This window comes from Agelaius phoeniceus, chromosome 16, assembly GCF_051311805.1.
Source record: "Agelaius phoeniceus isolate bAgePho1 chromosome 16, bAgePho1.hap1, whole genome shotgun sequence".
NCBI lineage: Eukaryota > Metazoa > Chordata > Aves > Passeriformes > Icteridae > Agelaius > Agelaius phoeniceus.
In genome coordinates, this window is record NC_135280.1 from 10691779 (window position 1) to 10799880 (window position 108102).

Below are 108102 nucleotides of genomic sequence, written 5' to 3' on the forward strand. Positions count from 1 at the left end.
GCTGAAAACCCCACTGCTGCTCCTGGGGCTGCAGAACACATGGATTTGGCATAGGTACATATCTCTGCCCCTGTTCCACCCACTGCTGAATGGTCTTGGATGCCATTGGACCTGTAAAGGGCAGGATGTTTGTTGTGTTCTGAGGCAGAAACGTATTTTTGGGCAGTTTGAACATTTTAGTGCAGAATGGCTGAAGGAAGGCCTGAGTAGTTTGCTGAATGACAGCACAATGGTTCTGAAGCAATCGATGAGGTTGTTCCTTTGAAGGCAGACAAGTGGGTGAATGCAGACATTCAGGCAATGCTCACTGAAATGTGCTGTTTTGCTGGTCTTTAGCAGTATTTTAGAAAGGGTGGGGGAATAAGGATAAGAACTCCAGTGTTTTATGCTTTAAAGAATCTTAAAAGATTACTATATTGATTTTCCTTTTATTGACAGAATTCTCCAAAGTATTTTAATTCTTAGTTTTTATGTGTTTTGGACTCCATCCTTAATTAAATGTTGAAAGAACTCACTGGGAAATAACTTACTGTTTTATTCTGTGTCAAGTGCTGTTTGAATCAGGGTGATCTAAAATAAATTGGCTTTGTGTTTTATTGTTTTTCTAGCTGTCCAGCAAACTAGAATATTGCTGATTCACCCAGCTTTTCTTGTCAACTCTGTGCCAGGAATATTTGTACATGTAAGTACTTAAAAAAAAATCCTTAAACATTAGATATTTTTGCACTTACTATGAAAATGGTTTTGAGAAAGAATTCTGAATTTAGAAATATTGTTATCTTTTGCTAATTTTGAAAACAATAATAGGTAAAAATAAGCTTGCTTTTAAAACATTAGTTATTATGATATTTCAGTACAGAAGAGACCTCTGTGGTTATATTTTTCAGAGTAATGTGCCATTACTGGAAGTAAATTATTCATATGAAAAGGATGATTGATCAAACACAAGCTACTATAATGTGAGGGTTGGAACAAAGTCAAACTTATTTTACAGGTGTACAGAAACTAATAAAATCAGTAAACTGGACATGCAGACAAATATTTGAATCCATGAATATAATTGTTTTCATTGTTATGTTTTATAGCCTGTTTTTCTCCTCTGACTTTCTCACAGACTGCAATGTGCATTTATTCATCCTGGCCTATAAGCACTTTACAAAATCCTTTTTAATGGCAGTTTGAAACCCCTGTCCTCAGTTAGATATACACTCCTGTAGCCCAGAAAAATTGATGTAAACTCCTTGCAGTTTCTGGACATGTCAAGTAAAGATTACACTGGTTCAGTGGTCTCTCTCCCAAGTACAAGCACTCTGCCCTCAGAGGTGGGTAATTCACAATAAAATGTAAAGCCAACAGAATAATAATCATGAGTACTTTATCTGGTGAATTTCCTGATCAGTTGTGATACAAATAATTGATGTCTGAACTCCAGCATTGCATGCATTACCATTCCTAAGCAGTGATTACATCTCATTGGAGACTCTGGACTCCAACTGTTTAATAAAGCCAGTACAATTTATGACAGGTCAGAGAGAAGCTTTGTTAAATATGAGAGATCAGGGGGCAGCATCTCCCTCCTGGTGCCCTGTTCTCTGCCAAGAGATTGCAGACCCAGCCATAAACTGGGATGGAGAAAGAGGCAGGGGAAACTCACAAATTTCAGTCAGCACAGCCAGGGGTCCATCCCTGGGGAGGGTAGAATGCTGAAGTATCTCCTTAACTGCCACTATTTAGGGAATCAAGCTAATGCAGTAAATAATATGGACAATAAATCCAGTAAATGTTACAGCAAATATTATGGACAGTAAATAATATGGGCAATATAGAGAGGTGGCTCTTGGTGGAGCGTAGACTGGTATTAGCTTAGCAAGGAGTTGGAAATAATCACAGACCATCAGCTTTTAGGTGAAGGGAAACCTCTTTTAGTAAAGACAACTTAGCCTGACCTCAGCCATCAATATTGGCTGTTTTACCACCACGGTCTGAATCTCAATCACACATACAGCAGGGAAAAAAGCAAATAAAATAATTAAATGCTGTAAAAAGTGGATTGAAATGGTATCATGCAACTTCCCTGACCACTCACACAGGCAGCACTGCTTGAGTAATTAGAAGAATTTAATTATCTACACTGAAATCAACAGCAAAGGAGAGCAAATATGAGAAATATGTTTGTTTCTGATGACTCCTGTGAGTTCATCCTTGAAACCATGGCCAGTCCTGGGTATCATTTACTCTTTATCTCTGCTTATTTCTGTGACCTCTTCAACACATGGTTTATCAGTTGCTTGCAATTGCAAATCAATAAGATTTTTCAGGAATGTCGATGTTCTGGGATTTCTTCCTATTGTCTGAACTCAGAAAATAAGAGTATTTTGAGAGAAGAGGTCAGATCAGGTGTGGGCTGTGTTCAGAAGCTGTCTAGAAGCAGCCAAGAATTGATTTATTTAGTTTTATTGCAGTAAAGTTCTGTGAATTTTCCATGCTCCTTATATTAAACTGAGGGAATTGTGTCTTCTCTATTTAGATTTTTATTCATTGATTACAGCCTGTTATATTACTGCACTACAACATGGGGCTTGAATACTTCCTGTTGATTGATTTACTTCAAATCTTAAAAACATCTTAACAAAATTTTTACTTCAGGTTGCAAACCATTGACTTGTCTCTCATCAGCTGCAGTTACAGTTTAGATTTTACCATGACTTTAAAAAGAAATTGATTGCTGTAACAACTGTGTTGAAGTCTATGTACTGCCCATTATCTGGGACATGGTTGAGAATATTAGTTGTTTTACTTTTTTTGGTGAATATTTTTATTGCTCTCCCACTATTTTAGTCCCATAATAAGTCACTAAATTAATGTTTTAATTGTGCATTTAAGTTCTGCACTTCTCATCTTCTTATTTTATTAATTTTTAGATCTTTTCATCAATATAAAGAGGCCTGATACAGTTTCTTATGCTTGCTGTCAAATAATATGATTAAAAACGAAGGGAATTTGTAAAACAAATGAATTCATAACATGATTATTGAGCTAAATGATGGGTAACAAATTATGGATATTTGCAAGACTGAATCATGTTTTCTATCATGCATTTCTAAAAAAAATTAGGAATGATTATGACTTAAAATTTCAGCTTATTCAGAGTTCACTATTCTAGTGAAGCCTCATGGATATGATTATTTTATGGCACTCTCCAGTACTGGATGTTGGAGAAAGAATTCACATCCAAAAACTGAAGGGGCAATAACCAGTGCAGTGCCAATTGTGCTATTATAAGATTTAAATTATCTGTAAAAATGAATATCCCATGCTAAAATGGCTCTATTTGGGCAGCACCAAGCTTCACAATACCAAGTTTAAAACACTATTTTGCCTCTGTTTTACTTGGAATAGCAGTTGAATATTCTGAACACCTCTGTGAGAGAAGCAATGATATGAAAATTATTTTGTTTGCAACACAGGTACTTTTTCTGACTGCTACCTCCTCACAAACCCAGGGAGCAGCTGGGTCAGGATTGGTTCCTTGGAGTGAGTGAGTAAGGCTCCTGTAGCCATGTTCAATATTTCATGATTTGAGACCCAGCTAAAATATACTTCATCACATAATTTCACTGCTCACATTTCTGATGTATTTAAATAGAACTGAACAGGATGTTTTAGAAGAACATGCTTCATCTAGAAATGCCAATTTGTCAAAACCGGAATTGTGTGGGAAAGGCCTGAATCGATCTTTTTTTTTAATTTTTGTGTAGAAAAAGCTTTAAGAAACAGATTTCAACTGCTGAGAGCACCTCGTTTCAACATTCTCAACATGCAAGTGGCAGTTTTCTTGGCATGGAGAAATATTTAAACTATAATTAAATGCTATAAGAATAAAAAATGCAGAGAATTTTAAAAGAATGAAATAATCCTAGTGAAGTAAATCAGACTTAAAGCACTTAAGACTTTAATTAGACTTTATGGCTCTGCATCCACATTGTGTTCAGTACCCCTGTGCTTAGATGCAGCCAGCTCATATTTCTTAATTTTGCATGATGTAGCCTTAGCCTGATGCTGCTTCCATTTGTACTAAAGAAAAACTGCTCTGGGAGGAGGTGGCTTGGACTCTTGAGCAGTCAATCCTGGCTCCTCTGGCAATTTGCCCCATGCAGAAGTTGGGTACTGACTCCAGAGCTGCCAATAACATATAATATAAATATAATACAGAATATATATAAATATAGAAGTATAGAATATATAATAAATATATGATACATAATATAACGACCCCAAAAATAAAGCTACTGCTTAAATGATAATCTCACTGGGAAGACTGGAATACATTATAATATAATTTTGTGTGGCCTTTTGGTGATGTTTGAGAATGTTTGAGATATCATATGATAAATGCAAAATTTTGTGCACCATTAATTATGAGAAGAGTTGGTGTTAAGAAATCCCCCTTGCCATCTCTTGGAATCACATCACAAGGGTTAAACCCAACAGGTTTCCATAGAAATAACTCTGAAATCAGAAAATTATTAGAATTACTTTGATTTTCAATTGGCAGAGAGTCAGACTACTGTGCACATTAAAACCCCCCCAGACACCCACTTGGCCTTTGTATTTGGTGCTGCTATATTGTATTATTATATATCCTCTTTTTTCTGGTGTTTTATTAACAAAAATTGGATCAAACTATTGAAAAGTCACTGCTTTTTTAAAAATTATACAGTGTTTAAAGGCTTGAGAATATTAATTAAATATTACTGGCATAATTTGGTTAAAAGGGAGCTCAGGGAATATAGGATTTTATTTTTTCATGCTGTGATTGACTGGAATGATTTTCTTTTTGGCCAGCTGAGTATTGTTAGAATTGATGTTATCATGTAAAACACTGCTTTGCTCGACTTTAAAGGTTCCTCTGTGGACCTGTAGAGAAAATGGCTGTGGAAGGTTATTTGTATGCCATGATCAAACCTCTCCTTATTCCACAGCAATTGTAAAAAGGAAAGGGTTGTTTAGGACAATCAGTGGCCTCACTGTCATTAACTGAATTACAAGAGCTTATTATAATGTGAACCTCACAATACTGAGTCACTGGCTTTAGAACCTTGGGCTAAATGTAGATGTAATGCATGGTAGAAAAATAATAATCCATCAGTGCCAGCATAATGATGAGCTGTACACACAGGGATTTTGAAATATTGGTAATTCTGTGAATATATCAATCCTGAGCTGCTTAGTAGTAAAATTGTAAATACAGTCTTAGAAATTATTATGTGAACTTGAACACAAGTTTCATTCTGTTTCTTTTTGAGTCATTCATACAGATGTAGACTCATGTGTGGAATGCAACACATTTTTCTGATTCTCATCACCTCACAAAACAGAAGTAGAGAAGAGGGGTGGTGTATCTGGAATGAAAGAGATGGAGTGGCTTTCACGTGTGGGTAAAATAAAGGGTTCTGAATAGATCTTTGAAAGGATTGTGTATCTGTGTAAATTATAGCTGCCTCTAAAACCAGGAGTGGTGAATTGAAGTGAGAAAAACAGTACATGGTTTAAAGCAAAAAAAAGTATTTCTTCATTTAATGCAAAATAAAAGTCATGGTACCACTTAGTGTAAAGAGCTGTGAAGACAAATACACATGGATTCACAGTGGATTAGAGAAATCCACGTTTAGGTGTATCAGGGCTGTTGAATAAGAGGTTTAGTAGAAACTTCAGGGTTGCAATACCGAAGTCATTCCAAACCAGAAAGCCTGTCCTGTGGCCTGTGAGAGGGCAGAAACCATTTGAATTATGGAGAAAGCCCTTAGGACCATATTAGGTGTATCACTCATACCTCTGTGTGCACATGAATGCACAAGGTCAGCAGCTTCTGGAGTCTGTGAGTGTGTACAGAAAGAGAGCTCTGTCCTCACATGGGCACAGCTGAGTTCCTCTGCTCATCACATATTTCTGGGTATTATTTTCCAGGTGTTACAGCTTGTCCTGTACTTGTCAGTTACTGGCACTGTAAAACTGTGAGGTCTCTTTCTGCTCTGTATTAAGTGGAAGGTTTTCTTTCCTCTCATTTCTGCTGTCATCTGTTAGAACTTGGCTTTGAAGCCTATTTGCTGTGGAGGACAGGATCATACAGCTTAACTACCCACTTGGATGGGAAATGCAGTTTAGAAATAACATCTGTGCAGTTGCTGGGGCATCCACAGCCCTGCCAGGCTGTGAATTCCCTGCGATTACAACTTGCATGTCCTCTGCTGCTTTCCTGCTCTCGAATTTGAGAGTGGAGATCCTGGATCCTCCCTGTAATAAAGATCTTATTTAAAGATCAAATTTCTTATTTGAGTTTGACTTGAGCCTTTCAGGGATTAGGTGCATTACAAGGGTTGAGCATGCCCATGGGGAAGGAGTGCTGTGTGTTGTTAATCTCTCTGAGATGCAAAGAACTGCTGGGCAGGGTGCAGAGAGCTGCAGGCTCTGTCTGGAGAGTGGTGGGGTCACAGTGATGCCAGGCTTTGGGATAGGGAGTTGATTATAAAATGTTATCCAGGGAGCAGGAGTGATTACACTGCCCCAGAGCAAGCTGAAAAACATCTATTTAGCTCTAAATACAGGCTGTGGTTTCAGAAATTGTAGTTTCTGGTGCTTTGCAGGGTGTCATGTGCTTGGTTTTATATGGCCAGCTGAAATTAATGTCATAAAAGACTTGCAAGCTTAGAAAGGCTTTCATATATGTGTAATATAACAAAATGCAGAAAGATGCACTTGGAACTTTATAGATTTATGTCTTCATTAAAAAAGAAAAAAGCTGTTTCACACAAGGGATGGTTTTTTAAGATGTTTAGGATGTTCTCTTTGACCAGTTTATGGAGAAGGAAAATGCATTGGGACAGAAACCTAAATGGAGACAAAAAATTGCCTTTTTTGAAATAAAATCCACCTTTGTAAACTAGAGATGGGGAGCCTTGAAATTAAATAAATTAAAACAATTTTTACTTGAAGGGCTTTTAGCAAGGCAAGGATCTTTCTATGTCCAGGTCTAAAAAAGTCTTTAATGCTTGCAGCCCCATTGGCCCAGGCTCTGTCTGTGAGCCCTGTGCCCAAAGACATGCAAGGCATGGGGTCCTTCTGTACCAAAACAGCAGGTTGTTGACCAGCAGGGCTCTGCCCTCCTTCCTGCATCCTGAGAAGATGGACATGGGGTGAGCAATTTGGGAGGGAGCACAGAATGAGCCTCAGTCACCAGCACACACTGCTCAGCCTCACTGCTGGGTCTCTGCAATCCCAGCAGCACCACAGGCACAGCAGGACTCTGAAAACTCATACCTAGGCTTGAATAGAAAGAGTCAGACTCAGTCTGCAGTCTGATCACAAATAAAAATAAAGTGCATGTTGGAAAAACAAACTCTTAATCTGGTCTTGAATAGCAATTATGATGCATTTAGCATAAAATAATAGTTATGGGAAAAATAGGTTTTGTTTTCCATTTGCAGCAATGTGGTTCCCTGTGAGATTTAATTAATGGCTCTCATTTATTCTCTTATTTCTCCCCATTCTGTGAGTGCTGAGTATAAAAGAGCACATTTAATTTGGCTTCTAGGCAGCAAACAAGTTCATTTAATGTTGATATAGAAGCATCTCTGGATTTTAGAGGGAAAAGAGAGGAAGGGCCATGGAGGGGAAATGTGATTAGTACCATTGATATCACAGACAGCTTGAATGGCTTTAGCAATCAGGGAGAATTTTACTGAAAACCGTTTGTATTATTGCACAACAATTCAGAGAATGGGGAATTATCTCCCATAGCACATTAGATAAATGGAGCCTGGAAGTTATAATCCACTTAACCTGGATGCAACATTTTGTCTTCTGGGGGATGTAGGATATGTTAGAGACACACACACCTATGCTCTCTTTTATCTTTTTCAATTAAGAAAATAAAATTTCCTTTGGATAATGTTATCTTGGGGAATATATTTCAAGTTAAGCAAATCTTCCTATTGGATAAGATAGGCTGTAGTACACATTTAAATGTGATATGGAAAGGGTCAGAGTGGGCAATCTGCAAAGTTCCTCCCACAGACATAGAAACCAGGGAATGGGGAAGGTTTTGATTGATGGTTTGAGAAAATCAGCTAGAGGAGGACTGTATTCCTTAAACTGAGGGAAGCTTTGCTACCAACTTGCATTTATTTCAAGATCAAAGCTTCAGGCTTTCATTTCTACCACGCAGAGCCACTGGCATCCAGAACAGAAACCCAGTGCTATAAGCTCACACCTGATTCTTTTACAAGAAAAATGCTGCTCCTTAAAGGCAGATTAACTTCTTTTGAGGAGTGTGTGGCTTGCAGGAGAGGCTGGAACTGAAAGGAACAGCCTATTGTTTCACTTGGCAATTATTTCATGCTTTTATTTGGTTCACAGGGTCTGGAAAGATGATCAAAGTGAAAATGTTTTGTTCCTATCTTGTGAATAGCAAAAGAGAATTAAAAGAATAATAAAGCCATGGAAGCATATGTTAGGGGTAAAAATTTCTCCTGATCCTTTGCAAAGGGCATCAGTAGGCAAGAGAGAATGCTGAGCAGGACATGGTGCCTAAAAGCAGTAACATTTCAGTTTCCTGACTGTACATAATGTGAAGTTTGAATCCTGCTCAGTTGTGTCTAATATCATCTGCTCTTGATGTAGATGAGCCAGGATGGAAGCACAGGTATCTCTGCTTCTGATGACATGACTAATTTGTTAAAAAGATTTGGAATGGGAAATAGGGATTTATATTTTTGTCTGCTGTACTTGTGTCATTCATCAACTGCTTTTTTGCCTTTGGCAATGGACATAGTGTCCTCTGGCACGAGTACTCATTTAGTTAATTTGGACTTTTAGTTTTATGGGGAATTTTTTCATATTTATTACTACTTAAGGATGTGGGACTCGGGCAATTTATGCATGCCATAGGCTTAGGCTGTTTATCCCCTCCTCTCCCTGTTCCCTTTTAAAAAATCCTCTTTATTATGTTTTCTGATGGAGTTCTAAAACCCAACAGTATTGGCAGGAGAGGCTGGCAGAGCTGAGTAGCCAAGGGCCTTTTGGCCTTTGTGCAGATCTCTCTACCCTGTAATGCTGTGCAATTTTCACCACTCATTCTTCTCACCAAATGTCCTCCCTGGTCTCTCCCAGCCCTGGGAAATGCACAACAGCAGCACATTTGCTCACCAGATGTTCTCCTATCTGGTCTTGGAAATAGCTTATAATATTTGACTGGACTACCACCAATGATTTGTCATTTCCCATCACCTTGGGTGGGAAATGAGTGCTCTTTGTACTGGTGGGAGCAATCCAGAGTATGAAGACATTGGAGGGTTTTTCAGGCAATTTTTGAATGAGTTTGTGACATGAAATAGGCCATGATTTGACCTGCACCCTGTGAGGTGAAAAGCAATGACTGCTGCTATTGACTCCTGAGTGGACATGCAGCTTTGTAAATAAAATGGTTCAATACAGCAACATTCAGGGTTCAACATTGTGTGCTCAGTTCTGTTATAAGAAGAAAAAAGTTAGGGTGAGAACAAAGAGCTCCCTGCATGCATTTGTGTGCTGAATTCATGAGGCACCCAGCCTTGGAAGCACTTTGGATAGAACACTGTAGAGGTGCTTCATTCATTGTGTTTTATGAACTGCATTTGGAGAGCATTATTTAGGATCAGAGAAGTTCTTTTTATTTTATTCCCTGACATAGTTCTCAGTTTCAATCCCAATTGGTTGAGTTATCTGACCTGGTACAATTTTTTTTGTTTTCTGAGAGAAAAACCATGGAGTTGCTCTGATTTGCATTGGCTTTCAGATTCATTTGGCTTGGTAGAAAGTGCCTAATAGAAAATCAAAGCAACAGATGCTCCTTGCTGGCTTTCTCTAGAGCTCACACACCTGCAAGTGCTCGCCATAAATTTGCTATAGGGGCTGCTCTTGGCCATCTTCCTGTATTTTTAATGTCACTGTCCTTTGGCAATACACAGATCTTAGTGAAACAAGATGCTTTTTTCTCTCCAAGCTGTATGCATGTTTATTCTGCAGTCTGCTGTGCATTTTAGGCAGGCTGTGAGCTAATGATAAGATTGCTTAGGTGAATTCCCAGATCACCATGTTTTCTGCCAGAGATGAAAGGCCATGTAAATATGCTTTTGTGGCTCCTTTCTCAGATATAATTTCCCTGTTCTCTCTTTTTCCTATGCACTCTACTGGCAATAGGGAATTGTAATACCTGTGTTTGCCTGCATGACCTCCTGCACAGTGCTATCAGGGTACAGTTATTAATTGAACATTACATATTTTCACCAAAGTTCCAATTTATAATTAAAAATTTCCTCCATTTTGACTTTTATATTTCAATTTCTGCTAAATACTTCAAAACTTCAATACTTTTTTATAATAAAAATTAGCCCCCAAAATTAGATAATGCCTCTTCCAGAAGAAAAATATCTGTTTTGAAGAGACTAAGTCAGATATTTTAGAATTTGCTTTATCCTCAACCAAGCAAGGGCAGCCAAACTAACCTTACAAATAGGGGAAAGTACTGAGAGCTCTGTTTTGAGCTGGGAATTCCAAGACTGCCAAGGCTCCTGATCTACAACTGGAAATCTAGAAGCTCAGGACAGGAACAATTTGATGATGAATGTCTGCAGTCCCATGCTAGAGCTGGTCTGTGGGACCTGGTGCCATTAGGGAATTCCTGCTCATCTGTCCCACAGACCCTGGATGTGTCAGGATTTTTACCATTTTACAGAATACAAGTGCCTAGCAAGTAAAATATACCTTAGCTCACTTTGATGGCAATAGAAGTTGTGAATTTAAACAATTTCCTCATTTAATTAGACACTTAGAGCATGTGGGCAGAAGGAAGAGGATGCTTGTTCATACATTAGTTTTAAGGAACAATACAATTCCTTGGCATTCAACTGTAAATGCAAGTTTATGCAAGATCTGCAGCACATGTCCAAAGGCAAAAATGAGGTCCATTTGAAAATTTGAATCTAGTTAAATTCTTTCTGCAAACTCTTTGGTTGGGGTCAAGTGGTAGAAAGAACAATTTAACCCTTCTTGGTCCATATGCAGTCAGTCAGGTTATTGATGTTCCTATTATTATAAATACTCGGAATATGTTTGACATACACAGAACTGTGGCATTCCCTCATGGTAGGTCCTCAGGCACTAAAAGAGCTGATGACATTTTGTAAAATGCAGTTATGTAAAGCATTGCTGGAGGCAAGACTGTGAAGCTAAAGCTTTACTGTTTCCAATGCAGAAAAAGTTCTAATGTGTTTATCTGGTCTCAATTGTCATCAAAACTAGCCTAGGCTTATTAGTTACAGTTAACAGGACTCTTCAGCTCAGCAACTGAAGGTATTTCTTAATTAGTGGAACAGGAAGGCAAGATTATTCTTCATATTTTAAGTTGGTTATATTCATTCATAGCTTATTGAACTAATTAGAATCCCCAGACAACCTCTTATTTTTATCTAAAATAATAATGTTCCACATCTCCTCACTGATTTAGTATTTCTTTTAAACTGGAGTGCTATGGAATCTAAATTTAGACAGGAACTCTGAACAGGGACAGTTTTGGCATAGCTTACCAAGGAATTGCTCATGCATCATCCCACGACAGATTTGGATGAGTAATGTATTTTGGTAATGAGCAGTGCATCTTTGTCAGTCTTCAGGTGTAATTGGGAATACATCAACTCTCTCTAGTGCCACATGTAATACAGTTTTGGGGTGCTGTGTGATTAAAATGGGAATTACACATGTCAGTCACATTACACCAGTATTAACACTGTGAGTTGGAAAATAGCAGGTGTGAGCAAGGAAGGAAAGGATCTCCTTGCAATGATACCTATCTAAAGGTGTGCTAAATTTCTGCAACTTGAATCATTCCCGTTTAAATGTGGTAAAGTTATTGGACTTGATCAATGAAGGGCAAGAGTAGATATTTTCTTTTGTCTTATTGATAACTTTTAAAACATTTTCTGGTCCTAATGCTTCTCTTGGTAACCCTGTTAGCTATGGTCAAGCAATTCCTGTGAATGTGGTCAGGTTGTAAGTGCATTCATCTACTCAAGAATTAAAACTCTAATGCCTGGCCTACTCATTTTTTTACTTATTTTTGTAGAGGAAGATTCTCTAAAAGATTCTCAGATGGCAGGCTTCAGGAAGCCTGGGATTAGGTTTTATTCACTTTCACTGACATATGGTGAAGTTGATTTGTGTTGACCATTTAGTTTGCAGTGTCTGTGTACTTCAAGGTGTGCAAATATTCTTTGAAAGCTACAGTAGATTCCTGTTGTAAATTGTTATAGCAGTTAGTGACTAAGGGAGAGCAGAGAAGAAAATTATGAGCCAAACAAATGGATTGTGACAAGCAGTCTTTGTGTAAATTACTGTACATAACTGCACAGTATTTCCTACAAATTGTGCTCTACAAGTTGAAGATGTAATTAATGAAGTACTTTAACAGATTAGTATTTGAGTCATTTTTCTTATTAGTAATTGCTAATGCCAGCTAGGAGAATTTTATTACCTTGCCTGGGCTTGGAGATTTATTTATGGAAGCTGTGGTCACAGACTAGTAGAGGTTTTGTGGGTGGATTTTTTTTGACACTTCAGTCCAAAGTAATTATTGGTTAGGCTTGGTGTGAAATACCAACTTTTTTTTTTTTTCCTAAGTCATTCTAGTTCTTGGAGATTTCTAGGCTTGAAATAACATCTGCAGACACACACACAAACACATCAATCAGACATTTTATTTCCAGCAGAAACCCCTTGGAAAACCAAACTGGGAAATGGCTCCTGGCATGTAAAGACAACCATTTTCACTGGGTACAGCAAACTTGTACTGCTGTGGATGGAGAAGCCAGTGGCACAGAGCAGTGACACAGTGCTTGGGAAGCTTTCACATGTGCCTGCTTGCAGTCATGAACTGGTTCATGCAGCAGAACATGATACTCCAAGCCAAGGGGTTGGATTTAGATACATAAAAGTATGTGAATATATCCTTTGGCTTCTACTGTTCCTTAAATCCTGTTCTAACACCCATGAACTTATGGAGCCGTGTGCTGCAGCTTGAGTTTTGTGCTGGATTTCTTAAATATGCTACAAAGCAGTGGGGTACAGGAGCAGTGCTGCAGCTGAGCATGGACTGATTTGAACAGGGCTTAGTGATTTATTGCATCAGGTGGAACAGCAGGGTACAAGGCAGCATGCTATGATTAGATTTAAGCAACATAACTCAATGTGATGTCTGACATGTCGAGAGGGGAAAGCATTCATTTTTCTGGTCAGCCAATATTAATTCCCCTACCTGATGTCCAGCATAATTTTTCAAAGAATCAGAAGAGTGGGGGAAAGTTTACAAGGAGAGATAAATGTAGTTTTTCTGACCAAAGAATGTCCTGAACAGAATGATTTATAATAGATGGATAATCTAAGTTTATATCTGGCTGTTTTAGCTGTAACTAGCAGTTAGATGGAATCCTTCAAGACCAAATCATCCCTAATCCTAGTTCAGAGCTTCTGTTCTTACAGCCCATCTGTTCACATGACAAATTTGTCAAATTTCAGAAGACTGTTGCTCTGTAATTTTACATACCCCAAAAATGCTGCTGCATAAATAAATCAAAGTGAAAATTGAAGAACTTTGGCTTGGGATAAAATATTTTGCCCTTTATATCTTCAGATTTTTTTTTAAATTCTCAATTATTTCATGATAACTCTGATATATTTATTTTTGTGTCTGGTAAGGAAGACTCATTAAGCTACTAAATTTTTTTCTCACCAAATATTTCTGTTCCAAACCATTTGCATGAGATTTTGCTGGCCTGTGCCTCCAAGCCTAAAAGGTGAGACACCTGAATCAATCCAGAAAAATAATCAAGGAATTCCTCAAATAAGAGATTATGCCCACTAAGCTAGTTAATTAGGACAGCTTTGTATTTAATTTATTTGGTTTTATTGATCTTTTTTTGCCACGACAGAGGTTCTGGTATGAGGAAAAATGCCAGCAGAATTGCAGGGGTGTTCTGTGTAGCAGACCTGTGTGTGGTGAGGACTGGGCAAGGCTGGGCTGTGCACCCAGAGCTGGCTGTGCAGCCCAGCACCACAGCACCAGGGTGGGTTGTGCAGCTCCAGCTGAAGTGGGAGCATGGGGATGCATTTCCTGTGGTATCCACTTGCCCTCTGAACAGAGAGATTTAGCTTTCAAAGGATTCTCCTGAGAGAAGCTGTCCGAGAAGAAGGGAGAACAATTCTCCTCTCTGCTTGCTGCTTCTGTTGTGGAATGTGGCATGTGTTGGAAAATTGTTTATCTGAAGGAATTTGGTAATTGGATTCTGGTGGAAGTTGTTTATGGTAATTAGCCAATCAGGTCCAAGCTGTGTGGACTGTTGGTCTGCAGACAGTCATGAGTTTTTCAGTAGTTAGTAGTAGTGTTCTTTAGTACTCTTTGGAGTATTGATTAGTATAGTGTAATATAATAGAGTTTTAATAAAGTGAGTGTTCAGCATTCCAAAACCTTGGAGTCATATGCCAATCATTCCCAGACTTTGGGGTCTCCTGTTTTACTATAATTTCCTGCCTCCTGCACCTCGTGTAGCTCTTCTCTCTGTGCTGCTGCTGGGGATAAAGTGGAGCTGTAGATGTTTCTGCACCTTAACAGCATCTCTGATTTCTCTATTGCATCCTTCTGTAGCCCTGGGCACAGCCTCAGAGCCACCAAAGGCTACACCTTGGAGTGAATCCATGCTGGAACCTCCTTGTTTTCAGCCTCCCAAGAAACACTTGGAGGAGGACAATGAGAGGCTCTGCCTTTCAGTGGCAGGGGTAGAATTTCCCTTCCTGCACTGTGGTGTGCATCTCTCATGTCCAATTCAATCCAGGGTTAAAAAATGACCCAGGTTCAGCAATTCCTCAGTCACAGGAATGAGCTTTATCTCAGCTTTCTGGCTGTAACTTTCTCCCACATGGGAGTTCTGGGGAAGAACCTCTTAGAGCTTCCCCCCTTCTTGAGGCACAGGAGAGCTTCCACCATGTGGAAATGTATAAAGGCTAATGAAAAACTTCTCTTAATGAGAATCTGAGGGAAGAACTGCACAGCACAGCAAAGATGAAGCTTATTAACTGATGAAACAAAATATCTCTTTAATGATTCTTTTCTTAATATTCTCCCTTGGGCATTTTCTGAATTATTTCTGTTTTTGTTTTTTGGTTTTTCTCTGGCCAAATAAGGGGTAAGAAGAGTAAGAGCCTTTTAAGAAATACTGTAACAAAGGAAGTAATTTGTTTTGTGACTGAATAAAATAACCCCACAAACTTCAGGATAATGCATTATCAATATCTTAGAAGGTATCAGGAATTATCAATTTAAGCACATTCAGGTTTTTTCCAGGAAAGGATCTTGGTGTGAAAGAGAACAAAGGGCTGAGGGGAGTTGGTGTGATGTAGTTGCAAACCTCTAAAGGTTAATTTGATAGGTCTCATGAGATCCATCTCAGTTTTGTTCTTTGCCATAGTGCTTGTTCTGCCATGCTGTGAGTGTATGCAAAGAAGGTTTTAAAGAGGAAGGAAGCCTAATTGCTGGGATAAGTCATGTGTTGGTCTCCCATTTTAAGGCTGCCAGAATTTAATATTCAAGTAAGATGTAATTAATAATGAGTGGTCTTTTAGAATAGGATTTTCTCAGCTAGTCATTGCAGGTTATTTGTTTTACTGAGGAAAAAGTTCTCCATGGGAAGAGATCCAGGCTGCCCCTGAAGAGAGGTAATAAGGTGGTACATGGAAGTGTATTCCTGAGGTGTCCCTCATGCCCACTGACACCTGCATGCATTTGCTGGGTGCTGGTGAAAATTCCCTGCACTGTTTCAAAAGTAAATGAGTGTATGTGGGTCATTTGTCCATGCCACTGAAATTGTATTCTCAGTAATGCATTGGTGTGCCAGGGTGCATCATGTAGAAATGATTCTTAGAGTGAGCAACCCTCATTTAGAGTGTATCAAGTACCAAACCATGTGAGGAATATCAGAACTTCACATCAGGTTCTTCTATGGTCATAGGAGATTCAGTGTTTGAGTGCAGAGTTCAGGGAAGAAATTCCATCAGTGTGTTTCTGCTGCTTTGCATGTAAGGGATGCAGAGAATTCTGAAGACAGAATGTGCTCTCTGTTTTGAAGGTCTTTCTTAGGCACCACCTGCCAGCAGCTCTAGGCCTGTGGTCCCCATTTAGCCCTGGTCCCTTCAAATGCACAGCTCTGCTCAAGCAATTTTTGGCTTATTCTGTGCAGTGGTCTGTGCTCTGAAGTGTCTCCTTGTTTCTGTGCTAAAAATACCCATGGCCTCAGGGTGTGCAGGTGTTCCAGGTGCTGTCCCAGTCTCTCTGCTGGCTGGTGGATGCTGAAGCAGCTGGTGGCTTGTGCTACAACCCACCCCCTGTGCTCCACCTGCCCAGAGGGCTCAGGTGTCTCTGGCATTGCCAGCAGCCAGCTGGGCTTTCTTCTACAAAACTTGATCTTTGCATGTTAGTGCAGCAGCATGACCATAATTCCTGCACCATGATTGAATCTGTAGAAAATCTTGATTCTGTTCCTCTTTTGCCCCTCTCTCCCCCTCTTGCTGATATCTGTTTCTATTTCTATTTTCCTGCTCCCTCAAAAGAAGTTTTAATGCATGATCTTCACAAGAAGGAAACATCCAAGAGCTATTTCTCTGACAACCAGTGAAAAGTAGCAGCAGTGTGTGTTAATTTGTTAATGTTTGTTGGAAAAAAGCTCCAATTAATTTCTAAAAGTTTGGCTCCAGAAGAGATTTGACCTTTGTGTCTTAGGATGACTATATCACCTAAACCTTGTGACAAAATCTTGGAAGTGGCCTAATTTCTATTATTACCATGATGAGATACAATTTCTATGGAGCAGAATGGGGTCCAGTGTTTGCCCAGGCATTTTTCTGACTCTGCAACTGAACTGTCAGTTGATAAACTTTGCATATTAATCAACCAATTATTTGATGGCAAGCAAGTTTCACTTTATGTATTTTATGGATATTGTTCACTCAGCCATTCTTATTTGAGTATTTTCTCATTCAGATCTTGACAGGCTACCTGGATCAATGAAAATATTTAATGCTTGTTCATTTACTGTTTGAATAAAGCCACACCTGCTGCAGCTTTTAGCTGGCAAAGTGATATTGTTCAGAGATATTCTGTTATGCCATTCTGTCAACAGAAGCTCTTAAAAAGATCACAATTTCTGTGGCAGAAATGTGTTCTTATAACTGAATTCTTCTGTTTGTGTGTAGTTCATTGTAACACCAGCATGAAACTGAACTCTGATAACACAAATATGTCAGTATTTCATTGTTACAGCAAATAGTTGGAGAAAATAGTTGGGTGGGTTTTTTTGGGTTTTTTTCCCTCTAGAAACCATGGCTAAATCATTCTGAATGAATTTATGACTCATTTTTCCTCTGTGGGCATTCTTATGGCAGCAATATGGTCTCAGCATAGTGTTAAAATGCCCATATTGAAAGAAGGAGAAATAAAAACACCACTTGCAAAAGCAGATTCATGTGAAAGAAGTGAAGAATAATCCTGACTTCCAGGGGGGGTTGAAGCTCAAAACTTCACTTTTTTTTTTTTTTAAAATAACACAGACCTCCCACTGTTTTTCCTTCTTCTCATTTATTCCTGAGCTTCCTTTTCAGGGGCTAATCTAGGCCAAAGAAGAGAGTGGTATTAAGGGAACAGGCTTCTAAATTATCCATCTTTTTAATAATCTCTTTAATTACCATGACTGTTTATACATTTTAGCTGAAACTGCACCAAGTAATTTGGCTTTTGCATCACTCTGGCTGATATTGACTGTTCATGCAGTAGCTTGAAGAAGTTTATGGCAAAGGACAGTCATTAACTTGTCAGTGAGAAATGGCTTCATGTATAAATGTAGATGTACAAACTCAACACACCTTCAATTCTGCTTTCAAATGCTTCACTGGAATAATATCTGAAAAACTAACAAAAGTGTTTGGCCATGAATAAATTCTGATGTATGGATCTTCTATCAGCCTGCTTGTGCCTTTCTGAAATGAAGCAATTATGTAAAAAAATGATACTAGGTGCACGATTCTTTTATGTAGGAATTTCTTATTGATTTTGTGAAGACTTTCTGTCATCTGGAAGAAACTGAGGCTCTTCATTTGGCAAATATGAACACATTATTAAAGAAAAAGAAACCACTCCACTAATGTGGGTGCACTTCCAGTCATCTGCCAACACTGACAAATAGAGCCAATATTATCAAAAATAGCACTTCTCTCTCTCTTTTTTTTCCCCCCAGATGCTCCAAAGCAATTACTGTGAAAGCTCTTCTTGGTAATGAGCATTATCCCTGTTTCAGAAATGGAGAAATCAAAGTTACAGTAAAATCTAAGCAAGGGCAGAACTTAAAAATTAGAGGAAAAACCCTGTGGTTATTGAAGGTTTTTGGTTCCCTCACCAGAATAGTGCATGTTATTTGATCACATGGTCTGGATGCCCTTGAATAAAATTAATTAATAATACTCTTTAATGAGTATTGTAGTTGTGTCAGCCTCTGCTCTTACTCTACTTGCTTAAAAATTATACTGGTTTCCCACTCCAAACAGTCTGGGGATGTGAGAGATCTGTGTTCTCTTTTCCAGTGTTAAATTAGGGCTTGACTGGAAGATGCACACAGCATTTCTTAGGGAAGAGTGCCAGTTTTTGAGTTCCACAGAGATTAGTGAAGTGTGTTTAAGTGTTAAACTCTTGAAGCCTTGATTCCCACCTTCACCTTCTGCCCTAAGCTCTTGGGCAGGGGTGTGGAAGTCAAAGGTTTCAATGTGAGCATCTTGGGAGGATTCCTTCAGAGATTTGGATTCATGTCTGGATTGTTCCTCACCATCAGGGCCATGTCAGTTTTCAGACAGAAGCTTGTCCAGTTTACTTCTGCAAAGCAGGAACAAACCAATCCTTAAGAGACTGTAAATCAGTATGGGGACTGTGATGACTTAATTCAATGCAGAAGTGGGATTTCTCCATCTCTGGAAACTGTTGAACGTGCTGCTTCAGCTGAGCTACCTGCAGTTGTTAGGTACTGCATGTTTCAGGATTTCTCCTTATATGTAACATAGTCCAGATCTCCACAAACAGAGAAGCCTGACATTCACCTGGGTCCCTGAACTGGAAATGGGTCTGGTGGGGGCTGTTTCTCATTGCTTTTACTTACAAAGTTTTTTAGTTTAGCACATCTGAGCTGTACCTCACAGAAGAGATGAGATATCATGTCATGCTGTGTCCCAAAGGCAGCCTATGCTCCCAGTGGTGCCTTAAGGAGCTGGAACAGAGGCTGGATGGAGTTCAGAGGAATAAACTGGATATTTATTGAAGAGCCTTCAAAGGCCACACCCTGGCAGTACCAGAGCCATGGTTGTGCCTCAGCCTGGATGGCTCTAAGATGGAAACAAAAGAGCTTGGTCATGAGACCTCACATTTTTATAAGTTTTAGTCCATTTGCATATAGGAGTTAACTGTCCAATTGACAGCTTCAAATGATGGAGTATCATCCTCCCTCCTTGCTTGCCCACCCTCCTCTTCTCATGTTGTTTGTGCTTTGGGCCTGAAGTTTGAAGAGATTGTCCTTGAGTCTCCAGCTGGAATGGGATTGTTTTGTCTTCACCACCCTGTCAAAAGATCACAGTAACACTGAATATGAAGCTAAACCTGCACACCAAAACAGAACAGAAAAGACTTAAAACCTAAGGTATCACCAGGAGACTGGGTTCTGTGTGGAAATCAAGGGAAAACAGGTAGGGGAGGAAGCACAGGGGAGCAAAAGAGTTAAAGTTGGTCAGACAGAGGGAGAGGTATTAGCAGTGGCTGAACAGTTGTTATCTTTATTTGTGTATTAAGCTTTAAATGAAAAAATGTTTTGTAAAAGAAAGAGGGATTGTTAATGCTGTCTGGCCTTTGTTTTTCCTTATCTCTGTGAAAATATTTTCAAAAATATTTTTAGTAAACAGAAAAACCCTTTGAAGCAGATTGCTGCAGATGGTTTTGCTTAACAAGCTGCATCTGCCTGAAGATTACTAGTACTATTAAGTTGCCCTTTATTCAGCTGATCTTTTGAGATGGAAGCCCATGTGTGATAATATTGACATATGTTGATATTAATAAGTTATCATCAATATAAATAGTCAGAATTGTTTTCAGCCTAAGGAAAGGAGCAGCACAGGAGGCAGGGCTGTTGCCAAGGTCCAGTGGAGTCAGTGCATTGGGTCAGAGTGTGGTGCCTTGCCCCAGGAGCTGTCTGCCTGCATATCCTCAGCAAATGCCACTCCAGCTGTGGGGACACTTCCCAGCCTGGCTGCCAGCCAGGCCTTGTCCAGAGCAGGGCATGTCCCTGCCCTGCTGCCACAGGAGCTGCTGAGGGAATCCTGAGCTGCTTTGCTCTCTGCTGGCTCCTCGCTCTGCCCATGGGCTCTGCCCTGTGCTGCAGCTCAGTCCCTTTTTTGCTTTTGTTCTTGTTCTCTGCAGCACTCTGAGTTTCACAACACAGGTGATATACTTGCAATAGAGCTATCATTTCTGTCAATATAGCACAGTGTTTTTATAACAGCTTTTAGTGACTAAGACACCAAAAACCTGACAGATTAAAAGAAAAAGTGGGTTTTTTTTTCCTCAGTAAGTTTCTTTATAGATTTTTGGATATATCTAAGAAGGTCTCTGGAATTCAGACTTAAATTGCAGAGGTTTTTTTATAGATCAACATCATTATTTTGAATGTTGCTTGCCTACACAAGATTGTGTTTCATATGTAGTAAAACACAGGATAAAAGTTCAATGATAGCCACAAAAGGCTTATAGGAAATATTTTATTGGGGGGGAAATTCACCATTCAACCAATTCATTTCAAGATACGGTGGATTTATACCATGTTGCTTGTAAAGTACTGTTCAAGTAAAAAAGAAAAGCTGTAGGGTTTATGCAGAAATTACTGGTTGAAGTTTTACTGTCTGTTCCTTGTAAGTGGTCAGAACAGATTTAGATATTGATCACTGCAGACTGTAAAATTCATGATTTTAAGTGTGAATCAGAGTGGTAAACTTCTGCAAATTTAGTTTCAAAGACGGATTGTTGGGACTTGTTGAAGACTATTGAAAATCTGTGTGCCTTCTGGCATTACCCTTGGGCAGATTTATTTAATAAAATCTCTTCAGCTTGTTGACTTATTTTAAAAGCAGAGACATAGAAAGGTCAAGAGAAATAAAAGAAACAGCCTCTTAACTAAGTTAGTTGGGTTTATATAATAAAAAGGAAACTGAAAAGCCTTTTTAGGGAAGTTGAGCTGGTAGACAGATCCCTAAGGGGTCTGAAATAGTTGCAGGTTGCTGATCTGCTGGCAGTGCCTGGTGTTGAGGCAGCTCCTGTCACTGCAAGCACAAACTACACAACCCCACTCCTGTTAAGGGAGCCTCGAGGCCAAATATTTCTGATGTTGCAGCAGCTTTTCACAGGGGATGACTCGAAGGATTCAATTTATCCACGTTTTCATTCCACTTACAGACTGAGGAGCATTATCAGATGTACAAACCAGTTGTCTTTCAGTGAATTCAATTCCTATTTTAGGAGAAATGATTGGACCACGCTAATCCAGCTGATTAAGGACAGGTGCTTTGAGGAACAGAATCACAGCATCTGGAGGGTCCTGCTGTGTGCAGGAATGGCTAAGAAAGACAAGAGACAGCTTGATATTTCCTTGAGTCACCCTCCCCTGCAGGAATGTTCAGAACTCTCCTGGGCAGAGTTGGCTGCAGGTAATAGAAAGTACTAGAAAGGTGCAAGCAGTAGCACTGCAGTGTCAGAGCTCTGTCATGGATCACCGTGGGACTTGGCCAGTGAGGTGCCTCCATCTCAGCCCACCCCTCTGCAAAGACCTACTTATTCTCCATCACTGACTTCTGGGAGATCATCATACTAAACAAAGAAAAGTTAAATATTTATTTCTAACTTTCCTTCTCACTTTGAGCTCATGCAAGAGGGAGTATATTGCTTGTTTCATGATGGAAATATCTGGAATTGTAGATTATTGGGTGCTATTAGAAAGGATTAATTTTTTCAATGCTAGTCTCAACTTTGCAGAATGTTTAAGTGGAAATTTTTTAACCAGTGGGGAAAAAATTTATATATTTAATATATTTATTTTATTTAAGTATAGACTTCCACAAAGGTGTGGCTTTGTTGGCTGCAGTGAAACACTCAGAGTTCATCAGCTAAGTGCAGTTTGGTGGCAAAGCCATTCTCTCCCAGAAGAGTGAAGCAGTACCTTTAGACTCTGTGAGGAGAGGTATGACAGTGAGCAGTAACAGAAATAATTGGTGCTCAGCATTGATAGTATAATGGAGATATTTCTAGGCTAAAGTTCTGTAATTCATAGAGGCTTAAGGGGAAATCCTGACCATATTGCAATCAGTGTTTTTCAAATTAGGATAGTTTTTAAATTTTGAAACAAGAAAAGGAACAAAACTCCACCAAACAGTTTAGATTAAATTATTCCCATTTAAAACTGCTCCTGCTGTCTTCAGATCCTGGCTGATTCTTAGTTCAAGGAATGTGTAGCATTTTGAAAGGGGTGAGTGCCTTTGCAGATGATATCACTGTAGATGGTTTTTGAGGTGCTGCTCAAAAACCTCTATATATCCTCTATAGTCCTTGGGTAGATTTCAGCAGACATAAGCCCTTTTTATGGTTTATGAATGTTAGCATTCTTTATATTCAGGAAACAAGTAGCTGAGGGAGAATCTTTGTCCACTCTACAATAGGTTCTTATCATCTGTTTTCATCCTGAACCTTACAACATCAATCAAATGAGAAATAAAAATGGCTTTTTCCCTGAGCTGTTAACAAGTGCCATGAAGATGGATGTACAGATACAGATTTGAACATGACTGGCATGGGAATCTTCAGGGGGAAGCATCATGGGTCAGAGGATTGGCAATGCCAGGAGCAGCCTCAGTTCAAGGAAACCTATATTCTGCTTTTATAAAGGAAAAAAATCCATAGTGAGAGCAAACAATGACTGAGCTGTGGAAGCCTTTTCTGTGGTGCAGTGAAAATCTGTGTGTGACTTTGTGAGAGCTTCTTAGAAAGGGACTTGCTGAGACAGTGACTGCAACAGGGGGTTGAGGTGTTGTGTTATGCTCAGCTGGCTCATTGATTAGCAATTGGATATTTCTGTTGATGAGGAATCTGGAAAAAGACACCCTGAGGTTTGTTGCAGCCTTCATGGTTGGGTACCTGGATCTTGCTGCTCTGCCAGCATTAGATATTAAAGTGCCAAAGTATTGGTGAGACAGGTCAGTGCAGCAGAGACACAGTGACCATTGCAGCTCACGATTCCCAAAATACACTTTTGTGTTTTGTTGCTGCCCATAAACATCTAAGATCAAATCATTTATGTGACTAAGTGGGGCAAAAAAATGCTGAAGTTGGCACAGAGCCAGGCTGTTCACAAGCAAGAGGGAATTAAGGCATTATTATAACAAGGCACAATTATAATTGGTGTGGGACACCTGGTAAAGCTCCCAAATATTCTTTCTTTTTCCCTTCAGCTGCAAACTTCCTGTTCCTCTTTGTAATGGTCACTGCAAAACCTCAAAGCAGTGCTTAGAGCAGTTGATAATTTTTTACTCTTTCTGCCTGGTGAGTATTTATTAGTTTGTGTAAGAGAAACATGTGTGGCTTAAAACAGGTATGGAAGAAGACCTGAGACTGGAGTTCTAACTGGTGCTGTATGGGAAATGTGTAGCTGAAGAAACCTCTCTGATGTCAGATGCTATTTGGGTACTGAAGCCTGCTATCATTTAAAATGCATACTAACTTTTTTTCCCCACTTCTACTAAGCAAATATTTGTGGTGCATCCAGCACTGGATGTGGATACACCATGTAGAAATAGCATATTTTTAGGAGAACATTTTCTGATTTCTCCTGACTCTTACATTATTTCTAAGACTAAGGGAGCAGACAGATCCTATTGAAAATGTGTTTGTACCTAAACTCAGCAAGAAAAAATCAGGTTCATGTAGCTCTAGACTGACTATTCAGTATTTGACCACTGGAAAGCTTTTCATCAACTTTGATGGAGCATATTCCATGAAGTGCATTGCTTGAATGTTGTCAGCTTTTTCATGGCAACTTGATGTCAGTCATTATCAAAAATTGCATTGCCAAAAATTGACTTTAATTTTAATATCACTGTGATGAAGGTGGGAAAAAATTAATGTATCATAGTAATTAATGCTTGGCATCATTTATCTGTAGGCTTATCTCTGGAAATAGTTTTGATCTACACTTTTCTAGTGTCATCACTTAGCACTTGTCCTTTGCTGTCAGATTCCTGTGGTTTCATCTGGGGTTTGTCAATTGTGGGAGTTTTGGTCCAGGAGTTGATGTCAAGCAGGTGATACAATTTGCACAGGTGGATTTTAAAACTCATGTTTGTTGGAGGAATTATCTTAAATAGAGATCATTTGGCTTAGCCTCATAAGATTTTTCTTATTATGAAATTATTAAAAAAAAATGTGGAATAGTTAAATAGTTTCCAGCATCCAATGTTATATTTGTCATTTCAGAGCTAAAATCTCCTGAAAGGACTCTGAAACTTGGCTTGGCTCTCAGATTATCATTTGATGTTTCATATATAAAAATTTAGGCTTTTTTGCTTTAGCAATTACAGGCTCTCTGATGTCATCTTGGATATTATTGTCTCTACCTTGTCTATAGGAACAAGATTTCTGTACCCAAAAGATTATTTCAGGAGTTACTTCACATTAATTTCAGAGTAACTGAGATGGAATTTGATTTGTGAACCTTAAAATGAAGAGAAGAAAAAGGACCAAGGTTCCAATTCAAAACTGCAGATTCTATTCAGAAGCATCTTCACAACTTCTGTATATACAGTAATTATCATCAAAACATTTTAACTAATCACAACTTCAAGAAATTTGTTTGTACAATGACCCTATAAGTAAGGAAGGTGGGTTTTTTTTCATATAAACCTAAAATTAAATTGCATATTAAAACAGACACGTCACTGCTCTTTGGAGACATCAAAATCTCTAATTTGTACTGAATTCAAAAGGCTCTTGATCAAGATCATGCCCTGAGGCTGTAGAAGGGTAAATAAATTCCAGTTCTAACTCCTGCAGTGTCCATATTCATGTGCCTCTAGAGAATATTTCTGAATACTGTTTCAAATGCATGTGCAAATTGAAATGAAATGGAATCAACTTTTAGAATCTGAAATTCTTAAACTGAATGGTTAGAAAAACATGTGTTCATCTGGATCTTAGAAATAGCTTGTAAAATTAAGGTTATTGAATAATCTTATATAAAATTAAGGTTATTGAATAATCTTATATAATCTTTGACCTTTGGTGATAAAGAGGTTGTGGAAATTCATAATAATTTCAGGGATACGTCTGAATTTGCATTTATTCTGAGTCTTTTCAGCTCATGACCCCTTTCTGTGGAGCCACCTCACCTTAAAAGACACTTTCAGAAGGTGACCAATGCAAACCTAGCAGCAGAGTATTTTGATCAGCTGATTTTTCTTGTTTCCCTCTATATTTTCCCCCCTCTCTTTTCTTCACACTATTTCTATTGTGCTTTTTGTGGCCAGTACTTACCTTTGTGTCATTTTCAGCATAATCACTTTTGGTTTTCTGGACATTTTTGTTTAACTATGTACTACTACTCTCCTGTGCCTGTAAATTGATACATCATAAAAAAATCAGGCTGGGATGTGAGTATGGATAAGTTGAATACAGAGTCAATGTCATTGCAAATTATAAAGGAAACAATCTGAAATCATATTCTGAGTATGGATTCATCAAGCATTGGTAAATGCTAATAAATAAACCAAAGACAGTTTCTATTGTATACCTTTGTTATTGATATATACACCCATATTACTAAAATATTTATAGAATGAAATGGGAAAATTTAATTGCTGCTCATCTTTCATCAAGAAGAAACAATTAATAAAGGAAAACACAAAGAAATTAAGAAAGTGCATAAAAATAAAATAGCTTGGAGAAATTTTGTCTCTGCTAGATAATTCATGAGGCAGGCTGAGCAGAGTTTTGTCCCAGGTTTGAATAACTCAAAATTTGTCTGTTTAGTAGCAGGGAATTTCTCAGTGTGTGCCTGATCTGCTCATGATCACACAGAAAAGAATCAGAGTGGAATGGAGAGGGTTAAAAAGCTTAGTGCTGAGGTGTGTGTGCCCAGGGGGCTGTGCCAGCTCTCTGCCAGCCAGGCACTCTGCAGCTGCACTGCTCAGCCCTGCCCAAGCTGGCACTTCAGGGAATATCTTCCTAAATCAGCTTTTCTTCCTGCCCCATGAGCAGATTTGCTGACGGTTTCTCTTCTGTTGTGGACAAAGCTGCTCCTCCTCCTGCCTGAGGTGTGGGATCAGCACTGAGGCTCTGCCCTGGGGGACAAACTTCAGTTTAAAGGGCTGGGCTGGATCAGAGCCCAGCCCCTGCTGCTCACCAAAGCTGCCTCACATCACTGCAAACCTCCTGTGGTGGCAGAAAGAATGAAATAGGCTGGAGGCAGAAAGGTGGCTTGGCATTGTGTCAGGGAAGGTGGGCAAGGGAATTTTGTAGTGAGTGGAGGGGAGAAGGATGATGTTTCTGAGTGAAATGCTGTCACTGCCCCATGGTTACTAGTGGGAAACTTTGCAGCAGTTTGAAGACCATATATTGCTTCTTAAGTCTTTGGAATTGGGGATGTGATGCAGCCAACAGGCAGCTTGGTGTCTTTTCCATGGCAAGGCCCATGAGAAGGGAATTGGTGTCTTACCAAACATAAATCAAAGTTGTAGAAAGAATTAGTCTGGAAGGTAACAAACTTAGTATGGGACTTGGCTGTTTCTAATTGGCAGAAACAGATCTTTTGATCTGATACCTTGGGTTGGTAACTTGGGTTAAGTGGAACAGTTTTCTCCTGAAACAAAGGACAGCCAACCGACAAAACAAGTTGATGTCTAGAACAGAAATGTAGTTTCCAAATTTTCTTTGAGGCATTTCACTCATTGACTCTGTCAGTTGAGGGGGAAGATGAAGAAGGTGCACACAATGTGTGCTATGTATTCATATCCTGGAATCCAGTGTGTCCTAGCCCAGGGGGCAAGTCAATGTGCTAAAAACCACACCCAAACTCTTTGGCCAGAAGTTCAATGCTGAAATAAGGCATCTGTGAGTCTGGGGAGATAGAGCACCACCAGCTGAACCAAGTATGTATTATCTGAGCAGGTTGTCTGTGATAAAATAGCACAGAGCTGACACAGCAAACTCTGCTTTTGTGTCCTTCACTGAGAAAAAAAGCTCAACTTTTTCTGCTGGTCCCTGTAGGTTACTGTTTCTCAATACACCATGGTGGAGCTTTTTGATTTCTAGTAATTTGCTCCTTCATGGGATGTAGATAGAAACTGAAAATCTAATAACATGGACCATGTTATCACCACGGTGATGAAATGTCTTGTCTCAACTTGTGAGTTTTTGTTTATCATTAAGAATTTCATTGCTTTACAGGGAACAGCAGGTGAATTTGCTTGTATAGCTAAAGAGAAAATGAAGGCTCCTTTTTACATAATCCACTACAGATGTTATCTGGAATTTTCTTCAGAACAGATTAATATGGCTTTTGTAAGCAGTCTTATAATTGGCAATATGTTTCAAATGCCTTGGATGTTTAACTTGGGCAGGAAAGGAAAAGCGATAGTACCATTTGCAGAAGTTGCTTTTTAAATTCAATCTGTGGTCAAACTTTCCATGCCCATAACTTTCAGGAAAAACAAATTAGAAAATGCAGTCCATCACTTTCCTGTGGAGGGTTATATGAGGCAGTTCAGGAAAATCACTGCACTGAATGCAGCAAGGCAAGGATAGAGGGAGTAAGAGGTGGTGTGGTGCTTCAGGGAAATCTTGTTTTCTGCTAGGCCCTTTTGAAAAAAGGGGTGCATGCAGGAGCTGATGGGTGGCTTTGGGTGTGATGAGCCAAGTTCTCTTCAAGATGGACACAGCTGATTATGAAAGGGAGAGGGTGATAAAGCCATGATGAGTCCCAGATGATGAGACAAGGCACCCCTGTGGTTACCCCTGTGATTACCCCAGACACCCTGTGCTGAGCACTGTGCACCCCCACCTGGTAACTCATGCTAAAATTAATGTCTCATCCAGAAAGATGCTCAGTATTGAGGGAAAAACTTCAATAATTGTGGAAGTGCTTTAACAGGTAGGGTAAGGGTAGCACAGCAGAGGAAGTTAGAACTGACCAAAAATGAGGTATTGTGTTTAGGAATGAAAACAATTTGAACAGGAAAACTGTTCAGAAGGAAAAACAACCCCAAACAACAAAAGGAAAACCAGAACATTTAGCCATGAATATTATTTTAAACTCCTGATTTTTTTAAAACCCCTGTGTTTACTATCAGTATCCTGTGTGTCTGAATTTGATGTATTAAGTCTTCCTGTTTGTAGTGGGGTATGGGGTATTAAGCTCTGCTCCTGGGAGAATCTGCAATTTAAAGAAGGAACTAAGATAAATGGTGTTAGCAGGAAGTAGTGATCATCTTTGTGAGGGATAATCTTTCAAAAAATATCCATGAAATTACAAAATTCATCATTAACTCTCCAATGACAGTTGATAACAGCATTACTTTCATTGGACAGATTATGAAGATCTGCAAAAAGGAGATTTAATAGATATTATACAATTTCTAGCAGGTTAAAGGCTGCGTGAAAACCTTTTAATTATTAGAAATAATCTAGGCAAGCAACACCTCCTCCTCCCCATTTGTAGCACTGCTCAAGTGCCTACACAGTCCTATTCTTTTCTAGCCATTATGGACGTATTAGGTAAAGGTACACTTCAGAAATAGGAGGCTATATTTAAGGAATCGTGTCTCATTTCCCAGCTCTCTGTAGGTTTTCAAAGACAGCATTGCTTATATTTAGTAGCAGTTTTACTGAGAGAAAAGAAATACTTCTTTCAAGAGAGGTTGCCTTTTTAAAATGTTTTTCAAAATAATATTCAGTCTTCAAGAAGATATGCTAAGAATCCATAGCAGTGCCCTTGCAAAAGAGTAAATTACAGCTAGAAGGGGCCAAAGGCTAAGGCAGGTCAGGGAGTGAATTTGTTATGAAGTTTGCTTCTGTATTTAAAGTGGAGATGACCTGATTGAAGCGATTGCACCAATTCCTTTGCTGGTAGGAATTTGTGCTGTTGTACTGAGCATTAAGAGGCTACTGGTGTCTGTGTACAGGCTGCAGTTTCTCCCTAGGGACACCCTCTAGGGAGACAGCCCAAATATTATATAAGCTGCCTGTGTCTCTCCCACAGCAAGAACTGCAGGCAGGAAACAGAAGGTGGTGGTCTAATTATTTGGCTGTGAGTTGAATCATGTGTGACACCAGCCTGAGCTAACAGGAGGGTCCATCTGGTTCCTGTCACTGGGGCCCTGGCTGATGGCAGCACAGACCTTTGAGTGCTGCCCCAAGAATGGGGCAGAGGGGTGGTGGAGATGCTCAGGGACTGGAGGATTGGATTTGCAATGAGCTAAGGGCCCAAATATGAAGTGGAAAGAAAATCAAGTAAAAATGCTGAGGGCTCTGTGCAGCTGGAGGAGACACAGGCACAAGCTCATTGCTGTTTGCTTTTGGTTGGATACAAGCAGCGCAGTGATTTGGAACTGTGGCAGATCTGCTCTTAAGGAAAACATAGAAATCCATTTTCTGGTTGTTATTTGGGGTTTTATTTAGTGTTGCTGAATTTATTTATTTCCTAACTTGGAGCAATCCACCAAGGGCCATATTACAAATACTATTTTAAGAAGTTCTTTCCGAGAATTGCCTATTACAATGTTTTGCCTTTCACTTACAAAAAAATGAGGAAGGAAAGGACTTGGACCACTTAGAATTCCTTAAATAATCAATAGTGAGCCTTTGGATGTACAGTAAATATATTTGTATAGTGAGCCTGCAATGGATACACACACAGCACCATGGACAAAATATTCTAACTGTGAAACACTCATATTTGAAGTCTACATGTAAGCTGAACTTGGGATTTCATTAACACAAGGCAAGCACTATTAATATAAAATAATATTATATTCCAGGGATGAAAGTAATGAAATTAACTCACAACATTATAACTTGGGATTGTAGTTCCTTCCTGAGGCTGCCAAGGAAGCAATCCATCTTTTTATTATTGCTGCAAGATAGAAACATTATCAGCTTTACATAGGATAGTTAACACCTGGAGTGGAGGAATGCACAAGTTCTGAATTCTGATCATGTGAAAAAGTGATGATGTTGGGATTCAGGAATATTCTCTGGAGTGGGTTTTTGTTACAGGCTGAATTTCATGTTGCAGTATTTAATCATTTATAGTATATGATTTCTTACACCATTGTTCCTTTCTTTTTAAGCTATGAAAGATAATTGTATCTCCAAGAAGGGACTTATCTCTCTTTATCTAGTCCTCTTTACTCTTCAAGCAAAATTATAATGTGGATTTCTGATGGCTGGTTTCAGGCAACAGATTATTTTAAATCCTAAATAGAGAAGAGATTTTAATTTCATTGCAAGAGCAGTCAGGATAAATTAGTTGGGAGGGGAAAACCTCGATAAATGACATTTTTTTTCCAAGGGTAATTATTTTGAGAATATCCCGGATAAGCAAAGACTTATTGACTGAGCAGAATGGTATTGCTCTGGGGTTTGGGTTTTTTTGTATAAAAATATTTCTAAATTGGATATCTGTGAACATCTTCAAGAAAGACATCTATTCCTGTTAACAGAGTAATAATTTTAACTGTCTTTCACTCTGCCCTAAAATTGCCCCTGGAGCAGCTCCATCTTTCACAGGATAAAATCCCGAGCAGCCCCCTCCCTGCTGCCTGGCTGGGGGAAGCTGTGCAAGCTGACAGCAAGCACCCACCACTGCACCCTGCAACTCCTCAGCACTCCACAACCCCCCCACGGAACAGAAGAGGCACAGAATCCTAAAATGACAGCATGGGCATTTGTCTGGGTGCCATAGAAACTGCCACTGCAAGGAAGAGCTTTCCCTTCCTTGGCTTCGCCATTCCAATACTGAGAATGCAGAGACTTTATAGAGAAAAATAAAGGTGTCTGTGTGTGGTTTCCATGTCAGGTGATTGTCCACTTGCTGCACTTTTCATTGGCTTCTTGTGTAGGACCAGCTTTGTGCAATTGGCTGTAATATCCAGCACTTGTGTCTCTGTTCTTTTGTGTGTTGAAATTTCCTCTCAGAACCTCTCACAGTGTGTTCCTTCCCAGGGCTGGCCTGCAGGCAGTAGGTGCCTTGACCTTCATGGCTTTTCCCATCCCTGCTGCAAGCCTGCAGTGCCCCTGGGCTCTGTGCCCTCCTCTGTGCTGGCCTGAGGTGCTTTTGGCATCAGCAGGGCTGGGGAGGTCTCAGGGACACCAGCCCCTGGCTCCTGAGTGCCTTCAGCAGTGGGACAGCCAGCAAAGCCCCTCAACACCCTGGGAGCTGCATCCCTTAGAGAAACCTCTCAGCTGGGTGCAGGGAAGGCTCCAGAATGGAGGCAGGAATGGCTCCAGGCTGCTCAAACAGTTGCTGTGTGCAGTGAGTGTGTTTATTATGGGAAGGGTTCCCAGGCCAGCCAGCTGTCCACAGTGTGCTCCCACACCTACACTGAGAAGGACATGGCAGAATCCAGGACACATTTCAACATGACAAATAGCTGCCCTAAAAGAAACCACAGGGGTTTGCTTCAGGTCAGCAAGCTCGTGCTCGGGTGGGGAAATCTTTAATTTGCTCTAGAGCTGCCATACAGATGACAGGCTTGTTGGGCTTTGCCTTGCCTTTGCCTGATTTCCCTGGGCTGTTTGAATTAACCTACTCAGGGCTGGATGAAGGCTCTCCAAGGCATGATTTTTGCTGCAGTTGGTGGCTTTCCAGCTAAAAGCCTCCAGCAGTGGAGTTAATATGCAGTTGCTATATCAGGATGGTGGGGGGAGATGGACTGATCAACTCATGAAACATCTCATATCTTGTTCTTTCAATGACTTGTTGTAATTTCCACAATGTGCAGATTTTTTTAAACTGAATATCCTAAGCTAATTTTGAAAGGAAAGTTCTACCTATCTAGATTTCCTCCCACATTTCATTTAAACAAGTTATTCTTCACCTTTTGTTCCAGGCTGCTGTGCTCTGTTAAATGCTACTTCAGAAATGACTGCCTTTTACTGATGGGTGAAATAATCTCTGTGCAAAGTCTGGAAATTATTTTCAGTCAGGGAGGTATTTTAAGCTGCTTTGAAATGAGAAGTGCAGGATAAGGGGGATAGGCAGTGTGTGGGACTATGAAGTAAGTATTATGAGTTTATTGGCTTCTGATATTTTGTGCTTCATGGGGTATTGAGAATGTCACTTACTTTCTTATTATTGCCTGGTTTTTTCCAAAAAGATGTCACATTATTTTGCCACAAAACCTGAAAGAGGTTGAATGGAGCAAATATGGTCATGGAATCAGAAAGCTATTTTTCATCAGCTCAGTGGGACAGGCATGGGCTGTTCCCTGTGTGATTTCCTCTGAACACTCATCTCCTCAGATAAACCCAACAGGTTAAATTGCAGCAATGAGCAGACTGTACCAACATCCCTCTCAGACACCAAGGTGTTTGTGGGGGTCAGGTAGTGCCATGTCTTTAAACATGACTGGTGCAAACATCTGATTCCCCAAATGCTAAGGGTTTGTGCTTCCTTTCCCATATTGATCACACTCTGGCCTTGCTCTGGTGTGTGATTGGTTTTGGGTCAGTCCCCTGTGTGTCACTCCTGTGGCTCTGCCCAGGAGAATGTCGGCTGCCCTGCAGGTCAGAGCTGCTCTGACACCTGCCCTGCTGCCAGCTCTTCTCCTCTCTCTCCTGGTGGAGCTTCAGGACTTGCATTGGGAGTGACAGAAACGGGGATTTCCTAGCACTGCTGGTTTCTGCTGGGTCTGCTTGGTGACAATTGTGCCCCGAGGGCTGCTCCTGGGGGATGGGGACAGGGAGAGCCACAATCTGTGCAGTCCCCAGGGTCCCAGCAGGTGTCACAGTGATGGCACAGGTCTGTGTCCTGGGCTGGGAACTGCTCACTCAGCTCCAGAGCTGCTCAGGCTGCTTCTGGTTCTCGGAGATTCAATCAGCACCCAGGGATTTGTACATCCCTGCTGCTGGAAAGTGATTTTGCATTTCTTGTGTTATGAACTCTAATGCTGAGTGAAACAGTGCAATTCACATGTTCCTGTGAAATCTACACTGTGCTTGCTCTGATCAGGGTGTTTGTTTCCTTATCTGGTCCAGACACGTGCTGAAAGAAACACAGAAAATTGGTCCTCTTGATAAAGCTGGTGTTCACAAAATGTTAATAAAATTAAAATGTAATCTCAGTTTCTCCTTAATGCTCCTGTACCCTGTATGCCTTTAATCATCTGTACTGTTTACTGCCAGTTCAATTATCAGGTATAATAAGTGAGCCTAATGCTTTAATGTTTGTTACTGGCCTACTTTCAAAATCCCTTACACATGCAAGTTGTATACAATTTAAATAAGAAATGCTGCTTGGAGTCATCACCACTCTTACCTAGAGGAAGAGAATGCCATTCCCTTTATTTAACCCACCAGCCTGTAACCCCTGGGTGCAATTCTTGGAGTTATAACCAATAGTGATCCAGTTTGTAGATTGCTGGTGCTCATTAGCTTTACAAGTATTTCATAATGCTGGGTCTTCAGTCTTGCTCTAAGTAGTCTTACTGCTAGTGTTAGTTTTTGCATATTAAAAAAAAAAAAGGAGATTTGAATGGTGTGTCAGTGTCATTTTTACAGTACAGTGAACCAGAAGAATAACAGCCAGGCTTTTATTTTTTTTTTCTTTTTCTTTTTCTTGGTTTTTTTTTTTCTTTTTTTTTTTTTTTTTGCCTCTGAGTACTGCTACATATTTGTGCTAAAACAGAGGCGATTTCTGCTTGATTCTGCTGCAAACATGTTGCACCTTTTCTTACTCTCCTATCATTTCTGTTTCTGTTTTGTTCTGGGGCCTTGAATTCTGTGTTTTAAGGTTTGACAATTTCTAACCAGGCAGCATGTTGTAATAGCCTGTAGAAAGAGCCTTTTTGATTCATGTGTATCAAAGTGCATGACTAAACCCTCACTGTATATTTTGCTGGTGTCTGGTATTAAACTTCTTTATGCTTTAGTCACACATTAAGAAGTGATGCATTTATTTTCATAACTGAATTCAGCATTCTGCCTCTGCGCTTTGTAGAAGGGAAGATAAGGGAGGAAAGCAAACATTTCTATTGACTGCCTGTGATGTGTGATCTCCCAGACAGAAGAATTTAGAGTTTTTTGTTTAGAAGAGGAATGTTCAGAGGGAGGGAGAGAGAACTGCTGAAAGCAAAAATTGCAGCTATTTGCTACTCATTTCAAATCTTTGTCCTGCCTGGTATGAAGCTTAGAGAGATCTTTTGCTCTGCATGCATTAAGTTGATTTAATGTGTGATTACATTATATTCTTGTCCTAGTTGTAAGCATCTTAATGTAATTTTAGGGGCTTTATTGAGGTAGCACTCTTGAATGGGTGTCTATTTCCCTGAGTTGTATTATTTATGCCTTTTATATTTTTCATTTGCTACTGTATCACCAAACTTTCAGTTCTGTTTTGGGCAGGGAAAATACAGTAATAATGAAAATTATTTCCTTCATCCAGGGCTCTTGGAAATATCCTTTTGAAGTGCAGATAATATTTTTTTCTGTTTTGAAGTCAGTGAATCAGCATTAGTAGCTGACATGTTGATTAATATCTACTTGTAAATCTTCTAAATACAGTTTTTCCATCAGAGTGTAATTTGCTTGAAAGGAGTTCCAGGAGGTTCTGAATCAACATGCAAAGCTGAAGGGATGGGACAGTGCCCTTTACTCAATTTGCCACAATTTCTGGACATTCTCTAGGAATATCTCCCTGCATTTGAAAGCTTTTAAGCTAAACTTCCTCAGACTCTTCTAGAGAAGAACTCTGACTTTTGAAGAGCAATTGGTAGGTCAGGAGCATCCCAGTTTGGGGGTCATATGGAATAGTTTCTGTAGCAGTGGGTTCTACTGTTGGATACACAAAAAAAGTGCCAGCAGGGAAACCAGAAATGTGAATTACCATGGAGATGAACACAAACTGGGTAGAGGAGCTTTCAGCAGAACTGTCTCCTTGGCAAATTCATCAAAATGAAAACTTTTTGTGGAAACATATCAGTTGACAGGAGGAAGATCTTGGAACAGATGCTAGCTTAGAGCCCAGGATATTCAAACTGAGCCATGAGGGAACCAGATTCATGTCTTTACCCTGAATAACATCTCCAAACCCTGCTCTTTTTGTCTTTGGCTTCCTTTTCCTCTAAGTAAAAAAATGTTGAAAGCTTTTGAAATTTTTACATTTTTAGTGGAGTTCATGTTTCCTGATTCAGGTCATCACCTTGGGAATAGTGACAGAAAAATCTCATTTTGTCATTCTTTGGTTAAAGAAAGCAAGCCGTGTTTGCCACATAACAGCAGGTAAATAATTTAATGCAGTTTCTTTGATTTGCATTATTGCTACCAATAATTGTTTTGGTCAGGCTTTTGTGGGGGTGGCTGAAAAATCAAATTCTATCTGCTTAGAGGTTTTACCAATATTGCTTCCCTCTGAGGCAAAGCACAGGAAAATGTGTTAAACACAGAGCAGAGTACCAAGGCTCATTCTGGAAGTGAATATGAAACTTGGGAGTGGAGGAAGCTGTAGATTTGTCTTTGTTGCATAGCTCAGATGAAAGAAAACAGATGAGGGGGAAAGGGAATTCTTTTGGAGAAAAAAGTCTTGGAGACTGGGAAGGAAAGCTGAACCCCATGGTTTGGGATCATCCTCAAAAAGTTTCCAGTCTTTTGGGTGAGTAGTTGAAATGAGCTGATATTTCAGAAGCTTTCCAGATTCAACTCAAGCTATTGAAATGTCAGAGGAAGAGAAGAAAATTTGCTTTCACCCAGGAGGATAACTTTGAAAAGTAGTAGAAAGCTCTTGCATTCATCCATCTTCAGAGAGCGACAGGCTGAGCAGTCCTGGCAGGATGAATGTGGTGAGGAGCTGCTGTAGAAATCCAAGGGCAAAAATATTTAGAGTTTTGTGGAGCTGAAAAAGCCTGCAACCTTAGAGAGCTCTGAGTGTCCCATCATCAAGACATTTTACAACTCTTAGGAGTGCAGGCTGCAGGAGTTTTGTCTTCTTGCCAGGCTCCAGAAAGGCTCAGGCTGGGAAAAAAAGAAAAAAACCCTGTGGCAGCTGATACCTTGCATTTAATCTGGGATATAACAGTGAAACAGCAGTGCTGGGTACCAGATACAGACCCCTTTGGGATGGCAAATGGCTTTTCTGTGTCCTTCCTGAGAGGTGATGTCTTCATGGGAGAAGTGGGCAGATGTCCTGCCAAGGGAGCCAGGAAGTGCAGCTCAGGGCAAAGGCAGAAGGAACTAAACCCACCATTGCATTCTTTGGCCTTCAATGCTTCTTGAGTATAGGCAGAGAGGAGATATTAACTGAAAATTGAATCTCCTAAGAAAATTTCTTCAATTTGTTCAGCTACATTACTGCACTGTTGGCTTGTTCCATAGAATGCTAAAGAGGAGATGGTTTTGTTCCAATTTTTTTTTTTTTTTTTTTTTTTTTTTTTTTTTTTTTTTTTTTATGAAGAGAAAATGTAGCAATTTGCAGGGCTCTGGGCTGAGTGCTAGCTGAACACATGTCAATTAAATGTTTCATTTCAAGAAAGCTGAAATTTTTCCCTAGGAAGAATCTTTATTTTCATACATTTTAAACTTGAGTTTTGACTGTCACTTTGGAAATGGCATTTTTTCAGTTAAATATGAATGAATAATGAAAAATAATTGGAAGCTTTTTGTCCCATCCATCTTCATAACACAAAGGCACAACCAGAAATTCTTCAGTTTGAGGCCAAACAAACAGTTTTAGTTTAGAGCCAAATAATGCTTTTCTTTTTTTTTTTCCAAATGATTATTATGAAAAATATTACTGTATTTTCAATAATTTCAGTATTTCCTCTTTCCTCTTTTTCCTCTTTCCTCCTTTTTTTTTTTTAAGATGAACTGCCATATAAAATAAATCACAGCTCAATCAACTCTCAATCCAAGTTTTAAGGTTAGCTGGGAGACATTTTATTGTCAAGCAAGTCTATGTTCACTAAGTTCTTTGGAAATAGGCATTGACATTGTCATTGGATTCTGTTACTTCAGACATGCAGCACCATTTGAACTAAATAATCCCAGATAAGTGAAAGGCAGAATTCATTATATACAAGGAAATAAAAAAGAAGCTATGAAATAAAGCATCCAGATTTGATGTGAGGTTCATTCCTTTTTGTGGAAGAAGATTTGAGCTCTGTTGGTTGCAGTGGGTTTTGTTGCCAAAACCAGCCCCTGGCATCTTGTGAGTTTGCTTTGGAGCTGGAGTCTGTGTGTGGCTCCCTCATGTCCTGCAAAGGCTGCTGCTCATGGCTCAGCATGTCATGCAATGGGGGCTCTCTCCTCCAGCCAGCCTTGTGCTTGGGCAATATTTGTAAAATTTCAGTGCCTTGGGACTTCTGCTGGATTTGGTGACATGAACAACTGGTTTCATATCAAGGGAAGAACAGGACTTGTTTAAGAAAACGGGCAGCTACATTCCTCCAAATGGAGGAATATTGATTTTGGAAAGTGGTAAACATAAGTGCATGCTGAATAACGTGGGAGGTGGAAACTGTGCAGTTAAAAGGAAAAAAGCTCTGGGGCTGACCACCTCATGGTAGGAATATAAGTCACTGTATTACTTTTAATCATTTTTTCAACAACCCCCTTTCTTCCTCTCTGCAAGATTCCCAGGAAGACTAGTTTCCAGCTTTGACACTTATTGTTAGATGCATTAAATTAAGCAGCGTAAATCCACCCCTGAGAATTTACCATTTGTCTAGCTTTGTGCAGCAGGTGGAATTTCACTGGGCAGAATTGATGGCAGTTTTCCTTCCAGGACCATTTTGAAATGTGTGCCTTTTCAGTCAGCAGTGCTCCTATTTTCCCCTTGGCGAGGCATATGTCTCACTAAAGAGCCTGTTTGGAGGCTGTTGGTTTAGGCAGTTCTCTGCTTTTAGGTTTGATTTTTATACATGCTTATCTGTCCTTTTTCAAAAAGTCGCTGAAGTTCTGGGCTAAACTGAAGGCTTTGCCTCCCTGGCATCCCCACCTAGGAGGAGATGAGCCTTTCAGGGAGGTGGGCATTGCAGATGTGATCTAAGCACTGTCAGCACTGCAGTGTGTTTCCCTGGCTGCTCTCTGCCTAGAGAAGCCTACAGCAGTATCTCTATATTTATGTTCATGTGTGCATATGTTTGAGTGAGTGGTAGGAGGAAAAAAATTCCCCAAGACTGCTCACATCCCTTCCCCTGGAGAGGGGTGATGGCAGATGTTCCTTATTTGTCCTGCTGGAAGGGCTGAGCTGACTGTGGGCCCAGAAACTTCTCATTGCCATGGTAATGAACGTCTTCTAGAAAATGTGATTTCTATCACATAGTTGGAGAGTGCCTTTTATTTAGATTTCCTGGAAAGGTTTTACTAAGCAGATTATTTTGACACTTGCTTTTGCAGCTGTCTGTGTTACCATGCCAGAGAAGCCCTCAGCTCTGTCCCCAAGGAAACCGCAGCACCTTTCATGGCGAGGCACAGTTTGTATTAATTGTTTGCAAGGGCTGGGGTTCTCACATAATTTCAGGGCCACTTTCTTCAGGATAACATATTACAGAAGAAGTGTTGAATAATTTACAAGATTCACATCTAATTAATGCGAGGAGACACCAGGAATGTAAACCCATGGTACTTGCTATTCTTTTGTGTTTCATATTAATCTGACAAGCACTTGCAGAGCTTCCTCTGCCAGCCTCTCTGCTCTTCAAAATTGAAAACATAATCTAAACAATATTCCTCAACCTCATGTAGATTTTTCCATGAAAAAAACCACTTCAGTTTACATTATGAAATTTGTAAGCTATCATTAAGTGAAGGTGGTTTAGGGTTTTTTTAATTATTTTTTTACATTTATGGTGTTTCTCACAGCTCAGATTATAAATGATATTACATTTTGCATTACTATCAGTTGGAAATATCTCCAGCTATTCACTTAATGATCACTTAATACAGAGCAATGCCAGGGCTAATATTACCTCTTACAGCATTTGAAATAAAGTAATTCCCTTTTTATCCCATTCTAAATCCTGCCTGTTTTGGTAAATCTTTCTGGATCCAAGGTGTAAAAATGACCTTTTGGCATCAGGTTAAGATCAAAAGTCACTTCTTGCTTTTGCTACAGTTTCATTTATGTGACTTGGATGAATCATTTAATCTTGGTGGGGTAACTCTCAGTTCACAGATAACTTTGTATAATTTATCTTTTATGATTTTTATGTAAACAGTGAATGTCTCAGAAATATTTTTTAAAAGTTGAATCCCATGGAAATGCAATCTTTGTCTCTTTTGTTTTTAGCATCAACTTCAAAGCTCCTCTTCTTTCATCTGTGTATACACACACACCACTGGGATGTAATATGTGCTGAAATGTACAATGTGCTGTAAAATGTCCATGAAATGTGGGTGCATTGGGTGCACTGGGTCAGGTTTGATGAAAGGTGTCAGTAAATTGGAAGTGCTCTCTCCTGCTCACTTCTCATGGCACAACCAGAGATGGGTTTTTGTTCTGATTGCTGTCTCGTAGTTTAATAATGGAGGAAGATAACAAAGGAGTAAAAAACTTGTAAAAAAACCCACATGGCACTGTTATTGCAGTCGTTCACAGAGTACTAAAGGGAATTCAAAAACTATTGGTGCTATATAAATAATTGATGTTGCAATCTTCAGGCCAGCCATCCTTCCATGCAGTAGCAGTTCAGGGAGCACTGTCACTTTGTGTCTTTGGGAACACAGGTTTGTACAAGAGGTGTCAAGAGACAAAGAATCACTGGGAGTTTGGATGTGCAGCTGTGAAGCACCTCTGGAGTCACTGCTGGCACAAAGGGGATTCATAGCAGGTGACAAAGAAATGCTCCAGTGTTATTCAGTTTACAGGGGTTGTTGTCTGAGGTGTTCCCTAAGAGGAATAAGAGCAAAGTCTCTGCAGCATTGCTGTGATCTTCATGCACATCACCTGTGTGAAATTCCACTGAGATCACAGTGATCAATGGGACAGTACAAGATCTATTGCCTTTCCAGAGCTGCACTTGGCCAAGTTTTAAATTCTGCCTTTAAAGGGCTGGAAACACATTCTGCTTTAATGATGCATCATTGAGAGCAGAAAAAAATGTAGTAGTGGTAGTAGTTATGGCTCTAACTGTGCTCTGCTAAATTTGAAAATGATCCATTATTCTTGACTACAGAGAGCTCTTGAAAGCCTCAGTTTTAAACTGTGCTGCATCCATGACACAAAGCAAGCAAAACCAAAAAATGTAAATGAAATACTCTGGGAAAAAGTGAGCGCTGGATTTTCTGAGATAAACAAGTAAGAGAAAACTGAGTTGTAGGAATACAAACAAATAGCAGCTTTAGTATTGAAATTACCCAGATTTTGCCAGTTTCAAGTGCAGCTGTGCTATTTAGGTTTGGTTAGTTTAAAAGAAAAGAATTTCCTTGAGCAGAGAGTTCTGCAGACATGACAGTGGTGTAATAAATAAATAAATAAACAAGCCCAGCCAGGAGCACAGATGCCACTTAATGTGGCAGTGTATTAAAGTTTACAGCTACTTCTTTTAGACTGTTCCCTGGGGTGCCATGTGTCAGCCTCCCGGAGAAGGAGCTGCAAAGTCTGATTCACTGACGTATGAGATGACATCTGTGCTTGCTGGCTTGGATTAGGGATCCTGAATCAAAAGGAGCTTGATCTGCCTCAGCAGCACTAAGCTGACACGAGGTTATACAGCTTTAGCTTGTTGGTTTTTTATCTGCTTGTGCTGGATGCCATGAGTCAGCACTGGGTGGCTTTTCCTGCTCTGCCAGGCTGGGTGAGAGGTGTGAAATGGGTTTGCCTGTATCTGTGCCCTGCAGAGGAACAGCTCTGCATCTGCATGTCAGCTGAAGGAGAAAGGCAGAGGGAACTCACAGGTGGGAAAAGGTGGCAGCTTGTCCGGGCACTGGCTGCTTCATGTGAGGTTAGCTTGGGTATAATGGTAAGAAAGTTCCCTTGGAAGAGATCCTGCTGCCCTAAGTCTCTCTGGGTTGTTTTGTTTTCCAGCCCCTGTGCCTGCCCAGCCCTGCTCCCAGTCTGTCATCAGCCAGGGGCAGCCCTGGCACAGGAACTGCTGTCCTTTGCTGCAGGAAAAGGCATTTTCATGTAATTAATGTGTAATGTATACATTTTTCATGTAAGTAATGTGTAATTAATGTGTAATTTTTCAGTAATTAATGTGCAAAAATACTGGAGACATGGGCTTGCTTTGGGTTGGTACCATACTATTGCTTCATGTCCCACTCTCCCTTGTAACTAAAGCCCCCTTTATCTGTATGTTTGTTTCAATAATTCTGTGACACATGTACTGAGCTTCCTAAATATGTGGATGCGTATTCCTGGCCTCCTGATAGCTTTGACTTCTTGAACTTTCAGACAGGAGTAGGAGTACTGAGGGAAAAATTAAGATTATATCAGTTCTTCTATTTCAATTTATTTTAGTGTAAATAATTTCTTAGGCTAGGAAAAATAAGAGAAAAAATATCTTTTTTGTATTTTAAAAAAATTAGCTTCCACCTGACATTGCTTTCTTTTACTAAATCACTTAAAATCTCAGCCAGATACAGAAAATAAAATTTCTAGCCATCATAAATAATGAAAGGGCATCCACTTTAGTAAGGCAGCTTGGTTTTCATTATATAAATATATATTTCTTTGTGTACCTCAACGTAAAACTTTCTATAATTGAGACACTGGGAACTAACAGGGAGTAGCCCTACTCAGGATACCAGGTGCACTGAGGCTGAATAAAGGCTGAATGAATGCTAAATGCAAATGTAAGCTAAAGGAGCCTTTGTTTTTTGTTTGTTTGTTTTTTTTTGTTTTGTTGTTGTTGTTTTGGTGTTTTTGGTTTTGTTTTTTTTTTTTTTGTTTTGGTGTATATTTTTGTCTTAATATATCACCTTCAACTAATGACTCATGGTAAACCTTTGGGATATATTTATAACAAAGAACAAGAGGCTGCTATTATCTTATAGACATGGTGATAAATTACAGGAAGAGTCACCATTCTTCCATCACTAGGGGACTTTAACAGGGAAAATAGCATCACCTCAAGGCTTAAGTGTAATGGTTTAGGTTTTGCTCTAGATCATCTAACCAGCAACTTCCCAGCCTTTGTGATAGTTACTGCTCCATGAGAAAATTTAACAGCCTTTTATTATAAAAGAGTTGTGTTTCCTTTGGCCTAATTTTGCTTTTGAGAAATTTGATAGCAATTGTAGCCCATTTGCATGTGTCTCTGAAATCAATTTATTAGATTAAGAAAATACTTTAAATTAGCATGCACCCAACTCAACACAAAGAAATAGCCAGCCTGAGAGACCCTCATCAGAAAGAATAGTCCCGGTCCTGTTCAGTAATTCTGGTTTAATTCTGGCTCTCTCTGTGCAGACTGCTCATGTGCTGCTTCAATCATTACAAAAACCTGGTATTTCTGCTTATGAAATACATTACTAAAGTTTGAGATTTGGGGCTAAATGAAAACTGATGTTTTTGTCAACCGGACGCAGGAGAAGCAAGCTGCCAGACATTCATATTTTTGGCTGAGAGTATTCCACTGACGTGGTAGCTATCAAAATACAATCTGGTGCCCATCCTGACAGATACATAGCATTTGTGTGACATAGGGAAATGTCAGCTTGGGGTTCACAGCCAAAACACATTTAGCTCACAGGAGCAGAAAGCTTAGTACTCCAACGCTTTGTTCTTCAGCTAGAAATGCACTGGGCTGAGGGGAGAGGGAATTACAGGGAAAGGCAAATGCACACAGATATTGCTGTCACTGAAATCAGAAACGTGCACCCTGCTCTGTAGCACCCCTCACCTCAAGGAAACAGAAATCCTGCTGCTGGTGATGTTGACAACAGGACACAACATCATAGGCTTAACATTCAACTGTGATGGAAATGGAAATGGATCATGGGGAAGGGGAGTTTTGTGATGGAAATGGAAATGGATCATGGGGAAGGGGAGTTTTGCTGTAGCCAATGTACTGGTGGGCACTAGAGGACTGACAGAACACCAGCCAGAAAAAGCCTGACATTTATTTACAGAAGAAAATAAACCAAGGGACTTAAGGGACTTTCAGGTCATTTGTGTGACTCCTCGCTATTGCCTTCTTCCAGCCTTGTGGGTTTTCCTTCCTCTTCCTCCCTCTTTTTCCTTTCCTTCCTTAGAAGATAGGAAGCATAAGGAAAAGCAAAAACCTCCAAATTAGAAATTTTGGATTACTACCATATGTCCTTGAAACACAGAACTGCCCTTGAGGACTTCACTGGATGCTGAGTGTATGAAAAAAGGATTTGAATCATTGAAATTCTGTGTGAGTAAATGCAGGCATAGCTATTGCTTTTTTTTGAAGAAAGAGAGAAAGTCTAATTACACCACTGTGTCCTATTAAATTGACTATTATTTCAGAAGAACGATAGCTCTTCATTTTTTTGACAAACAAATCAGATGAAAACAACAGCAAATGGGTATTTAACTCCATGACAGCATCAACAAATCAAGTGTGATACATCTCAGTGCAGTTTCCTCCTGCACAAAACCTTGTCCGGGTTTCTGCCTACAAAAGATGAGAAGCAGAGAAGTGAGAACTGTCTGAGCCTTCCCTAAAAGAAATGTTCCAGAGGAGGAAGGGAAATGCAGTAATGCACCAGTCCCCAATTTTTGTGACTTTCCCATCTTCATAATTACCTGTGTGGAGAAATCTGGCATGTCTTGGCTGATTTCAGAGCTCCAGACTCACCTGACAGTGCAAATCCTAACAAACAGCAAGAGCAGCAGCTCCCCTGGCCAGGAGCCATCACTAAGGTACATTAGCCAGGTATCAGGTACTTCCTGACACATTTTTAAAGCTCCTAAATTCAAAACAATTGAAAATTTGAAGGGTAAATCTAGAACTAACACAAAAATTCATTTAAACTGCTTAAATAGGAACTTTTAGGGCTTTGTATTTTCTCAAACTTTTTTTTTATACTTGGCATCATGGACAGAAACATTTGTTCCTCTTAGCAACAGAGCCTGAGACTAAAAGCTCTGCATTTCCCCTCACAGGCAGGGCCTGTCTCATTTCCTCTGCTTCTCAGGAAGCTCTTGTTCAAAACATCTAGAGCAGCTGGCATCTCTTAGCACAGAGGACTGGCTTCTTGACTGTAGATGACAGAGGCATAATCAGATTTTTGTTCTCTTTTTTTTTTTTTTTTCTGCAGAATACAAAAGCTTGATTTAAAGAACTTTCCATTGCACTGGGAAATGTAGACTCTCATAGTGTGCCATTTGTCTTAAAACCAACACCAATGCAGCTATTTTTTTATTGTTTTGTTTTTCTCTGATAATCCCTTGTGGTGTCAGGGGCTAAGAGGTCTGTCTGATACTTCTGTTCCTGCATTTAATTCAGTCCTATAACTAACAATGCCAGCATTTGAGAGAGGTTTCAAACTGACCTGACAATACAGAAATACTTTATCATAGCTCACAGTGAGCTTTACAAGCCCTGCATGAAAGGAAGACAGGAGAGCATTTTGAAGAGCTGTGTGTTGGTCCCTAAAATGTAATTTACATCTACACAAAATAATCTAAGAGTATAAGTAACATATCTTGCATCTGTTAAAGCATGTCTGTCCTAGCATTCAGTTGCTGGTTTTGAATTTGAAGAGTTTTTGGTTAGGGCCTGAATTTTAAGGTTGAAATATGAGTCCATCATATTGCAGTCATTGAGGTTACTAATGGAGAGTACTCAGAGTAAACAATAACTGTAGACTGCCACCCAGTCAGGGGATTTGCCTTGGAAGAATAATGGACCCAAATTCTCACTCACATCACTCTAAATCAGGAGTGAATTCCGTTAAGTAACGAGAATTATATCTGTGAAAATTACCATGAGAAGAGAATGAGATCTGCTTTATTTACTTTTTGAAGTACTCAGTGTTTGAAAAGGGCATTTATGGCTATATGTGCTCAAGTAGGATTTTGAATTGTCAGAATTAGTTAAAATCACTGCTTTTGCTCTACATAGGATGTTTTTAATGGTGCATTTATTTTCTTAGTGCCGTATGTTCCTCCTTATAGAAAAACAAACAGAAAAAATTAAGATCATCCAACCAGTTACTACAAAATGTGGCAGCTCCTTATATCTGTTTGTATATAAACATACATTGTGCAAGCCACAGAACAATAACAAGCCTTGATAATCAGCTCAATCTGAAAGTGGTTGTTAATATACCATGAAAATTTGTGTTACTGTCTCTCTCAGAATGGAAAGACTGATATTGCAAAATTTTGTGGAGTAAAGACATATCACGGAAACTATCAAACTGAGCTTTATCAGATCCTCTGCTCTTGTTGATTAAGTGTTTTTTTTCTTGCCCACCCTGTTATCTTCATCTCCATAAGGTGTCCTGCAGGGGGTAAAGAGAGAAATACTTTTGTCAGAACCAACTTATCCTTTCTCTAAAGATGTCACTGACACAAGGATGCATTTTGGTCACTGGGTGGAAGGATGCAGTACCCAGAGGATTCCAGTCAGTATTCCTGACTGAGAAATTGAGTTACTCAGATCAAAGAGCAGCAGGTGTTGCTTTGTGGTGAAGGTGTCAGAATTGGGCTGAAGTTCTACCATAAACATGAACCTACCTCTAATCCCAGTGTGAATGAATTGCTGCTCAGCCTGGGGCCAAGATGTTCCTGTGAATGCTTCCTGTACTTTTTAAAAATTTTCTGTGTCTTGTACCTGCAAACTCAGGGCTGGGAGGTGTCAGCAGTGGCTTTTTGAGATGCTGAGGGATCCCTGGTCCCCCAGGGGGTGTTGGCACTGCCATGGCCCCACTGCCCCTCCATGGGGCACACACTTGGGAGGCACCTGGGATCTGCTCTCCACGGAAGAGTTCATGGAGGCAGGAAGGGAAAAGTCAGCCTGTATTCTCTGAGAGTCTCTACTCTGTCAGGCAAATCCCAGGGAAGTCAGAAAAAGTTCTAAGGTGCCCTTTGAGGGTGTTATTTTATCTTTTTGCATTCCAAAGCAATGGAACAGATTTTACTTTGATCCAGTCAGCTTTTCTATGGAGGTGTGCTCAGATAAAAGCAGGGTGTTAACTCTGGCTGCACTAGAGCAAGTGGTGCTTTGGATACTGGGACTGTAAGGAATATAAATCCCCCTGGGAATGAGGAATATATCCCCAACCTGTGAGGAATTTTTTACAGCATTCTTAGAAGGTCCGTTTCTCAACTCTGCCCATGTTTTTAGTGGGCAGAGCTCAGAAACAGACCCTGCTCTGTTGTGATCTGTCATGTTTCCAGAGGTGGATGTGCTATCACAGGCTTGAGGAACTGGGGAAATTGCTGTGGAAACATTCATATTTGTCCCATTTTTCTGAACAATATGCCTCTCAGTCTTCCTATGTCATGTCCTAAATCTTTAAGGCCTCTAGTAGATGCCTAATAGAGATATAGTCTAGGTTGATATAGGATGTACTCTTTTCCTCTATTCTTCCATTAATAATGATAATACCCTGTCAGCACAAGGCATTTTAAAGGTTTTTATCTTATTTCCTTTAGATTTTCCAAGTCTGTGCTTTCTTCTTTGAAACCACTTTTTTTTTAAACTATGAGCTACCCAAATTGACATGATTAGCAACACCTGTGCTAGAAAAGAAAAAGAAATACTGAATCTACAGGGGTGAATGTCCATTTGATCAGTGTTTCTAGCTGTGATCCTTTACATTTATGGTATGATACCTGGATGAGAATATAATGTATCTAGGATACTAATTGATAATTACATGTAAAAAGCTGCATGCCAGATGGTGTTCACTGCAAATCCATGAGCAAAGATGGTTTTCACTCATCTCTAGTTGTAAAAACCCCAAAGAACAAAACAAAGAATGCAGTGGGAAGGGCAGAGTGGCTCTCTGCCCATCACTTGCCCAGTGGTTGCACTGCTGTTTCTCAGAGCTCACCAAAGGCTGTCTCTTGTCTCACTCAGTAGTGGCTGGTGTGGCTGGTTTGGGTTCTGCTGGTTCATGCCAGCAGCTGTTTCACTACAGGGCTTTGAGCAGGGGTAAGCCAGATACATAAATATATAGATATATGTACACACAGACTTGAAATCTGTCTTTCAGCTCTTTGGCATCTTCAGTTACTCTCTGCACACAAGTTGTGATCTATTTGGTTTTGTTAGGTTGACACAACTTTCCTTCTTTTTGCTGCATGGTGGATTCCTCTAAAACCACTTCATCCCAGCTCAGAAAAATACAGATTTCCTGGAAGACAGAGTGTTCAGAGACCTGTGGGACACTGCTGAAACAGACCCTGCAAACTCTGCAGTGCAGGCTCGTTTCAAAAGAAGTGTGTGACAGATGGGAGAAAAAAGTGACATTAGCACTAATTTTTATTTTTCATTATTAAGCACTTTCCTGGCCTTGTCAGTGCTGCAAACAGAAAGCAAGAAGAACAATAAAAAAGAGTGATCTCTATAGTTATGTCTAGTGAACCCAAGGGTTCTAGTTTAGTGTGGAAATAATATTTTGTTTTATTTCCAACAGTTTAAAATCCAGAGCTGTACAGGTGGCATAATGCCTTCCTTTATTTAACTTAGCTGTTTCCATTCAATATTGCTTTTAAAATTAACATTGACCTTTAGTGGCTATGGAAAAATTTAGTGTACAGAAGATTTAATAAAGAAATAAGAAGGATGCACAGTAAATAAGTACAAAAAGATGTAACTGATAGATTACCTATGATGTCCCAGTGAATAAAACTCAGAGCAGCATTTCCTGCTGGGGGCTGGCTCCTCAGCACTGACCCTGCTGCTGGATACAGCAGGAGTAGCTTGGTCTGTATATTATCCATCATTCCCATGTGCACTTTGGAAAACTTGTCTCAAAAAAAGATGCTTTTATATTAATTTTTTATTTTTTTCCTGCTGGGGCTTAAGTTATTCAATGTATGAGGACACAGCAAACAAAACTGAATGGTCGGACAATAAAATGGCAGATGAAATTCAGTGTGGGCAAACATAAAGATGGCAAAGAGCCACTACCTTTGCTGCAAGCTGCTTCTCTTGATTTCAGGATGTGTCTGCTGGGGCTCTTCTGTCTGATCCAAGCCTGCCCTATGCTGGTACAGGTATTTGCCATCAATGGAAAGGGATTTGTGTGTTCACAGAACACTGGAGGGACAGGCTTTTGGGCTGATTTTGATGAGTAATTTCAGTGGTCAGAAATCAAAATGTCTTACTGGCTATCTGAGGAGACACAAGCAGTATTTTTACATCTGCTGTGTCTTCCATCTGTGGGTACTGCACAGTATTTGAACTGCAGCTCAATGATTCCTTGAGCTAAACTTCAAAAAGGAAATTACCCCAGTTCTTAATAGTTTAATAAAAGACTTTTCATATGTATGTGTTTATGAATAAAAATCCTGGATTCTGGGAGAAATACCATTGGCATTACATGAATAAAATTATACTTCACTATGTCTTCATGGACTGTGCTGCAATACTGTTTCCTCCTGTACCTTATGGCAGCTTTCAGTTTCACCATTGGGTGAAATATCCTCAATAATATCAATATTGGCTCTTAAATGAAATATAGAGGGTTTTATGAAGACCTTTGCCATCTGAAGTATGAATTGAAGGAGGATTGAACAAAGAAAATATAGAGAGCCTTTTTCCAGGAGAATGTATTTTCAGACCTTCAAAGAACAGAAATTTGAGTCTTAGAGAATCCTAAGTGCCTGTGCTCACTGCTGGATTTTAACTTACTTCTTGTACTTGTTACATCAAAATTGCAGGTATAAAATGTGAGTTCTGAATTGCTGTGTGGAAATAATGAGCATTTCACACCTTCCCATGAGTCCTCAGCCAAGCATTTGCCTAAAGAGGGTTCAGTGGGAATGCAGGGAGCCAGCCCAGCTTGGGCAGCTCCAAGGGGGAGCCTATGGAGATGCAGAGATGTGCCAGTGCTGCACTTGGAAAAGCAATGGAATCTGCCCAAAAATGCAGCATCTTTGGAATCAGCCTGACAGGTGCTCAGGTAACAGGAGTGCAGGTGGGACAAGTACAGAGCTGTGAAGAAAAATTGTGCAGGCCCATTGTAAAGTTAATTCATCTTCAAATCCAAGCGGATTTTACTTCATTTGTTTAAAACATTTTTGTTTGGGGGATAGAGATTAGATTAGATGTTTGGAAAGACTCTTTCTTCATGCTAACAGAAGAATGATTCCTAATCATTCAAGGCAGATTAGAAATAAGCATCAAGTAAAATAATTCTCAGGGGAGAAAACTCTGAATCCATGGAATGTGTGGTTGGTGGAGCTGCCTGTGACTTGAACCATGCCCTGATGCCTCTTCCTGCTTTTTGCTGCATGTCAGGCCCTACTCCATTATAAAGTAGCACATTCCCACTGCTGCTTTCCAAGCACTTGCTGACAGTGACTAGAATAGTCCAGAGCTGCTCTGAGCAAGGGATGCTTTTCTGAAGGAGTCTCTTTCTGTGGGAAGCTTCAGCAGGAGCTGAAGGCAGAATGTCCCTGTGTGGTTGCCCAGGATGAAGGCAGGGATGCTGCTCTGCCAAACACACACTAATTCATGCACAAAAACCATCACATGGGTATTTTTGAAACTTATAAAAAATATATGTGCAATATGCCCCTTCTCCAGGCGTGGTGCCAACCTACTGTGCTCTGCTGGGCTTTTGTCTTCTGCAGAACACCACAAATTAGAACAGCAAAGGCAAAACAACAGGAAAAAAATAAAAGAAAAAAAATGAAAGAGGAAAAGGGAAAACAAGGGAAGAACAATATATTTTCTGGCATCTTTATCCTATGCATATCTTCAAGCTAAGGGCCTGGCTTCTCTTTTCTCAAGCCTGCCCAGTGTTCTCCTTGGTGTGGAGTATGTGATCAGGCACTTTGCTAAGGATTCAAGTATGTGCAGCTGAATTGAATTCCCCTTCATGTTGATTTTAATCTAATTACAGTCATGGTACATGTTAATTGCAACCTGCCTGCTGTGCCAGGTCTTGGCATGCTCAGCATGTGGGGACATCCAGCTGGAGATGGTTTTCATGGAGCAGATTTTCAGTCTGGACCTTTTTGCTGCTCTGCAAGAGTGTGGAACTGTTGGTGTGGAATGTGGAAACTTGCTCAGAAATTTTTGGAGTGGAGTTAATACGTGCAGAAAACATCCTGCTGACAGAGTTTGCCCAGCCCTTTTCTAGTAGAGAAGACTTTTTAAAATTTTTATAAACTCTGTCAAATGTCTTTGACTTTCATAGAAGGTGTTTGACATTTAAGTGGAAGCCCCTGGGTTTACAGAAAAGCCACAGTTCTTTCTCCCATTATTTCAGTTAGCTGGGTTATAAGCTCTTACAAGTTGCTGTTCCTCTTCCACATTCTTGTATTCCCCAAGAAAATTATGGTATCTAACCTAATTAATATGTGAATATGAAACTCTCTGAAGGGCTAAAACTCAATTTAGCCTAAGTGGCAGCAGTAACAGCAATGCTGGGTAAAACACACAGTGCAGAGCAGCAATCCCAGAGAAGGGATTTTCATGGAACACATCCATACCTTCCTGTGCCTCAAACACCTGTGACATCCCCCAGTGGCACTGGGGACAGCTGAACTGAAGGAAATAGCTGGGGAAATAAAACTTTAATAGTGTCACCTGATTGTTTATTAATTTCTCACAGTATTCCAAATTGAGGGCCAGTGGAATTGCCATCCTGCCCTCCAAAATTAGAAACTGTGAGATGAAGGCTGCCCACTGAACCTTCATTCTCCCCCCAGCATTTCTGGTCCAGTTTCTATCCCCTCAGTGGTACCCTGGGCTTGTGGTGCTGCTTGCAGCAGAGAAGTTGCTCACAGAAATGACAGAGGGAATATTTCTCAGGCCTCTCTAATTCTGGCATGTGCTAACTTTCAATTGGGTGACTTTGCTGCGTCCTTTAACGTCGCTATTTTTGTGTGTGTGTGTATAAATTAAAAATAGCTCTATAGAAATAACTTTAAAACCCTGGAGTATTTAATAGCAAGCAATTCCTTTTTATAAAAAATTTATAACAACTTATAAAATGTAATCAACAGAGAATTGTGCCCCCGCTTTTGAATTCTTTAGATGGTTTTAAAAATAATACTTTAAGGATGTTGGAAATGGCAGCATGAAGTGTTTCTTTCCTGTTGAATAGATACTAAAATAAATTATTCCAACTGTATTAAAAATATGAAAAACCTACCACTGTTACATATACTTGAGCTGTGTGAAAGCACCTCTGTTTGATGGGATAATTGCTCTGGCATATATAAACATAATTTATTTTACTGAGATTTAAATATTAAACACCAAAGTTCTTCAAAATGAGGTCCTAATGATGCAGTTCTTCCCTATGCCTGCAGTCAGAGGTGTTCATCTTGAGGCAGTTTATGAGAATTGTTAAATATTAGGGTTTTATTTTACCTTTATTTGACGTTCCTTCTTATTTTCAGTAAGGAGTAAACACTATAGTAGAGGCTCAATGCAAAAAAGCTGTGAAAAAAATTCTAAAAAACAACATTTAAAATCTATAAATTTGAAAAGGATGACAAATTGTGGAATGCCATTTAAAATGCTCTTTAGGGAGTAGACAAAATACTAAGTCTGTTGTGTCCAGATAAAACTTGGTTTAAAGAACTTTACATAATCACTGGAGATGGTAAAAATGTCAACTGGTTTTAATAGTGTTAAGGAAATTAGCTTATTTTTCCCCAGCCAATATTTTGTAGGAAAATTGTGGATGGGGCTTTTTTTGAGATGTCAAAAGGTAAAAGATACCATTTAGTTTTAATTTTTTCATAAGGAAGCATAAAAGCTGTGGCCAGAATGAAAATAATTGTTAAAATATTTGAGCTCCCAAGCAATATTTCAATCCAAGGCAAAATAAAAAATATAAATAAATAATCTTTTTGCTCAAATCTCTCTATTGAGCTCACGTCACACAAGTCTCATCTTGTCAAACAGAGCAGCTGGGTAGAACAAATCCTGGCATTACACTCCTGAGTCTTTGTGGAGAGCCACAGGGTAAATCTGCAGCAATGGAACAGCTTCCCACAGCTGGGCTGTCTGATTATGTGCTGTGCTGCAGAAATTACAACACACTGTGCTTAAATGTGGTAACAGGATAAAGCTGTAATAGAAAGCCAGATGTGGATAACCAATACAAACACTCTGGCATAATAAAAATATTTGATTTCCCTTCACGTGTAAAAATGTCTTGCTTTTAGAACATGCATATTTGTAAATAATGAATTTTAATGATGAATGCTAATGATGGTAAATCAAAACAAGACTCTGGAAGTTCAGAACTATATTCTAAGCAGAGCATGTTGGCTTTAATATAAGGCACATTTTATGTGATATTTCTTGTTGCAACTAAGCTTTACTGTACTACTGCCCTTCTTCTCCTGCCATCTATTATCTCCTTAATTCTCTGTGCATTAAGGATGATTTACATGCTGGGTATATTTGACATGGTTTAGAAATATGTGTTCTGCAGTTTTGACCAGTGTAGGAAATGCCTTCTTTGGGGCCTTCTTAAATGAATAAAATAAATGCATAAAACTGAGATTTAACAAACTGTTACCTTCTCTCTTACACTTCTCTCTGGGAAGGGACACTGTTTCAAGACAGCTCTTCCAAAGCCTGCTCTTCAAACTTATTTTCTATGCATTAAAAAAACCCCAAGCCCAAAACAAAATTCCAAAGCCCCACCAAAGGTTAAAGAATAATCTGGTTTTATCTAGCATTGCTGTCACTTCAGCATTTTAGAGCACAGTTTCCCCTTAAAAACAGTTTCACATTCTTTTCACAGGCTGTTCCAACATGAATATATTGTGAAGGGGGTCCTGCTACTCCTTGTTGGCTGCAGCACTTCACAGGGAGTCAGCATGAGCACACTGCAGGCCAGTCCTGCTCTCAGGGGTGTGAACAAGAGTCTGCCACAACTTTTACAAGCAAACTCTCACAAATTCTCTATTTACCTTAAATTGTTATGTGGTAATACACATATCTGTTTACATTGGTCCTGCCAACTCCCAGACCCCAAAGTATGATAGGATGGGCTTTTCTCTTTTCAGTTTCTGCTGTTTGCCCCTGGGTGTCTCCCCCAGCTCCCATTCCAGCAGGCTGGTGTCAGTGAGATCAGGAGCTGTGCTGCAGCTGTCCTTGGCCTTTGTTATCAGGCCAAAAATGACATCAGCACCATGGGGTGGTGCCAAGGTTGTAGCCAGCTATAATGACATGTGTTTTGTTGAGAAATTGGTGCTGTGACTCCGAATAACAATAATAATAACAATAATAATGGTAATAATAATAACAGTTGTTTGGCTGGTGCTGGTGGGGATTGCACAGGAGAGGAGGGCTGCTCTGCTCTGCATCCTTCAGAACTCCCTGGGTGCACAGTGAGCTTGTCACTGTTGGGATCTTGGTTTGCATTTAGAAATCTCCTTGTGAAATGCAAAACTGGTATCAATGTTTGTAAATACAATCTGGGCCAGTTCCCAGTGGGCATCATCACAGAGCTGGGACAGACCTGCTGGGAGGGCTGGGACAGACCACAGCCTTTGGCCAGAGCAGGGCTTCCATGGACAGTGGTGGGGCCTGAGAAACCTGGGTTACTTAACAATAACATATAAATATCAAAAAATCATTTCAAGCACTCCATTGCCCTGAGAAGACCTAGGGAGAGAGAATGTATCCAACAGGCTGCACTGATTTAAGCCAGGGGAGACTGGCTGTTAGTTTGTTGTGTGTCAGAGGCTGCTGCACACCAGGAATGCTCCTCCAGCTCAGTCCAGGGCTCATTCTGTGCAGCTGCCTGGTGGGGCTGAGCAGGGTTTGTGTTCTGACCTGAGGTAAACCTTGAGCACTGCTTGCTGCTCCACAGTGCTTGGAAAACCAGGAAAGTTCTCACTGGAGTGAGTTTCTCACTGGACAGGGTCACTGCCTGCCTCCTCTCTGCACAGAGCAGACTTTTGGGGCTGCTCATCAAGCCCCTGCTATTTATACCAGCAAACAGCTCTCCAGCAGTGCAGGAGGTTTGAATTTGCTGATAAGCCACTTGCCATCCTGCCTGTTAAAAGCCAAGAGAAAAAAGGAAAAAACTGTGAGGTGTTGACATCAGAGGGTATTTGTAATAATGAGTAATGTGCTACAGAGCTGATATAGCTTGGCTACCATCTCTCTGCTGCATTATTTTAGTGGCTATGTCTAGCTGTCTACTAGCTGTGACACGTTTTTATGGTTTATCATAAAAATAAAAGTGTGTCTATTACCTCTAGCTGGAATCTGGATGATGCATAAAAACTGAAGCAAGGGAGTTCATGTAAGGAATAATATAAAAGCAATTTTTAGTGTGCCATGACAAGTATTGCTCATGCAGCAGGGCCTCCTGCAGGCTGTGGCTTCCCATGTACAGCCCCAAAGCTGAGGCACCCCTGAGCTTCCCCAGACAAGATCTGGGCTGGGAAAGGCAGCAAATTATTTGCAGTTTGAGTGTAGCAAAAACTGTTAGTCATCTCTGATGGGAACACTCAATCACCTGGTATCTAAATAAGTGTGAATTTGTAGTCTTTCTTTGCTTTGTTGCATTCTTCAGTTCTTCCTACTTTCAGAAGCTATTATAAAGCCATTGAGAAGAAGAAGGAAAAGTTTTCTTTCTGGCCAAGTATTAAAAATACCAGCACTTGTATTGGACAATGAAAAAACTTTCCAAGGAATTTTACATGCTAAATTAAAAGAAAATCTCCAGTTGCTTCTCTTCAAGTCTTCATTAGCTTAAATGGCTCTTCATACACTGAAGGAGTCTTAGAAGAATATTAAAAGGAAGGGAAAGATGCTGGATAAAGCAGGTCAGCTCAATTAGAAAGAATCTTTTTGGGTTTCCTTTGTTACCTCTGTGTAATTCTTGTGGGAAGTGCATTAATGGAAACCATTCTGGCCTAGCAGAGATGCAATATAAAGAAATAAATATCAAGAAGACCCTCTGGGACTCTATCCTCATCTGTGATAAATTGGAAGAGCTCTCTCAAAGTTGTTCTAAATTATAACAGCTGAGACTCTGCTCCTTATCCCTTGCTTATTTGGTGCAGCAAAGTTTTGTCTTTGTTAAGTAACGAGTAAAAACTTTATTAGCAAAATGAAGAAAATTTTTATGTTCATTTCTCTTCTCTGTAGCCAGGGGACTAATAAAATTTGTGTCCAAAGTCACAAAATAGAACATGCAAGAAATTTTGAAGTTCAGAGAGAAGGAAGATGACTTGTTAGCAGTTGTTTTCCTTTCCCTTACTGTAGAAAAGGAAAGATTACAGATGTGATGCTGATGGGGGCCATAAAACTCCCAAACCAGGATGCTGACCTGAGATGCATCAGGCTTAGTGCTGCATAAATCCTGAAAGAATGCTTGTTGTGGGAAATGGTTCATCTAGACATTATGTTTTCATTTAAAACAAATTACTGATACAGGGAGAAGTGAAGTTGAGGATATTGCACCAGGATCACTATGTCCATAGTTCTACTTCCAAAGCTGGAGACTTTTATTAGGAGCATATCTGAAACACAAGGTACAGATCTGCTTTGCACAAATTCATGGCTTGCTTCCAAGGCAGATTACTTCTCCCAACATTTGTATCTTTCTTCTCATATAATGTAACAACAAAGCATTAATCATGCAAATATCAATATTTAATGATTATGTGGTTAATGCCTGCAAAGCACTTTAGAGATAAAAAGTGCTCTATAAATCCAAATGTAGGATATTTACTCCTTGCCTTATCTTAGTTGGATACAGAAGGGCTGAGAACCTCTTCATGTTATCTGGAAAGGCAGGTGCCTGATGCTTCTGATACCAAGAGGGAAATATTAATTCTAAGCCTACTGAGCTCTATGACAATCTTTTATTTCTCTTCAACTTGCTTTTGAAATTTGCACTATTAGAAACATTTGTATGGTAATGAGGATACTGCTCAAACCTCAAAATATACTAATTAGGAAAAAAACCAGGACTGGGAACATTTGGCCAGCTAATTAAAATGTCATAATTGGTGCTGCAGAAACCATTGTTACTTCATACAATTATATAAATGAAGATCTACTGTCTAATGAGGGACTGAGAGAAAAGTAAGAAGTCAAGCACAAGCTTTCCCTGCACATCAGCATTGCTAAAAACCCCTCAATATGGTCCTTTTAAAGTGATGGGTGAGTCATAGTAACCTTTGCTAAAACACCTCCTTTTTATTGAAGAGTTTCTTTTGGACAGGATGGCAAAAGTTAAATGGCAACTTCTGAAAGCCCTGCAGGATGTTACAGGAGGTTGTGTACATGACTTTCTGCTGAGCTTGGCTGTAAGCACTCACTGGGTGAGGTGAGCTCCTCAAAACAAAGATGTTTGTTTATCCCAAGTCCCCCTTCCTCCTTTTACTCTCTGTGTCTGTGTTATGGGAAGTGCTCAGGTTTAAGTGGGAGATGAAACACACCAAAAGCTGTTTCCTTAAGTGTCCTTTTTGCCAGCACCATTCTCAGTTGTCTGCTGGCATGTAGCAACTTTCTCAGCCATTGCAACATGTGAGGAGAAAATGTTCTGTTCATATATTCTTGGAGAAGGTTTATTTAGCAGGATCCTAGGTTTTTTCAATGTAAAAGAGGTCATGTTCTCCCTAAAAGTCTCTGCTAAAAAACCTTTCCCCACCTGCAAACAATATTGAAACCTACTATACAAAATACTTAAATGTGTTGACTTTTGAGTTTATGCATAAATTTTCCCAAGTCATCTAAGAGTTTTGCAGAAAAGATATGGGTGTGTTTTAAACCAGGTCTGCAAAAATGATGAAATCTCTATTAAATTGTGTGTGAAACAGCCCTCCTGCACAGGAGCAGGCCTAATGAGAACCCTGTGGCCATTTGTGGGGGTTTCAGACTCAAAGCTGCCTGCATGGGGGAATGTCTGGAGCCCTGACAAAGCCCAGGCCATAATGATAGAGAGGAAGATTACAGATAGCAGTGTGATCTGGCAGCTCACAGCCAAGATTAGTAGGGGATATTGAAACACTGCAGAATACAGGGGTGGAATAAAACTGTGAGGCAGTTCAGTGAGGGAAGAGCAGGGTTGCCTTGGAAGGTGGAGAGCAGTTTGTGTCCTCAGTGAGCTCAAAATGTGGCTTTGCAGAGGAGAGATCAGTCTTTGATGGGGACTGATACAAACCACTGCCACCATCAGAGCAAGGCTGTGCACATTTGCTAACACAAGGGTGACAGCACAAAAGGAGACTATTCAGCCAAGGCTTCATGAGTAGAAGCACAGATTTATTTTTAATTTTTTTTCTTTCCTAAGTGTAATTGGAAAAAAAAATATCATTTGATGAAACCATGTTGGGATTCATTTCAACCTGACAAATAAGGGAACACAGCAGAGAAGGCAGGTAAGGTTTTGTTTATTTAAATTGGATTAAAAATAGTGTCTGAAATTTTTTGAGTGACAGAATTTCCTCATGGTTTGCAGACACCAGCTGGAGATAGCTAGGATAGTGAGGAAAACCTGTCAGGCACCTCAGTCCAGGCAGCAGAGTCCTGCTGAAAGCAATGGGGAAGGTAACAGCCCATTCAACACAGTGTTTTGAAGGCAGGATACTGATTATTGTCTGGAATGACCCAGGGCTGCTGTCAGTTGGTTATAATTAGCTTCAGGCTCTTCTTCATGCTCAGAACTCAGTGCTCTGGGTGTGGGAAGCTATTTAAATCTATTTACATAATTTTGGTATGTTTTTCTTAAAATATTTCTCTGTGACTGAAGAGCTCTTTCCTGGGTTGGCCCTTGCCAGAGCTATATTGGCAATTTTAGTGGGCAGTTAGATCTCAAGGGAAAAGGCAAGGCCCCCTGAGTGGCACGGGGCTGATGGAGGTGCCTGGGGCAGGGGAGGTGGCACAGCCTCAGTGGGAGCAGCACCAGCCCACATCCCTCTGCATCACTCCCTGCCCATCCAACCCCAGTATTCCTTGTGCCACAAAATCATTTCCCCCTTGACCAGGGCAACTTTGAAAATGTCTGATTTTTACCCCTGTGGGTAAGGCAGTCATCATTTAATTATATTGAAAAAAAGAGGAAAGGAATCCAGCATTGCTAAGGTGTGAGGCACAAAGAAACAACAAACAATTAAAAACTCCCACAATTACTTTTGCTTAGATTTTTCCTCAAAATTCTGAGTAATTTTTCACATCTTTTAAACAGTCAGGTGCATTAGCATACTGAAAAGTGTGTAACCCCACATCTTGCTGATGCCTCTTGGAGTAAACTGAAATGTACTGTGTTTGGAGGCTTTAGACTGGATGACTTTGGTTCATTCAGAGATTTTACTTATTAGTGGACTTTGCTATGGCTTTTAATATAGTGTACTTCTGAACGAGCACTCAGAAAAATGTATGTTTTATAAGGGAAATAGTTTTGTTATAAGCTGACATTGTCTAAAAAGTAAAATTAGGAAAGTTTGAGTGAGAGAGAGGAGTAAAAAGATATATTTTGTTCATCAGGGAATGTTCAGTTGTGGGACAAAGGAGGACACATTTGGGATTCAATTCAGGCTCAGGGTTACAAACGCTCCCTTCTAATCAGAAGCACACAGGTAAGAGACATGCTTTGTGTCTTTTGTGCCTCCCATCAGAACAGATTCAGGTGCATGCATAATGCATGAGGCAAGTACCAGCACTGATGCAGAATAATCCATAAAATATGAAGCTGATGTTATGAATAATTAAAGCACAAACACACTCAGAAACACCTGCATGCAGCTAATAGGATGGGTTGAACTTGGCCTATGAGAAATGTAGAATTGGAGGTGTCCCTCCTCCCCCTTGGTGTCCCTTGGGCTCTGTGAGGTTCCTGCCACAGGGCACAGCTGGGGACCCCTCTGGAGCTTCAATCCCTTTGTGGGAAGGGACTGACACTGGGATTTTCGTTGGCTACAGCTGCAGAGGGGCCTGGTATGTGTTTGCTTCAGAGAGAAATTGCCAAAGTGTTTCCATGTTATAATATTGAAAAGGCTGAACTTTCAGCCTCCTGGTAAGTAAATGCCAGTTTTGTTTAGAGACGGTGCAGAAAGATGAAATATTTCTCTTTTATCAATAATGTACCCTCTAAGTAACAGTGCCTACATCGACACATAATCTGTGACAAACTTTCACAGATCCTCTGATGCATTTGAGGCAAGCTCAAGGGTTTTTTTAACTTGTAGGAGATTAATAACTTCTGATTTTCCCTGCAGAGAAGGGAAAGAGCAGGGCAAGGACTGAGCTAAGAGTACCAGCAGCAGAGAAGGTCATATAAATTATTACTGCTTGTATGGCTTGGACAGATACCCACTCAGGTGCTGCTGGTGTTCTTGCTTAATACTTTTATGATCTCAGTGGAGATCCTGGGTCTGTGGAGAAGACATTGAGCACAGAGCAGAGCAAAACATCCAGGTCCTAAAGCATTTGTTTGAAATAGAGGCAAAAAATTGTGAGATCTTTTCTGAAGTTAAATGGCCACATTTTTTTTTGAATGAGTAAAGCTGGGGAATATATAAAGATAGCTAGCAGAGATTGATCACACTTTTACCTGAAACAGGAGAAAAAGCTTCTCTCATCTTAGGCAGCTTCCAAAATATGGTTTAATTTATATCTCTGTAAGAGTGATTTGAATGTAGTGGAAAATAATGTCTGGATTGTGGTTTACATTTTATGTGCACAACTCACACTACAGCATATTTTAGTTTTTGTATTTATATTTCCAGGTTTTTATACTGCTGCTCTGATAAAGGAGCTCTAGCTGTGTGCACAGCAATCTTACATCGTTGTTATTTAAAATATCTTCTTTGGTCTGATGTGTTGGATCTAAGGAAAGTCCTTCTGTACTTTTATTTCTTGAAGACAGACTGTCTGACTGTATTGCTGAAAGCAGAGCTTTCAAAGTAACCAAATCACAGTGCTCTGGATGGATCAACAGAGTGTGGGCTGAAGGGACACAGTGCTCAAGGAGAGAGTGGAGAGAGTGTAGATGAAACCAGAGAACCTGGACTCTGAATCTGGATCAGCTAAAGAGACAAAGCTCCAAGAGTCCCCCAAAGCCAGTCCTTACAGGGGCAGTTTGGCTGGTGCTCCTGCCTACAAGAGGAACAGTTTTCCTCTGGTTTCAAAACAATGAATTAATTTCTAGTTTTGCCATGAGACTCACTGTTTAATGCTGTTGAATGTTTTGCATTCCCTGTTCTCAACTGATAGACCTGGAATGTGTTCCTATTTAAATTAGGCTGTAGGCATTAGGCAAAAATAAGTCATTTTTCAGTTAATTCTAGAACTAGGACAGCAGCCCCTTTGGAAAATGCTTCCTTTATGAAAATAGTACTCAAATGAGCCTGACCAAGCACAAAATGATTATGTGTGATTCTCTAGATTGTTTTACCAGCTTAGTTTGCAGAACCAAGAGTTCTGAAATACTTTGTGGCTGTTGTCTTGCATCAAACATCAAGAATCACCATTTGTGTTCATCTCTTGAGGTTAGGCTAAGTGCTGAAATATTTTAGCATGATTTCCTGCCAATTTATATCCAATGAATCTTCCCTTGCCTCTATAAACCATTAGATCCTGGGATGCCTTGAGTTCTCCACCTACCTTAGATTTAATAGGGCAGAACTGTAGAAAACTTCAGATACCATCAACTCTCTGCTGCTTAAGGGAAAACCAAAACCCACCAAGCACCCTAAACCCAAACACCCCCATATATTATTGAGGAGAAAGATGAATTATTTCTATGCCCCTCCCCTGATTTTTCAGTTCAGTGTCATTTTCACTGTGGTAACCAAATGTTAAAATCCATGGCACTCTTCCTTTCCTGCTCCAGAACTGAAGCAGCTGCCATGGCATTTGCACATGGACAACACTAATTATACATGCAGGATCTTTCCCACTGGCAGATTGAGGATTTTCATGCCCTTCACTGTTTTTCAAATTATTTTTTTAGGCAGTGAATTTTCTGTTAATTCTGTCCTCCTAACAGTGAGGAACTAATTTGAAAGTGTAGGTTCAGAGAATATAGAATATCTTTTGACTTTGGGCTTCTAAGAAAATGTTCCTTTGTCACAAACCACCACAGAGCTTCACAGGCTTCCTGTGTGCTGAGCTGACAGGTAGGATGCTCTTCACACAAAGCCTATATTTTCCTTAATAATTGCTTAGTACTTAAAGAAATAAATGGCTATAAATAAAACTTAAAAATGTATTTTTACTGTCACCCAGTCACAGCAAATGACTCTATGCAAGTACACATCCTAGCAAGAATTAGGGCTCTTCCTAAAACTACTTTAGCCTTTTATTTTGTTTTTAATTATGTCTTTACATCAAATTCAAGAACTTTTATGCTTCAAACCTGCTTTAAAAAAAGACCAATGTGGAGTTGCTGAATTCTGCCAAAAGCACTTAATACTGAAAAGAAATGCTGCATATGTACAGCAGCTGCTGGAGGTGCAGGTAAAATAGAGATGCTTGTGAATTATTTTTTCCTATTTAGTAAGGAATTGAAAAGTGACATGTTTCAGTCCTGTGACCTCTAAGAAAGCAAAGTTGTGCATATTTTAACCTTTACAGCCACACTTGCAAGATCCACACGGTCAGACTAACTGTGCAGTTGATGGATACTCTGTGATCTTGGTCACATTATGCCAATTTTCTGGAGTGGCCTCAAAGCCACTGATGACAGCCACAATGAACACTTGAGATGTAATGGATGGGTCTCTTGGTGAATCATTTCCTTTGAAGGACTGGCAGACCTGCTGCAGTAGGAGTCTTGTACAACCTGTCCAGGCTGTTCTGCTGCTGATACTGTCCACATGGTTCTAAAATAGACCTTGCCAAATCATTAAATGGATCTTGCAGAGCACTGAATTTTAATTGCTCTGGGGATACTGAGAGAGAACAGTATTGATTGACTAACTTTATGTAAGTTTATTAAGAGTTGTTAATCTAATATCTAATTAAGGGATTTTGTTTTACTTTTTCTGCACGGTATCTCTGTGATTTTATTAATGATATTTTAAATGTTCAGTCTCTAATAATTTACATGCACCAAAAGGGAATTAAAAGAATTAACTTGAACTGAACTATTTTCCCTCTAGGGCCAACTTTTCAAACATGGTAGTTTCAGACAGCTAAATTCAGAGTTAGCCACAAAGAGGTGCTGAGATGCTGAAAGGTGGGAGGCTGGCTGTTCATGTCAAAAGTTACACTGGGAGAAGAGGTAGCATGAGGTGGCATTGGGCAGGATGAGGTTTTTTTTTCTGTTGTAAGCTTTTCCACATCAAATCCCCTTGCAGATAAAGGTAACCTAAGGAAGGGACAAACAAACACAGAGGTGAGGTGGAGGGATGCTCTGCTGAGAGTGGGATGGGAGTGAGAAAGATGCAAGAAGTACTTTGAAAAGAACAACTGTGTCCTGCCAAAGTGACTTTATGTCCTGCAGAACCGCCGCATTACAGACTGTGATCCTGTGAAAAAGTGAATTTTAACATTAGTGTCAGTGGATCAGAATTTTTCATCTCCCCCTGTGTATCTCTGTGGCTCCTGATGGGCACAAAGCAGACTGGAGAAAATGGTGAAGATTTCTTCTTTTTTTCTTGTGTTCCCCAAATCAGAACAGGATTGGTTAGTTTTGAATTTAATTTGCAAGGAGGCTCTGCAGACTAAGGGAATTTGTCTAGGAAGAGAAAGAGCTGATCAGGACGTTTAACAGAGTATGTCCCCTAGCCCTGGAATTTTTCTACTGAAAAATGTGATATTACTGGATATTCTTGGAATACAAATTACTACTGTGGTGCATATGTCATGGGTGGATATCATGTTACACTGAGTCTACCAGGAGTTTTTAATGAAAAGGTATAAAATAAAATAAATTTCAGATCATGTTCCAGGGAGAATATTTCCCCTGTGGAAGCTGTAGTAAAGGACATGGAAATGTCAGGGAGGGTGAATTTAAAGAGGGGGTGCAAAGCTACAGAACCACTTCTGGCTCACATTACTGGGAAAGGACATATTTTGCATAGCCTATGGCACAAATAAAGTACACATCCCATGGGCAAGGTGCTGGAAAGCCATTAATAAATGACCATTTCCATATAACACATGGCACAGCTGGCACAAGGCAAGGAACAAGTGATGAGAAGGTTGGCAGATCCCACTTATTTATTAATTGTTATAAGAGAGATGTTTTGTACAAGATATATAGCACTAACCTTTGGTTTGAAGGATTTAGTCTGCAAATAGGCCATACAAAAAATTCAACAGCTTTAAGTGTACTGCATTTCAAGTAGAAAATGATGATCAGCAAAGGCAAACTCAGAATTTGTGTCAGTGATCTCATTGCATCAGTTGAGACTTTTGTAAATGCACAGAAAACCCCTGATCTGACACCTTGGTAATCAGGACACTGATATGTGAAAGAAGTGATTGAAAAATAACTTATTATTTGTATACCAATTATTTAAAAATAATTTGAACTTAGTAAAATGTGTCAGTGAAAATGCACCTACTTTTAAACCTGCTTGAAATAATAAGTCTGAGGATTGGTATCAAGGGTATCATCCTCTGCAAGTCTGATCAATTAAATATCTATAGGGAAAAGCCCCAGCTCTGAGTGCTGTTAGTCCCTCTGAAGGCTTGTCTCATAGGGAGCTTTATTGAAATTCATGTGGACACTGGCTCCCATCCTCAGGCTGCCTCCAACGTGTGGCATTCAATTCCAAAACCTTTCTTGTTTGTCTCCACTAAGAAATGTCCCTGATGGCCAGACATGCCAAGATTTAATAATCAGCCTTGGACAGAAATAAAGCAAATGCATAAATCCCAGAAAGAGCAAAGTGAGTCTTATGGTTCCTACCACGAGAGGCTTCCTACGGCAATTTTAAATGGTGTTTGTATGCAGAAGTGTTAGTTATTAGCTTTCCCTCTGATCTCTTAAGTCATCATGGTTTTTTGATCACAAAATTCCAAACATTGTACTAGGCAGAAAATTTGGTCCCTTGCTTAATTAATGAAAGTAGATTAAAGCTTGTGCTGCAAGGATAGTGATAATGTCACAAGAAAAAAAAAGATTATGTTATTTACATCATGTTTGCATCCTGGATAAAGAGGCAAAATGTGAAAAACACAAGGATAGTTCCTACCATCTACAATTTTGTGGGAAAAAAGCTGATAATTAACAGAGTGCAGTCTGAGCTGGGTACATCTGTATGCATTTCTACTAAAGTTTCTAAAGGCTATTTCAATAAAATGCTTCAAATGACTGTCTATTTTCATGGTACACAAGTCTCAACAAACACCCAAAAGAGTAAATGAGTTTTTCAAAAGAAAGGTGCCATGCTCACTTAGCATGGATTTAATTTTTGTAGAAAGAGATGAGCTTAGTAGCAGCAATTTCACCTACAGAATTGATAGCATTTAAGAAGTTTTAATTGTAGACCGTAAAATTCCTCTTAGCTCCTGGCTCTGTTACTCTTGGATACAGCATTGCAGGGTACAGGGTCTGCTCCAACCACTCCTGCAAACTGCAATGAGGCGAAATGCATAAAAATTATTCTGCTAGTTTAGCATATATCATGTTTTTCCTAAAGAAAAAAAAAAGAAAAAAGAAAGAAAAAATCCCCAACACCCTGGGCACTAAAACAGTCATGGCATGAAATCAATTTTGTAAATGTCAAGACATCGGACTGGAATTTTCCAGGGAGTCTAAGCGCATTAGCAGCTCAAATCCCATTGAAAAGCTACCATATATACTCTGGACAAATTACAGAAACTGCAGATCTGTGAAAACAGCTGCCCTGGCAGTGTGGAATATTCCTTGGAGAGGAGCTGGGGTCAGCCACAGAGAGGGGTCCAGGGAGGGCAGCTCACCAGAGTGACCAGAGAGGTTTTGTGTGTCCTTCCCAGCAGTGCAGGGTGTTGGGGAATGTTGCCCTCCCTGCAGGGCTGGGTGTAGCTGCAGCCCCAAGAGAGAGAGGTTATGTACCCATTTAAAGCTTCCTGGGCAAATAGGATAAGTATGAAAATATTTCTCTAAAAACAACAGCACTGACCCTTCAGCTGACACTCACCCCTGTTCCTCCAAAGCAGTTAAGTGAGGAGAGGATGGGTAATTCACACTGCCTGCCTTTCAGTATTCTGAAAAAGCAGAAAACTTTTTCCCTGGGGTAGTGTCTATCTTCCCTTCAACAGTATTTAAAATGTGGTCTGAGCAAAACCCCAGGATCCTCTTTTCCTCAAAAATGTATATTTGTATATATGTAAATACACATATGCATGTATAAAAAGAACTCCTTTTTACCCCCCTGAAATTAGTCATAAAATGATGATGCCTTGAATTTATGTTTTACCATGTGTTGTAGCTCAAGTGCTTCTAACTCCAGTCTTTCCTTTAAACAAAGTTCTCCCCTCTGGCTGCATCTGCTGTGTTTCGTGGCACTGGCTGGTACCTGACACCAGGGAGAGCAGGGACACACTTGAATAGTGTGCTTGCATTTACTCAGATATTGAAGGTGAGGCTTCTCTTCCACCTCCCAGGCACTGGGGATTTCAGACTTGAGCTCATGCTCTTTGTAGGCAGCAATATAGCCTTGTTCAAATCCTTCCAGCCTTCAAGTTGCACTGAAACAAAAGCTGATCAGCACTTTACTTTTGCTTAAATCATACCAACATCTCAAGCACTGTTTGGTAGTCTTTGACTATACTTCACTGATTGCTGCTGAGAAAGAGTAATTGTAAATGGCAAGGAAATAAAGTTTCAGGCTTGCATTGCAGCTGATTTTAAACATCAGCCTGAGAAGTGCAATGTTAGCTCTTTGCATGGGGAATACTGCTGAAAGAAATGTTATTTTCTCTAGTTTTATTATTGCCTTAAAATTTTACTCATTTCTTAGAAAAAGAAGGCATAATTCTGATTTCAGTGAAATGCATTTGCTGATGTTGATTTTCTTTCAGAGCTGTTGTTCACTCAGGTTCCTGTTTATTATTGGATGTGTCCCAAAGAAACATTTTGTGCAATTTGTTTAATAACTTCATGAAGAAATTCTGTTTGTGCAGGTTCTTAATTCATCTCCCTTTAGCATCTGAAGGCTGGACCTTTATTCCTGTTATGATTTGTACCACAAAGAAAAATATATTTGAGAACATTACATATTCTGCCTCCCAGTCCTACAGTGATGTTATGTTTTACTGAAGTTGAAGGTTATTTAAAAGGATGGTAGGATTAATATTTGCACTTTTGCTGTTGTAATGAGCACGTGGAAGAGCAGAGTGTGCCTGTGACACATTGGCAAAGGGGATGTACAGGCCATATGTGCACACATGATGTACATACAAGACCTTTGTCACATAATTTTTCATCTAAACCCATAACCAGTTTATCTGATCTCCATTAACTGCTTTTATATATTTAGAAAACAAATGCCCCTGAAACAGTTAACATGGAAAATAAGTTTGCTCTTGCAGTTTGTATTGCCATGGCTTCCTCATCATCCCTCTGTTCTGAAGCAGCTGTTTTGGTTCTGCTAGAAGGTAAAATCCTGTGTGCTGGGTAATAAAGAGGTAAAGTTGCTGGTTTGGTGTACTGAATGATTTATAAAAGTTGTTAAATGTAATGAGCAAAGGCAGAATACAGTGGTAGCTGTAGTGTAAAAATATTATCAAATGATATAACTGTCAAATTAATTAAATTCAGTGTGATATAAATTAGGCATAGTTGTATGCAAATAGGTGTTCAGGCACTTAGCTGCTTGGTTGTAACTAGTATGTCCAACTGATGCCAAGTAACTATTTCAGGATAAAGAGCACCATTTGCATTTGTTATAAACTCCATGAGCCTGACAGAACTGAAATTCTGTTTGTGGAAATTTGGCCTGAGTTGTCAACATAAATTAAAAATACTACCTGCTCTTCATAACACTCCTGTTCTGGATCGTGGGCTTGTATAAATTAGTGTAAATCCACAGAAACCAAATATATCCTAAGAAGAGAGCTGGGTTGAGGAGTGTGGACATGGAGTGTTTCTATTACCAGCTTTTACAGACATTCTTGACACATCTAACTGGTAACTAATCTCTCAAGCTCCATCCTAAGCTGTTTTTTGCCCACTGTCACTATTTCTAAAGCTGTGCCATCCTGCTGGAAACACATTTCAGGTGTCCAATCTAAATTACTGCACTCCTTTGCTCCTCTGACTGTATTTTCCTCTGGCTGCTCTCACTTCCTAGCCTTCACTTTGTCACATTTGCTCTTTGTGGAAGTGAGGATCTCCTTTCTCCTGGTTGCCACTGGTGCTCTCCTCTGTAGCAATTGGATGTCCTCTTTCTCAATGCCAAAACCATTGGTGCTGGTATGATGCTGTATCATCCACTCAGCTTGAATATTGTGATTTGGAGCATTACCCTCAGCTCTTTGAAGGGTTGGGTTTATTAGCAATACACATTCCTGTGAAAGTTATCATCCTGCCTTGTGAAGAACATCATCCCAGTGAAAGACATAATGGCACAGACAATTATAACACTTTTTTTTTCCTTTTTGATAGCAAACTCATAGTGTTTTACTATTGCAAGAATTATATTAACAGAGCTAGCTACAACCTGTTTCAGAAGCTGACATCTATTTGATTAAAATGAAACAAAGTCTTTTGTTATTTTCTTGTTCTTCACTGCTAGAAAATTGTTAATATTCTAGGGGAGACCAAGAGGACTACTGTGTGAAAATGTAGGAGGTATGAATGGAGAGAATAAACAGTAATGACAAGTAGATTCATTATTGATAATGTTTTATTGGAAGTTCAGAGAATTCATCTCTGACTGGAGGAGATGGCTGTCAGACTGCCCCTGCAAAGTTTTTCTTTTTGAGGACATGACTTTGGAGGGCATGTCAGCTGTGTTTTCTAATATACAGCATAAAAATGGAAGTGGTTCTCAGTGGTACATAGCTCTGTAGTGACCCCAGATGCTTACAAAATATTTTATTTTAACAGGGGAACATTAACTACTTGAAAAGCACAGGAAAGTCACTAAGAACTTGAATAAAATTCAACATTAGATATTCCCAAAACCATGGGCCTTCAAGCCTGTTTAATTTTCTATACTAACAAGACAGGAGATGTCTCATATCTAAAGTTTTTTTATAGTCTCTCCTGTGAGTTCTTATGAGCAAGATAGAGGAATACAGTTTGAGAACAATATAGTGAAATGAGGTCAAGACTTATTGTGAAATGAGCCTCAGAGAACAATTATAAATGATTGTCAGGATGGAAGGGCTGCACCATGCAAGTGCCCCAGTGGGCTGCCCAGGTACTGTCAGTGTTCTCTTTACCAGCCTGCAGCAAAGGCAGAGTCAGTTCATTAAATCTGCAGGTGACATTAATGTGAGAGCCTGTATGAAGGAGATTTAACATTTAGGAAAACTTGAAGAGTGGAAGAATGAGGTTGCAATGCTGTTAAGGGTAAATAAAAAGAGCTAGACTTGGGTACAGGTGATTATCAGTGCACCAGGGTGGGGAGGTGCTCTGGGGAAGGGGATGTGAAGGGCCCTGAGAGAATCCCAGGTCAGAGGGGATCACAGGAGTCTTATTAAAGCTCATAGTGGGAATTTCAAGCAGCAAATTCCATCTATGAAATCATCCTTCCCTCTCCAGAAACTAGTAAGGGACCTCATCTGCCAGACCCTCACCTAGTCATGAAAAAGGGAACATTGCTGAAAGAGTGTCTGCATGCTGTATCTATATTAATTTCCTATTTGTCAACTGTTTCATAAAATTCTTTTTGCTAAGATTTAACCTTCAAGAAAGAGAACCCAAGAATTTTAAGCCAAGCTGCATCAAGCATTTCAGATAATAAATCTGAGGGAAAGGTTTCACAAAGTTGTGAGGATTGTCACATCTCAGTATGACTGAATTTTCTACATCAAAAAGACTTGAGATTTCTGGTTTGCCTATCCCAAAGACTTGAGATTCTGTGTTGTCTACACCAGACAAACATTAAATATTAAACATTGCTTGGGAGAATCACAGGCAGCTGAAAATCATCCATGATCTTTACCTTAAAGTCACTGTTCAAAATTCTGAACTTTGCTTATTTTAAACTGATCAGCTAGTCATTGCTTTTACCTTATTACTTCTTATCACTGATATTTTTTCTCCAAGTGTGGATTTTATTGTTCAGTTTCTTTGTTGTATCAATTATAAAAGTCTTTACCTAGGGCTTAAATCATTATTTTAACAGATTTTCTTGCACAGAGCTATCTTGTTTTCCAAGAAAAGTTGTTTAGTTTCACTGATGACAAGGGAATCAAAAGTATGCTTGAGACATATGCTTGTTTTCAAACTGGGACCTAAGTCCTTGCCATGCTTTGCCAAAGAATGGGCACAGTGTGTTCCTCAGGGACAGCCCCAGAGCAGAGCTACCCCAGGGCACAGAGGCTGCAGGGCTGTGCTCCCTGGGGCTGCAGACCCTGGGCTCACTCCCTGAGCCCCCTGGCAGGAATGGTCTGTCTGACAGAGCAGCACCTGCAGCACCTGCAGCAGTGGGAATGCAGGAGCTTTTCGAGGCTCAGCCAGAACTTTATGAAAGCACCTACTCTAAATATAATTCAGCTCATTTAGTTAAGCACCTGTAACCTGCATCTGAAAAGCACAGCCACCCTGGTGATCCCTGTGTGGGCTGACTAATAATAATGATAATTTCTGGGAGTTTCAGACAGAGGTAAACAGTTTAAAATTTCCAGCTGTAGGGAGATGAACACAAGAGATGCCATGGTTCAGCACACCACACTGGCCCTGGGGGCATGTGGGCTGAGGGACACAGCAGGAGTTTTGGCCAGTGCTTACCTACAAAGGTTGTAGCATCTGCCAAACATGTATTTACTTGTATTTGAAGTGGTATTTGGACTGAGCTCTTTGGGCTAGAACTGCAAATAGGTTAGGGACAATAATGCTGATTGCTGTAATTTCTCTTTTTAGGCCTTGTATAGGTAAGGCTAATTAGGTTATAGGACAAAATCAGGTTTCCAAGGAACTTCTGTGAGCATAGCACTTGGATCTAATTTAATGCTATGATTTTATTCACACTCTGTGGGATATTTGTTACCTGCCATTGATGATTTTGGAAAGTGACAAAGTAGTTTAAGTTCTCCTCCAATATTTGCAGAAGCTGAATTCTTTGCAGGAGGGAGCTGAGGGCCCTGCTGGAGGCCATGGTAGGAAGATTATGGATTGCAGAGTTTAATCTGTCTCTTTTCACACGTCATGCACCAACTACAGACCCTGCCTACTGACTTTTATTTTGTTTCTATGATAGAATTTAAAAAAAAAAATCTCTGTAGCATAAGAAATGAGGCCATAGAAAAGATGGTCCTTTCTATATCTCTGCTACTGTCTTGCTGTGCAGCCCTGGGTAAATGAGATTTTCTCTCTGTGTTCACTGTTCCCTCCCCTTGGCTTTTTAAATGAGCAGGATCCTGGAAGCAGGGACTGTGTCTCTGCCCTTCTGTAACATGGACCTTTTAAACTCACATTTGAATTTAGCACTGAATTAGCACACATGAGAATCATGCACATGATTGCAAACTGAAATGCAAGTCAGTAAAGAAACAGCAGTCATTAAACTGAGAAATAAAGACAGAAGTAAACATTTCTGTTTCTCAGAAATTAACCAGGTAAAATATATGTATTGGAGTTTATGGATTACAATGCAATTGACAGTTTAAAAACATGTAGACTTTTAAATATAGTTAAATATTCCAATAAAACACTCTAAATTAGGGCTGTACAAATTTAAATCTTGCTTATCTTTTCCTTCATGGTCTGGTGGCTTCAGAGCCTGACTTTTCTTTCAAAATAGTGGAATTATGGTAGGAAAAAGCACAGTGCTGCTGTGAATAAAAGTTACTGTTGTTTCCCAATGAGATTTTGTTGTCAAGAAGCTCTGAGAGAATTTGGGAAAGGACAGAGGAAGAAAACTATTACAGATCTAAAAAACCCCAAACCCAGTGAGGGTGGTTTCCATAAATTATTTCATCCATTAGAAGTAGAAACAAAACCTTCACCACTTCTGCAAGAATTTTCCTGCTCAATACTTCCTTGTTTTATTGTTGTTTTCCTTGCTGATTATTGCTGCAAGGTTTGTGGGTGTTAGGAACCCAGTGGGGAATGTGTTACTGCAGCAGCTCACCTGTGCTCCTGAGGCAGCTGCTGTCCTCTAGAGCTGTTTGACTCCAAATCAAACCCTGTTGCCTGACACTTTGAACAATTTCTTTTTGGCTAGTCTGCAAAACACCCTTTACCCTGGGCCAACACACACATGCAGTGAGATGTGAGTCTGCAAGGGTCACTAGAGAGGAAAATAACCCTTCTGCCTTTAGAATTCAGGGCAAAACCAGTTTAAGAATGTTATTATATAAAAGATTTAAATGTAGTTAGATGATCAGGATTCTGGCTTTGATGAATTCCCTTGCCTTGTGCTTCTTTCAGCCTCCTGAAATTCAAACTACAGCTAGAACCCCAGGGGCTCCCCAGGGCATGATTCAGCCTGGAGCCTTCTGGTGGAGCCCTGGGGAGCTCAGCCTGGGGCTCACCAGGGATCTGTGCTCAGCTGCTGACGCTGGAGGCTCAGCCTGTAATTCAGGTCTCCTCTCTGTGTATTTGGATTTCATTAAAGAAATGGCTAGACAGAAACTGATTGGAACATCTTGATGTGAACAAGCAGATTGTGTCACTGTAATGCCCAGCAGAAACTGTAAATTGTTTGTTGCATGCATTAGGAGATGAATGCTGGCAAATGCCAGCTGTGAATTCATAAGGGAGATAGAAATATCTGCTTTTCTGGCCAGATGTCAAATCCCTTTCTTGGATCATGTATAAGCTTTAAAGAGAGGAGGCACTGGTTTTGAATTCAGACCTAATATCTGGTGAAGAGAGAAGAGACATGTAAGGATATTTTTAAAGCATTTGAGAATTGCCAGGTGGGTTCTCCTGTGAGCTGTACTCCACTACAATCAGAACTCTGGACTACTGATTTTATATTTCTGCAGTGCCTGAGGGAGGAAATCTAAAAAGGTTTTGAATAAATTATCTCTTGCCTACAAGTAACAAATGCAGGAAAAGGACTCCAAAGAAAAATATTTCCATGCTGATGCTGCTTTAAGAAATTCAAAGGTAAAAGAGATTTCAAAATAAGAAACTGTATAGTCTTTCAAAATGTTGGTACCTGTGGGAACACCAAGAAGAAGCAGAAAGGCACTAAAACCCCAGGAAGATGTTTTAGTGTTCAGAAAATTCAGTGTGATAGATTGCAAACACCAGCAGTGCACCAAGCAGTGCGTGTGAATGGGCAGGGACACACCACTCATCCTTGCTGCAGTGTCCCATGGTGGATGGATAACATCTCCACATCACAATCAGTTCAGGAACAACAAATTTTCCAGCTGACAGAAGGAAATTTGCTGCTTTTCTACACAATCATGCAGCCCATCTAAAGGTGCATGCCTCGAATGAAGGTACAATCACCCCCCAGAGCACAGATTTTTCTCCAGGAGCTGCAATGACCAGGCAGGGTGTCCACACTGCAGGTGGAAGTGTGGGACAGGGGTTGGGAATGGGCCCTGGGCCATCAGCTACAAGTCCCCCCCAGGCATCAGTGAGGCTGCTTGGGATGCACCTGTGAGTTGTAGCAGGAGAAGATCATGGCAGAAATACACACGAGATGCCAGAATGTATGGACAGCACCTTACTGAAAACTGCATTTAGGGCCAGAGCTGCTTATGCTGTATTCTTTTTTGTGGTATGTCACATTATTTTATTTTTTGAGTTAGGGAGCAGGCTTTAGAGCAAAGGAACTGATTGTCACAGTGAATGCAAGGCTAAACCACCACCTCTGAAAAGGGCTCTTTTCCCACACCTCTACTTGAGGTAGCATGTGGGAGACAAGTTGGAATTTGATGGAATTTTTTTTATCTCTTCTTTTTTCTATTTTTATCATTGGCAATGAGAGTGATTCACAGATTTGGCAGGCAGAAGTCAATCGGGGCCATTGCTATTTTAGGCCTTAAAAATTATCTCACAAAATCAAGAACATAAATTAAATACACATTTTCTCATTTGGAAAGTGTCAAAGGTTCAAAGACATACAAATGTACATCACTTCTCCACGTAGATTTTGTAAGGCTTGAGCATATTTTGCTAGCAAAAGAAAAATTTAGAAAAGGAGCTGTATGTTTAACTGATGAATCTGTCTGGGAACTCCATGGGAAGTTGTTTGCATTTAACAGCTTCTATTCATAGGAGCTCTAAAAAAAACTCTTGTAAACCTTTAGGTTTGTGTGAGTGACTGCGTGGTACTTGGATGCCAGTTGGGGTTAAACCATGACGTGTTACATTTTTTATCTGGTGGATTTTGATCCTTTTTTATTTTTTTCAGGTTGAATAGGCATAAACATGTCACAGTTTTGAGAAAATTAGGTTTTTTAATCAAATTGATTCAGGTAGTACTCTTTCTGCATAATTCTTTGTGTGGTAATAGTAAAAATTCAATTCTTATCTAATTTTAAAATAGTTGTCATTGGCTGGAAAAAGACTTGTACTGAAGACCAAGTTTCAAACTGAATGGCTATTCCTGTACAAAAATTTTCTAGTTGATTTCATTACTTTATTGGGTATAACAACACTTTTAGGGGGGATAGTACACATGGAAATTTGAAATCTAGTCCATGTAATTTTCCACTGATACAACAGCTGCATTTCCTTTCTGGAAAAACTGCTGTCAGCAATATTTTATACCTGAATATTGAGATGAGGAATGTAAACAGGCCAAACTTATGTAAAAACAGAGACTGTTAAATAATGAATAGTCATACACTCCCTGATGTCTTGCTATCAAAACATTTGTGATTTTTCTTATTTTCACTACTTGTTTCAGTTCTTGTCAAGAGCAGTGGAAAGGAAGTGTTTAAAAAAAGACTGAATATGGCACTTGATGCCATAGTTTAGCTGAGGTGTTAGGGCTGGGTGGGACACAGTGATCTCTAGGTCTCTTCCAACCTGGTCATTCTGTGAATTTTTTGTGAATTCTGTGAATATTCACAATACTGTCCTCAAGCTGCATGCAGGCTTTGTGTAACACTTGTTAAAGTGGGCTTAGGAAGAGTTTCCTGAGGTGTCAAGTGCTGTGTAGGGCTTTGATTCCACAGACTCTTTGTTCTGTGGGATGGGAGCTTTTCCAAGAGCTGTGGTCCCCTGTGCTCATCAGACACTCTGCTCCTTGCCCATTGGGAGGGTTGTCTGCTGAAGGTTTCTGCCTGCTCTGAAATCAGAGGACAGAGGCTGGGCTGCATCATGCTCCAGCTGGGCTCTGCAGGAGCTGGGGATGATCCCTCAAAACCATCTGCCATGGGCACCTGAGGATGATTTCTGTCCTGGGAGCCTCCCACAGTGAAACACAAGGCAAAACCAGCTTTTCATCAACAGCTGCCTTCCACTCCCATTTCCTGATGCATGATGGACCTCAGAAGAGTGAGAGCATGAAGGGATGAGGTAGGACTGTATTATTAAAATCTTTGATCTTTGCTGTAGGATCCCTTCACCTATAGAATTATGTGGTTTGAATCTCACCAAGAGCCATTCTACCTTGCAGAAATGCCAGAATAAATATATACATGTTATGAAGGTGCAGCTAAAGCTCATACTGTTATCTTGCTGTATTTTGGAAATAGTACAGTAGTGAGCCAGGCCCTTGAGTTTTTATTTGTAAGGTTTCCAGCTTGAGCTGGCATTTTGTTACAAAAATAAAATCTAGCTGAGCCAGTCAAAAAAACCCAAAAACCCTTGGCTTGCTGGTGACTGTAAATAGATACCACTCAATGTGGAACACTGCAATGGAATGCTTGCAGGCATTCACACTCAATTCTTGTTTAATTAATGATATCATAAGAATAACTAAAGGCTCAAAGTTTCTGTTTTAAATATATTCTGAGATATAGGAGTGTACAGGTGTAGAATACCAGCTATTTGTGGACTGCTCAACAGGGTTTTCTTCTAAATCTGCTAAGGGTTATTGTTGATTACTTCTGTTTCCCCTGTTCAAATGACATCTCCTCATTTTTGGCTATAAACAGGTACCATATGCTCAAAGAGCTGATGGGTTTTACTGTGATTGTCTCTGATGTTATAGATTCACAGATTTGTAAAACAGCAATATCTGAAGTAACATGTTCCCCAAACTTTGGGGGTTTGAATTTTAGGCTCTGCTAGTTCTAGTATATTTATTCATTTATTAACCCCCCCACATTTATAAGGACAAAATTACTCAGTTCTAAAATTCCTTGTAATACTGAAAAGCTCCAGTTTGTAAGAACAAAAAAAGGGAGGGGAATAAACCAGCCCTATTATTATTGGTTCACTTCAAAGTACTCAAATCACACAGTTCAATTAATGAGGCTGTAAATGCCCATTCTCTCTGTTTCATTATATTGCTAATGTCTAAATGAAGTCTAAGGTTCTTGCTTGTTTTCCTCTGGATGATTCTCTTCCTCTGTCTGTTGTCAGGCTGTCTCCTCTGATGTGGGCAAGCACAGAGCATCTTTGCCAGGGGAGCAGGGCAGGTCTGGGCAGGCCGGGGGCAGTGGCACCAGCTCTGTGTGCTGGCAGGTCAGCCAGGCCAGGACTGTGGGCACAGAGACATGGACATGGTCTCTTGTGGGAGCCCAAAACACCAGTTTTGAGCCTGGAAGTGGCAGGAGTCACAAGCACCAGCTCCATTCTCTGCTTCTTGCCCCTTCCTTCCCATTTCCATGGAGGAATGGTCCCAAGCGGGGCCTGATGCTGCCAGCGCTGGGTGTGTGGAACACGGAATGGTGACCCAAGCCCTGAGCTGCCCTCTTCTAGTGGCTGCAGCAGGAGCTCCAGGAAGGCCTCCAGGGGATCAGGATTGCCACCATGATTCCTGTCAGCCCCGGGCAGCGGCTGCAGCCAGCGCTGGCCTGGCCTGGGCCCCCAGCCAGCCCCAGAGCCACCCTGCTCCAGCTGCTGCTCTGCCAGCACAGCCCTGCCAGGCCGCACGGTGCATGGGGCTGGGCAAGGGATCCAGGACACAAATCAGCCTGATCTGGCTCATGGCTCATCCTTGTGTGGGCTGAGCAGGCATGGGAGGCTGGGAAAAGGAATTCTGCCGATGAAGCAGCAGCAGCAGCAGCTCGTGAGGCGATGGCATGGAGGGGACGGGCCTGGCGGGTGACAGTCACCAGCTGTGGTGACAGCCTGGCACTGCCCAGGAGCTGGGCCTCCATGCACGTGGGACCCTTGCAGGGCGTTCTCCACAGCACAGGGAAGTTCTCTCTTCAGCAGCACCAATTCATGATTCTTAACAAATCATGGTCCCTTACACCATGCACTGAGAATGGCCTGCTGCAAATTTGCAATTTTTTCCTTCCAGAGGAGTGCAGGCAATTAGACTGGAATCACCTCAGAAGCTGAAGGGCATTGGGAACTTCAGAAACTTTGTGATCCTTTGTTTGAGTTATATTGCAAAATCCTGCACACAAGCACCTTGCTCCCTACAAGTCACTGAGTGTTGTTAGCATGCATAACAGGTCTACCAGTAGTTGGAGAAAGTAGCAAAAAAAATTGAACCCCATGAGAATTTTCATTTCCTGATAGCTGAGGTTGCCGTGGCTGAATTAGCATTTCAGAACTTACACTGGGATAATCATGCAGAAGTTAATTTCAATGTTTTACTGCTATAGTAGTGTAAATCCTAGTAAATTAATTTCTGTAATGTTTGGGAAGAATTTTTTTAGACATTTCCCTTCTCATTCATATTTAATGAACTCTGAAAATCTGCATTAGGACATCTGTGTAAATCTCTTGGTTTTTTGCTTGTGATCTAAGGCAACTATTGATATTTAAAGAGAAGGTTACAAAGAAATTAATGATACTTAGTCAACCATATTGTAACTGACAGAACTCTTTTCCTTGGGTGGATTCTCTCCAATTCTGTTTTTAAAATATCTACTTTCTCACTTGAGACTGGTGTTCATGGCCAAATAATCTAAGTCTTGAGGGGCAAGTGCTTTAAATAATATTTTGATGTAGTGCCTCTGTTTTTTCCTTTTGATTTAACAAATCAGGAATTTTGCAGAAACACAGGTTAGAAGAAACTTTTCTGCTGAGCTCTGTTTATAACTTCTTGCTAAATGTGCTGTCTCAGAGAAGCTGTAGTCTCTACTGGGAGGCAGCTGTGATTGCAAGAGGAAAAGAAAAAATTCAAAGATATGCAACTGATCATCAATCACAGGGATGCCTTTGCAGAGCACCAGAAGAGAACCATCCTACTTATACCCTATTTTTCTTATAAATTTGTCTATGAAGTGCCTGGAAAAGGGAACAATAATTTAAAATAACTACCTAGTGTAGTTATATCCAATATTTTTCCACACTGATTTTTGATCCTTACATTTCAATCTCCTAGCTCAGGCCAAGTGTGCATGACTCTCACCTTGTTCCTGCTCAGACAAAAGCAACATAATGTCAGTGAAATATTTTGGAGGCAGAATATAAAACTTGTAGATATAAATTACTTAAAAAGAAAATGAAGCAAAGTGGAGGGCCTTAGGATGAATATTTAAAAGTTTAAAAATGTCTTTCTCCTGCAAAGTCATGAACTCTGCATTTCACTTTCATAACTCCATTTATCCAATTATTCTAGCTTGAAATTGCTAAAATCTGCAGAGAATCCTTACAACTTAATTTCAGATTCATTCCTGTGCTGTGTTACTAAACACTGACATATTCTGAATGTGAGAACTGCAGAACATTTTTCTGCAGAGAATGACCAAACCTCTTGGGGTAAAAATATTTGCTACTGATAAATAAAGCTGCATTCACCATCTTCACAAGATTTTAGATTTTATTTTTGTGTTTCTAATGATGAAAAGTACTGTAAACCACCATTCTCCTGGTGTCCTCTCTCAGTTAATGCCCTGGGAAAGATGTCGTGGGAGCTGATGCCTCTCCAGGGGTGAAGGGCAGAGAGGGGGAACAGAGAGGGGATGCAGGGAATATGAGGGGCAGGAAGGGGAGTTTTGTGATGAAGAAAGAGGGTATAGAGAGAGGCAAAATTGTGAAAAAGAAGGTTTTAGCTGGTAGGAACAGACTAAGACATGAGCAACATGGAGTTCATGAGCAGGACTGGGCTGAATTAGTTTACAAAGAAAGAAAAATTGATAGTATTTCAAGGGGTCAAACAGGAAAACCAAGAAAGTTCTTCTCCAGATATCAGTAGATAAACCTACAAGCAGAAAAAATGGATAGCAAGGAGTAAGGCTTGAGAAACTTGGGCTTTTTTTTGCCCCCCCTTGTAGTGGATTCACAGGATTGGGGATTTATTATGAAAAGTTAATTGTAAAAAATGTTGTAAAAAATTAAAAAATATTTACCAAATTTCCAAAAAGGTTGATAGACTAGAGAGTGGATCAAATTTAATAGCTATTGTCCAGAGCTAAAGAGAATAACACACTGACATCAATGAGGTAAGAAATGCTCTACTCATCATTCTAGCAAGAGAGACTGGCATCTCTGGCTCTCAACCAGTTGCCTCAATAAAAGTCTATGCAAGAAAAAGAAAAAGCAGGGACAGGCATTTGTGTGGGATGAATGCTCATGAAGATGGTCTATACACTTTAAAATTTACATACTCTCAGTCACAGGGCTCACCAGAGGGGACTACTTATATTCTCTTCAGAGTGTGCTATGATAAAGGACTTTCTGTGCATTTTTGTAATGTGTTGTCAAAAAGAATAATTGTTTGGCAATCCTTTTGAAAAAGTAATACTCTCAAAAATTTCACTCCTTATGGAGAGTTTAATGAAAGTCTTTATTGACCCAATTTAATCAAATTTTGTACTTCCCCCTTTTATTGATTAAATTTTCAATAGAAAACATTCCAGCTGGTGATCAGTGGTTGTAATTTAGAAATGAATTTTTCCCAGGCTGCATAGCTCAGAGGTGTCCCTGCCATCCATGCTGTCACTGCAGTAGATGTGGTACTTGGGTATAATATTGCCAAAAACCATTTCATGTAAACTTTGATTGCTTTGTAAATGTGGAGGAGACTGTCAGGCCCTGAGGTCAATGCTGTGCTTTCTTTGCCCTGAGCAGCCTCACCTGTGATCCCAGGGGGATTCCCCCACTCCCTGCTCCAGGCCTAGGTGGGCTCCAGCTGGGTATGGTCAGTGCTGCCCTGGGATTTCTGTCTCCAGCCTCGTCTCCTGAGAGGCTCTTTGGGATTCCTGAACTGATCCAGGATGGGTTCTTTCTCCTGCTGTGTCTGCTGAGGGCATCCTTGGGGTGGCCCTATTGGTGCTACTCCCAACAAAGGTGACCTGCCAGAAAAGGGGCCAGCTAGGATGGTTCATAGGCTGTAAAGAAATGGAAATGAGAAGGGAAAGAGTCTTGTTCCCACCTGAATAGGTAGAATAGCCATAAGTGCTGAGAGAAATTTAAAAAACTAAAATGATCAGCTGCTGGGGAAAAAGAAAATGGAAAGCAGCAACTGATGATCCAAGGGAAAATCCCTCCAGGGACTGACACAGGGCTCCCACTGCTTAAGGCTTGTGGAAAGGGAGATAGAAAGAGGACTGGAAATTCTGAATCAACAGTAACTGTGTATTCCTGCACAGCAAAAGACTGTATGGTGACCAGAGCATGATGTGTGGAACTAAAGGAATTCTCAGTAGGCTTATGGAGGACAAAATACTAGTCCTGAGGGGAAGGAGAATGATGGAGTAGGTGCTGAATCCAAACCAATCCTATCAATTTGACTTAGAGCACAGTGAGTGTGCTCTGCATGGTGGACACTGATCTTTACTGATACTTTCATATTCAGGATGTAAGAAGAGGAAAAAGGAGATTTGAATAAAAATTGAGCATGGGGGAGCAGAGGAATGCAGTAAGAGAATAAAACCAATTTTATTAGGGAATAAAAAAAGAAACAGGTAGACATATAGTTAGTGCAGAGAGAAGGTAGCAACATAAATACCTCCACTTGTGTGACTCATTTGCTCTTTCTTTGCTGGCAGATTGTGCTTTAATGATGTCTCTGTGAATCAAATAGTGGTGAACTGTGTATATTTGAAATACATAGATGTAGGTAATTACTGAAGAGGTGCCAGCGTCCTACAGGCACCCCTTTACATCTGCTTCCCATTGTGGAATGTAGTACAACTAGAAACACCATTGGGCTTAATTTTGGGTGTTGGTGACCAGGTGTTGAATTTTCCCTGCCAAAGCTCAGGTGCTGCTCTGGCAGCTCTGCCAAGCCAGACATCCATGGCTGATTTCCCAGTGTGTGTGTTTGATACTACTGGCTGTAAGGAGAAAACTCTTTTTTGCTGAAACATCACATTGAATGATTTATAGCAGACAAATAAAGATGTATGTGCGAGGCTCTCTAAGTAGGACTGTTGTCAAAGGAAAATATTGAGGGGAAGAAAAAGATTGCAAATTTCTAATTAATTTTGTTTATTTATGCACACAAACCTTGAAATATTAATAGAGAATGCATAAGTAATTGATGGGCTACATATAATTTTTCATGATCTTTATGCTGAGATAGGCAGGAAAGTCATTTTACAAAAGGCACAGGCACATTACAACCACAAAACTGCTGTAGGTTAGGCCTGGAGCTGCCCAGCTGCTGGGAGTGACTGAGCACCCCTTTCCCAGAACAACTCCCAGGATTTTCCTTGAGCCTTATGGGTCTTTACCTGGTTTGATCAACCTTGATATCAAATGGTGGATCAGTTTTTCATCTCCTATTTAAAGCAATGAATTGAGGGTATGCTTTTAAAGTAGTTTAACAGCTGAAATAAAACTAATTCATGTCCCAAGGGCAAATAGAAATCTATTAATATAGGGTATTAAAACTCTGATAGATTTTAATGCCTGACTCATGATTTTTGTGAGTGCTGGGATTGCCAGCAGACACTTGTCTGAGTTGTGGAACAGACTCTCTGGAGGGTGCAGGAGGTGGCATGCATTAGCAGAGTGGGAAGCACTCTGAACAAGAGCTTCTTTTTTCCTAAATTGAGAATTTTTCCTTTTAGAATAGAAAAAACAAGCAGAAGGAGAAGAACTGAAAAGATTGAACTGCTAGGAATACCATCTTAATTCCATTTAATTTGGGTGAGTTCTGGCAGGGCAGCCAAGCTTGGGGCCTCTGTGCTGGATGTCCCCAGCTTGCTTTGCTCAGGTGTGAGCTCACTGCCCTGCAGGCATCAAAACCCCTGAACCACCAGCCTCCCATGTGTGCCAGTCTGCAAAGCAGTACCTGTGTTTCCATATTTCTGTGTAGGGAGAGAAAGCTGCTGAACCCCAGGAGTTTCCTGGTGTAGATCTCTGTGGACTGTGACCAACCCTTTGATGCTCTCCTGCCTCCTCTTCAGCTGTTTCCCACTGCTGGCAGTGCCCACTCTGGCACAAATCAAGCCATATGCCTGCTCTCTTTAGCCCAGATGCCCTTCCTGTTGGGCAGGGTCCCAGTATCTGTATTTTCAGCTGAAGGAGAGCAAGAAATACCTTTAATTTTCCTGCAGGCAACTGTCCCTGTTGACCTTTTCAGCTTCTGAATCTTTAGCTCTCCCCTGTTCTCTGATGAATAATTAAAAGTCTGGGGAGAAAAGAACACAGGAAATTCCATGGTTTTTATTTTAAATGCCACTGCTGCGTTGATGATAATTTTAAGATTTGCATATATCTGGATTTGGTTTGGTTTTAATTTTTGTTTCTTAAGCTATCCTATAAAAAGGACATCTAGGACAGGGCATCAGGAGGCTCATTTCTCTACCAGCAGCCTATCAGTCTTCCCACAGTCAACACCTCATTTCCCCTGGCTGACAGTTCTGTACCAAATCTTGCCAGCAAAGGCCTTGGGGAGCTGTAATATCAGAAACTGTTTCCTCCTGATGCTTTTGATACTGGCTGATCTGAAGCCACAGATCTGCTGATGCTTTTTCTGGTGGCAGTGCTGATGTTGGTTGCTGGTTTCCTTTCCCAACAAGTTGTGCTAGTATGACTTGGAGGACAATTTGTTTAAACTATTTTATTGCTTTAGAGATTATTATTTTTAGTAGTAGTAATAGTATTTTTGTTGTTGTTGTGGTTATTATTGTTATTGTTATTATTCTCAGTATCTATATTATTATAGAGTATTATATTATAATGTGTCAGTGGAGTCAGACAAGCATTTTCTGAAAGCCATTCATCCCAATTAATCCCTGATAGTGACTCATTTGTCTCATTTGTTTAGGTTAAATGCAAAATATTATGCTGATTTTTGAGCATTTAGAGTTGGTTGAAATTTGTGTCTGTGTAGAGCATTGGCTTGAAATGAAAACACCATGTTACAATATTGACTCTATCCTTCTTTCCTCTATTCCAAACTGAATGTCCATATTCTCAGGGGTTTCTGAGTGGATACTACAGCAAAGCAAGCAGCCAAAAGTCAGACTAATATTTTGCAAGTTGTCTCTTTTGTGGAAGGCTTATTCAGGCACTTCTGAACAGGGTGTCTGTTCTGTGCTTCCTACCTGGATTTTGTCAGAAGTAATTGACTGTATTGGCTTTGCTCCCACTCCTTCACCCACAATCTCACTTCCCTTGCATAAGAGAAAATCTCAGCCAGCACAAACATCCCTGTCCACCCTTTGGGGTACATGTTCTTGTATCTCAGGTACCTGCAGGACAGAATCTCAGTGAAGTGCACAGTAGCCTGTAATGTAACAGTGAGAGTTTTGCTTTCTTAGTAGTTGAGTTTCCCATCTAAAAGGTCATGAAGATTTTTATGTCTCTCTTGCCTATAAAATGCATCAAGAACCCTTCCAAATTCAAAGCTGCCATATGGGTTTTTACAGTCTAGGGATGTTGCCAAACTAGTCCTAAATCTGCATTATTTATTTTGACTGTTTAAGAGCCAACCTTTGGTATCTTTCTTCACTTTTTCCTTGCTTAGAGCTTGGGGTGTCTCCACTGCATGTTGCACTGTAGAGTGAGCCCTGCTCATCCTTACTGCTTCTCTGGAGCACTCTGCATCCAACAGCATTATTTGCTTACAGAATGTTAAAAAAGACACAAAAATCCTGACCCAAAATTGTTATAGGTTTGCTATCCCCTCCTTTGGGCTCAGGATTGTTCCCTTTTATCTCAAAACAGATTAAGTGCAAGGCCTTTTTTGACAGCCTGGACTAGTTAGCAGTTTATAAACACCTCTTTCCCAGGCTGGGCTGACTTAGCAGGCACCTTTGCAATGCTGGGTAAATACAGTGAACCATTCAAGTGGAAAATCATTTTAATAAATAGCATTTTAGTAAATCATTTGGTTTGCCCTCTGAATTCTTACTAATAAAAATAAATCTCCATTACCCTCTCACTTGGCCTTACCTTCCTGTTTGGTAGAAATTTTTCTTTTTTCAGTAGCAGCATTAAAGATTCATCCATTATTTGGAGTAATTCTTGTGCAATGCAAATCTAATAGACTTGATGCATAGCATTTTCTTTAGGGTAAAAGCTAACTGCCTTTATTCAGCTTGCACAATCCCTTCTGAAAGAGCCCTTTATACAGCTCATGTCATGTCAGCAGTAATCATGGCCTGAGTGGTGGTGCATGCAAATCAGCAGCTGCTCTTTAGCTGGGCTGGAGGAGTCACATAATGAGTTTGCCAGTAAGTGCAAGGGCAGACCATATTAAATCCTGATGGTGCTTCAGGAGATCACTCTGTTATCTCTGCTCTTTACCCTGCCCAGCCAGCGCCCAGGCTGCCACCTCTGCCGTGCCCATCACCTGCCAAACCAGCCAGCAGCACCCACTGCTGGGAAAACTAAAGAAGGGTTTCCATTGTCTGGTGCTGGTTTCCCCCAGAGTTACAGCATGGGATGGGAGCAAGCCCCCACCACTGCAGCTGTGTCTCTGGAGGATGTGGCTACCTTGGCATAAACTCAGAATTCTGTGTTCCATCATCAGGACAATTGGGAGGTAATGCTGACCTAAGCAGTTCTGGTGCTTTGTTTTGTTTGTTTTCTTCCCCTCCCAAGGTATGTAGGTGTTTGGGTTACCCCCAGATGAATGAATCTGACTCCATGTTCTCAGAAGGCTAATTTATCTAATTTATTATTTTATGATACTATATTATATTAAAGAGTGCTATACTAGACTATACTAAAGAAAACAGAAAGGATATAGACAGAAGGCTAAAAAGATAGTAATGAAAACTCATTACTCTCGCCAGAGTCCTGACACAGCTTGGCACCGATTGGCCAATGAGACAAAACACACCAGAAACCAATGAAACAATCACCTGTGGGTAAACAATCTCCAAACACATTTCATATGAGCAAACACAGGAGAAGCAAATGAGATAAGAATTGTTTTCCTTTTTCTCTGAGACTTCTCATCTTCCCAGGAGAAAAATCCTGGGTGAAGGAATTTTTCAGGGAATGTGAATGCACTTGTAGTTATGATGGGAAACCAGTCAGAAATGCAAACTAAGGCAGTCAAGCTAACCCAGGAGTCTGAACTGTTCACTAAAGCAGATATTTCAGAAGGGTGGGGAAGTGGATTAACATCTTTAGTATGACAAAATTCTCTTGTGATTGTAGATGTAAATCTGGTTTAATGAGTGGATAAAAATCACCATTCCTGATCCATACCATGCAGGCTGATGTCAGTGAGAACTCCATGGATTTCCTTTTGCTGAAAGAAGCAAAGGATGCTAAATACTGTTTTATACCTTTATTTTCTAGCAATAATTTCTAAGCTGTTGTGTGTGCTTCACATTTCCTGAGAGTTTCTGTCATGTCCTCAGAGCACAGGTTTTCAAAAGAGGTAGAAGTTATAGGATTCTCACAGAGAGTGAAAAAAGGGAAAAGATAAGTTCTGCATGGAAATGTTATACACTGCAAACAGGAAACTACCCCATTGCCTTCCTTCTCTTCTACCAGGCTCTGCTCAGACAAAGTCTTTGCCTAAAACTATTCCAATATTGTTTTGTTATTGGATTCCTGCCCTATTGTTTCTCTTGTTCTGCACTTACATGAGGTTGTAATGGAATAACCCCCTTGACTGTCACTTGATGCCACAGTACCATAGCAGTGAATTGCTGATGGATAAATAAGGATTTTAGGATCCCAGTGGGTTCTGGTTTGTTCCAGAAGAAAAGGTTGGTGAGGAGGAGAGAGCAGGTGCCTTTTGCAGTTCAACTGAAGCATCACTCTGACCTTACTTAGCTGAATTTTAGTTTGTGTGAGGTGATGTCATTTCTTTGGCCATACCAGATTGCACAAGAGGCAAAGCAGTGCTCTGGGTTGGTACATCAAGTGTGAGATTTGAGGTGTCTGGAGCTCAAGAAGGCATTAAGATTCCTACCAAACCTCTTCAGTAAAATGCAGGTTTCCTGCTGTCTTGCAATGGGCAGGAAGCAGGAATTGTTTCAGAGGAGATAAGTAGTTTGGGTTTGGTTTTGTTTTTTTAACATATATATTCTGAAAAAAATAGTCTGGAAGTATATGTGAATCTCCTTGCTCTGCTTCTCCTTTGGTTCCTGTTCTCTTTCTTTTCATGGAAGATTTCCTCAGTGAGTGTTACAGTGAAAATACTTTTCAAACATCAAAGAACAGTAATGTACCAAAAAGAGGAGATTTCACTATTGGAAAATAAACTAAGAGCAGTGCAAATGCCACCTGGGTTTTTCAGGTGGTGCCTGCTGCTTTATGCTGCTGTCAGTGCTCATCTAGTCATTGCTTTTTCATCTCTATTCCAAGATTTTGTGAAGAAATGAAGCACAGTTCATTCCCACAAACTGCTTTGGGTTTACAGATTTCTCTCTCCTTACCCCTCACTTCACCCTTTCTGCCCCCTCCCTTCTCCCCCGCAGCCTTCGTGCAGCCTGACAATCCTTTGCTTAATCCCAGAGAACATATTTTGGGTACTGGCACAATAAAGAAAAAAGAGACAAATTGATTTGCATTTCTTATCTGGGAGATTCGCTTGCAAAATCTAGAACAGTTTCACTGACGCAGAGGCAGGGGAGATGATCTGTAAATCTGACATATCTTTATTGAGGCTGAGAGGAAAGGGAGTGGGAGGATGGTCTGAGCTCACTACAAGAAATCACTCTGTAGGTAGCTTTGTTTGTTGTCTCAACACACATTTCACAGAGGCCTTCCTGGCTGGTTTGGGGATGCCCTCACAGTGCCATGAGCAGTCAGTCCCAGGTTATCCAGGTGCATGCAGCTCCTGTTTCCCCCCAGCTTGGCTGGAACTGATCAGGGGAGCAGCCCCCTGCCAGCTGGGGTGTACACACGCCCTGTCAATCCAGCCACATCATCTTTATTTTTACACAGATGCATGTGCTGAGCCCAGGGAACCAGTCAGCTCCAGTGAGAGTAGACATTTGCTTTTCCCTGCTGCTTCCCTGAGTGTGAGGGCTTGGTAGGGAGAAGTAACCAGAGTAGAAAAATCACCTTACGGAAATTTCTGGGTCTCCTCCTTCCCACAGCTGCCAGAGCAGCCCCACTATTGCCTGTCTCTGACTGTTGTGTCATTCAGGTTTCCTCTACATCAGGCTCAAGCTGTTAGCAGTGACTTCTTACCTGTCCTCTGGCAGCCTGTGCTATCCTGCTACTGTCAGGGACCTGTGGGGCAGAGGGGTGAAGAGCCTGATCATCAGCGGTCAGAATTCCCTTCCTTCTTTAAAACAGGTGCTTGGTCAAAGCCCAGCAGCAGCAGAGATGCACATCCCTTGTTGAACTACCAGGGTGTGCTTCCAAAGAGGACACAGAGGCTTTGTTCAGCACAATTTTGGGCAAGAAGAAATGGAAAACTGAGAGGTGGAAAAAGACAAGTATAATTGGCTGGATGAGACAGTAACCTCCTTGGGTGCCTCTGCACTCAGCACTTAATGCAGCCTCTCAGAGCTGAACTACTCATGCAGTAGGCAGGAGGTTGCCCACGCCTTGGATCACTGTGTTCCCTCTTCAGGTGACTCCACCGCCTCTCCAGGCATGTCTAGGAACACCGAGTCTAAGGAAATGTGGGGTTTTGGGTGCCTGATGCCTCAAACAAGCAGAAATTGCAGATCAGTCATAGAGATATGAAAGTTCTGCTCTGGGAGCTGCTTAATCTTTCAGGGCTTGCATCTGCTCTGCTTGCTGCAGCTGCACAGCCACCCTGTGCTTGCTGGGGTCACCCTGTTTTACAGCAGAGTGAAGGAAGAAATGGACTCTTACATATTCAGTTTTCATTGCCTGATGTTCCTTTTGCTCCTCTCTTTCCATTCTGCCCTTCAGAGCATCTTCAGATCTGCTTGCTCCAACTATGAGATCACAGGATAACAAAAGCCTCTGGCTACTTAGGGCAAGGTCCAGTCAGGTGTTGAGTATCTCCAAGGATGAAGATTCCACAACTCTGGGCAACCTGTTCCAGTCCTTGATAACTCCAGAGTGAAAAGGTTTTTCCTTGTGTTTGACCAGAACCTAGTGTGTTTCAGTTTGTACCCATTTCTTCATGTCCTCTCACTGGACACCCCCAAGCAGGGTCAGGTTCAGGCATCTTTGCACTCTGTCATCAGCTATGGCACACATTAATGAGACAGTCATGAACTCTTCTCTCCCCAGGCTGAGGTCCCAGCTCTCAAATCTCCTCACAAGAGCGATGCTGCACTCTCTTCACTGCCTTGGTGGCCCTTGGCTGGACTCACTGGAGCCTCTCTTGTGTCCAGGAACCCACAGATGGGCCCAGCAGTCCAGATGTGCCTCACCAGGGCTGAGCAGAGAGGAAGGATCTCCAAATGCCAGAGCTCTCACTCAAAATCATTGCCAGATGTGCAATTGGTTGTTGCTGTTCTGTAGCCAGGCCATGGAGCAGATTAACTTCAATGAATTTTCTAATTTTACCTTGTGCTATATCAGCAGAGTAGTTTGCTATTTGGCCCTGAGTAATCCCTTCTGAATGATAAAGCAACCCAATCAAGTCCAGCCCCACTGCTGAGTCTGTGATGAAGTGATTTGTGGTACTGGCCTGGTTCTTGCAGAATTTTCTTGTTCTGATTATTCATCTTGGCTTTGTTCAACCAACATAGAAATCACGATGCCAAATGTAGACAAATGACATTTCCAAAGTTGTGTTTTAAGGATTTCTAACTTGGTTTTTGTGATTTACCCATCTTTGAATTCTTATGAAGGCCAGTGAATTGAAAACAATCGTTTCCAATTTATTTTAAAATGTTCACATCATTCATGAAATACATGATGACAAATATTCTATAGTCTTTTTGTGAGTGGGCTGGTAGCCTGTGTTATTTAGAGACATTTTTGAATTGATACTCTCAATCAATTTTTCAGCAGTTCTGCAAGGTTCAAGTTTTTTCATTGGATTAATCATTCTGTGAAATCTGTCAAGTAGCCATCACCCTGATGATGCTATTTTTGTCACTTCTATCCTTATGTAGAGCTAGATATTATTATGATAGCACACTGTAATATTCCAGTAGAATTTCTGTGAGGTGTTAGTCATTGTGGAAAGGCGTTTTTGCTAAACACATCCTGGGTTGCATAGAAGGAAGTGTGACCAGCAGCCTGAGAGGTGATTCTCTCCCTCTGCTCCTCTCTGCTGAGACCACACCTGCAGAGCTGCCTCCAGCTCTGGGCCCTCAGCACAAGAAGGATGTGGAGCTGTGGAAGCAATTCCAGAGGAGGCCATGAAGATGCTCAGAGGGCTGGAGCACCTCTGCTCTGGAGACAGACTGGGAGAGCTGGGGCTGCTCAGGCTGAAGTAGAGAAGATTCTGAGGAGACCTTAGAGCTCTTCCAGTGCCTGAAGGGGCTCCAAGAGGCTGGAGAGGGACTTTGGCCAAGGGACAGGACAAAGGGAATGGCTTCCCTCTGCCAGAGGGCAGGGTTAGATGGGATATTAAGAAGTCCTTTCCTGTGAGGGTTGTGAGGCCCTGGCACAGCTTGCCCAGAGCAGCTGTGGCTTTCCCTGGATCTCTGGCCAGGCTCGACAGGCTTGGAGCAACCCAGGATAGTGGAAGGTGTCCCTGCCCATGGCAGTGGGTAGAAGTAGATGGTCCTTAAGGTCCCTTTCAGCCCAAACCATGCTGGGATTCTGTATCTCCATTCATTTTGCATGAGTGGAAGATGCTTTTTCTGCTTACAGACTGCAGGGCAGAAAGATCATGTTCCTGCCCACTTCCTATTCTAAACCTCAGACCAGTTTAGAAAGCGATTCTCTGTAGTAAGTCTATGTTTTTATTTCATCATACAGTGTTTTGTCTCCTTGCACCAAATGCAATAAATATACCCTTGTTTTAGATACTTCTGAAAAGGAGATAAATGCAATGTGCAAAATCTAACTGTGTCTCAGAAGACAGGCCCATGAGGTGTCAGAATCCAGCAACGTGGAGACAACCATAGGATCTGACCTCACGTGCTCTGATCATAGTTCATGTTTCAGTTTTGATCAATTGCTGGTACAAAACTTGATCCAGACTTTTGGAAAAGGCATGCTGACCCAGGAGGTGCTTCCTAAAGTATAAATTCCCTTTTCATTCTAGTCTTTTTCTGGGCATAGAGGTGTCAAATTCAGGCACCTTTTGCTTTTGGGTTTAGCATGCAGACTGGTATTTGGAGCCCCATGTCTGTGTGCTTGAGCATTTATGAAGTTTCCTTTGGCTTATATGGGTTGGGTGCTCCACCAGCTACACCTCCCACATGAGATGCACAGTGTCCTTCTGTCCCACCCAGCCCCTTCTTTGAATGTGTAGGGACTCTAAAATTATCAACTGAGCCTTTTTAAAGAGCTTTGGTAGCTGCTCCATGAGTTTTCCAAACTCTCTGGGAAGTATAATTTGTAAGCACAGTATCTTGACAGCCTCACAAAAAAAATTACCTTGGAGCAACCAAGTGAAAGGTTAGAACTGTTGAGTGTTTTAATCAATAATATATGAGTTGGATGAGCAGTATACTGTACTTTGCAGGGTGCAATCAATAATACATTTTTTATGCTCACCTTTTTAATCCTCAGAAAAACTACATCAAAAAAAACTAGACTGCCCACGAGAATCAATAATAGAGAAAGGTTGCCTCTTCCCCTTAGTACAGTTTAATGAAAAGCATAATGAATGTATTTCCTAAATAATGCTACAAATCAATTATACATCTTCTGGAAATACCAGGTGGAAAATAGTGTTTAATGCAGTAATAGAGTTATGAATTTTCAAAAACTTGAAGTGCAACATTTAAAGTTGTCATTGTAACTCTTCAGTTTTTAAAGTATAAAATGAAGAAAAACGGAGTCTATGTAAATCAAGCTGAGCTTATTATTATTATTATTATTACTCTTACTCTTACTATTATTATTTACTATTTGTATTCCTATAGTGTGTAAAATCTTAAAGACAGAGACCGTTCCAATATACAGGACAAATAATTCTCTCTGGTTTCCATTGACTTTAATGGTTTCACAGATATCTCAAGACTGCTTCTGTGAATGGAAGCCTGGCACTAACTTGGAATCTATTGTATAATTTTCAGTAAAATTGCAAAAGCTTTAAACTTTACTTTTTCTACTGAATCACATAGAAAAGTTCTATACTTTTGAAGTTTATGTGCATTTATTGAGAATTTGCCATTATACTAAAAGAGGGATCAAACTTTTCTTAGTGCCAGCTGACCACATTTCTATTTCAGGCTTGAAGGCATTAAAATTCCTGCTTGCTGAATCACAAAATGTATTGCTTTGTTAGCAGTACTTCAGATCCCCATGGACTTCTGCTGCTGTTTTAGTGCATCACCAATTATTTGTGATGTATTATTAATTATATGTGATCTATACTTGCACCACTTCCATGGCTGTAGTGGTAGCTCATTTAAACAAGAAGGGGATTATGTAAAAAATGGCTTTTTTTTGTTTTTTGTTTTTTTTCCCTGTGGCATGTTGCCAGCTGGGTGGCATAAAAAGATTTTTATCCCAGCTGTTAGGAAAACTCTGTTGTGTGCATGCCCATGCCTGGCAGGAACAGGCTATGGGACACGCACACACTGTTCTGGACAATGGCTGGGGAGAAGGTTGGAAATGTACAAGAGAGACTTCAATCTCTGTGTTATCTGATTTTTTTTCTTCTAGAAAAGAAAATATAGTCTTTAGTGCTGAAAAAGATTGTTAAGAAAAGAACCAATTTTATTTTCCTACAGGGATTGTTGTTCTTTTGATCTACAGTCTGTGAAAGTCCAAGGATTGGTCCTGATAGAGCTGAGATGGGGGTACAGCAGGCAGTGTGTTCTTTCTTTGGCAGTCTCATTTTTTTCAGTGCTGTTTTGGAAGGTGTAGCATTCAGAGGGGACCTTTCAGCTCCATTAAAATCCATGTCATGTCACCAACACTACTTGTAGTCACTAAAATTTCCCTCTGTGTGAGGTGTCTGTGTGTGTTGGGAATGGCCCTGTTGTTGTCACATAAAAAGATGTTTTCTGTATCCAACAGGATATAACAGCAACAGGAAAAAGGAAAATAGGAAAAGTGAATCCTGCAACTCTCCCATTATCAAAACCCACAGAAACCACGACACCAGGATCCCTCAGCAGTGTGTCTGACTGCAAATGTGAGGAGATGGGTTTGAGGTTTGGGCTGTGTCTTGGCCAGCTCTGGTGGAACCCTCCCTGTGGAGAGCTGAAAAGCAGAATTCAACTTCACAAACACCTCACAACAGTTGTTCCAGTTTCTACTGCCTTGGAATTGGTACCTTAAGATAAAGCTGAATTTCCTTATCACTCCTCACAGCTACCTTGTTTCTCATGTACAATAAGTTTTGTAAAATCCTACACAACAGGCAAGTAAAATTCTAAGAAAACAAATGTAAGTGTTGCTGGAGGTAGGAACTAAAATCAATTAAGATTTTCTCACAAAGTAAGCTCCCTCATTTGCAGTCTGCTTAATCGTCTCTGAAACTCCTGCACAGGGATGTAATGAAAATGTCACTTTTTATTCCATTTGTCTCTTTGAGAAAGCATCCCCTGGTCAGAGCAGACCCATCCAGGGCAAGCTTGTGCTGGTATCTCAGCCACCATGAGCAGTTAAATCCCAGGAGCAGCGTTCAGCCCCTCCCAGCTGGGGGGAGCTCACCCCCAGCCCCAGCTCAGCCCACGCCTGTCCTGCCTCGCTGAGGGATGGCTCAGGAGTCGCTGCCCTGCCAGGCAGGTGTGAAACCCTCGGGCTCCTTTATGGCACTGGAGAGACAAACACCCCCGGAGTGTGACTCAGACTCCAATCTGCTAATTTTCTGGAGGTGTCTGCCTATCTGCATTTACTGTTGAGGGAGTACAAAATGACTAGTCTCCTAAATTAGGTATTCTGCTTAGATGTTTCAAGGTGGAAGAATGAAACTGTATCTAAGTCCTGAACACCCTTCTAAAGGCTGAACTCCTTGCCATCATTACCCAGCTTGGATGAAGTCAGCCTGGAGTGCCTGCACATCAATCTGATTGCAGCATGGAAAATACAAGCAGTGACAGCTGTGTGTCTATTGGAAAAGCAGGGTGACCCCCATCACGGAGAAATGATGTGCATCTGACTCCATGATATCAGAAGGCTAATTAATTACTTTATTATATTATATTATTCTACATTACATTACACTGTATCTAACTGAAACTGCACAAGCACTCAACCAAATCTCCTGACTGACCATCAGGACACAGTTTGCAGAGATTGATCAAGGAAACAAAACACTCACACCAGAATCCAATCAAGCAAATTCCTTCAGGTAAATAATCTTCCAACACATTCCACATGTTCCAAAACACAGGAGCAGTAAATGAGATAATTGTTTTGATCATTCTTTTCTCTGCTTCTCTCACTGCCTCTCTCAGGTTCAGAGAATGTGAATCCCACACATGTCCTTGTGGCCATGGCTGGTGACAGGCAGTGGTGATAGCCATGGAAAGGAGCAAAGTTGAGAATAGGTGTGTCCGCTGGTGCACCTGGGGCAGGGAGGTGAAAATCTGACATCCTGACATAGGTAAACCTGGTAACTCCCAAGAATGAGATTCTACCACATCATTACTTTGAGCAGTCTGTTACCTATGTGTTATTTCTGATTTGTGATTAAATGTTCTACTTGTGAGGTGTGAACATAACTCTGTACTCATGAGGCAGTGGAAGGTACAGTCAGCTGGTGCTTTGAAGACAAAGACCTTGACAAGGTGCAAGGAATTAGCAGTGATTATTTCAAAAAAGGATAAACTTTATTATGTGGGTGCTTGCTCATGGTTCATGCAAGACTTTCTCCTCTTATTAAAAAGGAGGATGTTGGTAATTACTGATATCATCCTTAACAAGAAAATCAGAAAAGTCCTTGATGTATGCCATACTCTAGCTAGAGGGAAGTAAAATATGTATTTTAATATTGCAGTACAAACACTCCTAATCCTGAAGGTTAATCAAATGAGTTGGAAGGTTTTTCAGTCTTGGTTTTGCACCAGCTCTAAAGTTTATCAGTTTGGAAGAGCAACTTGAGCTATGCCTTGCTGCTTTGCAGAGATCATGGATGACATGGCTGATATCCAAAGTATTACTTGTAAGTAATGGCAAGTCTCTCACTTTAGTCCCTCTGTTTTCTCTTTTCCCCATCACAGTTGCTTTCCTGACCACACTCATTATGGGTAATCATTTTTTATCCTAAAAATGCTGACCAGGGAACTCTCCCTTGACTGATATAGCTCTCAAGTGACTCTCCACAGTGATTATCATGGAATTAATCATTTTAGTCTCCCAGGAGGAAGACCCCTGAGCTGTCTTTCAGCAGAATCCTGTTATCATTGCATGATAGCAGTAGATGTCATCTGAAAGTAGTTTGCAGTGCTGTTGCTTTTGTTTGATTGCTGTAGTGCTGGTTAAAATTCCTCTCAGCAGCACTATTGCCTGATTGCTGGGTGCTGCAAATTCTGGAGAATTAGAGCTGTTTGAGTGTTGTGGATAGACTGGTGATTCAGCAGATATTCTGCCTTTGTTCTTCTTGCAGCACCCCCACATGAAAACCTACTTTTCCTACTTTGTCCATGGAGAGACAACCTATTTTATTTCTTTTAACCACCTTCAAATGATGTCTCCTGAGACTTTAGGGGGAAAAAAAGATCTATTGTTAGTTATAACCTGCTCTCTCATGGAGATATTTTATGAAGTCAAGGGCTGATAGATTACTTCACTTACTTCTGTCTTACTTTTCAATCCTAGCTTTACATTCTCTAAACAAGGGAGGGGAGGAAAGGTTGAATAATGCTGCTTAAGTACTTGGGGAAGTAGAAAGATGGCAGTGCTCGATCCAGAAACTTCCTGCTGCATTTTAGATGTGCATGTGGAGCCTCAGCCTCCGAGGAGATTGAGAGAGTTGAGGGTTGCTTCCATTAACATCGTGCTCTCTTGGGAGGAATAGGTGTGTGGTCCCATGTAATGTCTGACTTGGAGCAGGATTTGACAGCCAATCTCAACACTCTGCTGTTGGAGGGGGTGGTCTGCTACAGCTCTGGGCTGGTCTGCACTCCTGCCCTGGCATCTTCACTGCTTTAATGGCCAGATTATTCTGACCTGAGTCAGGTCAGCTCAGAGATCTGCCTGAAACTGAACCTATGCTTTGGGTTTGGTTTCAGTGGTTGCTCACCCCCATGCTGGGGAAGAGGTGATGCTCTGCAGGTTTCTCCTGTGTGGTGGAGGAGGGCAGACTTGCCTGTTCACCAGGATCTTCTATCTGCTGAGGCTGCAGAAGAAATTGCAAACTGAGGTGTCTGAAGTGGGAATGCTGACTCTAAGTAGCCAGTAGGCACAAGGATTCCTTTCAAAGCTTTTCCAGTGTAACTGTCTTCAGCAGCAATCTATTAATAGTCCACTAATTTAGAGAAGTACCAGTGGCAATTAACATTGTGAAGTGACACCCATTCAAGGGTGGAAATGCTTATCCCTGAAGTGATGATGTTATTGCACAGTGCAGCTTCTGCTCATGTTGGTGAATTCATGGAGCACTGGAATTAATTGGGAGCTGTGAAATCTGTATCAAGTGAGAAGTTTTGTTAAAGCTTTGCAATTCCTCTTATTTTTAGTTGTTGTCCTGTGTTCTGCAGTAAAACTGCATGGTGAAGGAGGCTGGGCTGCCATACATCACAGGAGAGCTGTCCCCCCACTCCTCCCTGTGGAATCAGGGGTGCTGGGCAGCCTCACCTCACAGGAGAGCTGTCCCCCCACTTGTCCCTGTGGAATTAGGGGGGCTGGGCAGCAGGGCTCCTTGGAAAGCCTTTTGGGAGAAGCCTTGATGGCCTGAGGGTCCCAAAGCTGCTCAGAGATGGTGTCATGGTGCACTGTGTGCTGCTCCCACAGGTTCTCACTCCTTCCAAATACACCCTGATCCTCCCCCTGCTCCCACTTGCCTGTGTGACTCTCAGAGAAGTTGCACACATAAGGAGACCTCAGAGTTGACTGGCAGACCAGATCCGGATTACAATGCTCTGTGGATTTTGCAGGCCAGATTAAAGTACTTGGAAGGATCAGTCTGGCTCATGGGCTATATTTTTGACATACTTGTTGTAGGAAAGTATTAGGAGTTGTAAGAAGGACTAATGTGAGCTTATATTCTACAATTTGGTGTGGTAACTGCTTTGTTAGGGAAAGCAGAATTTGGAGAAGTTGTACTATTTTTGTGTGTTGGGTTTTTTGTTGCAGCAAATGCCTGTAACATCTCCTACATTGAAAAGCAAACCTCATTTTCTCCCTTATAACCATTCAATTAGTCTCATCTCTGCTCCCATTTTCCAAGCAACTTAACAAGATGAGAAAAATCCTTCAAATTGCACTTATAATATAAACACTGCCAGGGAGCCTTTAGCAGGCAGGAAAGCCAATGGGACAATCTCTATTTCCAGAAAGCTGGTTAAGAGCAAATGCATTTCAGCTGATAAATGGCAGGTAAAGGCGTGTGTCTGCATAATGCAGTTATCACCTGAGAAACGTTTTCCATGTAGAGATGTTAATGTACCTTGCAAGGAAATGTGAGAATCTTTCTACTTCTGAGGCACAAGGAAATTGAAGGACAAGTCTGGAGCAACATCCCAAGGACATGCTGCCATAAGTAGGAGAGTTTTGTGACTGTGTTGGGGAACTTCCATCTTAACCAGCATTGGTGAATCAGTCTGGAATGGGTTTTATGAAATGTTGTGTCCCCTTTGCAGTAAGGAGCTGTTACTGGTCTCCCTGGGTGCAGTGAGAGGCTTCAGCCCAGTGTGGGTTTCAGGAAAGCCCTGTGGAAAGCTGATTCTCCAGCAGCATGTGACACTGGACTTCTTTCTCAGACTGAAAATGGGATGTGCTTAGGGACAGTGCCTGGCCTAGGGGAGAGAGAAATTTAATTTTAAGGCACCTTTCTTTCCCTCCTCTCTATTCTCTAGATAATAATTACAGCTTGGTGGAAAAGGCTTGCTTGGTTTTCTTAAATGTCTTGGAATATTCAAGTAGCTTGGATCAGTCTCCAGCTGGTTAATAGGCAAACAAGTACATCCAGCTGGTCAGTGAATATCTGGAGCTTGGAATGATCTGCAGGGGCTGCAGGATTGCCTGGCTGGGGGTTGTGGGTGTGCTGAGCAGATGGCAGCTCTGTTCCTAGGGCCAGAATACAAGAGAGGTAGAAGCACCAGAGGACAATGTAATCAGGAGGGACAGGAAAACTGTGGTACAAAAATGACAAAATAAGTTGATAGAGGTCAAACCCTACAGGTAATGAAAATTCATTAGCTCTGCTATTCTCTCATACAGCAGCAGAATAAGTGTAGAATTGACCTAAATTTTTTGGATAGAATAAATGTAAAATTCCACCAAAAAAAACCCCCAAAAAACAAAAAACCAAAAAAACCCCAAACCAACAACAACAACAACAAAAAAACACCAAGAAACAAAACCCACACTAAAAAATCTCAGGCTGCAATATGAGAATTATCTGTACCACCTGTTCTTGTATTAGTTCTTCCTTAACTTTTATATGTAAATGTATATAGATATTTTGGGCAGAATTTGTAGGTTGGGTTAAGCAGGGTGAATATCATAGACAATGAGGATAAAATAGTATAAAAGGAAGGTTATCTTGATATTTACATCACAATCTTATGTGGAACTTGGCATTGTGCTGGATTTCATCTTTGTCTTCATTGCTTCAGTCATCAAATTTCTACTTTTTAAAAAAAGAAATTTAGAGGGAATGTGGACATTTAAATTTAGCATTAGAGGTCATATACCAACATTTCTGATGACTTCAGCTATTTACTTTTCTGCTGTTAAACTTTTGGTTTAACACCTCTGAGAGCACTTGTTGCCCTATCCTTTGTAGATGCCAAATTTTACACGGGTTTCAAAACAAAATGAATTGCTCTCTGCTGATTTTTCTTCCTTTAAACACATCATTTCTGGTCCCAGAAGGCTTATCACAGGCTACTGGACAGTGGATGGGTGTTGAGGGGTGGAATTATGACATGGTTTCTTTCCATCAGTGTTGGTTTCCAGCACTGGCACCAGTTTTATCTTTATCAGTTTCTGATGAAACACTTTCAGATCATGGTTAAATTCACTCATCAAAAATTAAAAAAAAACCCAAACTGACCAAGAAATTGCTGATCTTCTTCCCCAAACCTTTCTTCTTCTCCCCCAAACCTTTCTGCTTCTCCCTGCTCTGTGTTTGGAGGAACCTCCTGTTCTTCAATCCAGGTCCCAAGTTCAGGAGCTGTTTCTGGAAACCAGGGAAGAGGAACTGGTCTGGTGTCTCCATTAAATCTGGGGGATTTCAGTGCACTTTGGATCACTCTGTAGTTCCCATCCAATTTAAATTTGCAAAGTTTTTTACTTAGGTATTTTAAACCAAATACTCACTTTGCTGAAAGGCGATTGATCTTCGAAAAATAAAATGAAGTAGTCCACTGGAAAATCCTTACTGAAGCGTGGCACTGCTGTCAGGCCCAGAATTTGTTTTCCAGATGTTAATTTGATAGAGCTGGGGTTGGAACTGCTCAAATTGCTAAAAACTTACAGAAAAATTGTAACCCTTCAGGAGGGGTGTTCTAATGTGACCGTTTCCTCTCCGACAATGCCCTCCTTTGATGGGTTTGCCATTGCAGAGTTAAATCTTTGCATTTGCATTCATCTTCTCATGAATTAGTGGCCATGGATGCTTTTTTCCTGTCTTGTAAATGAACACTAACAACTTGTCAAGCTCTTAATCTCTTTGCACCAAAAAATAGCTTTGATCATTGCAGGATACGATTCCTACTAAATGTGTGTGATATTAATATCCTTTTTTTTTAATATGTCAATCTTAGCTAGAATTTCCTTGAGCAAAATGACTGGGACACCAATGGGGAGAGAGTTAGAAAAGGGAAAATTTCTATAGATCAGATGAAATGCTTAAAATACCTCTTTAGGAGCCTTCAAAAAATTTTAACTGCTGATCTGCATTTTCAGTGTAGTACAGGCATTACAGCAAGCCTTGTTGAAGGGCAGTATTAAACCTTTTATTTACAGAGAGCAATTGGGTCACTTCCCTCTAAATATTCCAGACCAAATGTTTGTTGGCTTGATTTATAAAGAATTAGCAGGAATTACACACCAGTCAGAGTAGCTGCACACAGTTCAGTCTGTACCAGAGGTCTATCTGCTGGAAAATCAAAGCCAACATATTTTCAAGGCTGGTTTGAAAGGAGATGAAAGAAAATCTACAAAATGGGATTTTCCTAAACTAAGATTCAGGTTGGGGTTAATGACATTTAGGTTACAGCCTCAGGACATACCTCAAGTGTGTGCCTTATTGAGGGTTATTCCTTCCAATAATGAACGTGAGTTTCTGTTTTTAGGGTGATAAACAGTATCCTCCTCAGTGAGCAAAGAGATTAACAATACATGACATTAAACACAAGATGTGCAAAAAGGAACAGCACACTCACTAACTCCTCTGAGCTTTATATCATCTCAAAACATAAATTTTGTTGCCAATGGAACTCTATATAAGAATTAATTAGGGAACTTCACAAGCAGTCAAAACTCTTGTATGCCATTATAAATTTATCATTGCTGAAAGGATCTATTTCTGCTGTCAGACATCATGCTTATGTGGCAGAATATGGAATAAATAATCTTCTTCCTATATAAAGAGCCCTGGAAAAATGTTTGGAAAACTCGTTTTTAAAAAGCCAAACGTGTTTATTTTCTGTAAGGCATTGCTGATGAAACAACCAGCTAGTATGCTGACATTCAAATATTCAAACATTTGCAGCAGATTCCTTGGTCTCCACAATCAGAGTGTTGAATTCTGCAGTGCTTGAGCCTATCTATAGGTGTTTCCCCCAAAAGAGAGGCAGGAGGTGTGCTGGGAGTAAACCCCTGACATCTGAGTGCTCAGGCAGTCCTTTTGCACTGCAGGACCAACCTACCTTTGCATTCATTTTCATTTGAATTGCATTAACCAGAAACAATTGCTCTTCTCAGGAGTTTTCTAAGCTTATCTCACTCATTCCAGTGTCAGTATTAGATGTGTAATAGCAGTTATATATCTAACAGTATCAAGATACTTGGGAAAGCCAGTACTCTGTATTTCCAGTTATTACATGTAGTTAAACGTTCTGTGCTACTTCATATTTCAGTAACTCAACAACTCCACCCCTAGCAGGTGTCAGAATAGGTGATATAGGCAGGGCAATTACATATGCTTCTCCTGTAGACATTCAAGGCCCAGCCAATATGAGAATCTGTTCCTAAAGTGACTTCACTTGCAACTGAGAAAAATTCTTTTTCCCATCCCCTGTGCACTCTCAGGTGCCTTGTGCAGCTCAAAGACCACCACAGCTAACAAGAATTCAGATTACAGGAATCTGCACAGCACTACTGACACAAGCTCCTGTGGGACCTTGCCCTGGCTGTCCCCACTGTCTTCTGCACAGTGCCAAGAAACACAGCATGAAAGAAGGGCTGCTGAGCAGTGGAGAAAGTGGGAGCAGGAAAAGGTGATGAAAGAACTGCTGAAGAGCCCAAATTTAACCCTCTGAGGGCTGAACTGGCAGGACAGGGTCTGCAGGTGGTACTGCAGAGCCTGGATGTGAGTGCTGGGTGGTGAAATGAGAGTGGGAGGAGGAAGGACAGGGGACCAGAGCAGTGAGGATGTGAGGGGCTGCCCAGAGGAGCTGACTCAGGGCAGAGCCTGGGCAGTCTCAGCAGGCACTGTTCCCACCAGGAAAGGGCTGTGCCTGGGTATTCACACTCACAGTGGCTGTAAACTGAGGGCAGAAACACTTCAGAGAAAATGATGTTCTAATTTTTTTCTTTGGCTCTTGGAATGGACAGTGTGTTATCCTGTTGTTTTTAGCTTTGGGGAGCCTCAGACAGGTAAGGATTTAATGCTGTCAAAACCTCCACTCTGAGTCCTTCCTGTCTCTTGGGTTCTTTTGCATCAGATCCTCTCATGTCTCTGTTGCATCATTTTACTGACAGGCCAGATTTGCCAGAAATTCACACTTTTGCTGCACATCTTTCACACACACAGTGTACTGTGGGTGTGATCCTCATCCTGCTTTGTCTGCTGTTTTTATCCATGTCACCTTAAATGCACAATATTAGACAAAACTTCTCAGGAGCAATATTTTTTTAGGTAGCAAATCTGTGTGGTTTAATGTTATCATTTCTAACTGAATGTGATATGTTGAGCTGTGTGAAGCTGTTGCCCCATAAATACCTGGGAGTGCCTGAGATGTGTTTATTTGTGGTTCAGCTTGCTGCCTGATGAGCAGGGGCTTTCTCACACATTCTTCTTGTTATTTTTTCGTGTTTCATTTTCTTACAGGCTCATGGTTGGTTGTTTTTTAATGCCATGAAGATGAAGTTCCTTCTGTGATAAAGAGCCCTAGAGCCATTATCAAAGTGTGACTTTGCTGAAGTCAATCTATCATATCACTCTTACATGTTTGAAATGTTTCCCTTTTATTGTAGTGAGTCCTTAACGTGGGTGTGATGTGCATGAAACAAATCCCTGAGAGGGACATCCTGCAGCCTCTTTGGGTGCTCCTGGTCCTATGGGCTCTCTACCCAGACACAGTGCACAGCCTCCCTTGCAAGAAATCAAATGTCAGCACTTGTGGGTACACCTGCATTGCTCAAGGTTAGCCCTAAAAAATAGATTAGAAATTTGGGTTGGATAATAAGACTGTCTGTCTTTCAGTGATGGTATTGAAACAGTGAAGTATTTTCTGGAAGAGATTACAGTTCCTTTTAAAGAATAAAGGCAAGAGAAATTTCTGTTGGGAATGGTTAGGTAGAGTTGATTTGGATTTGGGAAGGACCTAGGTATTTTGGGAGGTCCCTTCCATCCCAGAATTCTGCATTCTGTGCTTCATCATTTCACAGACAGTCTAGCAAGATGCAAAAATCTTAATGGAGGTTGTTAAAATAGAAATCTGTCAAGTTTCTGTGAATTACAAGCCAAGCAGAAGATCTCCAGAGAGAGGGGGGAAACAACTCTGAAAACCTTGTACTCAAAGATGGGTCTACACCTGAGAACATTAACACAATGTGAAAGCCTGAAAACATCTGCCATCAAGTGAGATCCAGGAGATCTGTGTGAAACCAGATCTGTGTGAAACTCCAACTACAGCCTGTTCTGAACATGCAGGAGCAGATGAAAATGTGGAGATATTGAAGAAACTTGGAGTTAAGGGGCAATGAGCAGTGGAAAAAAGAATTCTGTACTTTGATTTATATATTATTTTCTAATGTCTGAGAGTTGAAGTCTTGAGCAGTTTTCTTTCTTAATAATATTTATTTAATGGGTTAATTGATTTATTCAAGTTCCTGAATGTTAAAAATGTTTGATTTTAGATTTTGATCATGTTATAGGTAAAAGCTATCCTGGCATGAAGAGACATTTGGGAGAAGAGCAGTGTGAAGGTAATTACGTTTTGGTGTTATATTTTAAACATGGTAGCATGTAGTGTTTTGACAATCCCTAGCTTTTATTAGTTTAGGTATTCAGTTCTAATGAAAATCTTATAATAGACTATGACCACCTCTGTAGAGAAAACACAGAGGCTGTAAATGCTACAGAAGTAGTGTTAATGGGTGAAATTAGAAAATTAATACTTTGTAGGGAACAGAAATAACAAGCACACCCTGCTGGCTGCTCAGTGAGCAGAAATAACAATTCAGCCCCTATAAAACAGATAAACAGGCTGTAGCTGGGCTGAGTTGGAGTGTGGAGGATGAGGGATCTTGCAGGATTTAGACAGCAAATTCATCTCTTTGGATGGTAGATGGAAATATGGCAGGCAGATCCAAAGCAATGCAAACTGCAAGAAAGAGTTTTAAAATGTTTGCCCATGAGGATGTGTTCAAAATTGTTGCAAGAGTCATAAGGTGTCATATTGTTAAGGACCACTTAGGTATGTTTGCTGAATAGGGAGATGTAAAAGAATGAAAAAAGCTATGAAATGAGGGAGAAGGTTGTATTAAGGAGATAAAAATGTAGAAAGTTGCTAAAATGAGGAAGTAAATGAATAATGCTATATGCTTCTTTCTCTAACTCATCTAAGATGGCAACAGAAATACTTGAATTAAAATGAATATATCTTTTTATCCAACACACAGTTCTCCAATTTTCCTTGCATAAAGCTCACTTATGGCATGTATCAGAGGTGATTTCTTCATAGTATTCTACACTGGCTTTGCCTGAGGCTCACTATTGAGCTTGAAGGAGTCTTTGGGATTGAACTTGATTTCTTTGGCAGTGGTAAATTAGATACTTCCATTGATGCATTTAGATGTGAAAGGAAAATGGGCTTGATGAGGATTTTATACTGCATGGCAATTTAGGACTGAGGTATGCACAATTCCTGTTTTACCATCCAGCATCTCACTTGTACCATTAATGGGATCTCCAGAATTTCAAGTTTAATTAAGGTTTTGAATGAAAGATGTTTGGATATCTACAGGTGTTAAACTTTTACTTGATATCTTTGTCCCAGATTTCCTTTCTCTTAAATATACATCTACTCCTTACTGTCTTTTATTTTTTCTTCTGAGGTGGAAAATTTGTTCAAAAAATTCAACTGATGCTGGGAACACAACCAGAATCTGTGTCCAGTGTACTGGCTCAGAGGGAGCTTTGGCTGACATTGAACTGGGTGGTCCCTTGTGAAGGCCAAAAGTGACTGCTAGGGGCTAAAAAGACCAGGCTTCTGTAGTGTGATTCTCTCTGCTGATTTTTAATACAGCTTTTTGTTGATTGATTGAGCTTTCAGGGAAACCACACCAATACAGCTTTTGGGCTACAGACTTCCCCAGCCTTTAAATAGTTACATACAAAAAAATATCTGTTTAATCACTCTTCTCATGATTTGTACTTTGGCTCTACATAGAGCTGCTTTTAAATATTCCTGTGGTCAGAGAAGGATGAATAGTCCATAACATTTGTCTGATTCTAAACACAATGCCTTGTGAAAGCTGACCTAGGACAGAGACTAGACAGAACTAAAGAATAAAGCAGGGATTTATTAGAAGGCCTCCATGGATCCACCTTGGGCAGCCCAAGAGCCCAGCCAGAGCTGCACCCAAGATGAACCAAAATGGTCACAAAATGCACGACTGGGCACGGGGTCTGTCACTGTGATCAGTTCTGCTCCATTTGCATATTGGAGTTCACTGTCCAGTTACAGATTTAGCCCATGCAGTCCCATCCTTCTTGTTTTTCTCTCTTCAGTCCATGTTGTTTAGGCTCTTGGGCCTGTAATTTGGATTGGTTGTCCTTGGTCCCCAGCTAGAGAAGGAATTGTTTTGTCTTCAATGTGAAGAGAGCTCACCATCCCCTGATACGAAGCTCAGAAGTGCACACTAAAGCAGCACAGAATCTGGAAAATACAAAAGCTAAAACCCAAGGCATCAAACAGAGGAGTACATGATGATGTGCCCCCAGCAGGAGCCCTGGCTGTGGGTTCTGCATGGGCTGGGCAGGGAGGTGTCACACCCTGTGCATGCTGAGGGGACTGCTCCTCCCTGCAAAGCCAGGGACAGACCCAACCTTTGGTCCTGCTCACTTGTCCCAAACGATCAATTTATCTGTGCAGCCACACTGATGCTCCAGCTAAGCTTGCTGCATTAATTATGTCTGCCCTGAGCTTACAAGCTTTTAGAGCTATTTTGAACATAAATTTTGCAAGCTTGCAAGACAGCAAGGGGTTTTCTTCTTCCAAGGTACCCAACTTGCAATTAAATGGAACTGCCAGGTGCTGGTCATTACCAAAACTCTCCCTCAATCTGCAGATTTAGGATAAAGGATTGATAATTCTAAATTATTGAATCAGTATCAGGGAATGATTATACTTTTAGACACTTTGTGTTGGAGATTTTCTGTCACTCTCAAAATGGGACCTATTCAAGTATGTTCTTGCCAAGGAATGTGACAGAGACATTTTCTTCAATGTACTCCTTTACAAGTTAAAAGCATGGACTGAGATGCATTACACCCATTTAAACCCACAACTGGGTCTAATGTACACTCTCTTGGTGTTGTGAGTAGCTAATGATGGAGTATTTGGGCTCTAACAGAACTGTATAATTTAAAAAATGCCAACTAATATACCACAAATTCTGGTTTAGAATGTAACAGTCCGTGTAGTGGTGTCTGGGTGCACTTAAGGAGGTCTCTGTTTGCTCCCTCAGGATGAGGTGAAATGTGTAATTTGGGAAATCTGAACAGAGAATTTGTGAAGAGATGGCACAGAGACAGGAATATTTTTAAGCCCATGTTAGAAAGTATTTCCCAGGAAGCTGAGTGTAATTTTGTGAGATTCTGGATGCTTCCTCCTGTGTTTCCTTAAACTCAGTCTGTTTGTGGATAGCTTCCACCACCATGCCTGTGTTTTTGTATTAATAACCACACTTATTCACAGTAGTCTTTAACTGGAAAGTGTTCTGAAACTGTTAGGTGTTGTGATGGAGTAGGAAGGAGAGCTTTTATCTGCCAAGCATTGTTTTGGGTCAATAATTAGTTTGTGGTCCACCAACACAAAAAACCTACTGAGTGTCTATTTGATATCTACTTTTGATGAAAGATTTCATTGCTGGTTTAAATTCTCTGGCTTCTGTTTAATCTCTTCCAGTGGTTCAGCTGCTATAGGAGAAGAATGTAAGACCTGTTATATTGTTCATTACTTACACACATAAATATTTGAATATTTTGATATTTCAGTCCTATCTGTTGTAGGGACTTTGTTTTGAAAAGTATCTTCTTCTATCAAGCCACAGCAGACTTCCTGATTGTTCCAAAGATGAGTTCTTAGCAAAATAAATGGCAACAGAGCTATAAACTGAACTGAAGAGAGCTGCTTTTAATAGAAACCTTCGATCTCAAGTTTTCTGCAGAGTGCTCTTGGAAGACAAAATCAGGAAAATGAGCTAGGCTGGGACAGCCCCAGAAAACACCAGTTTAGGGACCCATAGCTTGAATGCCATCAGTGTGTCCTGTAAAACACCTGACTGAGGAGGGAGCCCAGCCAAGCCCTTGTGTGCCCCAATGCAGAGTGGCAGAGTTTCTTTCATATGGGCTAAACATTTATGTCTCTTTATGAAGGGATTTTGTGAGCAGAGAATGCTGCTCTCACAAAGGGCAGCCTCTGAATGTGGGCCATGGAGAGTTGCAGGAGTTACTGCAAAGGCAAGCCCAGCAATGGCTCCTTTTATCTCTGCTGGTTTCTCTCCTCCTCTCACCCCTCACTCCCAACGTAGATCACATTCCTTAAAGCAGCTGCTTGACTTCCAAAAATGCTCAACCCTCCCGTCTCCCACTGAGAGGAGGAAATGGTTACTATGGCTTCACTGCACAAGAACAGATGCATTTCAATATGTTGGGTACTAAGCACACTGTTAGTGCTCCAGGCTGTTTAAGTCCAGAACAGGATTGGCCCATGGATAGCCCAGATAATGCTGCCCTGGCTCCAAATTCCTTTTTGATACTATAGAGAGTATCAGTGCAAAATAACAGGGTCTGAGTCCTGCTTGTGCTCTTCCTTCCCTGGTGTTTCACCAGGTTTCAGACTGATTAAGGGCCCTAAGAGAGGGGAATGCATTCAGATGAGCCAAAGGCTGCATCTGGGACTGATCCTACCCTCAGTATATAAGGAAACAGTCAATGGACATATGTGGGTTAAGAAAGTGGGGGTGGGAAGCTGTGGCAATTTCCAGCAAAGGGGAATTTCCAAGGAAGGGGATTTTGGTGTTTATGCTATCTACCTGTTAATATATTGCAAGGTATTAAAGGGAAGAGAGTGCACACTGTACATTGGAGTTGAGAGAAACTAATTTTCAGACTTTGGGGAAATTTGAGTGGGGATCTGAGTGGTGTGGTTTGAACCCTCCTCTCTGTGCAAAGTTAGTGAGTGAATCATCAGAAACATTTTGACATTCTGCCCATGCAATTCTATTCACTTCAGCTCATTTCTAAAACCTGATTCTGTGCTCTGATGTATTCATTCTGAAGGGAGTCGGGGTGGACTGGGAATAGTTTCTGGATCTTTTCCTCCATCACTAACTTCTATAGGGGCTCTAAATAGAAATGTAGCATACTTTGCTGAAGCACATGAAATGTCAGTTCTACAGTGCTGTCATTCATAAGAACTCAGTGATGTTATGGTAGTCAGTTCCCTAAAATCACACTCATTTTGGCATTTCTCTATTTTTTCATCTTTGCAGAAAATGGTGGCTCTGAGAATCAACCTGTCTAATTTGAGTGAGACCTTCCATTAAGTGAACAAATAAGCTCTCTCTTTCTGATTGTCTCAGATCTTGAAAGGTTTTCAAAAGTCCTTTTTTTGCTAACATCACAAAGCTTTACAGTTTAGAAAGCCTAGAATTCAAAGCTTCATCTACATTTTTAATCTACAAAAGTAAATCTTCTGCACATCTTAGACTTCTGGTAAGTGGGTCTCTTAGTTTAATCCTCCATTATTTCTTTTGATTGGAGTTTTACTGCTGTGTTTTCTAAAGTACTGCAATTCATATCTTTCATATATGAAAATGTGTTTAAAGACTTGTCCATCTGCAAGGTCATTTATTTTGTAGGCATCTTTATAAATCAACCCAAGTACTCTAAACACAATAGCAGGGTAATTTATAGGTGCCTCAGTGGGGATGCAAAAAGATTTGAATAAATCATTGGAGATCAGGCAGAAAGTAGGTAATTGGAGTGATATCTCTAGGGGGGGAAATAACAGAGCTGTTTGCAAATAGCACAGAAATACCCCAGTCAGCATGTGGGACAGGTGAGCCCAAGCAGAGTCACCTGTGCAAGGAGCACAGTGAGGACAAGTGCCCAGCACTCAGTGCCAGCGTTGGCCCTGGGTCCCTGTGCTGGCCAGGATGGGCACAGCTGCCTTGCAAGGGATGTGTGAGGCTTGGCTTGTGGTGGCTGTGAGGAAAGGGAATTATTGCTCTGGTCTGCTCCTGACAGCTACTAAAGAGCCTGTCCTGAGATGCTCTGGGAGGTTGTGCTGCAAGGAACAGCGTCT

General features: G+C 40.5%; 1 long non-coding RNA gene across 1 annotated transcript; it reads left to right on the plus strand.

Moving 5' to 3' along the window:
* The first annotated feature begins 606 nt into the window (after positions 1-606).
* LOC143695350 (uncharacterized) lies at positions 607-102495 on the plus strand. The gene is made up of 4 exons (XR_013184461.1): positions 607-682; positions 3468-3538; positions 101540-101708; positions 102443-102495. It is a non-coding gene; the product is annotated as an uncharacterized LOC143695350 (long non-coding RNA).
* The last annotated feature ends 5607 nt before the right edge of the window (positions 102496-108102 follow it).